Here is a 125,663-nt window from a genome sequence, read left to right on the forward strand (position 1 = left end):
TTTGAAATTTGATCTTTATTTCAACTGATTAGACCATACTTGGAATACAATTAAACCATGTAGTTCTCTTTACCATGTTATAGGAAAGATATGGTGGCATGGGAAAGAGTACAGCGAAGATTCACCAGGATGTTTCCTGGATTAGAGGACTTTAATTATGGGGAGAGATTGCATAGGTTGTGCTTGATTTCCCTGAAGCAAATGAGAGGCTAGGGGATGACCTGATAGAAGTATTTAAAGATTATAAAGGCCATTGATAGGGTAGAGAGTCACAATCTATTTGCTATGGTAAGGGTATTAATGAGCACAGATTTAAGAAGAAGGTTATTTGTTTCCTGATCGGTCAGGGCATCACACCTGGCGAGAAGGCAGGTATATGGGGTTGAGTGGGATCCGGGATCAGCCATGATGGAATGGTGGAGCAGACTCAATGAGCTGAATGGCCTACTTCTGCTTCCATGTCTTATGATCTAAGCAGGAGTTTTGAAGGGAAAGTTTATTTTACAGAGAGTTGTAGATATCTGGAACCTATTGACAGAGAAGGTAATATAACCAGATACAATCACTTTTTAAGAGACATTTATACAGGGACTGTAATGGGCAAAGCAGAGAAGGATACGTCCAGAGGGGGAGGTGTGACTCTGTTGGTAAAAAATGAAATCGAATCCTTAGAAAAAGATGATATAGGATCAAAACATATAGAATCCTTGTAGGTAGAGTTAAGAAACTGCAAGAGTACAAAAGTCCTGATGGGAGTTACATTCAGGCCTCTGAACTATAGCCAGGAAGTGGGCTACAAATTAAAAGGGCAATGTTCTGATAGCCATGGGGGATTTCAATATGCAAATAGATTGGAAAAAATCAGGTTAGTGCTGGATCCCAACTGAGAGAATTTGTAGAATGCCTAAAAGATGGGTTTTTAGAGCATCTTGTGATTGAGCCCACTAGGGGATCAGCTATTCTGGACTGGGTGTTGTGTAATGAACCGGGGTTGATTAGGGAAATTAACGGTAAAGGAATTCTTAGGAGGCAGTGATCACAGTATGATATAATTCATCCTGCAATTTGAGAGGGAGAAGCTAAAGTCAGAGGTATCAGTATTACATCGGAATAAAGGGAATTACAGAGGCATGAGAGATGAACAAGCCAAAGTTGATTGGAAGGAGACACTAGAGCTGCATGGCTGGAATTTCTGGGAGCAATTCAGAAGACACAGGATAGATGCATCTCAAAGAGGAAGTATTCTAAAGGGATGATGATGCAACTTTGGGTGACAAGGGAAGTCAAAGTCAACATAAAAGAAAAAGGGAGGGCATATAATAGAGCAAAAATTAGCAGAAATTTAGAGGATTGGGAAGCTTTTAAAACCCAACAGAAGGCAATTAAAAAACCACACGGAGGAAAGATGAAACATGAAGCATTTCAGCCAATATTATCAAAGAGGATACCAAAAGTTTTTTTTAGACATATAAATAATAAAAGAGAGACGAGAGTACATATTGGACTGCTGGAAAATGATGCTGGAAAGGTAGTAATGGAGGAGAGGGAAATGGCAGATGAACTGAATAAGTATTTTGCATCAGTCTTCACTGTGGAAGACACTAACAGTATGCTGGAAGTTCAAGAGTGTCAGGGGGTGGAAGTGATTGCAGTTGCTATTACTAGGGAGAAGGTGCTTGCGACACTGAGAGGTCTGAAGATAAATAAGTTACCTGGACCAGATGGACTATACCCAAGGGTTCTAAAAGTGATAGCCGAAGAGATTGTGGAAGCGTTACTAAGGATCTTTCAAGAATCACTTGATTCTGGCATGGTGCTGGAGGACTGGAAAATTGCAAATGTCACTCCACTCTTCACAAAGGGAGGGAGGTAGAAGAAAGGAAATTATAGACCAGTTAGCCTGACCTCAGTGGTTGGGAAGATGCTGGAATCAGTTGTTACGGATGTGGTTTAGGGTCATTGGAGGCAAATGATAAAACAGGCCAAAGTCAGCATGGTTTCCTTAAGGGAAAACCTTACCTCACAAATCTATTGGCATTGTTTGAGGAAGTGACAAGCAGGATAAAAAGGAGAACCAGTGGATGTTGTGTACTTGGATTTTCTGAAGGCCTTTGACAAGGTGCTGCACATGAGGCTGTTTAACAAGCTAAGAACCCATGGTATTACAGGAAAGATACTAGCATGGATAGAGAATTAGCTGATCAGCAGAAGGCAGAGAGTGGGAATATAGGGAGCTTTTTTCTGGTTGGCTGCCAGTGACTAGTAGTGTTCCACAGGGGTCTTTGTTGGGACCATTTCTTATTACATTATATGTCAGTGATTTGGATGATGGAATTGACGGCTTTGTGGCCAAGTTTGCAAACGATACAAAGATAGGTGAAGGGGCAATGCTGAGGAAGCAGAGAGGGTGCAGATTAGGAGAAAGGGCAAAGAAGTGGCAGATGGAATACAGCATCAGGAAGAGTACAGTCATTCAATATGGTAGAAGGAATTAAAGCACAGCCTATTTTCTAAATGGGGAGAATATTCAAAAATCCGAGGTGCAAAGTGACTTCGCAATCCTCATGCAAGATTTCCTAAAGGTTAGTGTGCAGGTTGAGTTGTTGGTAAGGAAGGCAAACTCAATGTTAGCATTCATTTCAAGAGGACTAGAATATAAAAGCAGGCTGTAATGCTAAAGCTTTATAAGCCCCCCAGTAACGTTTCACTTGGAGTATTGTGAGCAGTTTTTGGCCCCTTATTTAAGAAAGAATGTGCTGACATTGAAAGGGTTCAGAGGAGGTTCATGAGAATGATTCTGGAATTGAAAGGCTTATTGTATGAGGGCACTGGGCCTTTACAGAAACTTAGAAGAATGATCGGGGATCTTATTAGAACCTTTTGAATGTTGAAATTCCTAGGTAGAGTGGATGTGGAGAGGAAGTTTCCTGTCGTTGGGGAGTCTAGGATCAGAGGGCACAGCCTCAGAATAGAGGGACAGCCATTTAGAAAGGTGATGACGAGGAATTTCATTAGCCAGAGGGTGGTGAATTTGTGGAATTTGTTGTCACAGGCGGCTGTGGAGGCTAAATCATTGGGCGTATTTATGGCAGAGGTTGATAGGTTCTTGATTAGTCTGGGTGTGAAAGGTGATGGGGAGAAAGCAAAAGAATGGATTTGAGAGGGAAATAGATCAGCCATGATGAAATGATAGAGCAGAGTCGATGAGTCGATTGCCGAATTCTGCTCCTATGTCTTATGGTATTATGGACACAGACTTGGCCATTTCTGCCAGCCATTTGTGACTTTGGCTCGATTAACCTAACCTGTGGAAATTGTCCTACAACTCTACTATTAGTGACATGTAACACAGATATAGACACATAATCTGCCTCTAACAACCAAATCAATTCATCTGATGTCATTCTCTCAATGATATTCCTTTGGTTCTACCCATCTCTCTGTCACCTTCTCTGCAACTAAAAACTAACTTACTTTTTCTCTCTCTTTCAGTCATTGTCCTAAAACATTAACTTTGTTGCTCCGCAGATGCTGCTTGAGTGTTTCCTTCACTTCCTGTTTTAATTTTAGAATTTCCAGCATCTTGCTTTTAATTTTCATTTCTTGACCATCTATGTTTTAAATTTAATAAGCACCAATTTACTATGATTACAATACATTACACCAATCTACCAAGCTAACTACAGCACTTTTTCCTACCTGTGGGATTATGATAATAGTTCCTATAGGCTAATTAGCTACCTTGCTTCACACATTGCCAAAACTGGCTGCCCTTTAAAAGAACTTCCAAGCCTGTAAGTATTTTGGAGATAACCCGAGGCACTAGGTAAATGAAAGCGTTTCCTTCAAAGGGGATCACATGTCATGAAACTGAAAAGGATCTATTGAAAGTGGTGTATGTCAAAACCAGAGATATACCATAGGTTGAACCATAGAGGGTTACAGCATAGGGGAAGGTTATTCAGTTCACAGAGTCCGCACTGGCCATGAAAAGATTGAGAATCTGGCTGAGTGGTGCAAAAATAATAACCTCTTACTCATTGTCAGCAAGACCAAGCAGTTGATTATTGACTTCAGAAGGAGGAAACTAGAGTTCCATCAGCCAGTCCTCATTGGAGGATCAGAGGTGGACTGGGTCATCAACTTAAATTCCTTGGTATTATAATTTCAGAGGATCTGTCCTGGGCCCAGCACATAAATGCAATTATGAAGAACGCATGGCAGTTCCTCTACTTCTTAAGGAGTTTGCGAAGATTTGGCATGATATCTAAATCTATAGGTGTGTGGTGGAGAGTATATTGATAGGCTGCATCACAGCCTGGTATGGAAACACCAATGCCCTTGAACGGAAAATCACACAAAAAGGAGTGGATAAGGCTTAGTCCATCACTGGTAAAGCCCTAGCCACCACTGAGCACATCTACACGGAGTGTTGTCACAGGAAAGCAGCATCCATCATCAAGGACCACCACCATACAGGTCATGCTCTCTTCTCACTGCTGCCATCAGGACTCACACCACCAGGTTCAGAAATGATTATTGCCCCTCAGCCATCAGGATCTTGAACCAAAGGGGATAGTTTCATTCAATTTCATCTGCCCATCACTGAACTGTTCCCATAACCTATGGACTCACTTCCAAGGACTGTTCATCTCATGTTCTCAATATTCATTGCTTATTATTTCATTTTTATTTCTTTTGTATTTGCGCAGTTTGTTGTCTTTTGTACATTGGCTGAATGCCCAGTTGGTGTGATCTTTCATTGATTCTATTATGGTTATTATTCTAATAAGGATTTATTGAGTATGCCCTCAAGAAAATTAATCTCAGGGTTGTATATGGTGACATATACTGTATGTACTTTGTTAATAAATTTACCTTGAATGTTGAAGCACATTTTTATACTAATCCTACACCAACACATTTCATTATCTCACATCTCCAGCAGCTACCCCCATGCCCCCAGAATCTCAGCACCTATCTCTAAAACTAGATCATAAGACCATAAGATTTAGGAGCAGAAGTGGACCATTCGGCCCATCGAGTCTGGTCCACCATTCAATCATGGGCTGATCCACTTCATCCAGTCATCCCCACTCCCCTGCCTGCCTTCACTCCATACCCTTATGCCCTGGCTAATCAAGAACTTATCTATCTGTGCCTTAAATACACCCAATGACTTGGCCTCCACAGCCACTCATGGCAACAAATTCCACAGATGACAGATCCTTGACTTCTTGACCAACAGACTGCAACCAGTAAGAACAGGCAGCAACACCTCCGCCACAATTATCCTCAAAACTAGTGTCCCCACAAGCTTGTGTCCTCAACCCCCTACTCTACTCCCTTTATACTTACAACTATGTGGCCAGATTACGCTCTAATTCCACTTGCAAGTTGAAAGATAATATCACCATAGTGGGCTGGATCTCAAATACTGATGAATTGGAGTTCAGTAAGGAGATAGAGAGTTTAGTAACATGGTGTCAAGACAACAGCCTTTCCCACGATGTTAGCTAAACCCAATAGCTAGCTGACTTCAGGAAATGGGTTGGAGCACAGGCCCTGTCATATCAAAGGTGCTGACATGAAGATAGTTGAGAACTTTAAGTTCTTAAATGTAAATATCACCAACAATTTGTCCTGGTCCAACCACGTAGATGCTATGGACAAAAACACACACCAGCATCTCAACTTCCATGGAATGAGAAGAAAATTCAGGATGGCCTTCATCAATTTTTGCAGGAGTACTGTAGAAAGAATCCTATCTGAATACATCACAGATTGTTATGGCAACAGCTCTATCCAAGACCACAAGAAAGTTGTCATTGTTTTTCCTGTTCCACTATCCTGGTATACTTTTGTATGGAATGATCTGTCAAGATAGCAAATAAACAAAAAGCTTTTTCTCTTTCTTGGTACATGTGACCATAGTAAACTAATTCCAGTTGCCTCCCCTCTGCACATTAAGGGCAATTTAAAGTGGCCAATTAACCAACCAGGCCTCTTTTTTTTTGGGACATGGGGAAAAGAACTGGAGCATCTGTACGAAACCTATGTAGTCACAAGAAGAATACACTGGAGGTTAGAATCAAACCCTGGGTCACTGGAGCTGTGAGACATTGATTCGACTAGCTGAACCACTCTGCCTCTTCCATGATGAAAAATGTCACAGAATGGAGACCGACGGAAAAAGGACAACACCAACTTGTGGCTTCCTTCATAGCCCACCTCAAATGGATAAAAATAATGTGGCTTGATAACCTACAATGTAAAAAGCACCCAATGAAATGGGGATTTGGAATTGCTAGGTTGTGCTAAATACCTCGGATATAATGCCAGTGACATTTTCCAATGCGGAAATGGCTTATGAGGCAAAATTTTAAGGTGATTGGAGGAAAGTATAGGGGATATCAGAGGCAAGTTATTTACACAGTGGTGAGTGCATGAAATGCTCTGCCAGGGGTGGTGGTAGAGGCAGATACATTAAGAGTATTTAAGAAATTTGTAGGTGAGCCCATGGGCGAAGAAAAATGGAGAGCTATATAGGAGGGAAAGGTTAGATTGACCTTAGAATAGTTGAAAAGGTTAGCATCATGGGCAGAGGGCCTGTACTGTGCTATATTCTACAGTCAATGATGGCCAGTGAAAAGATCGATAGAGGGGAAGTGACCAGAAGAGGAGTACAGGTAGATTGAAGATGGGTGAGAGGTTCCTGGCTAAGGAAGAAGATACAGAGGTGCTGGAAGAAGAGCTCAGAATTCATTAAGATAGGGACAGATATCCCAACTGAGGCCTGATTGTTTAGGATCAGAGAGGGGAAGATTAGAGGGATAGTGAAAACATGATCATGGGTGAGACTAGGCATAGAGATGAAAGCGAAGGGGGAGGATGATCCAGGAGGATATTTGAATGCAAGAACTTTATGATCTTTGACATCTAAAAGGAAGGAGAAAAGTTGTCCATTGCAGCAAAGGATACAGAACAACTGTGAACCACAACAGTTTTGACATTGAATGAACGGGTGTTATTGCAGTGTGAGGTCAAAACCATGCCCGTGCCAGTTCATGGATTGAATGGGGATCAGAGGATGCCAAGAAAACAGTGTTTCAAAAGACACCATATACCATGTGCCTGTGATGCTACTACAAGTAAGTTTCTGCTTAATCATGTGCCATTCACAGTATTAGAATCAGTATTAGAAACACAATCACAATCAGGTTTACTATCACTGACATATGTCATGAAATTTGTTGTTTTGTGGCAGCAGTACAGTGCAGTGCATAAAACATATCACAAGTTACAATAAGAAATATGTTAAATATAATATTAATTTATGTAAAATATTAAACAATTAAGTAGTGTAAAAAGAGAGTAAAAATAGTGAGGTATTATTCATGGGATTATTGTCCATTCAGAAGTCTGATGATGGAGGGGAAGAAGCTGTTCCTAAGGTGTTGTTAGAACATAGAACAGTACAGAACAGAAACAGGCCCTGCAGCCCATAATGTTGTGTCAAACTAAATGGCTAACTAAACTAATCTCTTTTGTGCACCTCTTCTGGATGGCACATAAAATAAATCTCTTCTACACTCCTTTTTATAACTAACCCCAGGTCTGAATCTTTATAAGCCTGTTTTCACTCTAGCTTTTTTCAACAACACAGAGTTATCTTTGCAAATCTCCATCATTCCCATTCAGGGCACAACGTGTACCAGAGCAGAATTCTAATCCAAAAATCCCAATGGTCATACGTTACATGGTCTACAAGATAATACCTACTCTAATTTTCCTTAATCTCTAACACATTTTAGAATGGAAAATACTATGATATTATGTTAATACAACTTATTTGTCACATCACTAATACATCTCATACATTCAGCATGAAGCTGATACTAAAGGTAACTCATATGCAAGGTGCTCATCAGTTACAGTATTTCTGCCTTAGCAAGACTGGGTGAAACTCCCTGAAGGACTCTTGTTTTTGATTTTTCATAGTGTTTTAAATACATCTTCCTAACACAATGCTGGTCTATCAGTGCACCCTGCCTATGTCTAATATAACTAATATATGATTTATGTTAGCACAACATGTCATCATATCAAGTAATATTTCCCTTAATTATGTTAGCAAAATACTATCAGTTTCAATGCTTTGTTCTCTCTTGTGCATGAACTTCATTCTTATCTTGACTGGTTACATCGCATATCCAACTGTTTGGTTTTGTACTCAACATACTGCAGCCAACTTCCTGGCATTCTGCCTAGTATTGTTCTTGCTTACAGGATTCAATCTGTGATGGTAATTTTTCATCAGCTTTGTTTAAATTTCATAAACGCTGCAACAGCAGTGTATGTAGATGCTGAAAGTTTGCAATAAAAACAGAAACTGCTGGAAATGTGGGACCTGTGGAGACAGGGGTCCATGCCCCAGACTGATGGCCTACTGAAAAAGACATCAAACTTGAAACAATAATTCCCTTTTCTCTTTACAGATGCTGTCTAACTCACTGAGGATTTCCAGATATTTATTTTACAGCTTATTTTTGACATTGTTTAAGACAAGTACAATAGTATCATTTAAGAAGCACTTGGACGGGTACATGGAGGGGTGGGGCTAGAGGTGAACGCAGCCTTTTGGGACTAGCTGGGTGGAAAATGTGGCTGGCGTCCACTCATTAGGTCAGAAGGCCTGTATCTGTGCTGTATTGCTCTATGACTCTATAACAACATAAGAAATAGGAGCAGGAATAGACCTAGAATGTAAAAGACACCCAAATGAAATGGGTTGTTAGAATTCCTGGGTTGTACTAAATATCTCAAAATCATAAGAACTTAAAAAATAGGAGCAGGAATAGGCCATATTCAATAAGATAATGGAGTCGGCTCCATCAACCTTCCTCCCTGCAATGCTAACATCTAACTAAGTCTATTATCTTTATAGGTAGATTTAATGAGGTAGTCTCTACTGCATTCTTGGACAGAGAATTCCACACATTCACCATTCTCTGGGACAAGCAGTTTCTCCTCAACTCCATCCTAAATCCAATCCCCTGAATCTTGAGGCTATGACCCCTGGTTCTAGTCTCACCTACCGGTGGAAACAACTTGCCTGCCTTTATTTTATCTATATCTTTTATCAGAGTCGACTGTACTTCCTAAGAAGGTTGGCGTCATTCAATGTCTGTAGTGAGATGCTGAAGATGTTCTATAGGTCAGTTGTGGAGAGCGCCCTCTTCTTTGTGGTGGCGTGTTGGGGAGGAAGCATTAAGAAGAGGGACGCCTCACGTCTTAATAAGCTGGTAAGGAAGGCGGGCTCTGTCGTGGGCAAAGTACTGGAGAGTTTAACATCGGTAGCTGAGCGAAGGGCGCTGAGTAGGCTACGGTCAATTATGGATAACTCTGAACATCCTCTACATAGCACCATCCAGAGACAGAGAAGCAGTTTCAGCGACAGGTTACTATCGATGCAATGCTCCTCAGACAGGATGAAGAGGTCAATACTCCCCAATGCCATTAGGCTTTACAATTCTACCGCCAGGACTTAAGAACTTTTTAAAAGCTATTATTAATGCTTTTTGAGATAGTGATTTAGATGCATATCATATTTGTTACTGAGTTAAGTATTGTATGTAATTAGTTTTGCTACAACAAGTGTATGGGACATTGGAAAAAAAGTTGAATTTCCCCATGGGGATGAATAAAGTATCTATCTATCTATCTATCTATCTATCTATCTATCTATCTATCTATCTATCTATCTATCATAATTAGAGGACTGGTTAATCAATAGAAGGCAGGGCTTTGGGATAGCTCTGTGGTGTCAAATATACATATTTGTATTCAGTCAGACTGGGATCACTTTTACCAAGAGTGATTTTTATTTTAAAATCCCCTCATATAATATGAGTTTAGCTGTCAATTGGGTGCTCATACTGAATAGGAAATACAGTCTATTGAAAAGCCAAATACTCAGGGTTAGGAGTGGAACTTGTGAAACACAGCATTGTTTAAAGTCATAGACTTACAAAAGCAGGCCATCATATCCGTGAAAACAGGTTTACCCACCTAGCTAATCCCATCTGTTTACACGAGGACAGTGTTCTATGCCTTGCCTATTTATCTGGCTAGCTAAATGCCACTAAAATACAGTAACTGTGTATGATTCCACTACATCCTATGATAGAGCATTCCAAATATCTACCACTTATGGTACAGCTGTTTGCCCTCAGGGAAGAAGACGATAGGAAAATAAGCCCGGAGGTATGGTACCAGGAAGGGAACCGGGGGGGGGGGGGGGGGGGGGTTTGAACGTCCCTCCTTGCAAATCTCACTATTACCTAACAGTTCGCCAGTACGGAGAAAACAGTACCCTATTTCAATGGAAGGAAGAAAAGGGCTGCAGCCGGTGATTGAAGGACTGATCGCTGACAGACTACTGGAGGAATGTATGTCACCGTATAATACCCCAATACTCCCGGTGCGAAAGCCAGATGGGACTTATCTGATGGTACAAGACCTGCGGGGCCTAAATGCAGTAGTCCAAACCCGATACCCGGTAGTGCCCAACCCTTACACACTGATGAGTAAGATCTCCCCTGACCATGAATGGTTCAGTGTAATAGATCTAAAAGATGCCTTCTGGAGTTGCCCGCTAGAAGAGAGCAGTCGTGACATGTTTGCGTTCGAATGGGAAAATCCTACGACGGGGCGGAAAAGACAACTCCGGTGGACGGTCCTGCCACAGGGGTTCACCGAATCACCTAACCTATTTGGGCAGGTCTTGGAGCAAGTACTAGCAGAATTCCAATGTGCTCCAGAGAGCCAACTGCTACAGTATGTGGACGATCTATTACTATCCGGGCCAACACAGGAAGGGGTGCAGGAAGACACCATCAGACTACTGAACTTCCTGGGGAAGCAGGGGCTACGGGTCTCAAAGAAAAAGTTATAATTTGTAGAAAAGGAAGTAAGGTATCTGGGACACAGGGTCAGTAAAGGACAGCGATGCATTACCCCAGAAAGGATAGCTGGAATAACGGGAATGTCACTACCACGTACCAAGAAGGAGATACGCACCAGTTAATTTGCGATGCACTTGATATCGAATGGAAGTACCATACCCCGTGGCATCCCCAGAGTTCGGGAAGAGTAGAACGAATGAACAGCACCCTAAAGGCACAACTGACCAAGTTGATGTTAGAAACCAAACTACCATGGACTAAGTGTCTCCCTATTGCCCTTTTAAGAATACGAACAGCGCCCCGCAAGGACATAGGAATATCCCCATATGAGATGTTGTTTGGACTCCCGTATTGGAATAAGGTGAAAGGGTACCCCACGCTAGGGGTGATATCTTTGTAAGGGACTATTTACTGGCACTGTCCCATTCCTTTGCAGAACTGCAGAAAAAGGGTCTCTTGGCCCAGACTCCGCTGCTCGACTTTGCTTTACATCAGATCGTGCCTGGAGATTGGGTTCTGGTAAGGACCTGGAAGCCGGAGAAGTTACAGCCACAGTGGGAAGGCCCTTTCCAGGTCCTGCTAACAACAGAGGCGGCTGTACGGACAAAAGAAAAAGGGTGGACACACGCATCCAGGGTAAAAGGACCGGTGAAGCCCGAAAGCCGCACTGAGTGGACCTGTGTTCCCGGTGAAGAACCGATGGTGGTGAGGCTAAAAAGGCAGCAAAAATGAACTATATGTGGACTGTAACATTATTGACTGTAATATATTTGATTCTATATGTCGGGGAAATTGAAGGGAAATGTGACAAGTGCAGAACCATGGTACGAGTGGGGCAGAGGGTGTTCCCAGGATCATTTGTGTCCCACTCGCATGTGAATGATCGATGCTATGATCTAAGCAAGAGAGAAACATGTTGGGAGAATAGTAAACCTTATTACCAAGTCTATAATAAAGGATACACGGGACAGGGGGGGGAACCATGAGAAGTCTCAGCTGTCCCAGGAAAGACCGGAGTTCTTCCTCCTGCATCAGGAGGGTGACCGGAAGCTGGGAATTAAGCTGTTTGATTCCTTGTATACGAACACTGATCAGGCGCAGTATATTCCAGCTCCAGGCAGTAGCGATACCCCATCATGGGACAAACGAGCTAAAACTTATGCTATTAAAGAAAATGGGTGGTGGGCCCCCTGGGAGTGAGAGAATGCTAGCTGAAACGCACATCTTAAAAAGAAAAAGGGTGGTATTGTAAGATTCAAAATTAAGATGTGCGTTTCTGACAGGTCCGGGTTAAAGTCAAAGGACAAATGTGATTTAATTATGTCTAGGGACAACTGTGATTTAATTATGTTTAGGGACAAATGTGATTTAATTATGTCTGGGTTAAAGTCTGTAAACAAGTTTGATCTAATTATGAATGCAGAAGCCTTGACAAAATTAACTGTTTGTGGAATCATTGAAGTCCTGAGATATGGACTATTGTTTTACAGAAACGTGTAAAAAAACAACTCCAAATATGGAATGGGAAAACACTGTGTACCTCCCGAGTCAGGGAGGGGAGGGGTAAGGAAGAAGGATAAAACCTGCTGCCCTGTAAGGTTCAGGGTTCCCTTCTCTGAAGGCACCCAGCTCTGCAGAACTGTTAATAAACTTTGTTTCCTTGAATTTGTCTTGAAGCCATTATTCGGGAGCGTGGCTCGTTTCTGACAACTGGCAAGTTCACCCCCCCCCCCCCCCCGGAGGTTTTCATGTTTACTGTTTTACTACATTGAATCACAGTGGATTTAATTTGGCTTTTTTGACATTGATCATCAGAAAAAGACTCTTTTGTGTCAAAGTGAAAACAGATCTCTACAAAGTGATCTAAAGTAATGTCAAATATAAAAAACAAAAAAATTGATTGCATGTAAAATAACTGTGTGCAGTCAACTGATTGTAGTAAAAATACACCTGTATCTTGAAAGTCCAACTGCTGGTGAGTCAGTATCCTGGCAAAAACTACACCATGAAGACAAAAGAACACTCCAAGCAACTCTGCAAAAAGGATATTGAAAAGCATGTCAGGAGATGGATACAAGTAATTTTCCAAGTCACTGAATATCCATTGGAGTACAGTTAAGTCAATCATCAAGAAATGGAAAGAATATGGCACAGTTGTACATCTGCCAAGAGCAGACTAACCTCAAAAGCTGAGTGACTGTGAAAGAAGTGAGGGTGGCCACTGAGAGACCTATGGCAACTTTTTAAAAAAAAAACATAGAAAAAACTTCTGTGGCTGAGATGGGAGAGACTGGGCATACAACAACTGTTGCCCGGATGCTTCACCAGTCACAGCTTTATGGGAGAGTGGCAATGAGAGAACCACTGTTGAAAACAATTCACATGAAATCTCAGCTAGTTTGCCAGAAGGCATGTGGAAGACTCAAGTCAGCTGGAAGAAGGTTCTATGAACTGAAGAAGTCAAAATTGAGCTTTTTGGCCATCAGACTAAATACTATGTTTGACGTAAGTCAAACACCACATATCATTAAAAACACACCACCCCTACCATGAATCCTGGTGGTGGCTGCATCATGCTGTGGGGATGCTTCACTGCACCAGGCCCTGGTAGGCTTGTGAAGGTAGAGGGAAAGATGAATGCAGTAAAATACAGGGAAATCCTGGAGGAACATCTGATGCAGCCTGCAAGAGAACTGTGGCTTGGGTGAGGATTTGTTTTCCAGCAAGACAATGACCCCAAGGGTGGAGCAGCTTGCTGGCCCAGAAGGGCCCGTTACCATACTGTATCTATAAATAAGTAAGTAGCTTATTCCTCTGACTGCAAACCTATGCCATCCTGCACTTGAACCCACAATTACTGTTGTGAAGTTAAGTCTCCCTGAAGGTGAACCCCCAGAAAGCAGTTGGCCCGGATGCTGACTCTGGCCTTTACATCCTGCATAGCTGTCAGGGGGATTTGAAATCATTTTTAACCTCTCCATGATTCCGTCTGAGATTCCCATCTGCTTGGAGAAGGTTACTTTCACCCTGGTACTGAAGAAAAACCAAGTAACTTGACTGAATAACTACAGCCCAGTGGCTCTGATATCTACCATCATGAAGTGCTTCAGGAGGCTGGTCTAGCATTAACTCTAGCCTCTAAGACAACCTTAGTCCACTGCTGAAGCAGGTCAGCAGACACCTTTTCCTTTGTCCTAAGCTCATCCCTGGAGCACTTGGACAGTAAAGCCATGTATTTTAGATTATTGTGGACTGACTACAGCTCCACCTTCATTACTATAATTCCAAGCAAACTCATCTCTAAAGTCCTAAATCTAGAACTGAATCCTTGACTTCCCGACAAACAGACTGCAATCGGTAAAGATAGGTTGCAACACCTTAGCTATGATTATTCTCACCACTGTGCCCTACAAGGCTGAGTCCTCAGCCTGACTCTATTCCTTAAACTCCCATGACTGCAAGGCCATGTTCTGCTCCAGCTCCATCTAGAAGTTTGCAGATGGTAACACGGTAGCTAATCCCATTTTTATGCATTTGGCCTATTATGATTTTGCAATTTTTGCAGAATTTTCCTAATATTCATTTGAGCGAGCTAGGACTTTTCTCTTCAGAGCGAAGGAGGATGAGAAGTGACTTGCTGGAGGTGCACATGATAACAGCCATAGATCAAGTGAGTCATCAGAGACTTTTTCCAGGGCAAAAATGGCTAATCACTCATTCATTATGTGCCTTGTCATATGATGTAGGCGATCATGGTCTTTCCATGCCCATGATTGTTCTTGGCAAATTTTTCCATTGAAGTGGTTTGCCATTGCCTTTTTCTGGGCAGTGTCTTTACAAGTTGGGTAACCCCAGCCATTGTCAATACTCTTTAGAGGCTGTCTGCCTGGCTTCAGTGGTCACTTAACCAGGACTTGTGATGTGCACCAGCTGCTCATATAACCATCCACCACCTGCTCCTATGGCTTCACGTGACCCTGATCAGGGGGCTAAAAAGGTTCTACCCCTTGCCCGTGGGTGACCTGCAGGCTAGCGGAGGGAAGGAACGCCTTACACCTCCTTTGGTAGAGACATGTCTCCACTCTGCTACCCGGGAAATATCTAATACAAGGGGCAAAAATTTAAGGTGATTGGAGGAATGTAAGTTCTTTACACAGAAAGTGGTGGGTGTGTGGAAATCCTGCCAGGGATGGTGGAGAGGTAGATACATCAGGGGCATTTAAGAAGCTCTTAGGCACATGGATGATAGAAAAATGGAAGGTTATGTAGGAGGAAAGGGCTAGGTTGATTTTAGAGCAGATAAACATTCAGCACAATACTGTGGGTCAGAGAGTCTGTACCATGCTGTAATGTTCTACCTTCTGTCCCTCTAAACCTTTCCTATCCATGTACTGTCCAAATATTTTAAATACTGTAATTGTACCCATTTCTACCTCTTCCAGTTTATTGCTTATACTTCACCACCCTCTGTTGTGAAAGCTACCCCTCAGGTCCCCTTTAAATGTACCCCCCCTACCCCACCTTAAACATCTGCACTCTAATCTTAGGCTCTCCTTCCTTGGGAAAATGACTGTGACTGTCCATCTTACTGATGCCCCACATGATTTTACAAACCTCTATAAGGTCATTCCTCAGACTCCTTCCCTCGGGGGGGGGGGGGGGGGGAAGGAAAGTCCCAGCCTACCCAGTCTCTCCCTGTAACTCTAGCCTTCCCATCCTGGTAACAGGCTTGTGAATCTTTTCTGCACCCTTTGATTCTCTTCCTACTTGGCTGAGCATGTTGTGCCCTGGTGCAGAGCTGAGCCTGTGCTGTAGCTGACTATCTGCTCACTGACCTGAAATATCCTTGGCTGTGTCAAAGATAGTGAGATCTGGCTCCAATTTGATCCAGCAACAGCAATTTTTTTCCCAGGGAAGGAAATTACAGGATATTTTTCAATAATGTGACACTTGGCTGAATCCATGGGGAGTGTTCTTTGTCTTTTGTGAAGCTTCAATGTATCCGGTTATGTTGAATTACTCTTAGACCACGCATCTTGTTTTGGAAGCTGGAGGAGTTACTGATGTTAGCCAGAGGGTGGCGAATCTGTGCCACATTGGGTATATTTAAAGTGAAAGCTGATAGGTTCAGGATTAGTAAGGGCTTCAAAGGTTATGGGGAGAAGGCAGGAGAAAGGGGTTGAGAGGGATAATAATCAGCCATGATAGAATGGCAGAGCAGACTCGATGTGCTGAATGGTCTAATTCTGTTCCTATGCCTTATGATTAGTGTTAAAAGAATATAGGGAAATGAGACATAGGAGCAAGAGTTGATCATCTGATCAATCACCTGTATCATTCTTCGAGATGACACAACTTCGTATTGGTATCAGTATGAGTTTATTATTGTCACGTGTGCCAAGAGGCAGTGAAAAGTTTTTGTGTGCAGCCACCCAGACAGATCGCTCCACATAGAAATACACTGAGGTAGTAAAAGGAAAGGAAGAATGCAGAATTTAGTGTTATAGTTAAAGAGAAATGTGCAGATAGACAAATAAAATGTAACGGCCACTGGCAGATAATGAGCTGATTTTTTATAAGACCATAAGATATAGGAGCAGAAGTAGGCCATTTGGCCCATCGAGTCTGCTCTGCCTTTCAATCATGGGCTGATCCAATTCTTCCAGTCATCCCCAGTCCCCTGCTTTTACCCCATACCCTTTGATGCCCTGGCTAATGAAGAACCTAACTATCTCTTCCTTAAATAACATATTAAAGGTTCATTCAAGAATTTGATAGCAGCGTAGAACATGTGTTCTCAGGCTTTTGTATCTCCTGCCTGATGGTAGAGGGGAGAAGAGAGAATAACCATGTGAGGTAGGTCTTTGATTCTGTTGGCTACTTATGCGAGGCAGCAATTTGTGTTCACCATTAGAAAACATCCAGCACAGATGCCTCATAGTCCAGTGGATACGGTGGATAAGTACTCAGGGCATGACAGAGTGCATCCTCGGACTTTGTAGCAGGCTAGAAAGGAAATTGTAGAAGCCCTTGCCAATATATTTGCTTCATTGTTGATCACTAATTAAGTTCCTGAAGACTGCTGTGGATCATGTTGTTCTTTTGTTTAAGAAAGGTAGCAAGGACAAGCCAGGGAACTGCAGGCAGTCAGCCTGACATCAGTATTGGGGAAGTTAATGGAGGGCATTCTGAGAGACAGGATCTACCAGCATTCGTAAAGACAGAGTCTGATTAGGAGCAGCCAGAGAGCTTTGTATATGAGAAGTCTTGCTTTGACAAACCATTTGAAGATTTTTAAAGAAGTAACCAAAAAGGTAGACGAGGGTAGGATAGTGAATGTTGTCTATTTCAACTTTAGCAAGTTTTTGACAAGGTCCTGCATAAGACCATATGACCTAAGAGCAGAATTGGGCCATTTGGCCCATCGAGTCTGCTCAGCCATCCCATCAAGGCTGATTTATTATCCCTCTCAACCCCATTCTCCTGCTTTCTCCCCGTAACCTTTAACACCACGACTAACAAAGAATCTGTCAACCTCAGCGTTCAAAATATTCAATGACTTGGCCTCCACAGCTATCCTTGACAATGAATTCCACAAATTCAACAGTCTCTGGCAGAAGAAATTCCACCTCATGTCTAATTGGATGTCCTTTTATTCTGAGGCTGTGCACTCCAGTCCTTCCTTCGGGTAAAGGGAACAAAAATCTGACTCTCAGACTCCTCCTCTATTGGAAATATCCTCTCCACATCCACTCTATCTAGGCCTTTCAATATTTGATAAGTATCAATGAGATTCCTCCCACCCCCCCACATTCCTCTACACACCGGGAAGTACAGGCCTAGAGCCATCAAACACACCTCACGTGTTAACCCTTTCATTCCCAGAATAATTCTCATGAACTTCTTCTGGAAACTCTCCAATTCTAACACATCTTTTCTTAGATAAGGCCCCCAAAACTGCTCACAATACTCCAATTATGTTCTGACCAATGTCTTATAAAGCTTTGGCATTACATCCTTGCTCTTATATTTTAGTCCTTTTAAAATGAATGCTAACATTGCATTTGTCTTCCTTGCCACTGAATCAATCTGCAAGTTAACATTTAAGGAATCCTGCACAAGGAATCCCAAGACCCTTTGCACCTCTGATTTCTGAATTTTCTTCTTATTTAGAAAATAATTTACATCTTTATTTCTTCTATCAATGTACATGACCATACATTTCCCTATATTATACTCTGTCTGCCACTTTGCCTATTCTCCCAATCTGTCTAAGTCCTTTTGCAGACACCCTGTTTCTGCAACACTACCTGCCCCTCCACCTATCTTTGTATTGTCAGCAAATTTGGTCACAAAGCAATCAATACCATTATCCAAATCATTGACATGTACTGTGAAAAGAAGTGGTTTCAACACACACCCCAACAGTGGAATGCCACCAGCCAACTAGAAACTGCCCCCTTTATTCCCACTCTTTGCCTCCTGCCAATCAGCCAATCTTCTATCCATGCTAGTATCTTTCCTGTAATATCATGCGCTCATATCCTGTTACGCAGCTTCATGTGCGGCGCCTTGTCAAGTAAATAGCATCCACTGACTCTCCTTTGTCTATCCACCTGTTGGTTCTTCAAAGAATTCCAGCAGAATTTTCAGGCAAGATTTTCCCTTAATCATATGCCTCCAAGTACCCCAAAATCACATCTTTAACAATGGACTCTAGCATTTTCCCAACCACTGAAATCAGGCTAAATGACCTTTAATTTCCTTCCTTCTGCCTCCCTCCCTTCTTAAAGGGTGGAGTGACATTTTAAATTTTCCAGTCCTCTAGAACCTTTCCAGAATCTGGTGATTCTTGAAAGATCATTACCAATGCCTCCAGAAGTTCTTCAGCTACTTTTGGAACCCTATGGAGTAGTCCATCTGGTCCAGGTGACTTATTTACCTTCAGACCTTTCAGCTTCCCAAGCACCTTCTCCTTAGTAAGAACAATTACACTCACTTCCCTACACTCAAATTTCTGGTATATTGGTGGTGTCTTCCACAGTACTTAAATTTGTCCACCATTTCTTTGTCCCCTATTACTACCTCTCCAGCATCATTTTCCAGCAGTCCGATATCCACTCTCTCCTCTCTTTTACTCTTTAAATATCTGCAAAAAAATCTTTTGGTATCCTTTTTTAAATTATTGGTTGGCTTACCTTCATATTTCATCTTTTCTCTCTTTAAGGTTTTTATAGTTGTTTTCTGTTGGCTTTTGAAAGCTTCCAAATCCTCTAATTTCCTATTATTTTTTTTACTATATTATATGCTTTCTCTTTTTCCCTTTATGCTGTCTTTGAGTTCCCATATCAGCCATGGTTGCCTCATCAACTCTTTAAAATACTACTTCTTCTTTGGGATGTATCTATTCTGTGCCTTCTGAATTGCCCCAGAAACTCCAGCCATTGCTGCTCTGCTAGAGTTCCCTTCCAATCAACTTTGGCCAGCTTCTTTCTCATGACTCTGCAATTCCCTTTACTCCACTGTAATTCTAATACATCTAACTTTTATCTTCTCCTTCTCAAACTGCAGAGTGAATTCTATCATGTTATGATCACACCCTCCTAAGGGTTCCTTTACCTTAAGCTCCCTAATCAAATCTGGTTCATTGCATAACACTCAATCCAGAATTGTCTTTCCTCTAGTGGGCTCAACCACTAGCTGCTCTAAAAAGCCATCTTGTAGGCATTCTACAAATTCCCTCTCTTGGGATCCAGCACCAACCTGATTTTCCCAGTCTTCTTGCATATAGAAATTCCCCGTGAGTATTGTAACATGACTATTTTTTACATGGCTTTGCTTCCTCCTGTTGTAATTTACATCCCATATCTTGGCTACTGTTTGGAGTCCTGTACAGTGCTCCCATCAAGGTCTTTTTACCCTTGCAGTTTTTTAACTCTATCCAGAAGGTTTCTATATCTTCCGATTCTATGTCACCTCTTTCTAAGGATTTGATTTCATTTTTTAACAACAGAGCCACCTCACCTCCTCTGCCTACCTGCCTGTCCTTTCAATATAATGTGTATCCTTGGATGTTAAGTTTCCAACTGTGATCTTTTTTCAGCCACAACTCAATGATGGCCTACAACGTCATACCTGCCAATATCTAACTGCACTACAAGATTATCTATCTTATTCCACATACTGCATGCATTCAAATATAACACCTCCAGTCCTTTATTCATCACCCTTTTCGATTTTGCCAACTTGTTCCATTTCAACTCATCTCATTCACTGCACTTTTACCCTATCATCTGCCTGTCCTTCCTCATAATCTCACTAAACACTGCATCAATTTGTATACCAACTGCCCCATCTTCAGCCCCAGTGCTGCAATTCCCACCCCCCTACCAAATTATTTTAAACCCTCTCCAACAGCTCTAGCAAACCTGCTTGCAAGGATATTGGTTTCCCTCAGGTTCAGGTGTCATTTTTTTTACAGGTCATACAGAAGAAGTCCCAATAATTCAAAAATCTGGAACTCAGCACCAGTTCCTCAGTCATTTATCATCTGTACTATCATCCTAGTCCTGCCCTATCTAGCATGTCACGGGGAGTAATCCAGAGATTACAACCTTGGAGGTCCTGCTCTTCAGCCTCTTCCCTAACTCCCTATACTCACTGCATAGGACCTCCTCCTCCTTTCTGCCTTTGTCATTGCTGCCAATGTACACCACGACCTCTGGCTGGTCACCTTCCCTCTTTAGCCTCTTCAGTCACTCTGAGACATCTTTGACCACGGCACCTGGGAGGCAACAGACCATCCCAGCATCTCTTCTGGCCACAGAATCTCCTGTCCATCTCTCTATCAAGTCTCCTGTCACTATCTCTCTACCCTTCCCTGCTGAGTTTCAGAGCCGGCCACAGTGCCACAGGCTTGGCTGTTCCTGTTGTGCCCTGATAGGTCACCCCCAGCCCCAGCAGTATCCAAAGGGATAACTTGTCGCTGAGGGGAATGGCAGCTGGGGACCCCTGCACTAGCTGCTTATTCTCTCTCCTGGTGCTCACCCATCTGAAGCCTGTGCTCTGGCTGTGACTACCTCAGTAAAAGTGCATGGCAGGTCTTTCTGAAAGGCTAGGCAAAGCTGGTTAACTGGATTCAAAAATGGCTTGAAGGTAGGAAGCAGAGGGTGGTAGTTGGAGGTTGTTTCTTGGAGTGGAGGCCCGTGACCAGTGGTGTGCTGTAGTGGTAAGTGCTGGGATCCTTGTTATTCGTTATTTGTATAAATGATTTCAATGTGAATGGCAAGGATTATAAATTTGCAGATGACACAAAATTAGGAGCTGTTCTTGATAGTAAAGAAGGTGACCATGGATTAGAGGGGGATTATTGGGGTGGCACAACACTTTACAGTACATGTGACCCCTGTTCATTTCCCACCGTTGTCTGTAAGGAGTTTGTATGTTCTCCCCGTGAATGCGTGGTTTCCTCCCACAGTCCAAAAACGTACTGTTTGATAGGTTTATTAGTCATTGTAAATTATCCTGTGATTAGGCCAGGATTAAATTGGGGGATTGTTGGGCATTGCAGCTCAAAGGGCTGGAAGGGCCTATTCCATGTTGTATCTCAACATATTAAATTTAGATCAGTTAGGAAAGTTGGCCAAAAAGTGGCAAGGCAAGTGTGATAAGTACAGATAAATGTGAGGTGATGCACTTTGGAAGTCTAACCGGTGTAGCACTTGCACTATAAGTGTACTGGAACAAAGGGATTTAGAGTTACAAATGAGTTGTTCTTTTCTCACATGTAGATAGGGTGATGAAGAAGGTGCCTAGTGTGCTGCCCTTCATTAGTCAGAGCACTGAGTATAGTAGTTGGGACGTCGTGTGTCGGTTGTGTAAGCCTTTGGTGAGATCACATTTGGAAAGATGGAGTTAAACTGGAAAGAGTGCAGAAGACCGATGGAAACAACACTGATTGCAGTCGGAAGCATCCACGGAGGACACCTCGGAGGAAGCGCGGGAGTAGATCGGGATTACATGCATTTAAGGAAATGGGGTTTTAAGCTCCCTATACCAACTATCTTACCGGCAAACATGCAGTCTCTGGTGAATAAAATCGATTATCTCAGAGCCAGGGTGCTGAATCGGAGGGACATTAGGACCGTGTGTGTCTTTTGTTTCACGGAATCCTGCATAGCCCCTTCCATACCAGATGCAGTGATCCAGATTGACGGGTTTACTATACACCGTCAGATTAGATCTATAGAGTCTCTCAAAAGCAGATGTGGAGGAGTATGCCTCAGGATCAACTCTTCTTGGTGCACAAATATATCAATGTTGTCCCAATTCTGCTCACCAGACCTGGAATATCTAGCGTTAAAGCGTTGTCCTTTTTACCTACTACGGGAGTTCTCTGGGGTCATTTTGGTAGCAATTTACATTCCACCTCAGGCCAATGTCAAGCAGGCTTTAGATGAATTGAGAAATGGGATCAGCATGCACAAAACAACGCACTCTAACACCTTCACCATCGTTTTGGAAGATTTTAACCAGGCCAGTCTGAAAAACTCACTAAGCAACCACCATCAGCAGATCACTTGCAATGCCAGAGGAAACAACACACTGGCCCACTATTACACCGCCATCAAGAATGCCTACCGTGCTATTCCACGCCCTCACTTTGGGAAGTCTGATCACCTAGCTGTACTTCTACTTCCTGAGTACAGGCAGAGACTGAAGACTGCAGCACCAGTAGTGAGGACCAAGAAGGTTTGGACAAGGAAAGCACAGGAGCGCCTACAGGACTGCTTTGCATTGGTAGACTGCACTGTATTCAGGGATCATCTTCGAACCTGGATGAGCATGCTGCAGTTACCAACTTCATTAAAACCTGTGTGGATGAGTGTGTGCCTACAAAGACTTACTGTACATTCCCAAACCAAAAGCTGTGGATGAAGCTGAAGGCTAGATCTATGGCATTCAAGTCTGGCGACCCAGGCCTGGGCCAGAAAACCAGGTATGATTTGCGAAGGGCTATTTGAAGGGCGAAGAGACAATTTCGAATGAGGTTGGAGGTGACATCAGATGCACAGCAACTCTGACAGGGTCGGCAAGACATTACTTCCTACAAAGCGAAACCCATTAGCATGTATGGTGGCGATGCTTCACTACCAGATCAACTCAACACCTTCTAAGCCCGCTTTGAAAGGGAGAATATAACTACAGCTGTGAAGATCCCTGCTGCACCTGATGACCCTGTGATCTCTGTCTCAGAGGCTGATGTTAGGCTGTCTTTAAAGAGAGTGAACCCTTACAAGGCAGAAGGTCCCGATGGAGTACCTGGTAAGGCTCTGAAAACCTGTGCCAACCAACTAGCAGGAGTATTCAGGGATATTTTCAACCTCTCACTGCTACAGGTGGAAGTTCATATTTGCTTCAAATAGGCAAAAATTATACCAGTGCCTAAGAAGAATAATGTGAGCTGCCTTAGTGACTATTGCCCAGTAGCACTCACATCTACAGTGATGAAATGCTTGGAGAGGTTGGTCGTGACTAGACTGAACTCCTGCCTCAGCAAGGACCTGGACCCGGACCCATTGCAGTTTGCCTATCGCCACAATAAGTCAACAGCAGATGCAATCTCAATGGCTCTTCACATGGCTTTAGACCACCTGGACAACACAAACAGCTATGTCAGGATGCTGTTCATCTACTATAGCTCAGCATTTAATACCATCATTCCCACAATCCTGATTGAGAAGTTGCAGGCCTCTGTACCTCCCTCTGCAATTGGATCCTGACTTCCTAACCTGAAGACCACAATCTGTGCAGATTGGTGATAACATCTCCTCGCTGATGATCAAGACTGGCACACCTCAGAAGTGTGTGCTTAGCCCATTGATCTACTCTCTATATACACATGACTGTGTGGCTAGGCATAACTCAAATACCATCTATAAATTTGTTGACGATACAACCATTGTTGGTAGAAACTCAGGTGGAGACGAGAGAGCGTACAGGAGTGAGATATGCCAACTAGTGGAGTGGTGCTGCAGCAACAACCTGGCACTCAATGTCAGTAAGATGTAAGAGCTGATTGTGGACTTCAGGAAGGGTAAGACGAAGGAACACATACCAATCCTCATAGAGGGATCAGAAGTGGAGAGAGTGAGCAGCTTCAAGTTCCTGGGTGTCAAGATCTCTGAGGATCTAACCTGGTCCCAACATATCGATGTAGTTATAAAGAAGGCAAGACAGTGGCTATACTTTATTAGGAGTTTGAAGAGATTTGGCATGTCAACAAATACACTCAAAAAACTTCTACAGATGTACCATGGAGAGCATTCTGACAGGCTGCATCACTGTCTGGTATTTGGGGGGCTACTGCACAGGACCGAAAGAAGCTGCAGAAGGTTGTAAATCTAGTCAGCTCTATCTTGGGTACTAGCCTACAAAGTACCAGGACATCTTCAGGGAGTGGTATCTCAGGAAGGCAGCGTCCATTATTAAGGACCTCCAGCACCCAGGGCATGCCCTTTTCTCACTGTTACCATCAGGTAGGAGATACAGAAGCCTGAAGGCACACACTCAGTGATTCAGGAACAGCTTCCCCTCTGCCATCCAATTCCTAAATGGACATTGAACCCTTGGACACTATCTCACTTTTTAAAACATATCGTATTTCTGTTTTTGCATGTTTTCAAATCTATTCTACATGTAATTGATTTACTTGTTTATCTATTATTATTAATATTTTTATTTTATTTATTATTATTTTTCTCTCTGCTAGATTCTGTATTGCATTGAACTGCTGCTGTTAAGTTAACAAATTTCACATCACATGCGGGTTCTGATTCTGAAAATTGCATGATTGTGATGAGGGGGTTTGAATGGGAGAAGGTGGGTATGGGATTGAAGGCAAGGGTTGCAATGAAAAATGGGACCTGTGTCTTGATTGATGTGTGGGGACCCATCTGAGAGTGGAATATTTAAATGGGCTACAGCTGAAGTGGATTCACAATGCTAGGAACCACTTCACCCAAGAAGAAACATGCTCTAGTGTTGTAAAATATTACTTTGTTTGGTCCAGACCACTGCATGATGTTAAACATTGAGGGTAATTGGGCGTCTCGGTGTTTTAGTGTTTCAGATGTACAGAGGATGCGGAAGGCAAATCACAAAATTTGGGGAACTAGTAGTTACACAAATTTCCTCCATGTTGGGATATTGAGTTCATTTCTGGTCGCCTCATTATAGGAAGGATGTGAAAGCTTTAGAGAGGGTGTAGAGGAGATTTACCAGGAAGCTGCCTGGACGAGAGGGCATGTCTTATGAAGATGGGTTGAGTGAGCTAGGGCTTTTCTCTTCGGAGCAAAGGAGGATGAGAGCTGACTTGATAGAAGTGTACAAGATAATATGAGGGAGAGAGAGATCGAGTGGATATCCAGAGACTTTTTGCCATGGTGGAAATAGCTACTTACAGGGGAGGTGGAAAGTTCTTTACACAGACAGTGTAATGCCCTGTACATGGAATGCCCTGCCAGGGTAGTGGTGCATTGGTCAGCACACAGAAACATGTGGGTAGTCAGTCTGATTTCTAGGTGTCAGTGCAACGTTGGGCAGCCATTGCAATGGAAGCACGATTAGAATGGTGCAGTAGAAGAGGTTTGGTTGCTGAAGTGTTCGTTAGAGAGCTGTGGAGGTACAACAGCAGGAAGCATCTGCTGTCCAGACTCACTCCGTAACTGGGCCTGATGCCAGCATTGTGTGTTGGGTGACAATGTGTTGAATGATGCTGGAATAAACCATTAATGAACTATAAATAAATGGGTCTTTATTTTCAAAATGAATAGTATTAACTCACATCACACACAGTCATTTATCTGGGCACCACCAAACCACTCATGGACCCTGAGGCCTGTAAGTGGCACCTGAATGCCAGGACTCCAGGCTCCAGACTTGGGCGGTGCAATTTGAGACTAGCTGTACACAAAGAAAGGACAAACAATGGGACTTTACCGAGAAGTAAGTTCATGGGGAGGACTTTCATTTTAAATTACTTAACCTGGCCTGCCTGTTTTGTGTACATTGCACTTAAGATTGGAACTGGCTTCCATACAAAATATGCTGTTTACTGCCTCACTCCAACTGGTACCCAGATACCATATAATACTGTGACTGTTATGGCCTGAGCATTTTGAGTCCCCTTCCTTACATTGTTCTAGAACATAGAACATAAAATAGTATAGCACAGGAACAGGTCCTTCAATCTATGATATTGTGTTGAACCTATTAATGACATTTAATCCCATTTGATCTACATGAGATTAACATGACATTCTCTGCATATTCCTGTGCCCATTTTAGATCCTCTTAAAAGCCTGTCTGATCTGCCTCCACTACCATGCATTCAGCAATTTCTGTGTAAAAATATTTGCTCTGCACATCTCCATTGAACTTTCCCACTCTCACCTTAACTGTATGCCCTCGAGTATTGGATATTTCAGCACTTGGGAAAAGATACCGGCTGTCTACTTTACCCATGCCTCCTGTACTCCCACATAATTCTATCTGCTCTCCCCTCAGCCTCCACCTCCACTTGTAACTTCTCTGAAGGTACTAAGCATTTAACAGCTCCATTTGCTTCATTGAGTTTGGAAACTTAAGGCAATCATTATCCATTTTAAAGCCACCCAAATTTCATACAGCTTATATCTTATGTGATAAGTAGCATTGTGTGACCCCAGCCTCGACTCAGTTGCAACCAGAAGCTGAAAGGTCAGTCAGCCCGGTTTTGCACGTGTTCAGAAAGAGCCCATTTATTGGTAACAGGGTGTATGCTTAAACAAAATCTTGAACTTCACTTTAAAATAGGTGATAAACAGAGATATGGAAAACAGTGAGTAGATCTTCTCTTTGTGGCATAGTAGCATAAGTTAGTGTAATGCTATTGCAGGTCAGGAACCCAGATTCAATTCACACTGCTGTCTGTAAAGAGTTTGTATGTTCTCCCTGTGACCATGTGATCTCCCTCCAGGTGCTCAGGTTTCCTCCACCATTCCAAAGATGTAATTGATCACATCGATGGAATTGGGCGGCACAGGATGGTTGGGCTAGAAATGAAAAATATTGCGAAACATAAAAGCAAGTTGGCTCCATTTTTCATGTCTGAACTGAAGTTAATGGAATTAAAATTTGGGAGAGAAATTATATTAATTTTGTAAAGTCACCCCGTTTATAACCAGGCAGCAGTAAATAAATAGTTAAATATGATATTTTAGGGCAGTTATTGAACTGGAAGTATTCTCACTGAGACTTTTACTACTTACTGATGGTAAATGTACTATCTTTTAAAAATAATACACACAAAATGCTGGAGGAGCTAATCAGGCCAGGCAGCATCTATGGAACGGTATAGTCAAGGGTCCTGATGAAGGTTCTCAGCCCAGAATGTCGATTTGTGTGGTTTGCTTGGATTTCCAGCATCTACAGATCTTCTCGTTTGTGATTTAGAAAAAAATATTCTTGTTGTAATTATAGTATGTTTTCTGTATTGCACTGTACTGCTACCACAAACAACACATGTCATGGCATACTGTAGTGATAAACCTGATTCTGATCTTCGGGAAGTTTGGAGCTGGTACTGATAGTTATATCTTCATTCCACTGGTTTAGGATTGTATACACATATGAAATAGAAATTCAAGGAAAAGTATAACCTTAAAAACAATGTGATCATTAGAATCAGGTTTACTATCACAGGCATATGTTTTGAAATTTGTTGTTTTGTGGCAGCAGTACAGTGCAATGCATATTATAAAAAGCTGTAAATTGCAATAAGAAATATATGATTCCAGTTAACTGGGACACATCAGGACCAGTACATGTTGGCTCAATTAAGTGGCTGCCCCAATCAGCCAAAGTTTCATGGAAATAGTTAAAAGTTCAAAATAAATTGATTATCAAAGTACATATATGTTGCATATACAACCCTGAGATGCAGTTTCTAGCTGGCATACTCAGTAAATGTAATAACCATCAATGACAGATTGCACCCAACAGGGAAAAAGACAACAAACTGTGAATACAAAAGAAAAAAATATCAAGAACATGAGATGAAGAGTCCATAAGTTGTGGGAACAGTTCAGTGATTGGGTGAGTGAAGATGACCCTCTGGTTCAAGAACTTTTTGGTTGTGGAGTAATAATTGTTCCTGAACCTGGTGGTGTGTGTACCTTCTTCTTGATGGCAGCACAATCTGGGTGGGGTGGATCCTTGATGCTGGATGCTGCTTTCCTGCAACAACCCTCCAGGAGGGCTTTACCCCTGATGGATTGAGTAGTATCCACCACTTTTTGTAGGGTTTTCTATTTAAGGACATTGGTTAATTACTTAACTGAGTAGCAGTTCATGAATTTAAATGAAATACAGAACAAATTAGAACATTACCAATACCTCCACCATACTCTAAAACTATGTATTAGTTCCTAATAGTTATTGACAGAGGAATTCATCTGCCATGTTCTTTTTATTGACTGTAAATGAACACTATCAGTGTGGACACCCAGTGCAGATAATGGACTGCCTTTACCCAATGCTTTAGATGACTTCATCCCCCAAATCTTCATTTTCATTTTAACATTCAAGATTATTGTAATTCCCAGTGAAATCATTTTATTTTCACTTCTGGCTGTTTCTGGCATCTCCAAGCCTGACTACTTAAAACCACAGTGAGCAAAACAGTTCCTGTTTATTTCTCGGCAACTATCAGTGACAAAATTCACTGCTTTTTAAACAGAAACACACACAACTGATGCTACTTTAAATCTGATCACTCTAAGCATGGTGTAGTGACTAATGGCCATGCAAGTGCACACGATGCACACGACTAACGCTAGTTAGAAACTGTTCAGCAGAAAGCTGATCTTTCTCACTCCGGTACACCTCCTAATCACCATCTGAAATTCTGTCATTGGCAAATTTAGATGCCGTTTGAGCTGTGCCTAGCTACACAGTTATGGATGTAGAGAGAGTAGAGCAGTGGGCTTAGTACATATTCTTCAAGTGCACCAGTGTTGATTGTCATTCCGGAGACGTTCAATCAGAACTGACTGTGGTCTCTCAATGAGGAAGTCAAGGATCCACTTGTAGAGGAAGGAAACGAGGCCCAGATTTTGGAGCTTGTTGACTAGTATATTATTATGATGGTGTTGAACGCTGTACTCAAGAAACAGCGGCCTGATGTAGGTGTTGCTATTGTCCAGGTGGTCTAAGGCTGAGTGGAGAGCCAATATAATTGCATCCGCTGTATACCTATTGTGGCGATAGGCGAATTGCAGCAGGTCCAGGTCCTTGCTTGGGCAAGAGTTCATTCTGGCCATGACCAACCTCTCAAAGCACTTCATCACAAACATGAGAGCAACTGGGCAATTGTTGTTGAGGCAGCTCACCCTGCTCTTCTTGGGCACTGGCATGATTGTCACCCTTCTGAAGCAGGTAGGAACCACTGATTGAATATTGTGTGAGATTGAATATGCCTTTGAACACTCCTGCCAGTTGACTGGCACAAGTTTTCAGTGCCCTACCAAGTAGACCATCAGAGCCTGACACCTTGTGAGGGTTTACCCTTTTGAAAGATTTTCTGACATTGGCCTCCGAGATAGAGACACTGCAGGGATTCATACAGGTGTAGTTTTATTCTCTCTATCAAAGCATGTATAAAAAGCATTGAATTCAACACAGCCATTTGTGATGTTAGGTTTCACTTTGTAGGAAGTAATGGCCTGCAAACCCTGCCAAAGGTGACTTGCATCAGATTCCATCTCTAACTTCAATTGAAATTGTTTTCTCGCTCTTAAAATAGCCTTCCATAGGTCGTACCTGGATCACTCCTCTTGAATGCCACAGATCTAGCTCTCAGCAGACTATGAATCTCCTGGTTCAGCCATGGCTTTTGGTTTGAGTTTGTCATGCATCTCAATTCTATTTAATCTCCATTAAATGATATTACATCAATTAAAGACTAGCTATGTTTGTCACATATACATGGAAAGATACAGTGGAATGTGTTATCTGTGGTAACGACCAACGCAATCTGAGGATTGTGCTAGGGGCAGCCTGCAAATGTCGCCATGCTCCTGGTGCCAACTTAGCATGCTCACAACTCACTAACTCTAACCATACGCCTTTGTGGAATGAATCAAAGCACCCGGAGGAAACCCATGTAGTCACGGAGAGTATGTACAAACTCCTTACAGACAGCGGCAGGAATTGAACCCAGGTCACTGGCGCTGTAATAGCCTAACGCTAAATGCTAAGCTGATTTATATTCCTATACACAAAAATATTTAAAATTTTTAGAATCAAAATTCAAAGTTCAAAGTAAATTTATTATCAAAGTACATATATGTTACCATGTACAATCCTGAAACTCATTTTCTTTTTATTTTCATATTGGAAAATAGAATTGTATTGGAAATTGAATTTTTATGTATAAAATTGATGAACTATAATTCTATTGGTGGCTTGCCAGCACCTTTGGTTGGAAAGCATGATGTCAAACATTCCACATATAGCACAGAAACAAGCCTTTTGTCCGTTCCCCCCGCCCAAATCTGTGCCAACCACTCATTTACACTAATGCTATATTATTCCCATCTTTTATTCTCCCTACATTGCCATCAAGTCCCTCTCCAGAGTCTACCACTTACCCCAAACTAGGGGAGATTTCTAGCAGCCAGATAACACGCAATGGGAGAAACCCATACATTGGGAGAGCGTGGAAACTCTGCATGGACAGCACTGGAGGTCAGGATTAAAACCAGGCTACTGTTCCTGTGTAGCAGCAGCTCTGCACCTGCACCACTGAAAACATCTTCTTTTAAAGGTGAGAAGATTCAAAATGAAGAAGTGCATGGAGATCTATCTTTAATATATTAAGGAATAGGAGGAGTTCAGTTCAGATGTTGGCTAGGGTGAAAGTAATTAGAAGATGGGGATTAACCATATGGGATATAATCTAGACCCTATTTCAAAATCCTGTTTTCTACCTTTACTGTATTTAGTTTTCCATAAACGTCAATAGCGTCTTTCCAAGAGCGACAGGCAGAGGAACAGATCAAGAGCGAGGTTTTGGGAAGCCATGGGTGACTTCAACTCCTCTGGTGTTGCCTGGTGCCTCCTTAATGTGAAAAGTTTAGATGGAGTGGAATTTATTAGGTGTGTCTAGGAAGAATTCCTGACACAGGATGTAGACAGGCCGATTAGAGGAGAGACCATACTGTAGCTGATGCCAGGTGTCAGGTCTCTCGGTGGATGAGCATTTTGGAGAGTGACAACAACTTCCTGCCATTTACTATAGCCGTGGACAGGGATACCATTTTATACAAAAAATGCACATTTTATTATAGTAAGTATTTACATTTCTCCATATTATTGCTTTGAGTTTTTAAATGGATAGATATTTTACTTTAATACAGATATAACACATTTATAGTTTTATTCTGACATATAGTGTGTATAATATCTACATATTTTTACCCTATACAAATACATATATACATTGTTTATATGTTTGTGTACGTTAAAGATACTTTGAATAATATGTGAATCATCGTTTCTCTTTCTCACCATGCTGGTTCAGAATAAGATCTGAGTTAGCGAACAGTAGTAATCCTGGCAGCATTCTCCTGTTAATAGCTGGGCTCCCCAACACATCCACACCTGGATTCTGGTTGGTATCACAATACATTTCAGCTCACGAACCTTGGTTAATGGTTTCCCTGGAAACCTAGCTGCTGATGGGAGTCAGTCACATGTCAGGCCTTGACTACCATATATCATTTGATGCCTTTCTGAGGTTTTTAATATGGAGGCGCAGTTTTGATAGCAACATGGAGTCAGGCACAGGAACTAACAAATTTTTTTTGCATTATCCTTCAGGTGGGTGTCGGCTGGTTTGCCTACGGTAATGGTTGAGAAAGCCTTCTTACAATGGGGTGGGGTCATCTGTTAGAAAAACTCAGGGGGCGGTCAAGCAGCATCTGTGGAAGGAAAAGAATCATCAACATTTTGGACCCTGATGCAGGGGTTTGACCCAAAACACTGACAATTCCTCTCCTCCCATGGATGCTGCTCGATCTGTTGAGTTGCTCCAGCAGATTATGCATTGAGTCATCTTCCTTAAGTGTTACTGGCCATCACTCCGAGTCCTGCTAGGAGATTGTCAGGCTTCTGAAGGGTACCAGTAGCTAAATATTGACTCTCCATCCAATTTTCTGCTGTACAATCCAACTGTGCATGGTTAACAGCAAAGGAAGACCAGCCTTATCAGTTAGCTGTTTGCCAATGCTTGGCATCATCTCCACAAGTGCACTGTGGGATAATTAGCAGCCTTACCACCAATGCTCAGATTAAACATACATTTAAAAAAGAAAATCACAGCCAGAGCTGTATTCAGGTGTCAATACACTGAGATGTGAGGGTGGGGTAGAGGGGCAGGGAAGCAGTGAGGTATTGGTTTATGAATAAATGAGTGAAACCCTGATTAATTCCTTGCCTCTCTAGGCCAATAGGAACACTTTAATGGCGAGTGATGAAGTCTAGTGGCTTTGTTGATTTGTATAGTTGCAGCAATCAGATTTGGCAGCGCTGTACTTTTTCCAATATATTTTAAATATGGAAAGTGAAACTGTATGTTCCAGAGAGCATTTGAAAATCTAAATACACATTTTTATGAAGCCTCTTAGAATAGTCTAGCTGTGACAAAAGGCAGCAGTTATTTTGCAGGGAAAGGATGCAGTCATAGTACCCAAATCTTACACGTCAGTGGGATGTCTGACGAATTCTTCTGCTAGTGTTAATGGAGGGGAACAAACGTGATGCTGAAACACAGCAGTTCAGCTCTCATTCTTCTAAGTAACGCCACTGAACATCCTCACCTATCTCCATGCTCCGAGTGAGCTGAGTCAGACAGATGACTGTCCATTGAAAGACACTGGAGGGAAGGGATCAGAGAATGTTGCAGCGACACTTGCCGGGATAGTCTGGAGCGTAGACATTGTCTTCTGTGCCGTACACAAAGTAACTGTGCTCCTGACTTTTCCATTGGAAGAGCACTTTGGTCACGGGAATCAGTTCAATAGTTTGCCGCTGAAATGAAGGAGAGATGGTATAATTAAATTGCGCTGTATTAGGCATAGTTTAATCCATTCAATCCCAAGTCCACACTGCAGGAAAGGTAGGAAACTTTTCTCTATATTGGAGATAAATAAAACCAGAGAATAAGATGGAAGAGATTTAGAAGGGATGTACTTAGAATGCATTGCTTGAGAGACTGGTTGGAGCCACATCACTGAAAGCCTTTAAGGACTGTTTAGATGACACTTGAATGGATTAGTTAGAGATGGCCAAGGACCAAGTATGAGGATGTGATGAAAGGTGATCCAGAGCAAATCCAGATAGCTCATCGGAGGTCCGGATCGAAGCCCGAAGGCCGATCATAAGTCCAATTGTGGCTTGATGACTAGAGCTTGGGTCTGTAATCTCTGCAATTCCACTGAGGAAGTTGGGGCCCAATGGCTGCAAATGCGCGAGTCCTGTGAGGACAAAGAAGATGACCTGTCCTGGAGTTAGGTGACTGCACGTGCATGGATTGGTGAGTGGGACGGACAAATGGGGCTTGTTTCGATGTCGTTGTGTTCTGTGTCGCTCTGCCGAGTATTGTGGGGGCTCTGCGTTGGTGCTGGAATGTGTGGTGACATTTGTGGCCTGGTCCTCACAATCCTCACTTCCTCGATCAGAGTTGAAAGATCTGAATCGACAAAGACATTGCTCTTCAGAGAGGTATGATCCAACTCCCAATGTAGGCTTTGTAAATAAAAATGTCTGTGCCCTTGACCCAAGGTTTTCAACCTTCCCTTAATCCACCCTATTTTTCCTGAAGCCTCTGGACCTGGAGCGCTGCCTCGATGTCACCACCAGGACATCTATTAAAACAGAGTTCAGCAGCTACATACAGCAAAAAATACACCTAGATTCTGTGGACCTGTGGAAGTGCGTAAGCAATCCACTGTCAATGCTGAGGTCACTTTGTTAAGTCATTTAATGTTGGTGAACTGTCCCCTTAATTTGCAAGTTAACCAAGAGCATATTATTCTCCCGAGACTGTTCCACAACAGATATTGTCTGGAACAGTGAGAGCCAGTTTATGATGGTGTGGGCAGAAATTGCTGGACAACTAACATTATCTTGGGTGCCATAGTAGCGTGACACTATCCTATCTCAGGGCGTCAGAGTTTGGAGTTCAATTCCCACGTCACCTGTACGTTCTTTCCACGTGCACGTGAGCCTGGTCCGGGTGTTCCAGGTTTTGTCCGTACCGGTTAGTAGGTTAATTGGTGACTGTAAATTTTCCTGTGATTAGGCTGGGATTAAATCAATGGGTTGATAGGCGGTGTGGCTCAGTGGGCTGGAAGGGCCTGTTCTGCACTGTATCTCTAAGTAAAAAAATTCATATACAGTATCAGAGAAACAGTAAATGCCTTGTCCACATTTATGAATGGTATGACTTTACTCGTGAGTGTTTGCAAATGTGACCCTCAGATCTGTACTGGGACCTCATATATGGACATGGATGGTGGGTTACCAAGTCTGCAGGTGACAAAGACTGGTGGCATTGTGGGTAGTATAAAAAGTTGCCAAAGCATATAATGGGGTACACACTCAGTGACCACGGTTCACCTGCTTGTTAATGCAAATATCTAATCAGACAATCATGTGGCAGCAACTCAATGCGTGAAGGCATGCAGACATGGTGAAGAGGTTCAGTTGTTGTTTAGACCAAATATCAGAATGGGGAAGAAGTATGATCTAAGTGACTTTGACTGTGGGATGATTGTGGTTGGAGTATCTCAGACACTACTCACCTGGAGTTTTCACACATAACAGTTTCTCGAGTTTACAGAGAATTGTGCAAAAACAATAAAAACATCCAGTGAGTGGCAGCTCTGTGGGCACAAATGCCTTGTTAATGAGAGAGGTCAGAGGAGAATGGTTCGAGCTGATAGGAAGGCAACAGTAACTCAAACCACGTGTTATTGCAGTAGTGGTGTGCAGAAGAGCATCTCTGAATGCACAGCATGTTGCTCTTGAAGCGGATGAGCTACAGCAGCAGAAAACCAAAACCACACAGAAATATACTCAGGGGCCACTTTATTAGGAACAGGAAGTAAGTGTGAATAGTTGCACTTTGAGATGAAATGTAAGAGGAAATTACAGAGTCAATGGTAGTATCCTCAATAGTGTAAATGTGGGTTTATGTCCATTGCTGTCTGAAAGTGGCCAAACAAGTTGATAGAGTGGTAAAGTGGTGGCATGCCTGCCTTTAGTAGTCAAAGCACTGAGTTTATGATTCAGGGAGTTATGTAGGCTGTATAAAACTCTCATTTACAGCACTTCTAATGCATTCAACTCGGGGTGGCGCATTATGGGAACAGTGTAAAGGCTTTGGAGAGGGTGCAGAAGTTCACCTGGAAGCTGACTGAATTAGAGGACATGTGCCATGAAGAGGGGTTAAACCAACTAGGGTTGTCTTCTTCAGTATCAGATCTGAATGAAAATGATAGAGTAGACAGTCAATATCTTTTTCCCAGGGTGGAAATGTCTAATACCAGAGAGCATAAATTTAAGGTCAGAGAGGATTAAGTTCAAAACAGATGTGCGGGGCAAGTTTTTAATTACACAGAGAGTAGTGGGTGCTTGGATTTAGATGTGATGGGGGGTGTGGTTTAAGAGGCTCTTGGGCATGTGAATGTGCAGGGAATGGATGTCTTATGTTCTGTGCAACACTGGCCACATGGCAAAGCTGGAAATTGGACATCACACTAACCACCAATCTGTGGAACAAAGAAGGCAGAGAAAGTCAAACACATCTGTATATACAGCTTTGCACAGCTGGCCAGATGAAGACTTGGCATGGAATTATGAATGGGTTGGACTGGAATACAACCTGTAGGCTTCCTACCTGGATCCAGTCTCCATGATAGGTAGGCTGGGTAAAGATATCTTTTGGGACTGGTGGGATGGGCATGTTGGGGGCTGGTTATTGAGTAACTTATTGGGCCTGGAAAGATATTTAACTTAAGGATTCAGCCATCTTCACCTGCTGGATTTCTCACCATTTAAGTGGAAAAGCAGGGGGGTATATTGAAGTATTTACTAGACCAATTTGTTGATCATCTGTCACCTGTCTCACTCCTATTAAAACCTGAAGTGAGCAGGTTTCTGCAGTTTAAATTCCTGTTTAAGATGTTTTGAATTTTAACTTCCAAACTTACCTCAATCCACTCCATTTTAGGAGTTAAAAAAATCACTCTTTTAATACCAGTTCACTGATTCTGTATTCACTGTTCACTGTGTTGGCACGTGGCCAAGTGGTTAAGGAGTTCGTCTAGTGATCTGAAGGTCACTAGTTCGAGCCTTGGCTGAGGCTACGTGTGTGTACTTGAGCAAGGCACTTAACCACACATGCTCTGCGACGACATCGGTGCCAAGCTGCTTGGGTCCTAATGCGTGGAGAGGGGAGACTTGCCCAGGCTTGCACCCTGGAAACTTTCCAACGCACAAATCCATGGTCTATCGAGACTAACGGAGGCCTACTACTATTACTACTGATTCCACATTGAGTTCCACACAGCAGATTCATTGCTCATTCCCACCTGTTGGAGGATACACATGGTTCTTCCAAACTTGTCCTGGTGTTCCTGAACTCCACGGTGGGAGATCTGATCAATTAGAGAGTCCGGAAAACCGACTATGGGATAAACCTAAGAGATCAAACCATGGTAAAGGAATATGTATTAGTAATATGTACCAATGCAACTATTGTTCAGTTATACTTTCAATCATCTCTTAAGATTGTAAATATCCCGAGCTGGATAAAGGATATAGATAGTGATTATAGAAAGTGTGTATCAAAGCTTCTGCATGGAGTCAAAAGCCCAAATCTCCTAGCTGATGCTTTTCTGTGTTTCAAAGGTCCAGTTAAGGTTGAAGAGAATTATATAGGTTAGATAAATGGGAGAGTCACCTTTTCAGTTAACTAGAACGATACTTTATACATCAACACTCATAACCATTCATGGGCAAGGTGGGTTCTGAAGTGCAATACAAATACTTCTGTTTTCACTCTTGTAGGGAATGTGGTAGGCTTGCTGTGCACAGCAGTTGGACGTCAAGGTAATGGAGAGTGCGATATAAGATTCCAGTAGTCCCTTTCTAAATAGCACTATGATAGCCAGTGTGCAGGGTTTTGTCACATGTGCCTTGGAGTTCATCCCTGCAGTACACTAAGCTTACCACAAAGAGACATGGTTTATTGAGGAACACCCCAACAACAGCACACACACAAGATGAAAATGTGCAGTGGGACGTTCTGCTCCATGGGCAACTATGGCTTAAGTACACATGGTAATATCACCACGTCACATCACATGATGAAAGAGTTGGTGTTTAATTTAAATACAGTGTTGTACCAATGCCCTAATTATTATACATTGCCAGAAACTTTAGAGTTAATGGTTTTGCTCTGGCTCAGCCAGCTGAGAGGATCTCCAACTGTGCAGCCTCCCTTAGGGTATCAGGACTCTACCCATGGGGCAAGGTGCCTCCAACTGATCCACAGTCTCAAGGCCCAATAACTACTCAAACCCTCATCAGCTGAGAAACCATTCAGCAAAATCTATTTTGTTGTCTTCTCTAACTGCCCTGAAATGGAGGAATAATGCAAGGGAAATATTCTCCCTGCTTCCATCCTATCAAGCCCTCTTAAGAATTTTAAATATTATATTGTAATTATTTCCCAATCTTCTAAAACTTAGAGAACAGAATCAACTCAATCTTTCCTTGTGTGACAGACACAGTCTGGCGAACCTTTTCTGCAACCCCTCTATCGCAAGTACATCCATTCTCGGGTAGGTAGACCAAAACTGTACGCAGTACCCAAGGGGCAGCAAATGTTAAACACAAGAGATTCTGCAGATACTGAAAATCCAGAGGAACACACACAAAATGCTAGAGGAACTCAGCAGGGCAGGCAGCATCCAGGAAGGGGATTAAATAGTTGATGATTAGGGCCAAGACCCTTCATCAGGACTAGAGACTCATTGAGGTGCTAATTGCTTTTATAATTTATGCTCAAAGACGTATCCCAGCCTCTGAGGGTCTTAGTGATGTACAGGCGAATGTAATCCTTCTGCAGTCACAGAATCATGAGAACAATTGGCTAATCAGGAAAGAATCAGACTATTTAGGACATAACGTGTCATTGCAACTCCAGAAAGCATGTGTTCATAAAACAAAGCTGGGTAGCTGCAGGTAAGGAGGTTTATGCTCTAGTCAAAGATTCAAAGTACATTTATTATCAAAGTATGTATGCAGTATACAACCCTGAGATCAAACTATTAAATCTGCAGCCTTGCTCTTCAATTAATCTGACTGGTTCTAGTAGCTGGAGATACAGAGTCGAATGTACTTCCTAAGAAGGTTGGCGTCATTCAATGTCTGTAGTGAGATGCTGAAGATGTTCTATAGGTCAGTTGTGGAGAGCGCCCTCTTCTTTGTGGTGGCGTGTTGGGGAGGAAGCGTTAAGAAGAGGGACGCCTCACGAACCGATCCACAGCAAATACCATCTCATTGGCTTGGCACTCAGCTGTGGAACAACTGGACAGCAAAGGGGCATACATCAGGAAGCACTTTATCGACTACACCTCAGGATTCAATACCATCATCCCCTCAAAACAAGCGACAGGTTACTATCGATGCAATGCTCCTCAGACAGGATGAAGAGGTCAATACTCCCCAATGCCATTAGGCTTTACAATTCTACCACCAGGACTTAAGAACTTTTTAAAGCTATTATTAATGCTTTTTGAGATGGTGATTTAGATGCATATCATATTTTTTTTTACTGAGTTAAGTATTGTATGTAATTAGTTTTGCTACAACAAGTGTATGGGACATTGGAAAAAAGTTGAATTTCCCCATGGGGATGAATAAAGTATCTATCTATCTATCTATCTATCTAAGAGGCCACAGATGCCAGAATCTGTAGCAACATTCTGTCTGCTGGGAAAACTCAGTGACTCAAGCAGTATCTGAGGAGGGGGAAGGAGTTGTTGACATCTCCAGTCAAAACTCTGCATCAATTTCTTTCCCTCCTCAGGTCTATAAATATGATCAGTACATGATCTTCCTTAATCGCAGCCACCCAGCTTGGGTTTCTGGAGTTGCAGTGTCCTGAAACGGTCTGATTCTTTCCGGAGAAACCAATTGTTCTGATTGTTCTGTGACTGCGGAGTTCACGTTCACCAGGACATGACTCAGGCTGGCATCGAGAGATGGAATACATCTTCCAACATCAATCAGTATCACGGCGAGTCTGCCTCTTCAGTATTGTGTACCGTTTCGGTCTCCTTACCTGGGAAAGGGGGTGCTTGCGATGAAAGGGATGCTGCAATGTTCACCAGACATACGATGGGAGATTGAGTCCACTATTTCTCTGTACTCTGGACTTCAGAAGAATGGGAAATGCTTGCATTGTAATATTTAAAATTTTTAAGTGGGTTTGATAATGATGGAAGCAGGGAGGATATTTCTCTGGCAGAGGAGTGCAAAACTACAGGGTTGCTATTTCAGGACAATTAGAAAAAGCAACAAATAGATTTTGATGGATGGTTACTCAGCTGATGAGGGTGTGCTGCTAATAACACCACGGTTATGATTGGAGATTCAGATTTATTTATCACATATACATCCAAACATACAGTGACATGCATCACGTGCGTCAACACACGCCGCTGGGGGTAGCAGATGTCACCACGCATTCCAGTGCCAACACAGCACACCCACAGTACTCTGCAGAATAACACTGAACAGCAATAAAACAGCAACAGAAAGACTTGCCTGTTCCACCCACACACATACACAGATCTTCACCCCCAGGACACAGTCTTCAGCCTGCATGGACTCGGACCGAAAGGCATTGGGCCTTTGACTTTCCCAGCAGACTTGCAGACTCTAGCTCTGGCCAATGGGCAGACAGCGTCGTGGACCTATGCTGTCTAAGTGTTTAGTCATTTCTTACTGATAAATTGTTACATAAATATAGTCCCTATACTGTCTAAGTGTTAAGCCTTTATGTCCATGAACATTCAGTTTAGTGCTCGAGGGAGGAGTGGGGAACATCGTGATGAGATCTCACTGTAATGTTTTGTAACTCCAAAACATAAAAACTAATTGAAAGAAAAAGATGGGAACCCAGGAGACCAGGTCTTAGTTTCGTTTTTACATAAAACCCAAAATGAACGATTTAAACAAATAAAGAATGCTTACTTAGACAATATATTTACAATATTACTGAAATATTAAATATACAACACTCTGCCCTGCTTGGGTATAAACTCCAACTCATCTCAACTGGTAGACGCAGTATACTGTATAATACAACTACTATACAGACATCTACAGTATAGTAAATTTTAAATTGTCCCATTCAGGCCTGAAGATTTAATCACCATGGAGGATTTCTTACTCTTGCGGGATAATATCTTCCCTAACAAGGGTTGGGGGTGGAGGTGAGGTGGTAGTCACTCTGCTTGTGCTGATGCTCCTTCAAAAAAAAGAAACACATTATTGACCACAGCATCTGCAGTGTATTTTGTGTTTCCAAAAACAAAGAGCCCATTATTGTGATAAAGCCCTTTGAGTGTTTATGGTGAGAAACACTTTGGACTCTTCTTTCATTCCCATCTGTAGGTAGGCCTCAGCCAAGTATTGCTGAAGTATTTTCCTCCGGAAAGGTTTGTGGAGATATCCTCTACCCCGGGCAGAGGGTTTTGATCTACTTTCATACTGGGTTGATGGTGACCTTAAAACCACCACAGATCCTGACAGACCCATTCTTCTCGGCTACTGGGACTACTGGCATTGCCCATGGGCTCCACTCAACCTTGGAAAGAATCCCTTCAGCCTCCATGTGATCTAGCTCACTGGCTACTTTATCACGGATGGTATAAAGAACCGGACAGGCTTTGTAAAACATGGGTGTGGCATTTTCATTTACTACAATTTTAACCTTGATATGTTTGAGTTTTGAACACTGTTGTGTTATCATCCAGTACCTTTCTTAATTCACCCAGTTGACTATTACAGGGGATGTGGCATGAAAATGGTGAATGGATCTCCAATCAAGTTGTAATTGTCTTATGGCCCCACAATGCTGGACCTCCTCCTTTTTAATCATACACCAGTCTAATGTGGCTTGTTAGTTGTTGTATTTCACTGTTATGAATGTCATTCCAACAGGAGTTATATTTTCTCTCTAGTACAAGTTGTTAGTTGGATATCTGCAGGCTTCAATTCAGTATCTTTGAAATGCTGTTCTGGTGTAAGCCACGTTGCTTGTTTATTGTTCTCACATTTTAAACCTCAAGGCTGTATCACTCTCAGGATTATCAAGTGTGCAGATTAGTGCTCTTTTTGAAACTACAATTTGACTTTTTATCTTTATCTCTTCCCTATGCAGTCCATTTATTTTTGTCTGCCTGACATGCTCTTTATATGTGTCCTACTTTGTTGCATTTTCTGCAAGTTTTGCCTTTAACCCTGCATTTGGTATGTGAACCCCTGTTGCAACCATGAGACAATTTGTTTGGCCAGGCAGGTTTCTGTTCAGACGTATGCTGAAATGGCCTCCCCATCCTTTTGACTCCTGTTATGAAGCCTAAAGCATTCTGCAATTTGAATTTGTCTTCCTCCTGTCTCTTTTAAAAACTCCACCATGGCCGTCCCTTCAAAAGAAGCACGTGCTATGCTGTTTACTTATCAACCGTTTTTCGCTGCATTTTCTTTTTTAACTGAAATGTCTCACTGCACTTCAACATCTAGGTAATCGTCTCGGGTTCATTTAAACAGTCGCCATTGTTGTGTTTTGCAACTCCAAAACACAAGAACAATTGGAAATGACGGGAGCTCTGGAGAAAGGTGTCTTAGTTTTGCTTTTACTTTAAGTGAGGCACACGAGTATCACAAGTACTTAGACCAGGGTTTCTCAACTGGGGTTCTACGAGAGATCGTGATAAAAAAAAACACATTGTTTTTTGAACTTTGCGCAATGCGCAATGCTAGTGCTCACAGTGGTGGGCAGTGACTGAGCAGACCAGAAAACAATCTTGTAAGAGATCTCTCAGCCCAGTACAGCAGTCCACAGTAGGACTGTGTTCATTCTCAGTTCTTGGCGCAAGGTAAGGGAAGCTGTTAATAACTGGTGAGCGCTGTATCACACGGAGGGGAGGAGGACGGCAGGCTGATGGGGAGCGTTAAGTGCCTTTTCTGAGCATGGAATGGACATGCCCAACTTTGGCTGTGACACCAGCCTCTCCCTCCCAAATTACCTCCACCAGCTTCCCCTTACAGTTTGACAACCGACTTATGGGAGCGAACAAACTTGATTGGTGTAGAAAAAAATTGGAGGGAAATGTTCATTCTAAAAACACTCCGTGTGGTGATTTTTGAAGAGGAGGTGTGTGATGGAAGAGGAGGATTCTAGGCCTAGGCCTACGGACAGTTCTGATAAGGTTAATGATGAAGAATTACAATTTTCTGAGTCATTTCACTGCACTAGTGCAACAACAGACAACAAGTCTGTCTCGTTTTACAGAAGTATAGAAGTGTATTTATACAACAAATACACAAAGTACAAACATTAAGTATTTATTGGACAGTGAATAAATTAAAATTAAAATATGATTACTACTATCTACTAAACAGTTAATTCCCTGGGGGGCCTACCACACTCAGAAATACCCCACTGTGCCCATTGTGACCGCAGGCTCCCTTTTCAAGGATAGCCGAGCACGAACGTATCCTCAGAAAAGGGGCAGGCAGTTGGCCCTGGCAGAGCCCTCGACTTTCCGCTGCCTCGACCGTGAATGGCCATCTTGACCAGGAGCAAGCCCACTGGGAGATCCTCCTCGCGACCCGCCCCCTTCCGTTCTCTGTGCCCATATATGAGGAGCACGGGGCTGAAATGAAACCAGAACCTGAGGAGCAGCCCCTTCAGATGCTCACACAGGGGCTGCAACCCCTCACACTCCATATCAGCGTGGTACACTGACTCCTCCCAGACACAGAATGGACAGGTGGACAGGGTGTCAGTGAACCTGCTTAAAGACCTGTTGTGCGGTACTGCCCCATGCCACACCTTCCAGCCCAGGTCCCCTGTGTACGGGTGAAAGGCCCCTGCATAAGGAGGTTTCCACTGGGGACCTCTTCTGCTGCCAGATGCCAAGGTGATTCTGGTTGGCAGTGTCCCCAGTGGAGAAAGTGCGTTGCCAGCGCATGCCATCTCGGGAATGGTCGCTATACAAGGTACCTCTGCAGGGTCCCGATGCAGAGAGCCCCCGGCTGTGTGCGCACACACACCAGTGACTGACCGCCCTCCAAAATCGAAAGACTCAGGACCTCAGCAGAGACCCAATGCCTCCTGTTGCCCCAGAACAAGTCTACCAGCCTCTTCTGGGTCCTGGAGACAAAAGCAGTGGGTGAGACTAAAGTAATCAGCTGGTGTCATATCTTTACAATGAAAGCTACTTATCAATGGGTTTCACATAGACTGGTGATCCAAGTTGTCCTTTTCCATTGTGCTTAGTCTGTGGCAAACAACCTGCAAATGTAGCAATGGCTCCAGCAAAATGGAAAAGACACTGAACTACAAATCACAGCCATATGACACCTAAAAGTGCTGATTATTTTCAATGACTATTTGAATCTCAAAACAAACAGATTAAAGCTTTTGAAAATAAAGTCACAGTCAGTAAAAAGATTCAGGAAGCAAATTATTAAGTAGCTTTCAGACCAGTTCACTTGAGGGTGTTTAAAAAAAAACTGTGTGAAAACATGGACAAAGAGCAGACCAGTTCCCTGCTAAATCCGGTGACTGAGCAGAGGAAGAGTTCTCAGCAGGGTGTTTGAGCTGAAAGGTGAATTACAGGAGTACTTCCAAAACAAATAGTAGGCCAGATTTTGCTAAGTGCTTTGAAGATGAAGAATGGCTGCAGAAACTAGACTGGGTGAGGGACTCTTTCTCTGAATCTTCCACTCAGCCTGAGAACTTGACTTTGAGAGAAGAGGAAGAACTTCGTGAGCTGCTCTCTGATCGTGCACTCAAGATGAGATTTACTGACCTCCCCCTGGACAAGTTCTAGATTTCTGTGAAAGAAGAGCATCCTGAAGAAAATAATGAACATTTTGCTGCAGTCTGCAACTTCTTACATGTGTGAACAAGCTTCTTCTTGTTTAACAAGCATTAAGAGCAAGGATCAAAATCATCTCATTTCAGTTGAAGGTAAAAACCATGTATGCATTTCTCAAGTTCGACCCAGAATCGAGAAATTTATTATGTTTGCCTTATGAGTTTTTAAAATTTATGAAAGAGAAAGAAAGAATAATTTCAAGAAAGGTAAACTAAGCTTAACTATCTGTTTTTCTCCCCCCAAAAAGATTGGCTAAAAATTCATTCCCTACTTAAAAGAGCATTGACAATTATTTTTGAACTTTATATTGCTGATCACACTAACGTACTGTGAGCTCTAGATATAATAATTTTCAAGCAGGGGTTCCCTGAGACCTGAAAATTATTTCAAAGGTTCTTCCAGGGTAAAAAGGTTGAGAAAATCTGATTTAAACAAATAAAGAATGCCTACTCAACAATATATTTACAATATGACTCAAATATTAAATACACTACACTTACAGCTCCACAGACCAGGGTTCAATCCTAATCTCCGGTGCTGTCTATGAGGAGTTTGCAAGTTCTTTTTCTGAATGCATGGGTTTACCCCTAGGTATTCTGGTTTCCTCCCACATCCCAAAGATGTGCTTGGAAGTTACCCAACTCCTGTAAGTTACCCCTACTGAGGGTAAATGGTAAAAAGAACCAAAGTGAGGTTGATGGGCATGTGTGAAGGACAATACATTGCAGAGTTACTGGGAAATGCATAGAGGAAGGTTGTCCTCAGGGAGTTGGAAGAGATTCGATGGGCCAAATGGCAGCCCTCTGTTTTGTTACAAGTACAAGAAATAAGAAAACAAATACCTGCAACTTACAAACTAATTAAAACAAATATAGATTACAACATTTTACAAGCTCAGTGAACCTTATACAACTGCATGTCAGGCTTCTACATTCAAGTCTCTGGAAAACCTTTGCCCTTGAGATGCCAGTTTCCTGAGGAGGAATCTGGTCTCTGACACTTGACTTTCATAAACCACAATGTACTGGTCAGCTGATGGCCCCCTCTTACCTGGTAGTTTTCATCAGCAAAGACATTCTGCCCCGTCACATTACTGAAGAGTGTCACAGGAAGTCCGATTTGTTGGTCAGCTACCTGTTCAAAGATGTTATTGGTCCTGGCCAAGCACAAGAAGGGAATTACTGATGGCTGACATGGTGTGATGCTAGTATGCCTCAATAAAACAGACTGCCTGCTTATCAACATGACACACTAGTACTTGCTGTGTTGTATCTTGCAGCAACAATAACAATGTTAAATAAAACAACGACAGATGGTGAAAATCAAAAATTAAAAAACAGAGAATGCTGGGAATTGGTCTCAGCAAGGCTCCAATCTGATGGCATGAACATTGATTTATCTGACTTCCAGTAATTTCTCCCCCTCCCTCTTCTATTCCCCATTCTGGTGTTCCTCTGACCTCTTCTCTTCTCCTCACCTGCCCATCACTTCCCTCTGGTGCCCTTCTTTCTTCCCTTTTCCCTCTCCTTCTGCAGTCCTTATCTCTTCCACCTATCACCTCCCAGCTTCTCAGTTCATCCTCACCCATTTCCCCCCCTCACCTGGCTTCACCTCTCACCTTCTAAGCTTTTACTCCCCCCCACCCCCCACCTTCTTATTCTGGCTTCTTCCTCCTTCCTATCCAGTCCTGGCGGAGGGTCTCAGCCCGAAACATCGACTGTTTATTCCTCTCCATGGATGCTGTCTAACCCGCTGAGCTCCTCCAGGGCTTTGTGTAGAAACACTCAGAAGCTCAGGCACCATATGTGGAGAAAGGTAAATCTTTCATCATACTAGGCGAACTAGGTGGATGACCTTCCAACAGAAAAAAGGTATAAGAAGGGTGAAAAGAACAAAAGGGGCTGAAACAGTCCGAGAGACAAGTCAGCACTGGTCTTGCTGAGAGGGGGAGATGAGGCCACATTCAATGCAACTGATCTTTCTGGGGGGATGTGAAGATGAGTAGGAGAGACAGAGAGAGAAGAACATTGGGATTCTGTAATTTAAAACAATGAATTTCTGGAGATCTGATCTAAGAGAGACTGCTGCAGATACCAGCTACAATCTGGGGCAGTATCCAGTATCTGGAGCGGTAGGGGAAATGGGGGCATGTGTACTAGCCTCAGCTAGAGGTCACCTCTCAGCGCCATGTGTTGGTAACCCAGTGCAAGTCGGCAGCACTAAATGCACAGAACACACCTCCTCTCATAATCCCATCAGCCTCCCAAACTGGTCGATTCAGTCACCTCAATATTCTCTTCTATTTATTGAAATTTAATAAAGAATATTAGTCAAAAGGTGCAATTTTGCTAGGACTTCTCAAAGTTAAGTTAGAACTATCCTATAATTATGCTCCTTTAAAATGCAATATGGGAAAATCAGATACAAGCTCGACACTTACCATCTTATTGTCAGTTGAATGTAGAACAGTAGCTGGCCACTGGTTTTGCAGACGTGGCAGGATCGAGTGCCTCGGCCTAGGCAAGGTCCACACCTGTAGAGGAGGAGACCGGTGTTACCTGGAGAAAGCTCAGTGTGAAGCACCACACTGTCGGCTCAATAACCTGTGGTGCATTTAGACAGGGTGTAAAGAAAGCCTTCATCAGTCAGGCACTGAGTACAAGAGGTGGAACGTTATGTTACAACTGTACAAGTTGCTGGTGAGACCACACTTTGGAGTACTGTGTGCAGAAAGGATGTCATGAAGCTAGGAAGGATTAATAAAAAATTCACAAGGGTGTTACCAGGGACTGGAGGGCTTGAGTTACGCAGAGAGGCATGGCAGTCTGAGGGTAGGAGGCTGAGTGGTGACTATATAGATATATAAAAATCATGAGCGGAATTAATTAAGTGAATGGTCACAGTCTTCTTCCTAGAACACGGGAAACTAAAACCATCCCTCTCCCATCACCACCAACAACCATCTGAGATCAGAGAGACACAAGAGTGCAGAAGATGGAAGCCGGAGTGAGAAAGCAAACTACAGGAGAGTTAAGCAGCACCTCTGGAGGCAGAGAGATGGCAAACATTTCAGGTTGGGACTCTAAATCAGGACCAGCTGAAAAACTGACTTGTTCCACACAGGAACAATAAGGCCCCACCAATGGAAATTCATCCTGCTGCCCAAACGCAGATTGTTAAGAAATAAAACATAGAAAACTATAGCACAATACAGGCCCTTTGGCCCAAGATCTTGTACTGACCTTTCAAAGATAAATCTAACCCCTCCATTTATCTATCATTCATGTGCCTACCTCAATGTCTGCCTTACTACCACCATCTGTAGCAGGGCATTCTTTGCACCTATTACTTTTCGTGTCAAAAAAAAACTACCGGACTTAACCTCCCTTCCCCATACTTCTCTCCAAAATTATGCCCCCTGCGTATTAGTCATTGGGCAACATCCTATTCTACGGAATCAATTATCTACTTCCAAGTCAGGACCTAATGTTGATTGGAATCTGCTTCAGTCCTGATGAAGGTTCTCAGTCTAAAACATCAATTGTTTATTCCCCTCCATAGATGCTGTCTGATTTGCAGAGTTCCTCTAGCATTTTGTGTGTTGATCCTGATTTCCAGCATCTGCAGAATCTCTTGTGTCTCTGTTCCTACTCCCTTTCTGTTTAAAAGAAAGACTTTTCTTCACTCGTTACTTTCACTTACCTTTTCGAGCCACTCCCTCCACACTGGATGCACCTCTTATTCCCGTGTGACAGCCCTCGTCCTCCGCATGAGAGACATTTCAGCTGTGTTCAGACAAGAACAACTTGGTGTCAGTGCCCGTTTGGGGATCAACTGGCCAGACATGCTGCTGAATTACCTGAGAATACATGTGGTTTCACAGCTCGAGAGACTTTCCCCTGGGTTAGGGAATCAAGAACTAGAGGGCACAGGTAGAGAGGAGAGATTTAATCGGAACCCGTATACGGAATGAGCTGTCAGTAGAAGCAAGCGAGGTAAGCATATTAACAACATTTAAAAGGTACTTGGACAGGTAGATGGTAGGGTAGATTTAGAGGGACACAGGCCAAAAGCAGGCAAAGGGGACCCGTTCAGATGGGAACCTAGCTCAGCCAGGCCATTTGGGTAGAAAGGCCTCTTTCCACCTGTATGACTCTATGCCTCTGCCCAGTGGGAGGCTCTTCTTGTGTTAAACAATAACTCAGGCATCAAGGAACAGACACAAGAGATCAGGGATGAGGGCAGTGGGATAGTTAGGAACCTGTACCTTTCCCGGAATCAAAGCCGGAGTTTTAAAACAAAACAGAAAATGTTGGAAATACGCAGCAGGTCAGGGGAATGAGTTCAAGAACTGCAGGGTGATGTTGTGACTCTATAAAACTCCGGTTAGACCGCACTTGGAATATTATGTTCAGTTCTGATCACCTCAATATCACAAGGATGCGGAAGCTTTAAAGAGGGTGCAGAGATTTACCAGGATGCTGCTTGGATTAGAGGGCATGCCTTATGAGAACAGGCTGAGCAAACTAGGGATTTTCTCTTTGGAGCAAAGGTGGATGAGAGAAGATGATAGATGTGTACAAAATGATAAGAGGCATAGATCGAGTGGGTAACTAGAGACTTTCTTCCACTGTGGAAATGGCTAGCACAAGGGGGGAATAATTTTAAAGTGATTGGAGGAAAGTATAGAGGGGGATGTCAGTGGCAGTGTTTTATTTTTATTTATTTATTTGTTGTATTTTTATTTATTTATTTGTTGTTGGGTTTTTTTTTTTTTACACAGAGAGTGATGAGTATGTGAAACACCCTGCCGGGTGGTGGTAAAGGCATTTAAGAAACTCTTTTTTGGGTACATGGATGATAGGAAAATGGAGAGCTACATGGATTAGATTGATCTTAGAGTAGGTTAAAACTTTTGGTCAGCACAACATCATGGGCTGAAAGGCCTGTACAGTGTTGTAGTGTTCTGTATTCTAGGTCAGGCAGCAACTGCGGGGGAAAAAAAGTTAACATTTCAGGTAATTTCTATTCTAAAGAAGGGATTTCAACTTAAAACATCAGCTTGTTCTCCTCCACACAACCAGAATGATGAGGGTTTTCCTCCATCTTCAGGTTTTATTTTCTATTTCCAGCATCTGCAGTTTCTATTTGGTCTTTTGAAAGCTAGAGAGTAAACCAGCCCATCAGGTGGAATCGGTCTGCTCAGTCAGATTAAAAAGGGCCCCACACATTGGGAATCTTGCCAAATCCACAAGGCATTACTGTTGCATCAATATCCTGAAGTCAGCAGAATCTCAATGAAGCCAGTCACACAAACACACACAAAGTGCTGGTGGAACGCAGCAGGCCAGGCAGCATCTATATGGAGAAGTGCTGTCGACGTTTCGGGCCGAGACCCTTCGTCAGACCCTTCACAACCCTCCACCAGCGTTTTGTGTGTGTTGCCTTGAATTTCCAGCATCTGCAGATTTCCTCGTGTTTATACAAACACCATGCCTACTTGAGCAGGTCAATGGCCAGGTGTCGTCTGGTAAGTAACTCACCTCTACTAGGCACAAGCCTGGGGTGTGAATAAACAGGATAACTTTCAAAACAGCATAAGACCATTGAGTCTGCTACACTATTCAATTATGGCTGATTTATTATCCCTCTCAACTCCATTTTTCCTGCCTTCTCCCTGTAAACTTTGACACTCTTACTAATCAAGAACCTATTAAGCTCTGTTTTAAATATACCCAATGACTTGGCCTCCAATGATGTCTGTGGCAATAAATTCCACAGATTTACCACCCTTTGGCTAAAAAAGTTCCTCCTCATCTCTGTTCTAAAGAGACGTCCTTGTATTCCGAGCCAGTGCCTTCAGGTTCTAGATTTCGTCACTATTGGGAACATCCTTGTCTTGGCACCATCCCGAGCAAGGCAGCCACCCACCACTCTGAATATTCATCCCCTTCATCACCAGCACACAGCAACTGCTGTAAGCAGCAACCACAAAACCTGCCGTGGTTACTCACCCAGCCTACTTCAACAGCACCTCCCAAATCTGTGACCTTATGAGGTTTAAGAGGCATGGGAACACCACACTGGCAGGTTCTCCTCGCAGTCACTTGCTCTCCCAGCTTGGAAACCCATCACAGGTTGTACTTCATCACTGGGGTAAATTCTAGAGTTCCTACAACTCCCACACGGAGCGAGCACCTTCACTAGGAGGAACGCAGTGGGTCTAGAAGGTGACTCACCGCCACCATTGCATGGGCAGCTAGAGGCTGGTGAAGAATGCTGGTCTCGCCAGTGATGCCCCAATCTCAAACACAAAGACAATAAAAAGTTGTATTTAATTCAAATTCTACAACTGCTGACATGCATTCTCACTGATCGATGTTGTGAAAATAGTTGTTTTGTGGCATCAGTACAGTGCTACACATAAAATATTCTATAAATTGCAATGAGACACACCCTCCGTTGGCCAGGGTCCACCACGGACGTCACGCAGGCCAGGGCAGCATGGCTCCCCCTCTCCACACAGGAATGGTAGAGATTCATACAGTTTGGCACCAGAGACGTTGCAGCAGCTGCCAGTCAATGTAGTGCTCAACGTGGGTCTGCCTTGGAGACGCCAGCTCCAGGTTTTTCCACAGGGTTTACTCAAAGCCTCCTCCATGAGTGGGTGTAGCCACAAGGCAGCAGAGGTTTGAGCTTACAGGTTTCCTTTTCCTAGATGCACTACCAACCATGGCTGACGAGTCCCATCTGCCCAAAGCTACTGGTTTTAAGGCGTCAGTAACCCACCTTCGCCCCTTCTCGTCAGTAGAAATGGTTCTGCCAGGCTTAGTAGCTGAGTTACATGTGAAGGCCAGGAGCTGGACTTGGTTGTCAGAGGTTATCTGGGATGCACACCATTTAATAGGTAGTGGGAGCCTGTCCCTGCTACCTTCCCGGCCTATAACAACCCTAGGGAATCAAATTACAATAAGAAATATGTATTTAAAAAATGAAATAAGTAATAGAAAAAGAGAACAAAAACAGTGAGGTAATGTTTATGGGTTCATTGCCGTTCAGAAATCTGATGGCAGAGGGGAAGAAGCTGTTCCTAAAACATTGAGTGTGTGTCTTCAGGCTCCTGTACCTCCTCTCTAATGGTAGAAATAAGAAGAGGGCATGCCCTGAAAGCAAGGGTCCAAATGACAGATGCCACCTTTTTGAGACATCACCTCTTGAGGAAGCCCTCAATGGGGGGAGGCTAGAGCCTATGAAGAAGCTAGCAGAGATTACAACCCTTTACAGCATCTTTCGATCCTCTGCAATGATCCCTCCATACAAGAGTGATGCAATCAATTAGAATGCTCACCATGGTACACATGTAGAAATCTGCTTCAGTCTTTGCTGACATATCAATCGCCTCCGTCTCAAAATAAAATATAGTCACTGGCATGGAACTGCAGTAGAACTCCAGTGATACCTGCTGCAGGGTTCTATATAGGTCAGTATCAGTGGTTAGGATAAGTTCATCACAAAGTGCATTTACTTTCCACATAAAAGACAATATTCCTATCCCCCATGACATAGTGAAGCATGAACTGTACCCAATCTGGTCTACCTTCTATAGTGAGTTAGTTGGTTTTGCTCCATCACCAGTGGGGTACATTGTTATATACACTGAGGCTTCCTCCCCACTGCTATCAGACTCCCGACCACATCACCTCTTTCACATCCCCTTCTCAATCGTGCTGCCAGCTCTTCGACTTGGTTCTACTTCTCTCAGATATTCTGTTACTGCCACTTTTGAACGCCAATCTGCACTACAATCTCAGTGCCATTCCAGTGTGCACTTGTCACTATTTATTGTTGCAGTTATTAATAACATGCAGTCTGTTCACTTTGGGAGCTTCACACAAGCAAGGATTTTCAATGCACCCTGGTGTATATGACAATAAGCCAACAATTCAGGCAGCAGCAATCTCTAAGGAATTCTCTTTATGGCTGTCACTTTTTGAATGTATTGCTGCCGCAAAACAACAAATTTCACGATATACAGCATGTCAGTAATAAAAAAAAATTCCGATTCATCAGCTCTCTGTCCAAAGACAGGAAGCAGAATTCAAATGGTGTACAATTGTTATTTTTCTTGTACTTTAACTTTCTTATGCTTGGCTGTGTTTTTATATAATTACCTTTATACATGTAATTGTTCAGTGAATTATGGTATATCTGCTTTTGTATTTTTCTAGAAGCTTTTTAGTTTTCAGTAATAGGTGTCATGCCACTTTTATAGGTTTTATATATTTATATATTTTTATATATTTAGGTTATATATTTATTTAGGTTATATATATTTCATAGGTTAATTGATATGGTTGGAATTTTTGGTTATCTTTAGTCAGTCTGAGGTGACCGCATTCCTTTGTCTTTCTTTGCTCATGTAACACTTGATAAAATTGCTAGCAATGTTTTACACCTCATTCTTGACTTTGATCACACAAGGATGGTAACAGATGCTATGAAGGCAACTGAAAATCCTTCCGTCTGTACTGCAAGGTGTTCGTGGAAAGCTGTATCCTGGCGACAGACAGGCGCCTCTGGAGGCGGAGAGAAAAGCCGTTGAAAGTCGGACTTGAGGATAACTGTTGTCAACATTAACAGGCTAAGAGAGTTGTAAAGATTGGACTGACCACAACCCACCTTTCCTTTTCCACCGCACTGTGAACACCGGTACTTCCCTCTGCCCTTGCACTTGTGGCACCGCTGAAAGAAGAGACAGTGGGTCACATCAACCTGGCCGAAGAACACCACCATCACCAGGGACACAGAAGGGGGAATATTTAAAGGGGCCCTGAAGGGCAACTTCTTCACGCAGAGTGTGGAGCACAAATGGAACAAGCTGCCAGAGGATGTGGTTGAGTCAGGCACACTTAACACATTTGAAAAGGTACATAGATAAGAAATGTTCAGAGGGATACAGACCAAATGTAAGTAAATGGGACCAGCTCAGATAGACAACTTGATCAGCATAGATGAGTTGGGTTGAAGGAGCTGTTTGTGCAGTACGGTTCAATGTCTACTATGACTATCTCCACCCTTGTACACACTTCAGTTGCAGCCAGGGTACCCTGGGTCTTGACAGGTTGGATCAGTGAAGAGAGGTGTGGAAGAGACCAGGCCTGATGACACTAAGCCAGGGTAACCTGGATTGCAAAAGAACTGTACATCAAGATAGGACCTCGAGCAGTCGTGGACAAAATCAGCATGGAATGGTTGTATCCAGCTGGGACTTGCTTAGAACACGTAGATAGGGTAAACACAAGCAGGATTTTTCCATACAGGTTAGGTGGGACTAGGACTAGAGGTAGAGGATGAATAGTGAGTGAGGAACCTGAGGGAAAATTTTTTCACTCGGGGTGGTGAAAGCGTTGTACATGCTGCCAGCAGAAGTGGTGGATGTGGGTTCGATTCCAACAGTTAAGTTAAATTTGGACAAGTTCTGGATGGGAAGGGAATGGCTATGGTCTGGGTGTGGGTTGATGGGACTAGGCAGAATAACAGTTCAGCAAGGACTAGATGGGCTGAAGGGCCTGTTTTGGCCCTGTAGTGCTCTATGACTCTATAACAGGGATAGTATTCATTACATTGCAGGATATATTGCGATTCATTGCACTCGTACACGTTGCAAATGGGTGCTCCATCAGCATGGTTCAACAGGCCCAGAATAAGGTTATCCTCAGGTGGGTGAAATAGGCTCGGCCAGTGCAGGAAGCTGATGGCAGATTGGGATCAGGTAAAATTAGAAAATAAGTGATTCAGGATCAGTCTGAACGTGTGCAAAGGTGTTTTAGAAATGAAATTCTTTATTTAATATCCCACGAAAGGTTGACATTGATCCAAGTAATCTAATTGTTTGCCTTCACCCACTGACCCCCAGGTCTGCCTCCCCCATCTGTAGTTACCTTGACAGCTGCGGTGTGAGGAACTGGGACTTTCTTCGTGAAGTCCTGAAACATTGGTGGTATCTCGACTGTGATGTCCCATGGAAGGGGAGGGGTTCCACACGCACTGCTATCCACAGACTGGCCTGCGGACAGAGACAGTTTACAAACCTTAATCAGAGGGAAGTTTGGCTGCTAAGGCTATAAGGCTTAATTAAGTACAATTAAGGCTGTAATTGTAGGAATATTGTGGATAGTGGTGTTTCCAGCCCATATACTCTACGTACAGTCTCCCCATCTACCTCCCTGAATATTCACTCCCTCCAGCATGGGTGCAGTGTGAACCATCTACAAAATAGCCTACAGTGACTTTCCTAGGCCTCTTCAACAACACGTCCCAATCCCACAACCCAAGGACATGGATAGTAGAGGCATGGGAGGCCTCCACTTATAGGTTCACCTCCAAGTTGCACATCATACTGACATGGAAGTGTAATTGCTGGTCCTTCATTGTTGCTGGGCCATAATGCTGGACTCCCTCCCCATCAACACTGTGGAGTCACCTATACCAGAGGGTCTGCTGCAGTGTAAGGTAGTTCGTCTCCTTACACACCTGGGCAATCATTGCTGGCAGCAACTCCACAATCCCAAGACATGAATAAATAAAGTGAAATAAGAGGAGTCACCTTTCAATCAGGACTTTAGAGTGATGCACTCTTTAGTACTGGATTTATAATATTCTCACAGAATATATATTTCCGGCCCATTAAGGGAAACATTGCATAGCCCATAGTAGGGCTCCTTGGTAAGTACTTTTGGTGTAGACTTGTATTTCTTGTCATTTAACTTCCCCATGTTTGCTTGTATTTTTATATAATCACCTTTATACATGTAATGGTTCAGTGAATTTTCCAGTGATTATGGTATAGCTGCCTCTGTACTTTTCTCAAATCTTCTCAGTTTTCAGTATCAGGTATCACAGCACTTGAATCTGGCTATTTTATAAGTTAATTGTTATCAATGGAGTTTTTGTTATCTTTAGTCTGAATATGAGATTACCACAACTGCTTTTTTCCTTTATCCTTCCTTTGTTCCAAGACCATAAGACATAGGAACAGAATTAGGCCATTCAGCCCATTGAGTCTGCTCCACCATTCCATCATGGCTGATCCCGGATCCCACTCAACCCCATATACCTGCCTTCTCGCCATATCTTTTGATGCCTTGACCAATCAGGAAATGATCAACTTCTGCCTTAAATAAACACACGGACTTGTCCTCCACTGCAGTCTGTGGCAGAGCATTCCACAGATATACTACTCTCTGGCTAAAAATTCCTCCTTACCTCTGTTTTAAAAGGTCACCCCTCAATTTTGAGGCTGTGCTCTGTAGTTCTGGATATGTCCACTATAGGAAACATCCTCTCCACATCCACTCTATCTAGTCTTTTCAACATTCGGTAGGTTTCAATGAGATCCGCCCACATTATTCTAAATTCCAGTGAGTCCAGGCCCAAAGCTGCCAAATGCTCCTCATATGTTAACGCCTTCATTTCTGGAATCATCCTTGTGAACCTCCTCTGGACTCTCTCCAATGACAACACATCCTTTCTGAGATATAGGGCCCAAAATGGTTGACAATTCTCCCAGTGTGGCCTGACCAGTGTCTTATAAAGCCTCAGTATTATCTCCTTGCTTTATGTTCTATTCCCCTTGAAGTACATGTCAACATTGCATTTGCCTTCTTTATCACAGACTCAGCCAGTACATTAACCTTCTGAGAATTTTGCACGAGGACTCCCAAGTCCCTCTGCACCGCTGATGTCTGAACCTTCTCCCCATTTAGATAATTGTCCACTCTATTGTTCCTTTTACCAAAATGCATTACATTTCCCAATACTGTATTCCATTTGCCAACAGAAAGCAGAATAACTTGTTCCCACACAGAGACAGAGCAGTGCAGATACACAGTAAGGTGAAAGGTCACAATGAGGCAGAGAGTGAGGTCAAAAGTTCACCTAATCGTACTAGGACACCATTCAATAGAAGGATAGAAGCTGCTCTCGAGCTTGATCCTCAGTGCTTCAGGCTTTCCCTTCTTCTGCCCAACGGAGGTGGGGGGGGGGGGGGGGGAGAGAAAATGTCTGGGCAGGGTGAATCTTTGATAATGCTGGCTGTTTTACTGCAGCAGTGAGAAGTGCTGACAAAATCCACGGAGGAGAGGATGGCTCCTGTGATTTGTTGAGTTGTGACCACAGCTCTCTAGCAGGGCAGTTGTCATAGCAAGCCACGATGCATCTGGATGGGATGCTTTCAATGATGTGCCTCTCCTTTCTATGATATCCTTATAAAGCCGCAGCATCATATCCTTGTGTTTATATTCTAGTCCTCTTGAAATAAATGTCAACATTGCATTTGCCTTCCGAGGCACCCACTCCCCATACACCTCACGTGCTGGGTATGGTGATCTCCCTCCCATTAAAGTATCTCAAATCACTTCAGTCATCAGCACCATGAGTATCCCAATTGCTCAGTAAGTAACTTGGTGATGAACTGCTTGTTGTTAGCAATTGTTTATAACAAATAAAATTTGGTTATTATATATAATAATATAACATTTTATAATATTGATAATATATAAATTTGACTATAGGTTACCTTTATATTGAAAACTAGATGCAGGATCAACCAACAATAACATTACGTTTATAAAGGCCTGTTTAATTTCGTAGAGTACCTCAAAGTGTTACCAAACAACCCAAGGTAGTAAGTGGCCTCAGGAGGTGGGTAGAAGGAGAGGGGACATGGATCTTCAGGAGGATTAGTGGTAGAGGGGAATGAAAAAGGAAGGCATGGAAATCCAATCAGCAGGTTGTAAAAGACCATAAGACCTAGGAGCAGAATTAGGCCCTTTCGGCCCATTGAGTCTGCTCCGCCATTCCATCCTCGAGGCTGCAGGAGTTAGATAAGTGGGTGATGGTGAGGGAAGTGACGGAAAGAGCTCAGATAGTAGAGAGCATCCCTGTGGCCATCCCCCTCAGTAATCGTTATCTCATTTTGGATGCTGTTGAGGGAGATGACTTGACAGAGGACAACCGCGTCAATCGGGTCTCTGGCACTGAGCCTGGTTCTGTGGTGCAGAAGGGAAAGAGGAAGATGAGGAATGTGGCAGTCATAGGGATTCCATAGTGAGGGGAACAGACAGGAGGTTCTGTCAGCCCGACAGTGATAACCGCATGGTGTGTTGCCTCCCAGGTGCCAAAGTACAGGATGTCTCGGATCCGGTGCAGAGTATTCCGAAGGGAGAGGGTGAACAGCCAGAAGTCTTGGTACACGTTGGTACCAATGACATAGGTAGACAAAGGGAGGAGGTCCTGAAGAGAGAATTCAGGGAGTTAGGTAGGAAGCTGAAAGGCAGGACCTCTAGGATAGTAATCTTGGGATTTCTGTCCGTGCCACGTGCTAGCAAGTGCAAGAATAGCATGATCAGGTATATTAATGTGGCTGAGAGACTGGTGTAGGGGGCAGGGCTTCAGATTCCTGGATCACTGAGGCCTCTTCTGGGGGAGGTATGACCTGTACAACAAGGACGGATTACACCTGAACGCAAAGGGGTCCAACATCCTAGCGGGCACATTTAATAGAACTGTTAGGGAGGGTTTAAACTAATTTGGCAGGAGGATGGGAACCAGAGTGATAGAGCTGAGGAAGGGGAGAACAGAAATAAATCAAAGATAGCATGCAACAGAGATTATAGAAAGAACAGGCAGGAGATGGGGTTTAATCAAAGCCAGTGGGATGAGTTACAGGGCGATAGAGACGTGGTGCAGTTAAAACAGAAGCAACAAATACTGGACTGAGAGTGTTGTATTTGAATGCACGCAGCATAAGGAATAAAATAGATGATACTGAAATTCAGCTACAGATTGGCAAGTATGATGTTGTGGCCATCTCTGAAACTTGGCTAAAGGATGGCTGCCATTGGGAGCTGAACGTCCAAGGATATACAGTGTATCAGAAAGAGAGGTTAGTAGGCAGAGGGGATGGTGTGGCCCTGTGTATAAGAAATAATATTACATCATTGGAAAGAGATGATATAGGATTGGAAGGTATAGAGTCTCTAAGGGTAGAGTTAAGGAATGGCAAGGGTAAAAGGATCCTAATGGCAGTTGTATACAGGATTCCAAACAGCAGTCTTAATGTGGATTACAAATTACAGCAGGAGATAGAAAAGGTGTGTCAGAAGGGCATGTCATGATAATCGTTGGGGATTTTAACATTAAGTGGATTGGGAAAACCAGGCCAGTACTGGACCTCAAGAGAGAGAATTTGTAGAATGTCTAAGGGATGGCTTTTTAGAACAGCTTGTTGTTGAGCCCACTAGGAGATCGGCTGTGCTGGATTGGGTGTTGTGCAATGATCTGGAAGTGATAAGAAAGCTTAAGGTTAAGGAACCCTTAGGGAACAGTGATCACGTTATGATCAAGTTCACTTTGAAATGTGAGCAGGAAAAAATAAAATCCAATGTGTCTGTATTTCAGTGGAATAAAGGAAATTACAATGGCATGAGAGGGGAACTGGTCGAAGTTGCCTGGAAAGGGATATTTGCAAGAAAGACAGCAGACCAGCAATGGCTGGAGTTTCTGTGAAAAAAATGAGGGAAGTGCAAGACAGATATATTCCAAATAAGAAGAAATTGTCAAAGAGAAGAAGGACACTACTGTGGCTGACAAGTGAAGTCAGAGCCAAAGTAAAAGCAAAAGAGAGGGCATATAAGGATGCCAGAGCTAGTGGCAAGATAGAGGATTGGGAAGCTTTTAAAAACTTGCAGAAGGAAACTAAGAAGGTCCTTCGGAAGGGAAGGTTGAATTATGAGAGGAAGATGGCAACTAATATCAAAGAAGATACTAAAATCTTTTTTAAGTATATAAAGGGTAAAAGGGAGTCGAGGGTACGTATAGGACCAATACAAAATGAAACTGGAGATATTGTAATGAGAGACGCAGAGATGACACATCATGAAGACCCAGGGCAGACTTGTTCTAGAGCAGCTCCGGCCTATGGTTAGGCCACACTTAGAACCCCTCCAGTTCACCTACCAGCCCCGACTAGGAGTTGAGGATGCCATCGTCTACCTGCTGAACCGTGTCTACGCCCACCTGGACAAGCCAGCGAGCACTGTGAGGGTCATGTTTTTTGACTTCTCCAGTGTGTTCAACACCATCCGCCCTGCTCTGCTGGGTGAGAAGCTGACAGTGATGCAGGTGGATGCTTCTCTGGTGTCATGGATTATTGATTACCTGACTGGCAGACCACAGTACATGCGCTTGCAATACTGGGTGTCAGACAGAGTGGTCAGCAGCACTGGGGCTCCACAGGGAACTGTCCTGTCTCCCTTTCTCTTCACCATCTACACCTTGGACTTCAACTACAACACAGAGTCTTGCCATCTTCAGAAGTTTTCTGATGACTCTGCCATAGTTGGATGCATCAGAAGGGAGATGAGGCGGAGTACAGGGCTACGGTGGGAAACTTTGTCACATGGTGTGAACAGAATCATCTGCAGCTTAATGTGAAAAATACTAAGAAGCTGGTGGTGGACCTGAGGAGGGCTAAGGCACCGGTGACCCCTGTTTCCATCCATGGGGTCAGTGTGGACATGGTGGAGGATTACAAATACCTGGGGATACGAAAGGACAATAAACTGGACTGGTCAAAGAACACTGAGGCTGTCTACAAGAAGGGTCAGAGCCATCTCTATTTCCTGAGGAGACTGAGGTCCTTTAACATCTGTTGGATGATGCTGAGGATGTTCTACGAGTCTGTGGTGGCCAGTGCTATCATGTTTGCTGTTGTGTGCTGGGGCAGCAGGCTGAGGGTAGCAGACACCAACAGAATCAACAAACTCATTCGTAAGGCCAGTGATGTTGTGGGGGTGGAACTGGACTCTCTGACAGTGGTGTCTGAAAAGAGGATGCTGTCCAAGTTGCATGCCATCTTGGACAATGATTCCCATCCACTCCATAATGTACTGGTTAGGCACAGGAGTACATTCAGCCAGAGACTCATTCCACCGAGATGTAACACTGAGCGGCATAGGAAGTCATTCCTACCTGTGGCCATCAAATTTTACAACTCCTCCCTCGGACTGTCAGACACCCTGAGCCAATAGGCTGGTCCTGGACTTATTTCCACTTGGCATGATTAACTTATTATCATTTAATTATTTATGGTTTTATATTGCTATATTTCTTCACTATTCTTGGTTGGTGCGGCTGTAACGAAACCCAATTTCCCTCGGGATCAATAAAGTATGTCTGTCTGTCTGAACACTGATGCAAGACACTTATTCAGCTCGTCTCCAATTACTACCTCTCCAGCATCATTTTCCAGCAGTCCGATATCTACTTTTGACTCCCTTTTACACTTTATATATCTGAAGAAACATTTGGTATATTCTTTAATGTTATTGGTAGCTTACCTTTGCATTGCATTTTTCCTTCTTTATGACTTTTTTAGTTGCTTTCTGTTGGTTTTTAAAATCTTCCCAATCCTTTAACTTCCCACTAAGTTTTGCTCTATTATGTGCCCTCTCTTTGGCTTCTATGTTGGTTTTGACTTCCCTTCTCAGCCACGGTTGGGTCATCCTGCCCTTAGAATATTTCTTCTTTGGGACGTACATACCCTGCACCTTCCAAATTGCTTCCAGAAATTTGAGCCATTGCTGCTCTGCCATCATCCCTGCTAGTTTCCCTTCCAATTAATTTTGGCCAGCTCCTCTATTATGCCTACGTAATTCCTTTTTACTCCACAGTGATACTGATACATCTGGATTTCTCGTGAACCTCCTCTGGACTCTCTCCAATGCCAGCATATCCTTTATTAGACAAGGGGCCCAAAACTGCTCACAGTGCTAAAAATGAGACCTCACCAGTGCTTTATAAAACCTCAACACTACATCCTTGCCTTTATATTCTAGTCTTTTCAAAATGAATGCTAACATCGCATGGAATTTGTTGCCATGAGTGACTGTGGAGGCCAAGTCATTGGGTGTATTTAAGGCAGAGATAGATAGGTTCTTGATTAGCCAGGGCATCAAAGGGTATGGAGTGAAGGCAGGGGAGTGGAGATGACTGGATGAACTTGATCAGCCCATGGTTGAATGGTGGACCAGACTCGATGAGCCGAATGGCCCACTTCTGCTCCTAAATCTTATGGTCTTATGATCTAGTTTTAGAGATAGATGCTGAGATTCTGGGGGCATGGGGGTAGCTGCTGGAGATGTGAGATAATGAAGTGTGTTGGTGTAGGATTACTGTAGGACCTATATCTTATGGTCTTATGGTTCATCATGGTTGATTTATTATCCATCTCAACACCATTCTCCCTGTAACCTGATTCTTCCTGACATTCACCTGCCAAATCACCCTACACTCATCCTCTCTGGCACGTAGCACAGGCAGCGATCCAGAGATTACTACCCTGCAGGACCTGCTTTTCAGCTTTCTACCTAATGCCTTATAAAGAACCTTATAATAAAAAAACACAATAAATATGCTGTAAATAAATAAGATAGCTTAAATCAATAGATTGAATGTATGACCATAAAGTGATGCTAGGCACAGGAGTGTCTGTACACAAAGTGACTCTTACATGAAATAATAAAGTAGTGGTGGTGCTCGGGGGTATAGGGGGGTTGATTAGTGGGTGAAGGTGTTGATAAGCCTTACTGCTTGGGGAAATTAACCATTTTTGAGTCTGGTGGGTACAAAGCCTCTTCCGTGATGGGAGTGGGATAAACAGCCCATGAGTAGGGTGGGTGGATCCTTCACAATGTTACTGGCCCTCCTCCAGCACCGTTCTGTGTGTATGTCCTTCATGACCCTAAATATTACAATCCCACAGCTCCTGATCAACCACTCACAGAGCCAAGCAATGAAAAGCGGGCTCTGCGGCATAACTTGGGTCAATCTACCTTAAACAACTCAAGCTGAAGTGGGGCACTGAACAATGGTTGAGATATGTGCGTTCAGTTGGATGGCTGATATTGATTTCTCTGTCTCAGTAGCTGACTGCTGCTGTCATTGTGAAATGGGCACTTTGCTAACACACACTCACCAGTGAAGGGCACATGAGTCCATTCAGTTAGCCGGGATTCAGTGAAGGTCTCGAGGCGATACTAAAAGAGAGAAAAGTATTCTGGTAACTGGAGCTAATATTACCTCTAAAGAGGCTGCACATTATAACCCGGGTCAGCAAAAGCCCTAATCAGAGGCAACACCAGCCCCTCTCCAGTGACAGGGTCCAATCAAAGTCCAGCAATCATCAGAAGCTGTTTGTAGTCTGTAGTTGCAACAGAGGCCAGTGATAGCCAGATAACCCATCATCAGGAGACAATCAAAGCTAGCACCCCGTTATTAGAGGCCAAATATAGGCTAGAATTGTATCAGAACCATCCATAGCCCAGCATCCCTCATCAGAGGCCAGTGATAGCCTCTTCCTCTTCTGACTTTTAATGGCAATTGGCAGTCCAATTTAAAGGCGCATTCCCACCACCAACTGCACAGGAGTGTGGTGTAGAGAGTTGGGAAATAAAACCCCTACTAGACTTTATCAAGTGAAAACTGTATTACCCCAAAAGGTCCAATAGGTTTTATATAATGAAAGACAATATTGTGAATTAAATTAAAGTCACTTCCATAAATTAGTAAAGTTTTTAATTAAAACTGTCAGCCCCAAAGCTAGTCATGCAGTCTGTGTTTGCTTTCTTTCAACTTTATATGCTTTACATTGTTTAAGAATGTGTTCAACTGTTTCATAATGATGACAACACATACACACCCCAGAGTGGTTTTCCAACAAAATACAAGGAATAATTAAGCATAGTATGCCCAATTCTAAGTCGAGTCAATATAACTCCTTCCCTTGTCTTTATCCCCTTCTCCCATCAATCCAACAGTTTTATATATTCTGTAAAGGTACCTCCCCTTATACCTATTATCCCACAGGTCTTGCCATAATCCCCTCATTCTTAGCCCCACCAACCCCTTAGCTTCTGACTTACTAAGTGGAAGGTCTACATCATCAGATGAACTTTTAACAGCTTTTTTGGCCAAACAATCAACCTGCTCATCCCCCTCAACACCTCTATGTACAGGAACCCGTAAGAAAAAGACATGTAAACCAATACTCTGAATATGAAACAACGTTTAACGAGCTTCCAGCAGTAAATCAGGCCCTACTGCTACCATGACCTGTTTTAAGACTAGTCAAAATCATAAAAGAATCTGAACAAATTATAACTTTGCAAAGGCAGACTTCTTCCACCTACTGTAAGCCCAAAATGTTGGCAACCTGTTCTGCAGTATACACTGTTAAATAGTTAGAAGTTTCTTTATTGTTACCTGTAATTCAGGCACAAAAATGGCCACACCGACATTCTCCATTAAATTATCTTCTGATCCATCAGTAAAAATGGTTAACATATCACAATAATTTTCCTTAACATACTGATGAACCAATAGACTGTCGGGCATATCAGGACCCTTGGATTTCATTAAATCATGCAACCTAAAATCAAGTAAAGTCATTGGAAAAAGCCATGGTGGGGTTACCGAAAAGCTACCGTGGGACAAATTCCATAATCCAGCAAACCCATATCCCTAACTTGATGAGAATCCAGCCACCCAAAACAAAGAAACACTCTTCTTGTGATGTTCCCAACAGTCTTCCAACAGGGTGATCATTCCTCTGCCCCCTCAAGTTTACCCAGTATGTTAACAACAACTTCATCCCCCACAACTGTAAGGGTAATTGTCCCATTTCAACCTGTAAAGCTGAAACAGCAGGTGATCTTACTGCACCACGACGCAGTTTTAAAGCCTGACCTTGTGTCACATCCAAACATTTTAAATTTGAAGGTGAAGCTCATCCATAAGCCACACAGCCATAATCAAGTACCGATCTAATTAAACAAATATATATGGTCAACAGAGATTTTTGTGTAGCACCCCAAGAATACTCACATAGATACTCAAGGATATTTAATGCCCCTTTACATTTGTTAATTATTTTACTGATATGGTGCTTCCATACCAGCTTATTATCCAGCCACATGCCAAGAAATTTTACCATTGACACTTCTTCAAGAGTGTGACTATATAATTTCAAATTAAGTGCAGGTCTATTGATCCTCTTTGTAAAATATATAACTTGTGTTTTAGCTACTGAAAGCTTAAGACCCCATCTATTTAACCTTATTTGACCCATTAATCGCTAATTGCATCCTATATACAGTTAAATTGAAATTTTTTTCATCTGATCCATAAAGCTCCATCATTTGCAAAAAGTGATTTCCCCACCCCAGTACCTACCTCTGAGAGAATATCATTACTCATTAAACAATGAAGGGCTGTAAATACAGCCTTGTGGAGTCCCATTCCCTAGCTCACAGAAGCCAGAATGTACCTTTCCTGCATAGACCGTCCAAATAAAAACTCAGAAAAAATTTACAGCCTTTCTCCCACTCCTAATTTCCATAATTTAACCAAAAGACCCTTCCTCCATAACATACCACATGCTTTTTCTGATCAAAATATACTGCTATTACAACTCTTTTTTTCCCTGTGCTTTCCTAATATCGTCTTCTAACATAAAACTGAATCCAATGTTGCTCTACCCTTCCAAAATCCACTCTGATAAAAGACTCTATCACCTCTTTGTTCCAAAATGTAATTCAACTGCTCTATTACCATACGTTCTATAAGTTTACACAAATGGGACGTTAAAGATATCAGTCTATAATTAGAAGGATCCAATGGGAGTTTTCCAGGTTTTAGAACAGGCACTACTACTGCCATTTTCCATGAATCAGAATCAGGATCAGGTCTATCATCACCGGCATGTGACGGAGGAAAGATGGCCTAAATTCCAAATATGATTCAAAAATTGTAATATTATCATGAGAGTTGTTGGTCATATGTATAAACATACAATAACATATATCATCCATTCCTGGAGCCGTCTAACCCATACTATTAATGGCTTTCACACAAAGAACACTCTACATCACTAATACTACAGCTAGCTTCCAACACATCAGGGTATTCACTTGGAACCTTATCCCTACAATGTTTAACCTCTTCACTTGAATTATCTGGATGATGAGTTGTAGCAAATGACCAAGTCAGTAACTCAACCTTCTCTGTTTCGTATTAACTTCTTAAATCAACACTGGAATGTTATTAGCCCTATGAATTTCCCCCCCCCCCCATTTTTTAATCATTCCCCAAACACCTCCAAGTTTAACACAATACTATTACAATATGACCTCTAGTAAAACTTTTTTGCAACTTTCACAACTTTGCTCACCACGTCCTGTGCCCTTTTATACTGAATAAGGTCACTCGGAGAGTGATACCTAACTTTCCTAAATGCCTTATTTCTCTCCCTTATTGCCTCTGCACACGCTTCAGTCCACCGTGGTACAACCTTTCTCCTATTAATGCCCTTTTTAATAGGAATCATTTCCACTGCAGTTTGATGAATATGGTGACATAACCCTTCATTGCTGAAATCCACATCACCCTCAACATTCAGCCCTGACAGTCGTTCATCACATAAAACCTTAAACCTCTCCCAATATGCTTTACCAAAATTCCCTCGCCTATAAGTGGCCTCCTGACCCCTCTATAAATACAGGAAGATGATCACTTCCCAATGTTTCAACTCCCATGACATCCCACTCACTCACTTCATCCAGCATGTTCGAAACTAAAGTTAAATCTGAACTACTATGAACACTAAATCTCGTGCCCCTCCCATCATTAAGACATACAAGATGTGGAATATCTAAAAATTCTTCTACAATCAATCCATTGCCATCTTTCTGCAGACAACCCCACAGTGAACTATGTGCGTTAAAATCCCTACACCATACATCCCTCAGTGAGCTAGAACTATATATGATTTCCAACAAATCAATCAAAAGCTCTCTGCAAAGTTTATAAAAATTTACCATTTTAATACCCCTACCCGTTAAATTAAATACTTCTACTACCAGTGCCTCACACACTTCATTTACATCCACAACTCTATGTCTAATCCCTTTCCCTGTAAAGCTTGCAACACTACCCCAACTAATCTATCACGCCTAATTACAATACAATCCTGCAAAGAAAAACTTAAATGTGTTAACAACCAAGGTTCTGGAATACATGTAACATAAGGAGGATTTGATAAATCAGAAACAAACTTCTTGAAGTCTTGACCATTAGAAATCTGGCTTTTCGCATTCCACTGCAACATTCTATTATGTACCTTCACTAGGAGATTGAAATACAGATACCCCACTCATCAGAGCTTCATTTACAGCTTCCCACATAACACCTGTTATACTAAGATACTTAAAGCAGCTTTCACAATAGTTTTAATTTTCTCAGTGCGGCTGGATGCCTGAGCAATCACCACACCTGTTATGAACATCACAAACTTCATTTTATCAACTAGTAAAGAATCTTTAGTAAGAGAAGTGTGATGCCGACATAGAGCCTCTGGTTTCACATTCTGTTCTCTGACTGGTAATACTTTATCAATGTTTAGTTTAACTTTTTGCACAGCTTCCATATTAAGACATACCTAGCACCACTTACTACTTCGTAGTTTCCCACGACATACTGCCGCAAACCTCTGACAGTTGTAACATCTAATATTATAACTTACATACCCTAAACTAACTTCTCAATATCGTCTCAATATCACCAAGACCAAGGAGATGGTGGTGGACTTTAGAAGATCTAGGCCTCATATGGAGCCAGTGATCATTAATGGAGAATGTGTGGAGCAGGTTAAGACCTACAAATATCTGGGAGTACAGTTAGACGAGAAGCTAGACTGGACTGCCAACACAGATGCCTTGTGCAGGAAGGCACAGAGTCGACTGTACTTCCTTAGAAGGTTGGCGTCATTCAATGTCTGTAGTGAGATGCTGAAGATGTTCTATAGGTCAGTTGTGGAGAGCGCCCTCTTCTTTGTGGTGGCGTGTTGGGGAGGAAGCATTAAGAAGAGGGACGCCTCACGCCTTAATAAGCTGGTAAGGAAGGCGGGCTCTGTCGTGGGCAAAGTACTGGAGAGTTTAACATCGGTAGCTGAGCGAAGGGCGCTGAGTAGGCTACGGTCAATTATGGAAAACTCTGAACATCCTCTACATAGCACCATCCAGAGACAGAGAAGCAGTTTCAGCGACAGGTTACTATCGATGCAATGCTCCTCAGACAGGATGAAGAGGTCAATACTCCCCAATGCCATTAGGCTTTACAATTCAACCGCCAGGACTTAAGAACCTTTTAAAAGCTATTATTAATGCTTTTTGAGATAGTGATTTAGATGCATATCATATTTTTTACTGAGTTAAGTATTGTATGTACCGTAATTAGTTTTGCTACAACAAGTGTATGGGACATTGGAAAAAAGTTGAATTTCCCCATGGGGATGAATAAAGTATCTATCTATCTATCTATCTATCTATCTATCTATCAAGGAGCTTCACCTCATCAAAACATATCAATACAGATAAACTATCCATCCTTTTCCCATTGCTAACTACTTGCAATCTCTTTACCTCCTTAACCTTGCCTCCCAATAAATGAGTTTTAACCTTCCTATTGAAATCGCTACCTGAACATCCATTATAATACCCCTAATACCTCTATTTTCACTAGACAAAATAGATACTATCTTTTTGCAAAGTAGAGTCTTCAATTGTAATGCCTTCTCACACTGCCTTATATCGTTACAAATGATTAACACCTTCCCTCCTCTTAAAGTAGAAGCACAATCTATATTCGCTATGGCTGATTTTGCTTCTGTAGTTAATTTAATGGGATTGTTAGAGGGTGGCTGTTCCAGGTCAAATTTAAACAACACCTTGAAGTCTTCTTTCCTTTTTTTTCCAAAATATCCTGCCCTTCCTCTCCATCACTTGAACTCATTCCAAAATTATGTTTCTTTTCCATTTTCCAGATCTGGATTCAACTTCATTCCAACCTCCTCCTGCCAACCCGCCCTCACCCGAACCCTCCATTTGTGGTTCCTTTTCCAGATCCTCCCCCACTACCTGAACCTACACTATTTCCCAACATCCCCACACCATTCACAGCCAGCATCACCAACCACCACTCCTCCAGCCAAGCCAAAATCTTGAGCCAACTGCAGCCAGCAGTTCAGCTGAAGTTGAGCCAAGCACATCCATGTTCCAATGATAGCCTCAAATTCCAAATTCAGGAGCCAATCACAGTCCAGCATCCCCTCATTGTCAGCCAATCATAACCTAGCATTTAATCATTGTCCCATCAAATCCTCAGCCTGCATCTGTGACCAAATGAGAAGCTAAAACCCCATTAGCAGGGACCAGTCATATCCTAGTCTTCCATAATCAGGGGCTAATAATTTTCCATCTACCGTTCTCAGTGCCTGTAGATACAGTAACTGTGGTTCCCGAGACTGGATTTTTCTTTTGATCCTTTGAGCTTTTCACATACAGTGGTGTTTCAAAGTTTGTGAACCCTGTAGAATTTTCTCTACTTCTGCTTAAATATGACCTAAAATGTGATCAGATCTTCACACGTACTAAAACTAGATAAAGAGAGCACAATGGGAATCTGATCTGAATGTTAAAATTGATGGAAAAAATTGGTCAAGATTATGTTCTGATAGTATGAGAAATACAATAAATGTTCAACTTAGATTAATACAATATAATTTTTTACATCAATTATATATAACACCACAGAAAATAAATAGATTAAATTCAAATATGTCTGACCAATGTTTTCGATGTAAACAAGAAATTGGTATTTTTTTACATTCTACTTGGTCTTGTTTTAAAATTCAACCATTTTGGATTAATTTAAGACTTTTATTGGAACAAATTATTGGAGTACAACTCCCACATAGTCCATTATTATTTTTATTAGGAGACATTGAAGGGACAATAACAAAATTTAAATTGAATAAGTATCAGAAAAAATTTATAAAAATTGCTTTGGCAGTAGCCAAAAAAGTTATCGCAGTTACTTGGAAATCTGATTTATATTTAACTATGGATCGTTGGAATAATGAAATACATAGTTGTATTCCACTTGAAAACATTACGTATAATCTAAGAAATGAATATGATATATTTTTGAAAATTTGGTCCCCATACTTACAAAAGATAGGATTAAATACATAGGTCCGTTGAAGATAAAATTATAAAGTAATGGGGGAAAGTAAAAATAAATATCAAAATTATTTTGAACTCCATGGAGCATGTGGGGATCCTCCGATATCCAGGCAATCTTTCTTTTCTTTCTTTTTTTTTCTTTCTTTAGATAAGGGTTAAGGGGGGGAGGGTTAAGGGGAGGGGGGAGGGTTAATATAATTTTTCTTACTATTTTATCACCACATTTATTCTTTGTAATCTCTAAAATTTAATAAATAAATAATATTTTCTAAAAAAGAGCACAATTAAATAACACAAAAACATTATACTTGTTCATTTATTTATTGAGAAAAATGATATTTTTCTTGTACTTGTGCAGAAATACAGAAAATTCTAGAGTTCACAAACTTTCTAGCACCACAGTACATGACAACAGATGACAAGATCCTGGTGCAAATGGGGAAGTGTGGGTGTTGGTGGAGAGATAAGGACCCTGTGAGATGAACTAGGGGAGCAAGAACTAGTTTACCATTCCCCTTTCTAGTACCCCTCTTACCCCTTCCATTCTCTTCACTTGCCCATCACCTCCCTCTGGTACCCCTCCTCCTTCCCTTTCTCCCATGGTCCACTCTCCTCTCCTGTCAGATTTCTTCTTCTTCAGCCCTTTAACTTTTCCACCCATCACATCCCAGCTTCTCTCTTCATCTTTCCTCTCCCACCCACCCACCCACCTTCCCACTCACCTAGTCTCATCCATCTCCTGCCAACTTGTATTCATTCCCCTCCCCCACATTTTTATTCTGGCCTCTGCAGACCTGATGAAGGGTCGCCACCCGAAACGGCAACTGTTATTCCCTTCTACACGTGCTGCCTGACCTGCTGAGTTTCTCTAGAATGTTGTGTGTCCAGATCTCTTGTGTTTCTATTCTGGCTTCTTCCCTCTTCCTTTCCAATCCTGATGAAGGGTCTCAGGCCCAAAGGTCAACTGTTCATTCCCCTCCATAGATACTACTTGACCAGTTGAGTTCCTCCAGCACTTTGTGCGTCTTTCACTGTTCATCTCGGTTCACACGTAAAGAATGGGATCTTGTGTGCATTACAAGAGAGCAATGAATCCTTCTGCATGCATGTTGCTGATTTAACAGCTGTGGCTCACGTCTCGCTCCAGATCTAAATGACACTCCACTAACCAATTAAACCAAGGCTCCATTTGTCTTCAGGACACTATTATAGGTTCAATTACATAGCTTGAAGTGTACGTTCAACACACTCAGTGTCTTAGGAACACCTTCTACCCCTCCACTATCATATTTCTGAATGGGTATTGAACCCACGGCCAGCACCTCATTATTGTCACTCTCTTTTAGCACCATACACACACACACACACACACACACACACACACACACACACACACACACACACACACACACACACACACACACACACACACACACACACACACACACACACACACACACACACACACACACACACAATTGGGACATTGGTTAATCGGGCAGCCTTTTGGGACAACCGTTAAAGAACGAAAGCTAATTGAGAAAATATCTGGGATTCCTTTCATTTATTTGGGACATTATGCCACTTAATTGGGACAGGAAACTATTGCCGAACAGTTTCTAACTAGAGTCAGTCACATTCACTTGTGTGACCGTTAAGACATTACGCAGCACTTGGAGCAAACAGTTTTTAAAATAGCATCACCTGCATGTGTTTGTGTTCAGAAAGCATTGATTCTTGTCACTGAGAGTTGGTTAGAAATAAGCAGTAAGACAATTCAGAACTGTTTCGCTCTCTGCGGTTTCAAGCATTCAGGCTTGGAGATGCTAGAAACCACTGGGAGTGAAAATAAAATGATTTCACTACTTCAACAAGTTAGAAACTATGAAGGTATTGACAATCATCTTGAATGTTACAATGAAGATTAAAATTGGAGGATGTAACTGTTGAAAACTTTCTGTGAAGGCAGTCCATTATCTGCACTAGGTACCTGTGCTAATTTTGCTCATTTACTGTCTTTTTAATACCCTTACAACAATTTCCATGAAACTTCAGCTATTTGGGGCAGATGCTTAATTGGACCAAGATGGACTGATCCCAACGTGTCCCAATTAACTGGAATCCACCGTGTGTATATATATACAATTGTAATTTACATTTTATGTACTGCACTCACCGATGGTGCAGAACAACAAATTTCACAATATACGTCAGTGATAATAGACTTGAAACTGATTCTGATGTCTTTGCCAATGTTTTTCATTCAACCAACTTAAAATCCTTATTTGGTTATAATCATTCTGGTTTTGGTGTGTCCTGTCAGTGTGCAAACTGGCAGCTTAAATTCCACTTACTTCCAAAACTACTTAAGTGACCAGAAGTTGCTTTGGACATTATAATGTTGCAACAGGTCAATGTCCTTACACTCCCTGCCGGACGATACAAAACAAGCACCTTACCCTGTACATGTTGAACGGCATGAGGTCCTGAAAGACCATCTCGCGGACAGGTCTGCCACTGTAACAGCAGTGAGCCGTCGCAAACTGCGCCAACGCCTCTCTCGCTGCATCTTCAGTGATGGATGGAATTCTGGAGGGAAGGAAAATGGTCACTAGGAAATCAAGCCTACATCCCGGGATTTATAGTGACTGTCATACCCTCCCCATTCACTCCGTGTTCATGGTCACAGCTGTCATACCCTCCCCATTCACTCTGTGTTCATGGTCACGGCTCCCATACCCTCCCCATTCACTCCGTGTTCATGGTCACAGCTCCCATACCCTCCCCATTCACTCCGTGTTCATGGTCACGGCTGTCATACCCTCCCCATTCACTCCGTGTTCATGGTCACGGCTGTCATACCCTCCCCATTCACTCCATGTTCATGGTCACAGCTGTCATACCCTCCCCATTCACTCCGTGTTCATGGTCAATACTAATCCCTCAGTCATTATCTCCATTTCACTGACCACTTCCACAACTACGGTGATGTAGATCAATCAGTGGGCAGGGGAGATGGAAGTATCTGATGGAATTTTTACTGTAACACTGACTCAGAATTAGAATGTGAATGTATAAAATAATATTTCTCTCTCCTAGGGAGACTAGCTTATCTGGGCCAAAGAGTCTTAACAAACTAATTATAATTTACCATTCATTACTATTCGTGATAGACTGGCGTCCTATCTGGGGGGGGTGGGAGTCCCATACTCTCAGTCGCTTCACGCCACGGAAACCAGCATAAGCACCAGCCTGATGAGTATATAAGGCTCGGGACAGACTTTAACTTCTTAACTTTAATTCATTACTATTGATGTAGCTAGTAGAGCCTCTGCCTCAAGGCTCTGTGACCCATGTGTGATTCTGACCTCCATTGCTTTCTGTGTGGAGTTTGCAAGGTCTCCTTGTGACCATATGGGTTTCCTCCAGGTGGCCCCAATTTCTCCCCATATCCCAAAGATTTGGATTGGGTTCTACCTGATCTTACACATCGCCAACCTGCCTGTACTCTTCTGTAACTGTGGCACTAACCCTATATTCTAAATTCTATTGTAATTGGATGGAACAGTAGTGTAGCAGGTAGCATAAAGCCACTACAGCACCAGCAACCCGGGTTCAGTTTCACCACGGTCTGTACTTTCTCCCCATGACCACGTGGGTTTCCTCCCATATTCCAAAGGTGTATGGGTTGTGAGGTTTAAATTGGTCACACGGGTGTAATTGGGATGTGTGGACCCAAAAGTCCAGAAGGGCCTGTCACCCTCTCCAAATTAAAAATAAAAATAAATAAAATTATTCATTTTTACTACCTCTGTGTACTACGTAGGGCATGGGATGTCTGGATGGCTTGCAAACAAGAATTATTTCCATTGTATCTCGGTGCATGTGACAACAACAATCCAATTGCCAGTATCAGTAACTGGTAACTGTTAGGGTACAGGTGAGTGGTTGAATCTGGAGGATAAACGTTGAGAGTGACGGAGGAATGGATTATAGGGAAATTGGGGGAATGGGATTGCTCTGTCAGGCAGCCGTGACTCAATGAGCTGAAAGACCTCAATGTCATAAAGAAAATTCTGTGAAAGAAAACGTGAAACATACATGAATAATGCAACCATAAGCGAACACCAATCAATGAATTCATTCACCACTCAAATGGAGAAGGAAACCAAGCCTTCAACAGATCTGTGATCAAGTTTACAAGAGAGGGATCAGGTTTAAAGAGGAGGGATTTATTTAGCCAGAGGGTGGTGAATCTATGGATGGCTGTGGAGGACCTCATTAGGTATATTTAAAGCAAAGGTTGATAGGCTCTTGATTAATAAAGGCATGAAAGGTTACGGGGAGAAGGGGTTGGGAGGGATAATAAATCAGCCATGATGGAATGGCAGAGCAGATTCATTGGGTCGAATGGTCCAATTCAGCTCCTATGTCTTATGGACATGGGTGACGGTTTCAAACTGAATGGAACTGGGTGGCAGAGTAGCATAGCCTTTAACGCAATCGCTTTACAGCACCAGCGATCATTGATTGAGATTCAGTTCCCGCTGCTGTCTATATCGAGTTTGTACGCTCTGCCCATGACCGTGTGGGGTTCCCCCGGGCGCTCCGATTCCCTCCCACACTCCAAAGACGCAGAGTTAGGGTTAGTCAGTTATGGACCTGGGCGTGTGGACCTGGGCGTGTGGCCACACTTGTGGGCCTGGGCGTGTGGGCCTGGGCGTGTGGGCCTGGGCGTGTGGCCACACTTGTGGGCCTGGGCGTGTGGGCCTGGGCGTGTGGGCCTGGGTGTGTGGGCCTGGGCGTGTGGGCCTGGGCGTGTGGGCCTGGGCGTGTGGCCACACTTGTGGGCTACCCAGCACATTTGTTGCTGATCCGATTTGAGGCAAAAGATACATGCCACTGTACGTTTCAATGTATATGTGACTAATCTTTACACTTCCCGCCAGTGACTGAGAGGTGGCAGTTCGTGGCCTTTAAGAAGATCCCATACCTCCACTCCAGCTGGGGCTGTGGTCGCTCCCTCTTGTCCGACGGGTGAGTTGGTGGACAAATGTAGTTTCCGTCTGGAATGAGATGATTCGAGTCACAAAAGTCTCAATTAGCTACAATTCCTGACTGATGGAGTTAAAATGATAGGACAGACTCCAAATCAGAAGTTGACTAGTGTTGAGTTCTCTGGGGCACTACGTGAGTTCCCATACCTAGAGCTCTGTAACTGAGGCGGGTTGGTGGAAGATGTGTGGTCCCAGCTCTAAAGCTACTAACCCCAGGCTACTCTGGAGAGCCTCCCAAAGCCACCACCAGGACAAGGGCAGGGGAACACCAGCACCTGCAGATTCCCTGCTGTGTCACACACCATCCTGACTGTGGCCACTTTATTAGGAAATTCCTAAAGCTAATAAAGTGAACATTGAGTGTATGTTCATGGTCTTCTGCTACTCTAGATGTCCACTTCAAAGATCAGCGTGTTGTGTGTTCAGAGATGCTCTTCTGCACACCACTGATGTAACATTGTCATTTGAGTTACTGTTGCCATCCTGTCAGCTTGAACCAGTGTGGCCATTCTCCTCTGACCTCTCTCATTAATAAGGGGTTTTCACCTACTCTGGATAATTTTTTTGTACCATTCTCTGTAAATTCTAGAGACTGTTGTGCCTGAAAATCCCAGGAGATCAGCAGTTTCTGAGATACTCAAACCACCCCATCTGGCACCAACAATCATTCCATTGTCAAATTCACTTAAATCACATTTCTTCCCCATTCTGATGTTTGACCTGCACAGCAGATGAACCTCTTGACCATGTCTATGTACTTTTATGCGTTAGGTTGCTGCCACATGATTAGGTATTTGCATATTAATGAGCAAGTGTACAGGTGTACCTAATAAAGTGGCCACTGAGTAAATCACAAGTACTTCATCACTGCTGGACATCCCTGACCAGCAGCTCTGTGGGAGGGACTTCACCAGGAGAACAGCTACAATTCGAGGAGAGGCTCACTCCCGCCTTCTCAAGGACACTTAGGAATTGGCGGTAAGTGCTGACATTACTAGATACATCATGAGCACAATAAAGTTTTAAAATTGCTTGCTGCTTGTCAATAGGGCACCAGTGAGCTCAGACTGCGAGGGGCATCACTGGCTGTCCCTAGAATCTCATGGAACACCGCCGACATCAGACAGGGCAGCCAGAGGTTTTACCCACACATCTGCTTTCAGTTAAATCAGTGCTTTATCTCTCTAAAGTATCTTTTACTCAGGAGCAGTAATGGATCGATCTCCAGGTTAGAATGAGTGACAGGCCCAGGACAAAAGTAATTGTGTGTGTGTGTGTGTGTGTGTGTGTGTGTGTGTGTGTGTGTGTGTGTGTGTGTGTGTGTGTGTGTGTGTGTGTGTGTGTGTGTGTGTGTGTGTGTGTGTGTGTGTGTGTAGGTTTTACACCATACCTACCACCGCCAGCAACTGTCCCCTCATAGCCTGTCACCTGGTCCAGCATTTCAATAGGGGGTGCTGTGGGGCCCTCCTCATCCTCCAGATCCTCTGCTCCATCTGCAGAAAACGGTGAGAGTTAGAAGGATGTCATGGCTGTAACAGCTTCATGTATCCAGGTACTGAGTACAGGAGTTGGGGTGTTAGGTTGAAGTTGTATAAGACATTGGTGGGGCCTAACCTGGAGTATTGTGTGCATTTCTGGTCAACTACCTATATGAAAGATATCAACTAAGATTGAAAGAGTACAGGGAACATTTACAAGGATGTTGCCAGGACTTCAGGACCTGAGTTATAAGGAACGGTTAGGACTTCATTCCCGGAGCATAAGAAAATAAGGGGAGATTTGATAGAGGTGTACAGAATTATGAGGGTAAATGTAAGCAGGCATTTTTCACTGAGGTTGGGCGAGACTAGAACTAGAGGTTGTGGGTTAAGGGTGAAAGGTGAAATGTTTAAGGGGAACCTGAGGAGTAATGTGGGTCCACAGCTACAACATCTTCGCCAGTGCAGGATGAAGGAAGGGGCAACATGATAACGCAGCGGGTAGCATAACGCAGTTCCCACCGCTGTTTGTACTTTCTCCCCAGGACCAAGTGGGATACCTCTGGTTCCTCCCACATTCCCAAAGCACACAGGTCACATGGGTGTAATTGGGCAGAGTGGGTCAGATGGGCCTGCTACTGTGGCGTATCCCTAAATAAAATAAATTAAAATATAAAATAAAGAGACGGAGAGGGTCCTTGCCAGGGGTCAGTGATTGTCTGGGAACAAAGCTCCATCAGGCCCACCCAGCAGCGTGTTCATATGTTGCAGCCGCTTCTATGGGGGGTCAACCAAAGGTGTTATTGTCTTTTTTAAATGAATACTTTACAATCGCAAGCTCCTGCCGGTCACAAAGAATTAAAGTAATATTGCAGGTCAGCGAGTTGCTCGTTGGCGGCGAAGCAGAAGGAGCTGGACAAGTGTGGATTGTGTTGTTGCCTGCGCCGGAGGAGTCGGTACGTGAAGACGGTTTGCAGCATAACAGCAAGTGATCGTCCTAGTCACTTTTCTCGTGATCGCAAGACTCTGTTAGACATTGTTAATGCGGGATGCTGCAAGTCTGATTCACTGATTTATTGGTGGACGGCAGGAGAGCGGCATGGCCTCCGTCATAGCGAGGTATAGGCCCCAAGCCGCAGTGTCACCGGTTTACAGCCGCCCAGGAGAGGAGCATCGGAGTTGGTGTGCTCCACCAGAGGCAGTGTGGTGCAGCGAAAAGGCTGGGGCCAGTGCTGCCCCCCAGTGTTCACTCAGCAGAAGACAGGCTGTATTGTGTTCAACTGCAATATTCATTAACTCAGGGTCTTGGACTACGGTATATATTTTTGTGTGACTGTTTTTTACTGATATCTAACATGTGCTTGCTATTTTATATGTGCCTTGTGCTGTGTGTCAACGTTGGTACTGTGTTTTACACTTTGATCCTGGAGTAACACTGTTTCATTTGGCTGTAGTATAACGCCAATTAAACTTTAACTTGAATTTAAACATACTCATCATAAATGGTCAATGTGATCTGCTCGCTCTGAGACCAGGGTGTCCAAGGATCCATTCCTGGTTCTCTCTGCCCATGGAGCAAAGGCCCCAGTGTCCATGAAACTGTTATCTTCAGTTTTGGACTGGGTGCTAGTAGCAGGGTGGTGGAGTGTATCTCCACTTCTCACGGTTTGGGGCTAATCACTAGTGAGCTCTCTTCTTGACTAGAAGAGGTGGCATCTCCTTCCCCTTGAGGGAGGAGTACCTGGATGGTGATCTCCTATCCTCCCTGGGAAGGCCTGAGGCTTCAGCCAGCGTCAGATGGAAGTCAGCAGAACTAAGGTTTTCTTATCTTCAACAGCAGAGACAATTACATCCTGAGGACCCAAACACTATTTCACATTTTCTTCCAAGAGGGAAAGATGTGGTAGGGCAGTGAGGAGTGCAGTACAACAGAGGGATCTGGGAATAGACCCATAATTTCCTGGAAAGTAGTGTCACAGGTAGATAGGATTGTAAAGGAAGCTTTTGGCATATTGACCTTTATAAGTTGAGTACAGGGGTTGGGATGGTAAGGCATTGGTGAGACCTAATTTGGAGTGGTAGAGTCACAGAAAAGTACAGCACAGAAACAGGCCTTTCTGTCCATCTAGTGCATGCCAAACCATTTAAACTGCTTAGCCCCATCAACTGGCACAGGAACCATAGCCCTCCATATCCCTCCCATCCAAACTTCTCTTAAATGTTGGAATCAAAATCATATCCACCACTTGCGCTGGCAGCTTGTTCCACACTCTCATGGCCCTCCGAGTGAAGAAGTTTCCCCTTAAACATTTCACCTTTCACCCTTAACCCATGACCTCTGGTTGTAGTCTCACCCAACCTCAGTGGAAAAAGCCTGCTTGCATTTACCTTATCTATACCCCTCATAATTTTATATACCTCTATTAAATCTCCCTTCAAATATCTATGTTCTAGGGAATTAACTCCGAACCTATTCAACCTTTCCCTATAACTCAGGTCCTCCAGTCTCGGCAACATCCTTGTAAATTTTCTCTGTGCTCTTTCAATCTTATTTACATCTTTCCTGTAGGTAGGTGACCAAAACTACACACAATGCTGCAAATTAGGCCTCACTAATGTCCCTTACAACTTCAACATAACATCACGACTCCTGCACTCAATACTTTGATCTACAAAGGCCAGTGTTCTTTACGACCCTATCTACCTGTGATGCCAGTTTCAATGGATTATTGACCTGTATTCCCAGATCCCCTTGTTCTACTGCACTCCTATGTACCTGATCACTCATTGTGTAAGACCTACTCTGGTCGGTCCTTCCAAAGTGCTGCACCTCATACTTGTCTGCATTAAATTCCATTTTCCATTTCTCAGCCCATTTTTCCAGCCTGTTCAGATCCCTCTGCAAGCTCTGATAGTCTTCTTCACTGTCCACTGCACTCCCAATCTTGGTGTCATCTGCAAATTTGCTGATACAGTTAACCACATTATCATTCAGATCGTTGATATACAAACGTTTGTAGATGATAAACAACAATGGACCCAGCACCGATCCCTGCAGTCACAGACCTTCAGTCAGAGAGGCCACCATCTACCACCGCTCTCTGGCTTCTCCCACCAAGCCAACCTCTAACCCAATTTACTATCTCATTTTGAAGGTCAGGCGACAGAACCTTCTTGACCAACCTATTATGTGTGACCTTGTCAAATGCTTTGCTGAAGTCCATGTAAACAGCATCTGCTGCCTTGCCTTCATCATCTTTCCTGGTAGCATCCTCGAAAAACTCCGTAAGATTGGTTAGACATGACCTATCACGCACAAATCCATGTTGACTACCCCTAATCGATCCCTGTCTCTCCAAATACTCAGATATATCTGGACTCTTAGAATACCTTCCAATAACTTTTCCACTACTGATGTCAGGCTCACCAACCTATAATTTCCTGGTTTATTTTCAGAGCCTTTCAATAACAGTGGAACAAAATTCGTAATCCTCCAATCCTCCGGTACCTTACCTGTCGCTAAAGTTGATTTAAATATCTCTGCTAGGGCCTCTGCAGTTTCCGCATTAACCTCCCACAGGGTCCAAGGGATTTATCTATCCTAATTTGCCTCCAGACAGCAAACACCTCTGTAATGACCCCGCTGCTTTTTGCCTCACTGTACTATGTCTGTCTCCCGAATAAATCATCATCAACATCATTATGTGCCGTGTTGTAGGACGTGGACAATGCTGGTCTTGACTATGATTGTTCTTGGAAAATTCTTCTACAGAAGTGGTTTGCCATTGCCTTCTTCTGGGCAGTGTCTTTACAAGACGGGTGACCCCAGCCATTTTCAATACTCTTCAGAGATTGTCTGCCTGGCGTCAGTGATCGCATAACCAGGACTTGTGATATGCACCAGCTGCTCATACGGCTTCACGTGACCCTGATCGGGGGGCTGAGCAGGTGCTACATCTTGCCTAAGGGTGACCTGCAGGTCAGCAGAGGGGAAGAGTACCTCATACTTCCATTGGTAGAGATGTATCTCCATCCCGCCACCCTCCCGAGTAAATACATGCAAAATAAAAGGGAAAAATCCATTTAAGATCTGCCCCATCTCTTTTGGCTCCACACATGCATTACCATCCTGATCTTCCAGAGGACCAATTGTGTCCATTGCAATCTTTTTGATCTTAATATATTGGTAGAATCTCATAGGATTCTCCTTCACCTTGTCTGCTAGAGCAACTTCATACCTTCTTAATTTGGCCCTCCTGATTCCTTTCTTAAGCATTCTCCTGCATTTCTTGCACTCCATTAGTACCTCATTTGTTCCTACCTTCCTATTCCTGCTATCCTCAAAAACCAAGGTTCCCTAAACCTGTTATGCCTTTTATTCCGACAGGCACGTACAAGCTTTGTACTCTTTTGAAGGCTTCCCATTTATCTAGTCCATGTTTGCCAGAAAACAGTCTGTCCCAGTCCACAGCTGCCAGATCCTTTTCTCATTTTAGAATCTCAACCCGAGGACCAGACCTATCCTTTTCCATAATTACCTTGAAACCAATGGCATTATGCAGAGTGTTCCCCTACGTATTTATTGTGTGCAATCCTGGTCACCTACCTACAGAAAAGTTATCAATAGGGTGCCTATTGAGCCCAGAGTCTGTCAATTGTTGAAACAATGCCTACAATGCCTGTAAGCCCCTCTCACATGCCCCCTCGCCACCATTGTACGGAGTCTTGATGAGACCACACCTACAGTATCATCTACAGTTTTGATCTCACGCTGACTCTCCCATTCCCCCACCCAGGCTAGGGCTAACCTTCTCATGGTTTTACCGGAGAGTCACAAACCCTGCAAAGTTCACGTGATTCCTGCATCCTGAGGTTTGGCCTGATCTGTATGGTTCAGTGCCAACAGCAAATTGATGGTTTACTCTTTGTTGTTGATGAATTAGCATGTACAGCACAGGCCCTTCAGCCCACAATGGCTGTGCCAAATTAAACTAATCTCTGATGCCTGTAGATAATCCATAGCCTTCTATTCCCTACATATCCACGTGTCTAGGAACCTTTTAAAAACCACTCTCATTGAAGCTTCCACTGTATCTGGTCACCCTATAGTAGGAAGGATGTGGAAGATTTGGAGAGGATGCAGAAGAGGTTTACAGGGATACTGCCTGCATATTGACTTCAGGAGACTCCACCACATCACCATGATTCTACAGTTAGCACTATTTCAACACTCAGATTCCTGGGCAGCAATATTCTGCAGGATCTCATGTGGGAGAACCACATTTCCTTCATTAACAAACAGAGGATGTACTCCTTGCAGCAGTTAGTATAAAATTTCATAGTCCCCAGAACACACTGGTGTGATTCTACGCTGCCATCATAGAGAGCATCCTCACATCAGCCATTACTGTCTGGTTTGGTACAGTGTCCTCTCACCGTGTACAAAAACTACAGCGAGCTGTCAGGTCTGCAGAAAGGGTCATTGGCTGCAGTCTACCATTGCTGCGGGGGTTGCACATGTTCAGGGCAAAGGAGAGGGCAAGAAATATCATTGCAGACCCTACCCACCCAGCAAACAGCCATTTCCAAAAGCTCCCTTCTCGAAAGTGCTATGGAGCTATTACAACAAAAACCTCTCACCATCTTAAAAGTTTCTTCCCCGACACAGTTAATCTGACAAACCATTCTAGTTAGCTCCACCAACCTGCTATTACCCTTGTCACTGCACCATACAGCAAACACTTCGAACTACTTATTATAATGTTGTGTACATTGCAAATACATGCTGGTATTTATGTTTTTATTCCATATATGCACTATAACCTCTAAGTTTATTTTTATATAATTCTTTATTCTTTATAATTGTTGAATGCCATTGTTGTTGCATGTCTAGAACAGTCTTGGAAAGTAGGAAGTTAGCAAATGTGTCACTGTTATGTAGGAATGCAGGAAAAGTTAAGAAAAACTGGAATGAAAGACCAGTTGGTTTGATAACTGTTATCAGTCAAATGTTGGAACTTATCTTTGAGACTGTAGACTCTGAGAAAATCATAATACACTTTTGCCACATTTATAGTATCTTTTGAGGTGAAGACAGCCACACAATAAATGTTTACAGCTACAAGCGTTTCTTTAATTTCCATTGTAATTGTTCCTCTCATTCTGTCATCGTCTACACAGAATCCACATTTATTCCTGATACCATACGCCCTCCTTTTTGTATTGGTTTACAAACTCCTACAACCTAATGTTATGTTTCTTGTGAATTTGCTCTCTATCCTTTGAAAATCTGTTTTTGTTAGTACAGTAAGACCTCATGTTATGAAATTGATGTGTTCCTGAAATCATCTGACTTTGCAAAATTTTGTTATGAAAGGCTATTTATATAAAGACTCAAAAATAACTATTATTAGGGACATTTAAGAAACTTAAATGGATGAAAGAAAAATGGAGGGCTATGGAGGAGGGATTTTAGAGTATTTTCAAAGGTCGGCACAACATTGTGGGCCAAAGGGCTGTACTGTGCGCTGTAATGGTCTATGTTTTATTACAAGGTAGGCAATGGCAACTGGGAGGACCTGAATTAATACCATCGAATGGCCCATGAGGCAGGTAAACAAATATTGGGTCCACAGTGTTTAAGCATCTAGTGTTTGTTTACCCTGAAATTGTTGAACTTCCGTATTGATTTTTTTGTTCATTTTGTAACAAAAAAGAGGTTCCTGTATAGTCTGAGGTAATTATTCATATAGCCTTCTATTATGAGGTATTAAGTCACAGCACTCAAAGAGGCCCTTCATCCCACCAGGCCTTGCCAACCACCAACTACCCCTGTTTACACTAATCTTATTTTTACCCACTTTATTTTTCCCAGATTCCCACCAATTCCTGAGATTCTACCTCTCACCTACACTCTTGGGATAATTTACAAAGACTAATTAACCTAACAACCCTGCGTCTTTGGGATGTGGGAGGAATCCTAACCCGCCTATTTACGTCCTTCATTAACTAGTAACGTTTTATTTCTTAATGAATGCATGCTTGTTGAAAATTTGAGACATTCCTTTAATCAAGAACGAGAGGACATGGGATTTGAAAGGGTTCTGGGGGGAAAGTCCACACAAGGGTTGTAGATGTGTGGAACAAGCTGCCTGTGGAAAAGGTAAATGCAAATGCATTATTTAATAGACACTTGGACAGGGACGTGGATAGGAAAGGTCAAAACACAGGCAAGTGGTACCAGCTGAGGTGGAGATCTTGGTCCAGGGGTTCCCAACCATTTTTACGCCATGGATCCCTACATTGAACAGAGAGGCCCGAGGACCCCAGGTGGGGAACCCCTGTCTCAGTTGGCATAATGAGCCTGTACCTGCGCTGTGTGACTATGCTGAACTGTTCCATATTCTCTTGGGAGACCCTTCATTCTAACCCTCCATTTTACCAGCCAATCTGCCCTTCATAAATTTTAGAATAAATCCTTATTCAAGTTTGCAGCATTAGTTTCTGCCTGCTTTTTATTTCTCTCAAATTTCCGCTTGTGAATCTGTGCAAAAATCCACCCTGTTTTGCAAAGACTAAGATAATTTGAACCCACGATGAAAATCAAAACACTGCAAAACTGAGCTAAAAGCAACAAAGTCCTGGGATACTCAGCAGGTTGGGAGGTAACTGTGGAGAGAGAAGCGGTATTAATGTCTCAGGTCCACAGCTCTCATTAAGTGGGAAAGAGAAGAAATAAGTTAGTTTTAAGTTGCGGAAAAGATGGAGGGTGGACAGGGCAAAGGAAGCGTTGCTGGTGGGGCAAAGCTGGGGTTGGCAGGTTTATAGTGTTGTGCTGACCTTTTAACCTATTCTAAGATCAATCTAATCCAGGAGTTCCTAACCTGGAGTCCACAGACCCCTCTGTTAATGGTATTGGTCCATGGCATAAAAAAATGTTGGGAACTCCTATCTAACCTTTTCCTCCTACATTACCCTCCATTTTTCCATTCCATTTAAGAGTTTTGTAAATACCCCTAGTATATCTGCCTCTACCACCACTGTTGGTACTGTGTAAAGAAGTTACCTCTGACATCTCTCCTATAGTTTGCTCTAATCACCTTAAAATTATGCCCCTTCGTCTCGGACACTTCTATCCAGGGAAAAAGTCTCTGGCTAACCACCCTTATTATCTTGTACGATCTATCAAGTCATCTCTCATCTTCCTTTGCTCCAAAGTTAAAAGCCCTAGCTTGCTCAACCTTTCCTCATACAACATGCTCTCTAGTCCAGGCAGCATCCTGGTATATTTCTTCTGCACTCTCTAAAGCTTCCACATCCTTCCTGTAATGAGACAGCCAAAACTGAACACAATATTCCTGGTGTGGTCTAACCAGGGTTTTATAGACCTGCACATTGTCTTGAGCTCAATTCACCGAAGGCCAACACGCCACAACATCTTAAAAGCCCTATCAACTTGCATAGACATAAACCCCAAGGTCCCCCTGTTCCTCCACACTGCCAAGAATCCTGCCACTAACCTGGTATTCTGTCTTCAAATTCAACCTTCCAGGGTGAATTACTTCATACCTTTCCGGGTTGAACTCCACCTGCCATTACCCAACCCAGCTCGGCATCCTATCTGTAACCTATCACAACTCTCCGCACTATCCACAATTCCAACAACCTCAGAACTAAACAGAAAAACGGGAGCAGTTAGAGAGATATATCAGTCAGAGGGACATGTTGAAACAGTGAAATGCAGCCCAAAGCTGTCCCCGAACCTGAAAGAGAAAGAAGGCAGCTGGAAATCCTTAGTGGGTTGTTCACTTGGACCAGTAATTCAACTTCCTCCCTCGACAGACGCTGCCTGGTTTATTGGGCATTTCCAGTATACTACTTTGGTTTCAGGTTTCAACAACTGCTCTGACCTGCTCTTATTAACCTAGTAACCAGACAGCCTTGTCACAGCAGAATCACCTTAGCGACCACAGCCTCACCCTGTCCGCGATGATCACCTGTTTCTCTTTCTTAAGACTTTATCAGACCCGACTGTCATGGTTGACTCCATGATGTATGGCTCTTGAAAATCATTCTTATCCTGTAAAACCTTTTGCCAATTTGACCACCTGACTATTAAAGTCTCCCATGGTCAACTAATTAACATTTTGGGAAGTTTTTTTTTCTTATTTCATGATTGATTCTGCCTCCAGCAGGGACTGAAGAACTTCTTCCAATTCCCTGAGCCAAGATCATTCTCCTCTGCTCTCTTTCTGCTGCCTTGTATTACCAGGGTGATACAAACCACATCTGTGGCCCACCTCACTCCCCCCTCCCCACCCATGTACTTCCTTTTTCATTGTGCTGGCCTGTCTAAATGTCAGATAGAGTCACAGTTTACACAACATGGAGACAGGCCATTGGGCCCAAATGGTCCATGCCAACCAGGTTGACCATCTAAGTTAGTCCCATCTGCCATGTCGTGGCCCATATTCCTTGAAACCTTTCCTATCCACGTACCTGCCCAAGTGTTTTTTAAACATGGTAATTACATTTACCTTTACCACTTCCTGTAGCAGCTTGTTCCATATACCTATCACTGGCTGCCCTTCTCATTTTAAACCTAAAATGTACTAGTTTTTGATTCCCTTTCCCAGGAAGAAAAAAATGTGTCTGCATTTACCTTATCTCATGATTTAAAACACCTTTATAAGGTCACGCCTCAGGTTCCTACACTCCTATGAATAAAATCCTCGCCTGTCCAACCTCTCCCTTTAACTCAGGCCCTTGAGTTCTGGAAACATTCTTGTAAATCTTCTTTGCTTACTCAGTATTCTTTGCTTACTGAAGCATGGATATGTTAAGATCTCTGTAACTATTTCTGTCTAACTCTCATAATTGTTACCCAGACTGGCACAGAGTTAGAAGGAAGGAACCCTGGTTTGGTTCCCTCTCTTTAACTCTATAACGGCGATGGACAAACTTTTCATTGGGAGACTTCTTTCACACACGTGAAACTTTTTGACCAGGTACTGATATTCTTGGACCTATGGATGAACATACAAATGGTGGAGTTTATTAGAATGGTAGGATTTGATTTCTAATATTTCTAAGCTCTGATGAAACTGGTGACCTGAAACATTAAATGTGTTCCTATCTCCACAGATGCTGCCTGACCTGCTGAGTATTTTGAACATCTGCAATATTTGCTTTTCAAAATGTATTTATAACCTGGTTTTTGTTCAGACTGCTACCAAATAAGCAGCCAATAATCTTCCCTGTTGAAAATGTGAGATGGTACATACAATATCTGAAATACATCTTATGGAAATGTTTGATGTTGAACTTCAATAAAAAATAAATTGCAAAAAAAAGAAAATGCAAGATGGTGTTACTTGTGGTTCTATATAATTAACCTCATGATGCTTGAAATCATTTTGATCCATTCCTGGTCCCAGTTCCCCAGCTGCAGTTATCCTGTCAGCCCACAGACCAAAACTAACCCAGCACCTGCTTTCAATACACACAAAAGCTGGAGGAGCTCAGCAGGCTAGGTAGTATCTATGGAAAAGAGTACAGTCAATGTTTTGTGCCAAAACCCTTTGGCAGGGTTGGAGAAAAAAAACAAAGTTGAGGAGTAGATTTAAAGGGTGGGTGAGAAGAGAAACTCAAGGTGAAACCTGAAGGAGAAGGGATGAAGTAAAGAGCTGTAATAGCAGGTCTGGATAAGCACGTGATCGAAGAATTGAAGAGCAGCAGGGATCACAGAGTGGGAGTAATGAGAGAGGGTTTCCCTAAGTCCCATCGAAGAGAAGATTTAAACTTCTTCAGGGTAGGCATCCCTGGAAGTGTAGTCACAGCGTAGTAATCAAATTACAAACAAGAGAAAATCTGCAGATGCTGGAAATCAGAGCACGCCGACTGTAGTCTTTTCAATAGATGCTGCCAGGCCTGCTGAGTTCCTCCAGCATTTTGTGTGGGTTGCTCGGATTTCCAACATCTGCAGATTTTCTCTTGTTTGCCAACACCTATTTTAAAGTTTACAATGGCCACTTGGCAAAGGCTGAACTGTTTCAAAATTTGTGTTTACTTGATAGGTCTTATCAAAGATGTGATAACAGCACATTTGGAAAGAGGTGAAATCATCGGACAAAGTCAGCATGGATTTGTGAAAGGAAAATCATGTCTGACGAATCTTATAGAATTTTTTGAAAATGTAACTAGTAGAGTGGATAGGGGAGAGCCAGTGGATGTGGTATATTTAGATTTTCAAAAGGCTTTTGACAAGGTCCCACACAGGAGATTATTGTGCAAACTTAAAGCACACGGTATTGGGGGTATGGTATTGATGTGGATAGAGAATTGGTTGACAGACAGAAAGCAAAGAGTGGGAGTAAACGGGACCTTTTCAGAATGGTAGGCAGTGACTAGTGGGGTACCGTAAGGCTCAGTGCTGGGACCCCAGTTGTTTACAATATATATTAATGATTTAGATGAGGGAATTAAATGCAGCATCTCCAAGTTTGCAGATGACACGAAGCTGGGCGGCGGTGTTAGCTGTGAGGAGGATGCTAAGAGGATGCAGGGTGACTTGGATAGGTTAGGTGAGTGGGCAAATTCATGGTAGATGCAACTTAATGTGGATAAATGTGAGGTTATCCACTTTGGTTGCAAGAACAGGAAAACAGATTATTATCTGAACGGTGGCCGATTAGGAAAAGGGGAGATGCAACGAGACCTGGGTGTCATTGTACACCAGTCATTGAAGGTGGGCATGCAGGTACAGCAGGCGGTGAAAAAGGCAAATGGTATGTTGGCATTCATAGCAAAAGGATTTGAGTACAGGAGCAGGGAGGTTCTACTGCAGTTGTACAAGGCCTTGGTGAGACCGCACCTAGAATATTGTGTGCAGTTTTGGTCCCCTAATCTGAGGAAAGACATTCTTGCCATAGAGGGGAGTACAGAGAAGGTTCACCAGATTGATTCCTGGGATGGCAGGACTTTCATATGAAGAAAGACTGGATCGACTAGGCTTATACTCACTGGAATTTAGAAGATTGAGGGGGGATCTTATTGAAACGTATAAAATTCTAAAGGGATTGGACAGGCTAGATGTAGGAAGATTGTTTCCGATGTTGGGGAAGTCCAGAACGAGGGGTCACAGTTTAAGGATAAAGGGGAAGCCTTTTAGGACCGAGATGAGGAAAAACTTCTTCACACAGAGAGTGGTGAATCTGTGGAATTCTCAGCCACAGGAAACAGTTGAGGCCGGTTCATTGGTTATATTTAAGAGGAAGTTAGATATGGCCCTTGTGGCTAAAGGGATCGGGGGGTATGGAGAGAAAGCAGGTACAGGGTTCTGAGTTTGATTATCAGCCATGATCATACTGAATGGCGGCGCAGGCTCGAAGGGCCGAATGGCCTACTCCTGCACCTATTTTCTATGTTTCTTTAGTGTTTCCCATCCCCAATTTCCACATTCCTGGCTCTCATTTTCCCCACTCCCCTTCCTATCTGCACAAACCCTGATTCTGAAAACCCTGGTTCTGTTTTTCAGTGAGTTACAGAGGCCAGTGGAATTATTAGTGAGTTACAGAGGCCAGTGGAATTATTCGTGACTTACAGCGGCCAGTAGAAGTATCACAGAGTTACAGCGGCCAGTGGAAGTATTAGTGATTTACAGTGGCCAGTGGAAGTATTGGGGAACACCAAACACAAACAGAGATACTACTGGACTTAAAGAGAATCAATAAAGGGGGCCACTCAGCCCATTGGGTCTGTACAGTTCCATTTGTCCACTCTTTCTCCAGAATCTTTTGTGAACATCCAATTCCCTTTCAGTTGTTCTGATCTGCTTTCCAGCCTCCTTTTGCCAGTGAGTTCTGGACCATAACCAGTTGGTGTATTTTCATCCTGTACTTTTGGCCTCCAAACCTGCCCCTCTTAGGCACTGCAGCAGCCAATGGAGGGTCTCTCTCACTGTAATCCTGCTCCCTTCCATACAGAAATTCTAGCACAACACAAGGAGCCTCTCAAGCTCACCAGCGTAATTGCTGGGAATACAGGAGACTGGGATTGTTAATTGCAATTTATCTTTAATTATTCTCCACAGTTGTAATTTTCAACATCTGTCTCACTCCAGAAGCTCCAAACAAGCATATGACATCACAGTGTGAATGATGATATTGATCAGTAAAGTGAAGGAGCTGCTGATTAAGTTCAGGGAGCAGGGTGGATTACACACGTGCTGAGGGAGATGGTCGGGAATGTTGTATTGGGGTGTAGATTATTCATTTTTCTTGTAGTTTAATTTGCTTGTACTTTTATATAATGAGATTCCAGAACCAGTGTAGATAACTTCACTCATCTTAACTTGGAACTGGTTCTACAACCAGCAGCCTCACTTTCAAGGATGCCACAACTCATGTTCTCAGTGTTACTGACTTATTTATTTTGAAATTTGCAGTGTGTCAGTCTTTGTGTAGTTTTTCATTGATTCTATTGTATTTCTCTGCTCTACTGTGAATGCCCACAAGAAAATGAATCTCGGGGTAGTGTATGGTGACTTTGATTATAAATTTACTTTGAACTATAAACATCAATACACAGGTAATTGTTCAGTGAATTTCCAGTAATTACAGTACAGTTGGGTCCGTACTTTTCTGGAAACTGGCGGGTGTTATGAACCTGGCTATTTCATACGTTTATTGTTATCACTGGTATTTTGTTATCGCTAGTTTGAACATGAAATGCCCACAACTGCTTTTTCCTTTGTTCCTTTCTTTATTCTCCTCTTTCTTGTTTGTTTTCTGGTCTTGTAACACTTACAAAACAATCGTAAGCAACACGTTTCATGCCTCGTGCTCGAATTCCAGAGGGCTTTTGGATTGCAAAAGCATCAAGATCCAACAAGTTCCTTGGTGCAAACATCACCAAAGAGCTTCTCCCTGCCCAACTACAGTAAAGCACACCAAAGTCTCTGCTTCCTCAGAAGGCTAAGGAAATTCAGTATGCCGCAATGACCCTTACCAACTTTTAAAGATGCACCCTACTCAGAAGCACCATAGTTTGGTATGGCAACCGCAGAGAGTTGTGAGCACAGTTCAGTCCATTATGAAAACCAGCCTCCCCTCCAATGACTCCATCTACACTTCCTGTTGCCTCGGGGAAGCATAATCCACCATGGTCTCCTTTCCACCATCCCATCAGGCAGCTTGTATCGACAGACTCAAGGGCACTGTTATTAGACTCTTCAGTGGATCTCTCATACGCTAAAGACCTTTCAATCTACTTGTCATGGCCCTTGTACTTTGGTTACCGGCACCGCACATTCTCTGTAACTGCAACACCATTTCTCCTCACACCTTTAGGAGCAGAAAGTGCCGGTGCCCTGCGAGAGATATTTAAAATGTTCTTAGCCTCAGGTGAGGTGCCAGAGGACTGGGGGAGCACTAATAGCTTTCCGTTGATCAAAAAAGGCTCTAAGAATACGCTGGGAAATTATAGGCTGTGGGGAGATTATTGCAAAAATGGTACCAGATATATAAACATTTGGATAGACAGAGCCTGATTAGAGATAGTCAATATGGCTTTGTGTATGGCAGGTCACGCCTAACCAATCCAGTAGCGTTTTTCACAGAGGTTATCGGGAAAGTTGATGATGGTAGTGTCATAAACTAGATCAGCAAATTTGCAGATGGCATCAGGACTGGGGCCATAGTGGACAGTGAAGAAGGCTATGAAAACTTGCAAGGGATCTGGGCCAGCTGGAAAAATGGGCTGAAAAATGGCAGATGGAATTTAATGCAGAAAAGTGTGAAGTGTTGCACTTTGGGAGAACGAATCAGGGTACGTCTTACACAGTTAGATAGGGCACTGAGGAGTGTGATAGAACAGAGGGATCTGGGAATACACATCTATAATTTCTTCAAAGTGGCATCACACATAGAGCTTTAGGCAAGAGTTGGGATATTATGTTGAAGTTGTATAAGACCTTGGTGAGGCTAAGTTTGGTATTGTATGCAGTTCTGGTCACCTACCAACAGGAAAGTTATCAATTTGGCTGAAAAAGTACGGAGAAAATTTACAAGGGTACTGCCAGGATGTGAAGACCTGAGTTACAGGGAAAGGTTGAAGAGCTTAGGACTTTATTCCCTGGAACGTAGGAAAATGAGAGGATATTTGATACAGGTATACAAAATTATGGGGGTATAGACTGGGTGAATATAGACAAGTTTTTTTTTCCACTGAGGTTGGGTGAGGCTAGTACTAGAGGTCATAGGTTAAGGGTGAAGGATGAAGTATTTAGGAGAACCTGAGGGGGAACTCAGAAGATGGTGTGAGTGAGGAATGAGTTGTCAGCAGAAGTGGTGGAGATTCAATTGCAACATTTAAGAGAAATTTGGACAAGTACATGGATGGGAGGGCAATGGAGGTATGGTTCGATGGGAATGGGCAGAGTAACTATCTGGCATTATCTAGATGTTTGGAAGGGCCTGTTTCTGTGCCGTAGTGCTCTATAACTCGAGTCTCTATGACACATTCTGCATTCTTTTGTTTTTGCTAGCTCCATGACCTATTGGATGGCTTGCAACAAAAGTTCTTCAGTTTTTCCATGCACGTGACAATAAGCCAATAATAAATAACATTACCAACAGCAAAACCGCATTATCCACGTTACCAACTGCTTCCAAGTTTAAGTCCACCGTGTGAAAATGGAGGGGGCAGATTAACTTGGTAGCTGCCCACGCTGGTATCTAGGCTGATAACATCTGGTACAGCGAACTTCATTAAAAGTTACTTATTTATTATAGCATCGTACATTTAACAGTGGCTTTATGTTTTTAAATTAGTAAGTATATTGTTAGATTTTAATAAAACATGATCTAGTGTTTTAAAAATTCCAATCGGTCCGCAGTTGGAACAGCAGTGAAACGAGATCTGACCCTGAGAAAGCGCAAGCCCACAGCAGCTGCAGTAAGAAGGCTCTTCAATGAATCAAAAACCATCTAAAACACAACTTGCTTCTAACTCGGTCTGCCTCTCCCGTCCTTTCAGCTTCTTGTTTATTTTCGTCTCTCTCTCGCTCTCACAAGCCCTGCCCCTCCCTCTCCCTTTCACATTCTTTCTGTCCCCACAGCTGGGTCTACCGCAAAAACCGAACAATAACTTATTTTACTACCGTTTGTTTTGCACCGAGGATCTAATCCGATTTACACGCCACCTTGTAAGGCAAGGAAACTTTTTTTCCCGACTTACCAGTTTGGGAGTGAATGGAATCCATCGGGAAAATGCGGCAGCGTGGACCGAAACCAGCTCTAATCTCCCACACAGGAAACTCTCTGAGAACTCGTTCTGCTGATTCCTGTCAAATCTTCACCACCTACTTCCAAGATACGCAAGCACATGACTCCCCGAGCCGATCCCAGTTACACACTGCATGCCCACATCCCCTGAACGGTCGCGGGGCAATTCCCCTGAAGGAGGCTGGCCGGGTGGATCCCTCTGTCCAGAAAGAGTGTGGGCAGGCCCGACCCAGGAAGCGCCGGGGAGGAGGGGCAATGTGGGGATCAGTCTCCGGAGAAGGCGCTGAAACTGGGAGTGCGGGCTGTCCACATCTGGCGCGGAGGGACGAGGTACTGCAGATGCTGGAATCAGGAGCAACAAACAAGACGCTGAGAAATGGTCAGTCAACTTTTAGGGTGGAGACTGAAAGAGAGAGGGGAGAGAGCCAGTAGAAAGAGGTGAAAGGAGGGGGTGGAGCAGGAACTGGGTGGATCCAGGTGAGGAAGGGTGATTGGAGGAATTCAGCGGGCCGGACAGCGCCTGTGGAGGGAGTACATCCTCTCCATCTTTCAGTCCAGGTGAAGGGTCTCGAGCCCAATTATGCACTATCCATTCTCCATGTTTGGTGTTCCAGATTCCAGCATGGGCAGACTTGTGTGTCTCCAAAGGTGCAATGGAGGTGGTATTAGCCACTAAATCTGGGAGGTAACAGGTGGAGGAGGCCATATCATCTCCCACCCAGCTTTCTGGATGGACTTCATTCCACACTGTGGTGAACTACATATACCTGTCTGGACTGCTCCTGTGGCTCCTCCCACAGACCCCTGTATAAAGGCGATTGAGGCCTGAGCCCGGCCTCATTCTCCAGGATGTAGTGTTGTTCATTCTTCCAGTCAATAAAAGCCGATATCTCGCTTCTTATGTCTCAGAGTGAGTTATTGATGGTGTATCACACACTTCTGTGTCTGACAACAGACTTTCTACGTGAGTGCCTTTGAGAAGCCTGTTTCCCTCAACCTTGCCACAGCCAACAGGGCTCTTGGCCACACCAACATTTTCCTGCATTTCACCTCTTTCTCCTCTCCACCCAGCTTGAGCAAAGTTAACAAAGAAGGCATCAACATCTTTACTTTCTATTTTTTTTGTCATTTATTTTTGATTGAAGTTCAACATCAAACAAACATTTCCATAAGATGTATTTCAGATACTGTACATATATATCATATATTCTTATTTGCAAACATCTTTACTTTCTAAGGACATTTGGCATGTTACCTGCGATTACCGATCAGGGTTCAATTCCCATCACTGTCTGTATGAAGTTCGCACTTTGTCCCTGCGACCGTGTGGGTTTCCTCGGGTTTTCCTCCCACATTCCAAAGATTAGGGTTAGGGTCAGTGAGTTGTGGCCACGCCATATTGGCAATGGAAGCACGGTGACACTTGTGGGCTGCCCAGCACAGTCCTCGCTGGTTTGATTTGATGCAAACAAGGCATTTCACTGTATGTTTCGATGTACATGTGACAAATAAGAGGTATTACTTAATCTTTAAAAACTAATCCTTGAGTGCTCTAACAGAATTCTACAAGTTGAAATTATCCTGACTAGTTGCGTCACGGCCTGGTACGTTACTCCAATGCAAAGAGTGCAAGAGGCCGCAGAGGATGATGGGCACAGCCCAGTCCATCATGGGCCCAGCACTGACAGCATCCAGAGGAGGTCCTGCCTCGGGTAGGTAGCATCTGTCATTAAAGATCTCAACCATCCTGGTCGTGCCCTCTTCTTGCTGCTACAATCAAGCAAGAGGTAGAAAATTCTGAGGTCCCATACCACCAGGTTCAAGAGCAGCTACCTTCCTACAACTATCAGGCTGTTGGACCTTCCAGCGCAACCTCAGCGGTGGAACGCTACTGACCCCTCGCAGTGCCAGGGACTTGTCACTGCTCGTGTCTTTTTTCAACAGTGTTTTATTTTACAGCCTTTTTCGCCATTGCCTTGTAATATTTATTTATTTATGTGTTGGTTTTGCTTATTTTTAGAGATATGAAGCACTTTTGACCCAATGAGCCAACTGCCCAGCAACCCACTAATCTAATCACAGAACAACTTACAATGACCGATTATTACCAATTGGTATGTCTTTGGACTATGAGGGGAAACTGGAGCACCGGGAGGAAACTCACATGCTTACTGATGGTGTCGGAAATGCCCCAAGCCGTATTAGAGTCACACTAACTGCTACACTACCATACCACCACCTCCTTCCCCCCTCCCCCCAGTTCTGTGTGATGCTGAGGCAAGCAGATTTTTCACCGAAACCTATCGAATATTGAAAGGCCTAGATAGAGTGGATGTTGAGGGGATGTTTCCTATTGGGGGTGGGGACAGTCTAGGACCATACAGAGGAGACAGCCTCAGAATACAAGGATGTTCCTTTAGACAGAGATAAGGAGCAGTTTCTTTAGCCAGAGGGTGGTGAATCTGTGGAATGCATTTCCACAGGTGACTGTGGAGGCCAAGTTATTGGGTATACTTAAAATGAAGGGCGTCAAAGGTTACGGGAAGAAAGAAGGAGAATGGGGTTGAGAGGGGTAATAGATCAGCCATGATCAAATGGCGGAGCAGACTCGATGGAACGAATGGCCTAATTCTGCTCTGTTGTCTTATGTATCTCACTGTACCTGTACACCTGATTTCCACCCTAATAGTTCTCATATTCAAGAGATCAACCTTTGTAAAGCTGCATCACATTCATTTAGATTAACTAATACAGATCCTTCTGTCCCTTTCCAACGTTCCAATAAGACTTCCTCTTATGACGTCCTGATCTGTTCTTCTGGCAACCACCAGCATTCCTACCACGCTTTCCCACACAAGTGCAGGATGTGCAGCTCCTGACCTCTTCTCTACTGTCCAGTGACTTGGACTGATCTCCGTGGAACAGCAATCCACTTGCACTTCTTCCAGCTGAGTGTCCTGCTCTCAGAGCGCACTGTAAAAGGAAGCAAACACAGGGCAGGATTGGGAGAAGGAGGAAGCCGAAGACAGGAAATTAAGACAGGATAAAATGGGACAGGATTTAAAATTAGAGTACACTCATGGCAAACATCAGCTCCAACCAAGGATTCTACAACCCACGTTCTCAGTATTACTTTTTCCAAAATTTAAGCAGTTTGTCTTCTTCTGCACATTGGTTGTTTGTTAGACTTTATAGTTTTTTCATAAATTCTATTGCATTTCTTTATTTCTCTGTAAATGCCGCAAGAAAAGTCATCTCAAAGTAGTATATGGTGACATGTACATACTTAGATAATGAATTTATTTTGAACTTTAAATTCATAGCAAATTGTTTTCTCTTACTAATATTCCATTTCCTCAAACGTTTGACGGGTCATAGCCACTACATGTGATGATAGCTCATTATTCCTGCATTGTTCTTGGGTCAGTTCTTCTCTTTAATTACACAAAATGTTGGAGGAAATCAGCAGGTCAGGCAGCATCTCTGGAAAAGAGTAAACAGTTGATGAAGGGTCTCAGCCTGAAACGTCGACTGTTTACTCTTTTCCATCGATGTTGCCTGGCCTGCTGAGTTCCTCCAGCATTTTGTGTGTGTTGCTTTGGATTTCCAAGATGAGTGAAGTTATCTACGCTGGTTCAGGAGCCTGATTATATAAAAGTACAAGCAAATTAAACTACAAGAAAAATGAACAATCTACACCCCAATACAACATTCCCGACCATCTCCCTCAGCACGTGTGTAATCCACCCTGCTTCCTGAGCTTAATCAGCAGCTCCTTCACTTTACTGATCAACATCATCATTCACACTGTGATGTCATATGCTTGTTTGGAGCTTCTGGAGTGAGACAGATGATGAAAATTACAACTGTGGAGAATAATTAAAGATAAATTGCAATTAACAATCCCAGTCTCCTGTATTCCCAGCAATTACACCGGTGAGCTTGAGAGGCTCCATGTGTTGTGCTGGAATTTCTGTATGGAAGGGAGCAGGATTACACTGAGAGAGACCCTCCATTGGCTGCTGCAGTGCCTAAGAGGGGCAGGTTTGGAGGCCAAAAGTACAGGATGAAAATACACCAACTGGTTATGGTCCAGAACTCACTGGCAAAAGGAGGCTGGAAAGCAGATCAGAACAACTGAAAAGGAACTGGATGTTCACAAAAGATTCTGGAGAAAGAGTGGACAAATGGGACTGATGGGACTGTACAGACCCAATGGGCTGAGGGGCCCCCTTTATTGATTCTCTTTAAGTCCCATTTCTTTAAGATGTTTTTATAACTTTATCCTGTATTCTGAAGCACCACTTAGAACCTAACCCTTTAATTGCTCTGTTTGGTTTTTTGGGTGAGACAGATATACGTTTGAGTTTGACTAAATGTCGAATATTATCTTTTGCTTCTTTGCTGGCTAGATGTCTAATCCTCCTTAGATGGAGAGAGGTTGCCCCACCCACGCATACTCAATGGCTTAACGATATTATGTCCTGTTTAGACCTTGAAAAAATCCATTATTCAATTCTTAATTCGGATATAAAGTTTTATAAGGTCTGGGGACCTTTTATTGAATATTTTCATAATTTTCCTCTTAATTAAGTTTTTTTTTCAGTCCCTTGCTTTCAGCTCTTTTTTTTTGGTAGTAGGCATTATTATCTTCTGTTTTCAAGTGTATTTACAGTTTTGGGGGTTTGAATGTCCAGATTTATATTCTCTACATTTTGTCGTGGTTGGTCTGGAGTTTTTTTTGTTGCGGGGCTTGGGAAGGATACTAACTTTACATGACTTCAGCTTGGGTGCTTTCTCAATTATCTTATTTTGTATTATATTACTATTGTATGTTTATCTTGCACTGTATTAATTTTCTACTTTGTTTTGGGTTTTTTTATTTGTAGTGTTGTAGAAAATGCATTAAATAAATCAATTAAAAAAAAGTCCAGTAGTATCTCTCTTTGTGTTTGGTGTTCCCCAATACTTCCACTGACCACTGTAACTACTCACTAATACTTCCACTGGCCACTGTAACTCACTAATACTTCCACTGGCTGCTGTAACTCACTAATACTTCCACTGGCTGCTATAACTCACTAATATTTCCATCCACCACTGTAACTCATTAATACTTCCATTGGTCACTGTAACTCACTGAATAAATGTAGAAAAACAGAACCAGGATTTTCAGAATTGGGGTTTGTGGAGATAGGGAGGAAAGTGGGAGCCAGGAATGTGGAAATTGAGGGATGAAAAACATTATCAAGTAAACACAAATTTTTAAACAGTTCAGCCTTTGCTAAGTGGCTATTGTAAACATTAAATTAGATGCTGGCCAACAAGAGAAAATTTGCAGATGTTGGAAATCCAAGCAACACACACAAAATTCTGGAGGAACTCAGCAGGCCAGGCAGCATCTATGGAAAAGAGTACAGTTGACGTTATATTGTTTGAGATTGGATTACTACTCTGCGAAGTCTCTGTCAGGGATGCCTACCCTTTAATCTTCACTTCAATGGGAGTTCAGTGAAACCCCCTCTCATTGCTCCCCTCTGTGTTCCCTAGTCTGCCCCGAGCCTTATAAGCTCATCAGGCTGGTGCTTCTGCCGGTTTCCGTGGCGTGAAGCGACTGAGAGAACGAGACTCCCTCCTCACCCCGGATAGGACGCCAGTCTATCATGAGGATAACCCCCAGCATTTTGCTGGTACCTATTTTCAGTTGGGTGGACAGGAGCAATGTGTGGTTAGGTGCCTTGCTCAAGGACAGAACGTGCTGCCTCAGCTGCGACTCGAACTCACGACCTTCAGATCACTAGTCCACCACCTTATCCACTTGGCCACTTGCCACACTCTGTGATCCCTGCTGCTCTCCAACCCTTTGATCAGGTGCTTACCCAGACGCGCATCTACAGCTCTTTACTTCATCCCTCCCCCTTCAGGTTTCACCTATCACCTGGTGTTTCTCCCTCCCCTCCCCCACCTTTTAAATGTATTCCCTAGCTTTGTTTCCTTTCTCCAGTCCTGCTGAAGGGTTTTGGACCAAAATGTTGAATGCACTCTTTTCCATAGATGCTGCCTGGACTGTTGAGTTCTTCCAGCATTTTGTGTGAGTTGCTTTGGATTTCCAGCATCTGCAGATTTTTTGTGCTTCTCTTAAATTAGGTCTGTCCACACTCTCCGTGTACAATGAAGAGTTTATGGGTGATGAAACATGGATTGAAGAACTCAATAAGTTAGATCAATGGCTTTTATATGTCACATAGTCAATGTAAATCATAGGCTCTCTTGGTATGACCAGCGTCTCCAGGTTATCCCTTATCTGCCATTCCCTGCCCAATATTGCTCATTGTAGAGTGATCCTCTGACCCTCAACATCCTCTCCCTCTGGTCAAATACCCACTCCCAGGACCACTCTGAGCTGCAGCTTACAACTGGCACTGAACTTATTCCACCAGAATAAGAGGAGAGACGGAGAGGTTCCTGACTTCCAATCTTACAGAGTAACAGGGAGAATAGGAGTAGTAGGAAAATGAAGAGCTGCACTTAAATGAAAAATTTAAAAAAATACTCCAAATGCTAGAAATCTGAAATAAAAACAGGAAATGTTGCATAAAAACAGGAGGTCAGGCAGCATCTATGGAACGAGAAACAGTTAGCATCTCAAATCTGAGACCTTTTGTCACATCAAAGAAAATAATTCCATAGATGTTGCCTGACCTGCTGGGATTTCCTTCATGTCCTGTTTCTATAGCTACATTTACATAGCACCTTTCACAACCACATGGTACAGAAAAACATTTTACAGCTAACGATGCATTTTGTAGTATGGCTGAACAGTGAACTCCCACAGTCTACATTATGCTATCAATCAGGTAAATCTCTTCATGAAATAAAACGGAAGGTGTTGGAGATACTCAATAGGTCAGGCAGCATCTGTGGAGAGAGAAGTACAGTTAATTTCATTGAACCTTTTGTCGACACTTCCACCCCACATCACAATGACCCAGGTCCAACCCCAGTTCCCCTTCCTATATCTATTTAGTGAGGTTTGTTAAGAGATAACCTGGGGTTAACCCTCGTCTTCTTCCTCAATGGTGCCATGGGATGTACATGTTTCCTGAGAGGTTAGATGGAAATTAATGTTAAAGTTTCAGAAACTCCTACAGGATTGATGAGCCTAGAAACAGCAAAATGTTTTGTTCTTATACAATGTCATCCATTTCCCCCCCCAGCCCAGCCCCCACTTAATCTTATAGTGAGGATATAGATTGGTGATTGTATGGCAGTGATGTTGGCGTGTGTGTGGTGCATGAGGTATCCCAGAATATGGAATCTTACAGACGTTGCTACACAAGATTTACATGTCCTGCTGTAACCTCTGACAGCCCTTCACACCATCCACAACACCCCCTACCTTTGTGTCATGAGCAAATTTACTAACCCATCCCGCCACTTCCTCATCCAGGTCATTTATAAAGATCACTAACAGAAGGGGTCCCAGAACAGATCCCTGAGGCACACCACTGGTCACCGACCTCCATGCAGAATATGACCCGTCTACAACCACTCTTTGCCTTCTGTGGGCAAGCCAGTTCTGGATCCACAAAGCAATGTCCCTTGGATCCCATGCCTCCTTACTTTCTCAATAAGCCTTAATATCTACATGTTTGTTTATACGTTCCAATGCCTCGAGAAAGTAGCCGACATAATCGAAGACCCCTCCCACCCAGACATCTCTTTCCATGGTGCAGAAAACACAGCAGCTCCTGTCCTTGCGTTATAAGAGTATTGAACCGATCTCTTGTATGATAAAGATGAACTCATGATCTCATCGTAGCCTTTACACCTGATTTGTCTACCTGCACTACAATTTCTCTGTAATTATATTCTGCTATTGGTTTTTCCTTGTACTACCTTAATGTACTCAATGTTTTAAAGTGATCTGTATGGATGGCATGTAAAACAATGTTTTCTACTGCATCTTGGTACATGATCGTAATAAACCAATTAAATTGCCAACGCAGGGAAGGTGATGAACCAAGTTCTGGTAGATGGAATTACTATAGGTCAAAGTCATGGTCAAAGTAAAGCTACTATTTGTCACCATACACTACCGTGAGATTAATGTTCTCACAGGCATTTACAGGAAAATAAAAATACATTAGAATTTGTGAAAAACTATACATAAACAAAGACCAACACGCAACCAATGAGCAAAATAAATTGTGCAATTAAAAAATAAATAATACTGAGAACATGAGTTGAAAGTGAGTCTGTAGTTGTGGAAACTTTTTGGAGTTGAGATGAGTGAAGTTATCCACGCCAGTTAACGATCGGTGGGTATTTGATGGTCAGTATTAACATGGTGCATTTTAGGGTCAGTTTCTCTGTTGTATTTATTTTACATTTCAAGAATAAGTTCTATACATATTGTAATTTTTAAAATATATAGCAAAGAAGAATCTGTACAGAACATGGTCAATACATTCAGCAGTGTTAATGTATTTTTAAAACCAAGGCACCATTGACACTCACGTGGCCCCTCGGGAAGTACGCCATCTAATGTTTGAGGGACTTCCCCACCTGACTTGGCCCATCTGGACGTCGGTACTTTCCCACAGAGTCTCCCTGGTCTATCACTCTATGACAGTAACAACGATGATCTGTTCACCTCACACCCGACCTTCCTGCACCTGCACTGAATTATATTAACTCCCTTCCTCGCAGTTGGGTGGTCAACTTTACAATCTCTCTGATGCACTTTTGGTTCCTGTTGTAATTGTTACTCAGTGGGAGAGCCGTGGGGTTAAACGTCAGGTGAAAAACTTCCATGTGGAAGGGCAGGAAACACCTTGGTGATCACTACGTCTGAAAGTCTCAGCAGCAAATGTGAAGCAAAGGCTGGCGTGAAAGGCAGCAAATTAGCAGCAAAGTGTGAAACACGATAGAATGTCACAGAGTGTCAGAGAAATTTACGGTCGCCAATTAGACACAGACCCCGGCATTCTGTTTAATTACTTTATTAAGTGATTCCGGAGAGCCCACTAAGAGACTCTGCTAAAGTGAGCACAAGCATGGCCTTTTATAGATTAAAGTACAAGCCGTTCAGCAGTTTTCAGGGGTCTAGAGTTCCTGCTTAGACCTTATCGACAAGGTTCAGGCTGCTTCCATACCTTACACAAAGCTAGACATAGTGTCCCTGCATACACAATCATTAATCGGCAATTAATCAGAAGAAACCGAGCCATTAGTCCTGTAGACTTGAAGGCCGAAGGAACCTCCCCAATAATTATAAGAAACCAAACTGTTAGTCACATAGACTTGTAGGCTGGTAGTTCCTCCCTATTGATTGTAAGAAACCAGGTCATTAGTCATGTAACCTTGAGGGCTAATGGTTCCTCCTTAGCATGCATGTGTTATCTGTTCTTCATTACCAGCAGGACTTACTACATCTGTGTGTTATCATTTCTTCATTTCTATCAGGACTTATTGCTAATGAGTATGTGTAAACAGACAGACCCCATCTGCTTCTCACCCTACTATTCTCATGATTTTGTTAACCCTTAATTCTCAGGCTTAATTTTCTTGCAAATGGAGCACTACAGCACAGAAACAGACCCTTCAGCCCATCTAGTCCATGCTGAACTATCATTCTGCCTAGTCCCATCAATCTGCACTGGATCATAGCCCTCCAAACCCCTCCCAACCACGTAATTATTCAAACTTCTCTGAAATGTGAACCCAGATCCACTGGCAGCTCATCCCACACTCTGAGTGAAGAAGATCCCCCTTATGTTCTCCTTAAATATTTCACCTTTCACCCTTAATCTATGACCTCTAGTTCTAGTCTCACCAAACCTCAGTGGAAAATGATTGCTTGCATTTACCCTGTCTATGCACGTCATAATTTTGTTTACCTCTATCAAATCTCCTCTCATTCTCCTACACACTAGAGAAAAAAGTCCTAAGCTGTTCAGCCTTTCCCTGTAACTCAGGTCCCCAAGTGCCAGCAACATCCTCGATAGCCTTCTCTGCACTGTTTCAATCTCATTGATATATTTCCTGTAAGTCAGTGGCCAGAACTGCACACAATACTCCAAATGACCAATGTCTTATACAACTTCAGCATCACATTCCAACTCTGTACTCAGATTTATGAAGACCAACATGCCAAAAGTTTTTGTTACAACCCTTTCTACCTGTGACCCCACTTTCAAGGAGTGCCAGGCTTTAGATGTTTCCTAAAGGTCAGGGAGGGAAGAAAAAGAGGAGGGGGCGTAGCACTGTTGATCAGAGATAGTGTCATGTCTGCAGTAAAGGAGGAAGCCATGGAGGGATTGTCTACTGAGTCTCTGTGGGTGGAGGTTAGGAACAGGAAGGGGTCCATAACTCTTCTGGGTGTTTTTTATAGACTACCCAATAGTAACAGGGACATTGAGGAGCAGATAGAGAGACTAACTCTGGAAAGACATAATAATAACAGAGTTGTTGTGGTGGGAGATTTTAATTTCCCAAATATCGATTGGCATGTCCCTAGAGAGAGGGGTTTAGTTTGTTAGGTGTGTTCAAGAAGGTTTCTTGACACAATATGTAGATAAGCCCACAAGAGAAGAGGCTGTCCTTGATCTGGTATTGGGAAATTAACCTGGAAAGATGTCAGATCTCTCAGTGGGACAGCATTTTGGAGATAGTGATCACAATTCTATCTCCTTTACCATAGTTTTGGAGAGGGATAGGAACAGACAAGTTATGAAAGTGTTTAATTGGAGTAAGGGGAAATATGAGGCAATCAGGCAGGAACTTGGAAGCATAAATTGGAAACAGATGTTCTCAGGGAACCGTACGGAAGAAATGTGGCAAATATTCAGAGGATATTTGCGTGGAGTTCTGCATAGGTATATTTCAATGAGACAGGGAAAGGATGGTAGGGTACAGGAACCGTGGTGTACAAAGGCTGTTGTAAATCTAGTCAAGAAGAAAAGAAGAGCTTACAAAAGGTTCAAAACATTAGGTAATGATAGAGATCTAGAAGATTATAAGGTTAGCAGGAAGGAGCTTAAGGATGAAATTAGGAGAGCCAGAAGGGGCAATGAGAAGGCCTTGGTGGTCAGGATTAAGGAAAACCCCAAGACCTTCTACAAATATGCGAAGAGCAACATGATAAGACATGAGTGAATAGGACCAATCGTGTGACAGTGGAAAAGATTGTGTGAAACCGAAGGAGATAGAGATACTGAATGAATACTTTGCTTCAGTGTTCACTACGGAAAAGGATCTTGGTGATTGTAGGGGTGACTTGCAGTGGACTGAAAAGCTTCAGAATGTAGATATTAAGGAAGAGGATGTACTGGAGCTTTTGAAAAGCATCAAGTTGGATAAGTCACCGGGACTGGACGAGATGTACCCCAGGCTACTATGGGAGGCAAAGGAGGAGATTGCTGAGCCTCTGGTGATGAGCTGTGCATCATCAATGGGGACGGGAGAGATTCCCAGAGGATTGGAAGGTTGCAGATGTTGTTACCTTATTCAAGAAGGAGAGTAGAGATAGCCCAGGTAATTATAGACCAGTGAGTTGTACTTAAGTGGTTGGTAAGTTGATGGAGAAGATCCTGACAGTAGGATTTATGAACATTTGGAAAGGCATAATATGATTTGTCAAAGGCAGGTCATGCCTTACGAGCCTAAATGAATTTTTTGAGGATGTAACTAAGCACATTGATGAAGGTAGAGCCATAGATGTAGTGTATATGGATTTTTGCAAGGCATTTGATAAGTTACCCATGCAAGGCTTGTTGAGAAAGTAAGGAGGCATGGTATCCAAGGGGACATTGCTTTGTGGATCCAGAACTGGCTTGCCCACAGAAGGCAAAGTGTGGTTGTAGATGGGTCATATTCTGCATGGAGGCTGGTGACCAGTGGTGTGCCTCAGGGATCTGTTCTGGGACCCCTACTCTTCGTGATTTTTATAAATGACCTGGATGAGGAAGTGGAGGGATGGGTTAGTAAATTTGCTGATGACACAAAGGTTGGGGTTGTTGTGGATAGTGTGGAGGGCTGTCAGAGGTTACAGTGGGACAGTGATAGGATGCAAAACTGGGCTGAGAAGTAGCTGATGGAGTTCAACCCGGATAATTATGGTGGTTCATTTTGGTAGGTCAAATATGATGGCAGAATATAGTATTAATGGCAAGACTCTTGGCAGTGTGGAAGATCTGAGGGATCTTGGGATCTGAGTCCATAGGACACTCAAAGCTGTTACGCAGGTTGACTCTGTGGTTAAGAAGACATGCGATGCATTGGCTTTCATCAATCGTGGGATTGAGTTCAAGAGCATAGAGGTAATGTTGCAGCTATATAGGACTCTGGTCAGACCCCACTTGGAGTACTGTGCTCAGTTCTGGTCGCCTCACTACAGGAAGGATGTGGAAACCATAGAAAGTGTGCAGAGGAGATTTACAAGGATGTTGCCTGGATTGGGGAGCATGCCTTATGAGAATAGGTTGAGTGAACTCGGCCTTTTCTCCTTGGAGTGATGGAGGATGAGAGGTGACCTGATAGACGTGTATAAGATGATGAGAAGCATTGATTGTGTGGATAGTCAGACCCTTTTTCCCAGGGCTGAAATGGCTTACATGAGAGGGCACAGTTTTAAGGTGCTTGGAAGTAGGTACAGAGGAGATGTCAGGGGTAAGTTTCTTACACAGAGGTTGGTGAGTGCATGGAATGGGTTGCCTGCGATGGTGGTGGAGGTGGATACAATAGGGTCTTTTAAGAGACTCCTGGATAGGTGTATGGAGCTTAGAAAAATAGAGGGCTATGGGTAACCCCACGTAATTTCTAATGTAAGGACATGTTCGGCACAGTTTTGTGGGCTGAAGGGCCTGTATTGTGCTGTAGGTTTTCTATGTTTTTATGAATGATGGTTCTGTATTTGCAGATCCCTCTGTTCTACTGCACTCTGCAGTACCCTACTGCTCACCACGTAAGACCTACCCCGGTTGGTCTTCCCAAAGTGCAACACCTCACACTTGGCTGCATTAAATTCCACCTGGTATTTTTCAGCCCATTTTTCTAGCAGGTCCAGACCCTGCTGCAAGCTTTGATAGCCTTCCTCGCTGTCCGATTATGCCCCCAGTCTTGGTGTCATTGTGCCTGACATGCCATCTCTTTCAGGCTGGTAGACACACCTGATCAGAGGAGCTATCACCTACCGAAACCGAAATTCAATGCTACCCAGAAGGCCAGGAAACAAAATGGTAAAAATCTTTGAATTATTTTATAAGAAAGGACAGGAACTATAATTCAATGAAACCTAAATTTAGTCATTGTTTTTTCAAAAAATGTTAAATCTATCTTTGGCTTGCTGAGCAGAGATTAGCAGATATGTTGAACAGCTGGTCTTGCTTGATGCTGAATGTGTCCAACAGAATCCCAAGAGCACAGGAAAGGAATGATTAAAATTAGACTACAGAATAATAGACGTGCTTAATGTTGTTTTTGATGGCAGCTAACATAAAACTAAAGGAATATAATGTGGAGATGATGCAAGTAATTTGAAGCCTCTGATTTTCTTGAGGCAGTGATTAAACAGGGTAGGTGTGGATATCCGAACCTCCCAACAAAACTCCACGTGGAATTAGTCTGCAGGGATTTGGAGCAATCTCTGAAAACAGAAACTGTGATAAAAGTGATTTCCCCCAGGCAACTGGTCAGGATGGGGAACAAGTAGTGAGCCAGTTATCTCAAAAATCACATGAGTCTGTAAGTTCACATAGAAGCAGAATTAGGCCATTTGACCTATCAAGTCTGCTCCATCATTCCATCATGGCTGATTTATTATCCCTCTCAACCCCATTCTCCTGCCCTCTCCCCGTAATCTTTGACACCCTTACTAATTAAGAACCTATCAATTGCCACCTTAAATATGAGGAATGACTTGGCCTCCATGGCCATCTGTGGCAATGAATTCCACAGATTCACCACCCTCTAGCTAAAGAAATTCCTCCTCATCTCTGTTCTAATGGGACATCCTCCTATTCTGAGGCTGTACCCTCTGGTCTTAGGCTCCCCCACTATAGGAAACATCCCCTCCATGGTCACTCTATCTAAGTCTTTCAATGTTCAATGAGATTCCCCCCTCATTCTACTAAACCCCAGTGAATACAGGCCCGAACCCATCAAACGCTCTTCATACAAACCAAAGCTAAGGGTTTGGTAGAAGTGAGTGACTAGCCCTGACAACAGTGCATGGGTGGGAGGAAGGGACAGGGCTTGTGTTGCTGTTAGTTTGTTGTATGTTGTGTTCTGTGTTGTTCTGCTGAGCATTGTGGGCGTGCTACATCAGCTCCAGAACGTGTGGCAACACTTGCGGGCTGCCCCCAGCACATCCTCAGGTGTGCTGGCTGTTAATGCAAACAATGTATTTCACTGTGTGCTTCGATGTACACGTGGCAAATAAGCTTGAATCTTGAACCTTGAAGAACAGAGAACGGGGTTGGAATCTGGAGCAAGAAAGAAGGGGCTGAAGGAACTCAGCACATCAGGCAACATCTGTGGAGGAAGTAGTTTAATACCAAAAGTGGACCTTTCCCTCCTTGCTACCTGTGCTGAAGCAATTGTTGGATTTCTCTGCCCTGCTGTGGTATGTGTTGTGATCTTCACATATTCCCAGAACCACGTGAGATGTTCTTTCATGGCAGTCAGTGGGCAGCTGTCAATTGAATTCAATAGATACTCCAACAATGTTTCCAATAACAGGGAATAGAAATTCATTGGTGTCTCAGGCACTGATCGTATGATTGATGCTTGTATTCTGACATGAATTACATTGACACTGGGGCTTTGGAAGCCTTCCACTGTCTCTCTCAAGAGTGCCTGGGTTTGGATGTGCCAATTTCTCCACTGAATGGGATCTGCCCTTTCCTCTGGCATCTTGTTGGTTCTTGACAGATGTCCAAATTGTTATTTGGCTCATCACACTCCGAACTGTTTTCAAATCCACCCTCATGTTAAATAATTGATTATAATCAGATCCCAAACTGTCCAAAACAAACAGCAATCAGACGATGGAGAATAACGTAAACATGCAGTGAGATATCATTCTCCATTCTCCACTCACATGGCTTCATTACACCCCAGCCAACAGATTTCTTACTAATTTCCCAGCCCCTTGTCTTCAAGATATCATCACTTATCTCATCTTCTGCTTCTATCTTCTCGCTGGATAGCTTGCCAGATAGCTGTGTTGTGAGACCTCTTTCCATGTTCAGTATCAAGATGCGCCAGTCCAGAGAGGCCTACACTTCTGAACTTTATTAGAAACACAGAAAACCTACAGCACAGTACAGGCCCTTTGGTCCACAATGCTGTGCCGAACATGTCCTTACCTGAGAAATTACCTCGGGTTACCCATAACTTTCTATTTTTCTGAGCTCCATATACTTGTCCAGGACCCTATTGTATCCACCTCCACCACTGACACCATCAGTCCATTCCACGCACTTACCACTCTCTGCGTACAAAACTTACTCCTGATATCTCCTCCATACCTACTTCCAAGCACCTTAAAACTGTGCCCTCTCATGCTAGCCATTTCAGCCCTGGGAAAAAGCCTCTGTCTATCCACACAATCAATGCCTCTCATCATCTTATACACCTTGGACGGCCTATAGACTTTGGTGAATTTTTCGGGGCTAAGCTGACATAGTTACAGTGCCTTGTAAAAGTGTTTAGCCCCCAACCCCTTTTTCACATAAATGAGTATTACAAGCAGGGATTTTGATCGACTTAACTGAGATTTTTTATTTGTGAACACATGCTCATTTTTTTTACAGTACAGCCCAAAAACAGGGAAAATTGTGAAGCATGGAAAACTAAAAATTCAAAAGCTGTGACGTCAGCAGTTCAAAAGTATTCACCTCCTTTTGCTCAGTACTTAGTTGAGCCACTTGCAGCTATTACAGCCATTAGTCTTTCTGGAAAAGTCTTTATTAGCTTTGCAACATGTGATGGAACAAGATTTGTTCTTTCTTCTTTGCAGAATTGCTCAAGCTGTGCCAGTTCAGTTGGGAAGCGGTGCTGGACAGCAGTCTTGAGATTTGCCAGAGATATTCAATTGCGATAAGATCAGGTCTCTGACTGGGCCACTCAAGGACATAAATTTTCTTAATCTGAAGCCACTCCATGGTTGCTCTGGCAGTGTGCATTAGGTCATTGCCTGCTGAAAGACGAACTCCCTCCCCGGTTTAAGCTTTCTGGCAGAGGCCAGGAGGATTTTATCCAGGATCATTGAGACCTCTTCTGGGGCAGGCGTGACCTGTTCAAGAAGGACGGGTTACACTTGAATCCTGGGGGGACCAATATCCTAGCGGGGAGGTTTGCTAGGGCTACAGGGCAGACTTTAAACTAGTAGGATGGGGGGGCGGGAATCAATTTGAGGAAACTATGGGAGAGGAGGTTAGTTCACCAGTAGAGCAAGTAAGTAGACAGTGTGTGAGGGAGGAAAGGCAGGTGATGGAGAAGGGATGCGCTCAGCCCGAAGATGTAGGGGAGAAGAAAGAAAAGGATAATAAATTTGAATGCATTGTTAGGGATGAAAAGAGAGGAGGAGGTGGAGAGTATCTTAAATGTATCTATTTTAATGCTAGGAGCATTGTAAGAAAGGTGGATGAGCTTAAAGCGTGGATTGATACCTGTTGTAGCTATTAGTGAAACATGGTTGCAGGAAGGGTGTGATTGGCAACTAAATATTCCTGGATTTAGTTGCTTCAGGTGTGATAGAGTAGGAGGGGCCAGAGGAGGAGGTGTTGCATTGCTTGTCCGAGAAAATCTTATGGCGGTGCTTTGGAAGGATAGATTAGAGAGCTCCTCTAAGGAGGCTATTTGGGTGGAATTGAGGCATGGGAAAGGTGTAGTAACATTGATAGGAGTGTATTATAGGCCACCTAATGGGGAGCGTGAGTTGGAAGAGCAAATGTGTAAGGAGATAGCAGATATTTGTAGTAAACACAAGGTGGTGATTGTGGGAGATTTTAATTTTCCACACATAGATTGGGAAGCTCATTCTGTAAAAGGGCTGGATGGTTTAGAGTTTGTGAAATGTGTGCAGGATAGTTTTTTGCAACAATACATAGAAGTACCGACTAGAGATGGGGTAGTGTTGGTTCTCCTGTTAGGGAATGCGATAGGTCAGCTGACAGATGTATGTGTTGGGGAGCACTTCGGGTCCAGTGATCACAATAGCATTAGCTTCAATATAATTATGGAGAAGGACAGGACTGGACCTAGAGTTGAGATTTTTGATTGGAGAAAGGCTAACTTTGAGGAGATGCGAAGAGATTTAGAGAGAGTGGATTGGGTCAAGTTGTTTTATGAGAAGGATGTAATAGAGAAATGGAGGTCATTTAAGGGTGAAATTATGAGGGTACAGAATCTTTATGTTCCTGTTAGGTTGAAAGGAAAGGTTAAAGGTTTGAAAGCACCATGATTTTCAAGGGATATTAGAAACTTGGTTCGGAAAAAGAGGGATGTCTACAATAGATATAGGCAGCATGGAGTAAAGGAATTGCTCGAGGAATATAAAGAATGTAAAAGGAATCTTAAGAAAGAGATTAGAAAAGCTAAAAGAAGATACGAGTTTGGTTTGGCAAATAAGGTGGAAGTAAATCTGAAAGGCTTCTACAGTTATATTAAAAGCAAGAGGATAGTGAGGGATAAAATTGGTCCCTTAGAGAATCAGGGTGGTCAGCTATGTGTGGAGCCGAGGGAGATGGGAGAGATTTTGAACGATTTCTTCTCTTCGGTATTCACTAAGGAGAAGGATATTGAATTGTGTAAGGTGTGGGAAACAAGTAAGGAAGTTATGGAACCTATGACAATTAAAGAGGTGAAAGTACTGGCGCTTTTAAGAAATTTAAAAGTGGATAAATCTCTGGGTCCTGACAGGATATTCCCCAGGACCTTGAGGGAAGTTTGTGTAGAGATAGCAGGAGCTCTGACGGAGATCTTTCAGATGTCATTAGAAACGGGGATTGTGCTGGAGGATTGGCATATTGCTCATGTGGTTCCATTGTTTAAAAAGGGTTCTAGAAGTAAGCCTAGCAATTATAGACCTGTCAGTTTGACATCAGTGGTGGGTAAATTAATGGAAAGTATTCTTAGAGATAGTATTTATAATTATCTGGATAGACAGGATCTGATTAGGAGTAGCCAGCATGGATTTGTGCGTGGAAGGTCATGTTTGACAAACCTTATTGAATTTTTTGAAGAAGTTACGAGGAATGTTGACAAGGGTAAGGCAGTGGATGTAGTCTATATGGACTTCAGCAAGGCCTTTGACAAAGTTCCACATGGAAGGTTAGTTAAGAAGGTTCAGCCGTTAGGTATTAATGCTGGAGTAATAAAATGGATTCAACAGTGGCTAGATGGGAGATGCCAGAGAGTAGTGGTGGATAATTGTTTATCGGGATGAAGACTAGCGGGGTGCCTCAGGGATCTGTTTTGGGCCCAATGTTGTTTGTAATATACATAAATGATCTGGATGATGGGGTGGTAAATTGGAATAGTAAGTATGCCGATGATACTAAGGTAGGAGGTGTTGTGGATAATGAGGTGGGTTTTCAAAGCTTGCAGGGAGATTTATGCTGGTTAGGGCTGAACGTTGGCAGATGGAGTTTAATGCTGAGAAGTGTGAGGTTCTACATTTTGGCAGGAATAATCCAAATAGAACATACAGGGCATTGAGGAATGCAGTGGAACAGAGAGATCTAGGAATAACAGTGCATAGTTCCCTGAAGGTGGAGTCTCATGTAGATAGGGTGGTGAAGAAGGCTTTTGGAACGCTGGCCTTTATAAATCAGAGCATTGAGTACAGAAGCTGGGATGTATTGTTAAAATTGTACAAGGCATTGGTAAGGCCAAATTTGGAATATTGTGTACAGTTCTGTCACCGAATTATAGGAAAGATATCAATAAATTAGAGAGAGTGCAGAGACGATTTACTAGGATGTTACCTGGGTTTCAGCACTTAAGTTACAGAGAAAGGTTGAACAAGTTAGGTCTCTATTCATTGGAGCGTAGAAGGTTGAGGGGGGATTTGATCGAGGTATTTAAAATTTTGAGAGGGATAGATAGAGTTGACGTGAATAGGCTGTTTCCATTGAGAGTAGGGGAGATTCAAACGAGAGGACATGATTTGAGAGTTAGGGGGCAAAAGTTTAAGGGAAACACGAGGGGGTATTTCTTTACTCAGAGAGTGATAGCTGTGTGGAATGAGCTTCCTGTAGAAGTAGTAGAGGCCAGTTCAGTTGTGTCATTTAAGGTAAAATTGGATAGGTATATGGACAGGAAAGGAGTGGAGGGTTATGGGCTGAGTTCGGCACGGACTAGGAGGGCCGAGATGGCCTGTTTCCGTCCCGTGATTGTTATATGATTATATGATCTTGCTGTATTTAGCAGCATTCATCTTCCCATCAGTCATGACCAAATTTCCAGATGCTACTGGTCACCTCATTGTAGGAAGAAAAGAGTGCAGAGGAAATTTACAAGGATATTGCCTGGATTTGAGAGCATGCCTTATGAGAATAGGTTGAGTGAACTTGGCCTCTTCTCCTTGGAGTGACGAAGGACGAGAGGTGTCCTGATAGAGGTGTATAAGATGATGAGAGGCATTGATCATGTGGATAGTCAGAGGCTTTTTCCCAGGGCTGAAATGGCTAACATGAGGGGCTATAGTTTTAAGGTGCTTGGAATTAGGTGCAAGGGGGCTATCAGAGATAAGTTTTTCACAGAGAGTGATGGGTGCATGGAATGTACTGCCAGTGAAAGTGGTAGAAGCGGATACAATAAGGTCTTTTAAGAGACTCTTAGAATAGGTACATGGAGCTTAGAAAAATAGAGGGCCATGCAGTAGGAAATTCTAGGCAGCTGATAGAGTAGGTTACATGGTCGGCACAATATTGTGGGCCGAAGGGCCTGTAATGTGCTCTAGATGTGTATGTCTCTATGTTTCTATGTTTATTGCTGAAAACCATCCCCATAGCATGATGCTACCTCCACCATACTTTACAGTAGGGATAGTGTTAACTGGCTGATGTGCATTTACATTTATGCCACATGTACCGCTTAATATTGAGTCCAAGAAGTTCCACTTTAGTCTCACCCAACCACAAGACCTTCTTGCACAAGTTTATAGTATCTTTTCTATGGTTTCATATTTGTTCCACTGTTTCACGATGGACTGCATTGAGCTCTGAGGGACATTCACTGCCTTTGAGATGCTCTTTTACCCTTCCCCAGATTTGTGCTTCTCTGTTATCATTGTCCTGACTTGTCATGAATGCTCTTGTGTCTTCATTTTGGTTTGGTCTTTTGAAAAACTACCACGCTCTTGGACCTTACAGGGAAAGAAAGGCATTTATTCTTATGAACTCATTGAAAACAGGTGATCCTCCAATTTTTTACATCAACAAATTGAGTGAGTTGGCAAGGTCACTGGGAAATGAATGTACAAGGGTATACGTGCTATCATAGGGACAGAAATGTGGGCAGAGGGGGTGAGGTGGCCCTGTTGGTGAGGAATGAGATTCAGTCCTTTGCAAGGGGGGACATAGGGTCAGGAGAAGTAGAGTCTGTGTGGATAGAACTGAGGAACAGTAAGGGCAAAAGGACCCAAATGGGTGTTGTCTACAGGCCACCAAACAGTAGCTTGGATATTGGGTGCAAGCTGAATAGGGAGTTAACATTGGCATGTGGCAAAGGTAATGTCGCAGTAGTTATGGGGGATTTCAACATGCAGGTGAACTGGGAGAATCAGGTTGGTGCTGGACCCCAGGATAGGGAGTTTGTAGAGTGCCTACGAGATGCATTCTTGGAACAGCTTGTACGAGAGCCGACCAGGGACAAGACTATTCTGGATTTAGTGTACAGGATTTGATAAATGATCTTGCAGTAAAGGAGCCATTAGGAGGTAGTGATCATAATATGATAAGTTTTTATCTGCAATTTGAGAAGGATAAGGGCAGCTCGGAGGTGTCAGTGTTGCAGATGAACAGGGAAAACTATGGAGCCATGAGGGAGCTGGCCAAAGTTGACTGGACGGATATCCTAGCAGAAAAGACAGTGGAACAGCAATGGCAGGTATTCTTGGGAATAATGCACAAGGTGCAAAATCAGTTCATCCCCCAGAGAAGGAAGGATTCAAATGGGGGAAAGGGGCCTCAGTGGTTGACAAAGGAAGTCAGAGATTGCATAGCATTAAAAAAAAGGAAGTATGACAGAGCTAAGGTGAGTGGGAAGACAGATGATTGGGAAGTTTTTAAGGAACAACAGAACTTAACTAAAAAGGCAATACGGGGAGAAAAAATGAGGTACGAACGCAAGCTATCCAGGAATATAAAGGAAGATAGCAAAAGCTTTTTTAGGTATGTGAAGAGAAAGAAGATAGTTAAGAACAATGTTGGGCCCTTGAAGAATGAATTGGGTGAAATTGTTATGGGAAACAGAGAAATGGCAGAAGAATTTAATGAGTACTTTAGATCTGTTTTCACTAAGGAAGACACAAGCAATCTCCCAGATGTATGGATGGGCCAAGGACATAGGGTAACAGAGGAAATGAAACAGATTGACATTAGGAAGGAAACGGTGATGAGTAGACTGATGGGACTGAAGGCTGACAAATCCCCAGGACCAGATGGTCTGCATCCTAGGGTACTAAAGGAGGTGGCCCTGGAAATTGCGGATGCATTGGTAATCATTTTCCAATGTTCCTTAGATTCAGGATCAGTTCCTGAGGACTGGAGAATGGCTAATGTTATCCCACTTTTTAAGAAAGGAGGGAGGGAGAAAACAGAGAACTATTGACCTGTCAGCCTGACATCGGTGGTGGGGAAGATGCTAGAGTCCATTATTAAGGATGAAATAGTGACATATCTAGATACCAGTGATAAGATTGGGCCGAGCCAGCATGGATTTACCAAGGGTAAATCATGCTTGACTAATCTATTGGAGTTTTTTGAGGATGTAACCAGGAAGTTAGACAGGGGAGATCCAGTGGATGTAGTGTACCTTGATTTTCAGAAGGCATTTGATAAGGTCCCACATAGGAGATTGGTGGGTAAAATCAAAGCTCAGGGCATCGGGGGGAAGACATTGACATGGATAGAAAAATGGTTGGCAGATAGAAAGCAAAGGGTAGCGGTGAATGGGTGTTTCTCGGAATGGCAGGTGGTGACTAGTGGGGTGCCACAGGGTTCGGTATTGGGACCACAGCTGTTTACAATTTACGTCAACGATTTAGATGAAGGCATTGAGAATAACATCAGCAAATTTGCTGATGATACTAAGCTGGGTGGCACTGTGACATGTGATGAGGATGTTAGGAGAATTCAGGGTGACTTGGATAGGCTGGGTGAGTGGGCAGATACTTGGCAGATGACGTTTAATGTGAATAAGTGTGAGATTATCCACTTTGGGAGTAAGAACAGGAAGGCAGATTATTATCTGAACGGTGTAGAGTTAGGTAAGGGAGAAATACAAAGAGATCTAGGAGTCCTTGTTCATCAGTCACTGAAGGTGAATGAGCAAGTGCAGCAGGCAGTGAAGAAGGCTAATGGAATGTTGGCCTTTATTACAAAGGGAATTGAGTACAAGAGCAAGGAAATCCTCTTGCATTTGTACAGAGCCCTGGTGAGACCACACCTGGAGTATTGTGTACAGTTTTGGTCTCCAGGGTTAAGGAAGGACATCCTGGCTGTATGGAAGTGCAGCGTAGATTCACGAGGTTAATTCCCGGGATGTCCGGACTGTCTTACGCAGAGAGGTTAGAGAGACTGGGCTTGTACACGCTGGAATTAAGGAGATTGAGAGGGGATCTGATTGAAACATATAAGATTATTAAGGGATTGGACAAGATAGAGGCAGGAAATATGTTCCATATGCTGGGAGGGTCCAGTACCAGAGGGCATGGTTTGAGAATAAGGGGTAGGTCATTTAGGACAGAGTTAAGGAAAAACTTCTTCTCCCAGAGAGTTGTGGGGGTCTGGAATGCACTGCCTCGGAAGGTAGTGGAGGCCAATTCTCTGGATGCTTTCAAGAAGGAGCTAGATAGGTATCTTATGGATAGGGGAATCAAGGGATATGGGGACAAGGCAGGAACTGGGTATTGATAGTAGTTGATCAGCCATGATCTCAAAATGGCGGTGCAGGCTCGAAGGGCCAAATGGTCTACTTCTGCACCTATTGTCTATTGTCTATTGACTATTGTCATACTGTGTATTGCACCCGAGGAAATTTAGTGTAGTAATTACAAAGAGGATGAATACTTTTTGAGTCTCACATTTTAAAAAAAATAGAAAATTGTTGCCAGGTTTGGATTTTTTCTTTTGATTTGGCATGATGTACGATGTTTTGTAGCTCAAAAATCCTACTTCAATATATTTTAAATTTAGAAAATGAGTTAGTAAAATGTGAAAATAGTTGCAGGGGCTGAATACTTTTTTAAGGCACTGTACATTGTCTGTCATTCTGTGTACAAATTGGTCAAATTAGCCTTAGTTATTTCTCACACAGCAGATCACAGTGATTGTTGACACTATTGCTTGTTCCCCTGATGTATCCAGAAGCAAGATGAGCTTGCCAATTGTCAGATTCGGATTTATTTATCACATGTATATTGAAACATACAGTGAAATTAAACATTTGCATAAACAACCAAAACAACTAGAGATGTGCTGGGGACGGACCATATGTAACATGCTCCGCAGAACACAACAAGCAACAAAACAACAACAGCTAAACAAGCCCCTTTCCTCCCTCCAACCCACCCTCACATCCACACAACACACAGACAATCCTCCAACTCCAGGACAGGCTTCCAACTCCAGAGCAGGCCTCCAGTCTCCAGGACAGACCTCCAATTCCAGGACAGGCTTCCAACTCCAGGACAGGCTTCCAACTCCAGAGCAGGCCTCCAGTCTCCAGGACAGACCTCCAATTCCAGGACAGGCTTCCAACTCCAGGACAGGCTTCCAACTCCAGAGCAGGCCTCCAGTCTCCAGGACAGACCTCCAATTCCAGGACAGGCCTCCAACTCCAGGACAGGCCTCCAATTCCAGAGCAGGCCTCCAGTCTCCAGGATAGACCTCCAATTCCAGGACAGGCCTCCAACTCCAGGACAGACCTCCAATTCCAGGACAGGCCTCCAACTCCAGAGCAGGCCTCCAGTCTCCAGGACAGACCTCCAACTCCAGGACAGGCCTCCAACTCCAGAGCAGGCCTCCAGTCTCCAGGACAGACCTCCAATTCCAGGACAGGCCTCCAACTCCAGGACAGACCTCCAACTCCAGAGCAGGCCTCCAACTCCAGAGCAGGCCTCCAGTCTCCAGGACAGACCTCCAATTCCAGGACAGGCTTCCAACTCCAGAGCAGGCCTCCAGTCTCCAGGACAGACCTCCAATTCCAGGACAGACCTCCAACTCCAGGACAGGCCTCCATCTCCAGAGCAGGCCTCCAGTCTCCAGGACAGACCTCCAATTCCAGGACAGACCTCCAATTCCAGGACAGGCCTCCAACTCCAGAGCAGGCCTCCAGTCTCCAGGACAGACCTCCAATTCCAGGACAGACCTCCAACTCCAGGACAGGCCTCCAACTCCAGAGCAGGCCTCCAGCCTCAAGAATAGGCCTCCAGGCTACAGGCTTTGGCCATCGGGCTTCAATTTCTGGAATTTTGATCAAGCTTTAAGCTCCAATCTTTGGTATTGACCCTCTAACGCTGGACTGGTGAGTTAGGGTATTGTTCTCTTAAAAAGGGTCACCAATCATATCTTCACAGGATAGCCCTTCAGTATCTGGATCCACTTAGATCCATCTGTCATGGGTAACACAGAGGTAACATACTGGAGGAACATTGAATTTCCCCTTGGGGATGAATAAAGTATCTATCTATCTATCTATCTATCTATCTATCTATCTATCAGTGTGGCCAAGCAAGGAAGTGGGATTCATGAAAGGTTGGCCAAGCAGACACTGGTCAAATCCACAAAGCCATCTGGGCCAGACATTCAATCTGAGTCACAAGTAGCAATACTGTAGCAAGAATAGATGCCACTGACCACATGTAGGCCCACTGATTAGTGATTAGCATTCGGATATCAATTGGAAGTCCAGATCAAAGTATGAAGGTCGAATAATAGCCGGATCGAAGCCCAAAAGTCGAACAGAAGTCCAGATTGATGCTTAGTAGCTGGAGCCCAGAGTCTGCAAATTTCTGCGAGTCTGCTGGGGAAACTGAAGGCCCAGTATCTGTGAATCCGTAAGTCGACCGGAGGCGGAGGCCGAAGAAGACATCTTGTGGTGGGATTCAAGGACTGTGTATGTTTGTGGGTGGGAGGGAGGGAGGAACAGAGCTTGTTCTGCTGTTGTTGCTTTGTCACTTGTTGTGTTGTGTTCTGTGTTGTTCTGCCGAGCATTGTGGCTGTGCTGTGTTGGTGCTGGAACGTGTGGCGACACTCGTGGGCTGCCCCCAACACATCCATTGTTAATGCAAATGATGCATTTCACTGTACACCTGACAAATGAACCTGAATCAGAAACATAAATTATCTATTTACAATTAACATCAATAAACAAGGTAGTTAAAATATATAATTTAATTACTCCAATTACATGGGAAGGATCAATTAAACGTAAAAATTCAAGGAAAAGGGAGACATGAGTGAATGATTCAAGAATTCTGCAGAAGAGTGGTTAGTATTTGTAGTGAAATTAAATGATTTCTGGACATTATGTAAGTAAATCATGCAGGTAGAAAACGCTGTAAGCATCATGTGCAGTGTGTTCCTGTCTGAGCTAGGATAAGGACTCTTGAAGGTTCTGTCTCTTATTAATTCTTTTAAGTCAAACTATTCTTCGAAAGTTACAAAGCAACAGGGAGTTAACTCAGGATGTAACTCCACCATTCGAAAAAGACTCAAGTTTCATTTCTGTTTCAAGTAAACAACTGTAGACGATGTACTGTCTGAACAATCAAGACTTCAGATTGAATCTTAGTGAGTGTGTACAATTGTGAAACCCTGACTTTGGCTCCTGTCTGTGTACAGTTTGCATGCTCCCCCTGTGAGTGTGTGTGTTTCCTCCAGATGCTCTGGTTTCTCCCCACATTGTTATTTATCCATTTAGTGAATAAATAATTAGTGCAGAGTAGGTCCTTCTGGCCCTCCGAGCCACTTTGTCCCAGCAGCCTCAGAACCCGGATTAACCCTATCCTAACAACGGAGCAAATTAACCAACCCGATACACCTTTGGACAGTGCAAGGAAACGGGACCACCAGAGAAAACACACACGTTCCACGGGGAGGACATACAAAGAGTCCTTACAGAATAACACCGGGATTGAACTCTAGACTATGGAATGCCCTGAGCTGTAATGGCGTTGCCTGAACCACTGCACTACTGTGGCAGATTCTGGATTTCAGTGTTTTTACCACATGTGGAAACACACAGTGAAATGCATCAACCAACACACCCAAGGATGTGCAGGGCCAGCCCACAAGTGTTGCCACTATAAGTTGCCCCTAATGTTTAAGTGAATGGTGGAACGTGGAGAGAGCTGATGGAGAATTAAATAGAATCATTATATAAGACCAGAAGACCACAGAGCAGAATTAGGCCATTCGTCCTTTTGAGCCATCTCTGCCGTTCCATCAAGGCTGATTTATCACCCCTCTCAACCCCATTCTCCTGCCTTCTGCCTGTAACCTTTGATGCCCTTACTAATCATGAACCTATCAACCTCTGCTTTAAATACATGTATACCTAACGACTTGGCTGCCGCAGCTGTCTGTGGCAATGGATTCTACAGATTCACTACCCTCTGTCTAAAGAAATTCCTCCTCGTCTCTGTTCAGAAGTGACGTCCCTGTATTCTGAGGCTGTGTCCTCTGGTCCTGGACTCACCCACTGTAGGAAACATCCTCTCCACTTCCACCGTATCTACACCTTTCAATATTCAATAGGTTTTAATGAGATCTTCCTTCATTCTTCTAAACTCCAGCAAATATAGGCCCACAGTCATCAAATGTTAACCTTTTCATTTGCAGGATAATTCATATGAACCTCCTCTGAAGTTTCTCCAATGCCAGAACATCCTTTCTTAGATGACGGGATCAAAACTGCTCACAATACTCCAAGTGCAGTCTGACCAAACTCTATAAAACCTCGGCATTTCATCCTTGATGTAATAATCAGTAGAGACTCAAAGGGCCAAAGACACTGTTTCTGTTTCATACACATGTACATTCTTCCTTCCTGACAAGTGAGTACACTGTGCATTCCCCAGGTAACTTACAAAAAAAAGTATCAAAAACTTTCTGAGTGCTCCGATGAACTCATTAAAGATATCAGTTTGAAGCTGATTCTTGGTCTCAGCACAATGAGGCTTAGCAATCCCAAGAGGCCCAGCATTGTAACGCTGAGTGTGTTGCATTGTATTGCTGCACCAGCTTTGTCACAGCGTCATTCAGGACTGTTTATTTGGCTTCACTGGGACAAGCAAGTTGTTGTTTCATGAACTTCAGGACCAGCGTCAGCTGAAAAACATAGAAAACCTACAGCACAATACAGACCCTTAAGCCCACAACGTTGTGCTGAACACGTCCCTGTCTTAGAAATTACTAGGCTGACCCATAGCCCTCTGTTTTTCTAAGTGCCATGTACCTATCCAAAAGTCTCTTAAAAGACCCTATTGTATCTGCCTCCACCACCATCACCGGCAGCCCATTCCATGCACTCACCACTCTGAGTAAAAAACTTACCCCTGACATCTCCTCTGTACCTACTCCCCAGGACCTTAAACCTGTGCCCTCTTGTGGCAACCATTTCAGCCCTGGGAAAAAGCCTCTGACTATCCACATGATTAATGCCTCTCATTATCTTATATGCCTGATGCACCATCAATAACTCTCTGAGACGGGAGGCGAGATATCGGCTTTTATTGACTGGAAGAAAGAACAAGCAGTAGTTGATCACCGCACTACATCCTGGAGACTGAGGACAGGGCTCAGGCCTCAATCGCCTTTATACCAGGGTCTGTGGGAGGAGCCACGGTCAGTGGGAGGAGCCACAGGAGCAGTCGGGGGGTGGGTGGGGGGGGCTTGTCCAGACAGGTATATGTAGTTCATCACAATGCCTCTATCATTTTTTCATTACACCTCACTTACTTTTTCAGTATAACATAACTCAGTTTTGACTTTCATCATCAAGAACTTGAATGATGATACCTGCAATAAAGGACACCATTGATCTCTCTGTTGCTATTGTATCCTCCCAATTGGCTTAGTCCAATTGGAAAATGGTGTACACAGCCCAGCCCATCACAGGTTAAGTCCTCCCACCATTGATCACATCTACAAGGAGTGCTGCCACAAGAAGTCAGCATTGATCATCAAGGACCCCCACCATCCAGCCCATGCTCCTTTCTCACTGCTGCCATCAGACAGGAGGTACAGGACCCGTAGATCCCACACCGCCAGGTTCAGAAATGGTTGTTACCCTACAACCATCAGGTTTCTGAACCAGCAAGGATAACTCCACTCACTTCAACTCTGAACTGATTCCACAACCTACAGACCCACTCTCAAGGACTCCACAACTCGTGTTCTCAGTACTCGTTCATTCATTACGTGCCGTGTCGCATGACATGGGCGACCATGGTCTTTCCATGACAGTGATTGTTCTTGACAATTTTTTCTACAGAAGTGGTTTGTCATTGCCTTCTTCTGGGCAGTGTCTTTACAAGATGGGCGATCCCAGCCATTATCAATGCTCTTCAGAGATTGTCTGACCGGTGTCATAACCAGGACTTGTGATATCACCACCTGCTCTCATGGCTCCACGTGACCCTGATCGGGGGGTTAAGCAGGTACTACACCTTGTTCAAGGGTGATCTTCAGGCTCACAGATGGAAGCATTGCCTTACAGCTCCTTTGGCAGAGACACATCTCCACCGTGACACCATTTGCACAATTTCTCTCCTTTTGCACATTGGTTGCTTGTATACAGTAGTTTTCATAAATTCTATTGTGTTTCTTTATTTTCCTATAAAATGCCTACAAGAAAGTGAATCTCAGGATAGTATGTGGTGACATATGTACATCTGCTTGTTGATGCAGATAACTAATCAGCCAATCATGGGGCAGCAACTCAATGCATAAAAGCATGCAGATGTGGTCAAGAGGTTCAGTTGTTGTTCAGATCGAACATCAGAATGGAGAAGTAATGTGATTTAAGTGACCTTGACCATGGAATGATTGTTGGTGCCAGATGGGGTGGTTTGAGTATCTCAGAAACTGCTGATCTCCTGGGATTTTCAGGCACAACAGTCTCTAGAGTTTGGAGAGAATGGTGCAAAAAACAAAAATAATATACAGTGAATGGTAGTTGTGTGGGTGAAAATGACAGAGGTCAGAGGAGAATGGCCAGACTGGTTCAAGCTGACAGGAAGGTGACAGTAACTCAAGTAACCATGAATTACAACAGTGATGTGCAGAAGAGCATCTCTGAAAGCACAACACATCGAACCTTGAAGTGGGTGGGCTACAGTAGCAGAAGCCCAAACTGGGTTCCACTCCTGTAACTAACGGTCACTGTGGGTGTATGTACTGTGACAAGAAATTTACTTTGACTTTGACTGTTATTCCTGTAGGCACTGCTCCCTTGGAACAGCTGATCGATGCCCTGAGCCTCTCTGCCTTACACAGCACCAGACCTGAAGTGAACCTCTGCAGCAAACAAAGAGTCCAGAACTAGAGGCCACAGTTTAAAAATAAGGGGTAGGCCATTTAGAACAGAGATGCAGAAAAACTTTTTCACCCAGAGAGTGATGGATACGTGGAATGCTCTGCCCCAGAAGGCAGTGGAGGCCAAGTCTCTGGATGCATTCAAGAGAGAGTTAGATAGAGCTCTTATAGATAGCGGGGTCAAGGGATATGGGGAGAGGGCAGGAACGGGGTGCTGATTGTGTATGATCAGCCATGATCACAGTGAATGGCGGTGCTGGCTAGAAGGGCCGAATGGCCTACTCCTGCACCTACTGTCTATTGTCTATTCTACCGAGGATCATCCTTCCAAAGATTTCAACCAGGGAATCTGCTATTCTATATCACTCTTGCCAATTTGTGATATCTATACATTGAGTATTATTCATTTTTTAAATTTGATCAATTTGTCTTTAGAACATCAGTTGTTTATCAGTCTTTTTCATGTACAGTTTTTCATAAATTCTATTGTATTTCTTGACAATGCCTGCAAGAAAGTGAATGTCAAGGTTGGATATGGTGACATACACAGTATATCTATTTGGACCACAAGTTTACTTTGACTCACCAACCTTTTTTGCACTGCAGACCGGTTTAATATTGACAATATTCTTGTGGACCGGCCGACGGGGGGGGGGGGGGGGGGTTGGTGGGGGGTGGTGGAGGTGTTAATCACGACCGGAATATAGGTGATAAGTCAACTATAAGTCACTTATAAGTGGCTAATACACTCAATTTCGTTTCTAAAAGGGTTTATCTAACGAATTTAGTATTAAACACACAGCGCATATTTTTCTCGCATGAATATAGTGATAAGTCAATTATAACTCATAAGTCAATAGCATTATAACATTTTATGTAACGTTTGAATATTAAACACACAGCACATATTTTTCTCGTGTGAACATATAAAATCATTGCAACACACCAATATCACTGAATCAGTGCGAGCCCTGGGCTTGTTTCCCTGCAACAAAATGGTCCCATCGAGGGCTGATGGGAAACAGCGATACTCAAAGGGGGTTCCTTTCGTCCTGTCTATTCCGCAATTTAGTTTTCGTGGCTCTCAGCACTTGCTTCTGTCCCACTTGCTCACGTTTTTCTTACTCAAAAAGCTCAACGGGTTTGTCTTTAAGTGCAGAGTGCTTGGACTCAAGGTGCCAAAGCAGTTTTGAGGGCTTTATTGCCTCATTAGAGGGCCTCCGGGCCCGAAGTCCAGCCTCCCGCCCGCCCGCCCGCCGCCTGGCGCCTTGGCCAGGTGCAGCTGGTTGTGGGTGGGGTGAGAGGACAAGGTCAGGCCTGGAGGACCCCGTGTCGGGTCTGCGGCGGTCACAGTCCGGAGACAGCGACCAACCAAGCGAGGAGTGCGACAGGGCGCGTGCCCGCCTTCCTTGTAGGTAGGTAGGATCTATCAGCCGACAAAAACTTGATTGAGGGATGACTTTCAGTAGATCGCAGCGAGGTAGCTGCTCTGCTACTTGCTCTGAGCCTGAGTTAGGTCGTCTGTGAATATTTTAGCACCGGGTTCCCCACGAACATTCGGTGTGCTAAACAGGTTTAGAGGTGGTGCCCATCTGTCCGTACTCCAGGCCAGTAGCAACAGCACTTCCCGCCAGCCATATGAGGCCCACCAGTGATCCCTGGCGCTAGGGTATCACTGCGTTTAGGCGACTGATGACCTCACGTGCATAATGACCTCGCATGAGTTCAAGTTCAACAGTGGGCATGACAGGGAGTGAGGAAAGGTGCAGCTGACTCCTATCGTTTCATATCGCCAAATCATATCGTTTCCTCGCACATGCTTTGCGGCCCGGTGGTTGGGGACCACTGCTGTAAATCAACTTCACGTGTACCTGCATCAAGCTTGTGTGGAAACGAAATGCAAAAGCAACAGGTGTCACGAGGTGCCGAGGTTCTCCATTTCCAGTGTTGCGAAGAACGGGCCTGGATTTGTTCCCATACAATGCCCTATTCAGTTGGACCTTGGTGCATTACTTGTCCTTTGTGAACAAATTCTTTCAGGAAAACACCTTGACCTCAAGTCCACATGGAACATTCTGCTGGTGATGTGAGAGGGAGACAGAACGGATCCTGTGCACTGGTTGCCTGAGCTATCGGCCAAAACCATTGAGTAGAACGTCTCTTCACTGGAACTCAGCAACAAGTACCAAGCCCTCGCTTGGCTGGCACCCTTCTCAGATCTTTCCTGTACAGTTAGTGTTAGAGCAAAGCAGATAGCAGAGGGACAAGAGGCAAGTGTGCAGGAAGAAACGGCGGACGCCAGTTTAGTAAAATTATATGAAGAGGTGGGGGCAGAAGAGAAGGAGAAGTGGAGGAGAGAGGGAGCAAAGGAGGGACCAGACGGGTGCTGGACACATGGGGAGGAAGGAGTCACAGTGGCCCCAGATGTATTAGGCAGATACTACTGAAGTTATATCATGGGGCGATGCATCAGGGAAGGCAGAACATGATCACAACCCTCCAGCAGGACTGGTGGTGACCCAGGGATGGGCAGAGATGTTGAGAAATTCTGCCGCCGTTGTATCATTTGTGCCCAGCATAACCCTGGTAAGGGCAAAATGCTATAGCTGGCACATCCCCTATGGCCAAGGGGACTCTGGGGAAACATCCAGATGGACTTCACCCAAAAGCAGGGAGAAAAGCTACTGTCTAGTAATAATGAACAAGAGAAAATCTGCAGATGTTGGAAATCCGAGCAACACACACAAAATGCTGGAGGAACTCAGCAGGCCAGGCAGCATCTATGGAAAAGATCTCCCCACTGATCTCCCTCCTGGCACTTATCCTTGCAAGTGGAACAAGTGTTACACCTGCCCCTACACCTCCTCCCTCACTACCATTCAGGACCCCAAACAGTCCTTCCAGATGAGGTGACACTTCACCTGTGAGTCTGTTGGGGTCATTTAGTGTATCCGGTGCTCCTGGTGTGGCCTCCTGTATATTGATGAGACCTAACGTAGATGGCGAGACCACTTCGCTGAGCAGCTATGCTCCATCTGCCAGAGAAAGCGGGATCTCCCAGTGGCCACCCATTTTAAATCCGCTTCCCATTCCCAAACCAACACGTCAGTCCATGGCCTCCTCCACTTTTGCAATGAGGCCACACTCAGGTTAGAGGAGCAACACCTTATACTCTGTCTGGGTAGCCTCCAGCCTGATGGTATGAACATCAATTTCTCAAACTTCTGGTAATTCCCCTCCATCTTCATAATTCCCCATCCCCTTTTCCCTCCTTCACCTTATCTGCTTGCCCGCCCATCACCTCCCTCAGGTGCTCCTTCCCTTGCTTTCTCCTATCAGATTCCCCCTTCTCCAGCCCTTTATCTCTTTCACTGACCAACTTCCCAGCTCTTTACTTCACCCCTCCCCCTCCTGGTTTCATGTATCACCTTGTGTTTCTTCCTGCCCTCTGGCCACCTTCTTACTCATCTTTATTTCTCCAGTCCAATGAAGGATCTCGGCCCAAAACATTGACTGTACTCTTTTCCATTGATGCTGCCTGGCCTGGTGAGTTCGTCCAGCATTTTGTGTGTGTTGCCTAGTAAATATGGGCCACTTCACTGGGTGGGTAAAAGTTTTCCCAATGAGGGACTTCACTGACAGCATGGCAGCACATATTCTAGTTCAGGAGACCCT

At 43.3% G+C, this 125,663-nt stretch overlaps 1 protein-coding gene across 1 annotated transcript; it reads right to left on the reverse strand.

Annotated features, from left to right (window-relative positions):
• Positions 1–30,316: 30,316 nt before the first annotated feature.
• On the reverse strand, positions 30,317–92,635 carry LOC140741947 (protein SSUH2 homolog). Its single transcript, XM_073072556.1, has 12 exons — positions 92,168–92,635; positions 75,848–75,946; positions 74,390–74,462; positions 71,856–71,985; positions 62,295–62,355; positions 54,199–54,323; positions 52,937–52,999; positions 47,960–48,042; positions 46,698–46,790; positions 45,308–45,413; positions 36,665–36,772; positions 30,317–33,098 (listed from the first exon to the last, which is right to left on the reverse strand). The coding sequence occupies exons 1-12, from the start codon at positions 92,190–92,192 to the stop codon at positions 32,958–32,960; spliced, it is 1,107 nt and encodes a 368-aa protein (XP_072928657.1). The 5' UTR covers positions 92,193–92,635; the 3' UTR covers positions 30,317–32,957.
• Between the last annotated feature and the right edge of the window lie 33,028 nt (positions 92,636–125,663).

Source organism: Hemitrygon akajei, chromosome 19 (genome assembly GCF_048418815.1).
Source record: "Hemitrygon akajei chromosome 19, sHemAka1.3, whole genome shotgun sequence".
In the NCBI taxonomy this organism is placed as follows: domain Eukaryota; kingdom Metazoa; phylum Chordata; class Chondrichthyes; order Myliobatiformes; family Dasyatidae; genus Hemitrygon; species Hemitrygon akajei.

Excerpts from the sequence above, each read along its gene's own strand:
- LOC140741947 (XM_073072556.1), bottom strand. The coding sequence starts at position 92,192 with ATGGATTCCATTCACTCCCAAACTG. Across the intron at positions 74,463-75,847 it reads GGGGACAGTTGCTGGCGGTG|ACGGAAACTACATTTGTCCA; the intron begins GTAGGTATGGTG and ends ATCTCATTCCAG. Across the intron at positions 36,773-45,307 it reads TTGCTGATGAAAACTACCAG|GTTTATCCCATAGTCGGTTT; the intron begins GTAAGAGGGGGC and ends TTGATCTCTTAG.